Source organism: Notamacropus eugenii, chromosome 1 (assembly GCF_028372415.1).
Source record: "Notamacropus eugenii isolate mMacEug1 chromosome 1, mMacEug1.pri_v2, whole genome shotgun sequence".
NCBI classification, from domain to species: domain Eukaryota; kingdom Metazoa; phylum Chordata; class Mammalia; order Diprotodontia; family Macropodidae; genus Notamacropus; species Notamacropus eugenii.
The window spans coordinates 679,114,984-679,236,879 of record NC_092872.1 but is presented as its reverse complement, the minus strand read 5'-3'; the positions used below and the strand labels follow the sequence as shown (position 1 = coordinate 679,236,879).

At 38.4% G+C, this 121,896-nt stretch overlaps 2 protein-coding genes, 2 long non-coding RNA genes and 1 pseudogene across 8 annotated transcripts; 2 read left to right on the top strand and 3 right to left on the bottom strand.

Annotated features, from left to right (window-relative positions):
- Positions 1-6,387: 6,387 nt before the first annotated feature.
- LOC140519537 (uncharacterized) lies at positions 6,388-24,248 on the bottom strand (annotated as a pseudogene).
- LOC140521145 (uncharacterized) lies at positions 6,388-68,273 on the bottom strand. Of its 2 annotated transcripts, XR_011972813.1 has the most exons (6): positions 68,102-68,273; positions 66,946-67,081; positions 66,319-66,414; positions 52,474-52,618; positions 24,213-52,149; positions 6,388-17,845 (listed from the first exon to the last, which is right to left on the bottom strand). XR_011972813.1 is itself a non-coding variant. In XM_072635882.1 (5 exons), exons 1-5 carry the CDS (start codon positions 68,135-68,137, stop codon positions 50,370-50,372), a joined length of 2,193 nt encoding a protein of 730 aa, XP_072491983.1. In that variant the 5' UTR covers positions 68,138-68,273; the 3' UTR covers positions 6,388-50,369. The 2 variants fall into 2 exon arrangements, 1 of the variants encoding a protein (XP_072491983.1); XM_072635882.1 differs by having other exon boundaries at positions 6,388-52,149.
- A 693-nt stretch (positions 68,274-68,966) lies between these two features.
- On the top strand, positions 68,967-79,779 carry LOC140521168 (uncharacterized). The gene is made up of 3 exons (XR_011972816.1): positions 68,967-69,054; positions 79,071-79,107; positions 79,444-79,779. It is a non-coding gene; the product is annotated as an uncharacterized lncRNA (long non-coding RNA).
- On the bottom strand, positions 69,599-80,191 carry LOC140521167 (uncharacterized). The gene is made up of 3 exons (XR_011972815.1): positions 80,092-80,191; positions 75,268-75,387; positions 69,599-70,348 (listed from the first exon to the last, which is right to left on the bottom strand). It is a non-coding gene; the product is annotated as an uncharacterized lncRNA (long non-coding RNA).
- A 14-nt stretch (positions 80,192-80,205) lies between these two features.
- LOC140521148 (uncharacterized) lies at positions 80,206-101,466 on the top strand. Of its 4 annotated transcripts, XM_072635887.1 has the most exons (6): positions 80,206-81,209; positions 82,228-82,252; positions 88,847-88,948; positions 89,476-89,571; positions 96,432-96,606; positions 97,358-101,466. In XM_072635887.1, exons 1-6 carry the CDS (start codon positions 81,174-81,176, stop codon positions 98,709-98,711), a joined length of 1,788 nt encoding a protein of 595 aa, XP_072491988.1. In that variant the 5' UTR covers positions 80,206-81,173; the 3' UTR covers positions 98,712-101,466. The 4 variants fall into 4 exon arrangements, with proteins under 4 accessions (XP_072491988.1, XP_072491990.1, XP_072491989.1 ...); XM_072635889.1 differs by lacking the exon at positions 89,476-89,571; XM_072635888.1 differs by lacking the exon at positions 82,228-82,252 and having other exon boundaries at positions 80,206-81,213; positions 88,832-88,948.
- The last annotated feature ends 20,430 nt before the right edge of the window (positions 101,467-121,896 follow it).

The following is a 121,896-nucleotide window of genomic DNA, read 5'->3' as shown; positions in this document are numbered from 1 at the left end:
GTAGGAAGATGAGTTTCTGGAAACAAAGATGAAGTCTGAGAGGAACCAGGTAGGAAATAATGAGGTGGATGCACCCTCCTTCAAAGAAGGATCTGGAAGGAGCTTTTGATGTCCACACTCTCTGTTTGGAGGTAAGGGCTCCATAGGCACTGAAGTTTCAGTTGATTCCATCCCATAGGAAAATGAGATTTTGGAGATGATGAAGAAGTCTAGGAGAGCAAATAAGGTAATGTATAATCTTATTAGGAAACTTTTCCCTCTTTTCTTCCTGAAATGTATTGACAGGATTCCCCATCAGCACCATTTCTTACTCCAAGGTCAAAGCATGGGCTTCTTAAACTATTCTGATGTGAGGAGTAAAATGGCACTCCCAGCTATTCAGTGTGTCCATTGACTAGTAAAGGTTGAACAAAGTAATTAGCTACTTCTGGATGAGGCTGGGCTTTAGGGTTCTTCATGTCCTATCAGGAGGACTTTCCTGCCTCTGTTTTCTACTTCTCAGAATATAAATATTTTACTTTGTAAACTTTAAAGTGCTATATAAAAGCTAGCTGTTGTTATAAAAATTTCATATATTTTTCAGTTTTTGAGGGGAAGAGAGATGGTATTGTGAAATTTTTTTATGAATCAAGTTTCAAAGAGGTTGGGTCCAGCACTCTGTAGATTTTCAGTAAATTAACCTCCTGAAACACTTCATTATGGGTTCTGGGGTCTTCATGTAGATCTCATAAGAGCTAGCTATAGTACTTTTAAAGTTTGCAAAGTGCTTTACAAATATCTCATCTGATCCTCAAAACAACCTGTGACAGATGAGGAAACTGAGACTGAAGGAGATTGTGATTTTCTCAGGGTCACACAGCTGGTAAGTTTCTGACAGAATTCAAACAGTTCTTGATTCACAGACTCTACTATATCATTCTGCCTCTCAAAAATAGATCAACCAAAATGCAGGTCCCCCTTCTGAAATCAGAAAGTACTTGCAGATGAAACCAAGTATCATTCTTGAGTCCTGAACACTATATAATCCTGGGAGTAGCTACCCTCTGTCAGCCTTTACTTGCCAGAGTAAACCACCACATTTTTAATTCAATCTCTTCTGCACCATGGATATCAGTTCCTACAAGGGGTTTTTCATCTCTGTGACCCATGATATCCCCACAAACATTTTTAATAAGAATAATAAAAAGAATGTGAGCTGGCATTTATATGGTTCTTGAAATTATATCTCTCTGATTCTTATTCATTTTACTCCAACTTTGTCCCAATTTTTCCACTAGATGAGTCCCTCCCATAGGAGTTACATTGCCCTATAAACTATATTAATCTTTAGGTTCTGTCAGGTTCCTTGCCTCTGGGCCACAATGTCCTTTTAAATTATTCCCTACCACACTTCCATCTCCCCAATAAACCTATTCTTAATTAAGAGTTCCTATACCATAATCCTACCTCTAATTCCTCTACCGTTTTGATCTAAACTCCCCCCAAATTAGAAAACACTGAAAACATGAATTGAAGGCAATACTGAATTCATCTTCCCTGCTTCCCCTTCCCACCCCACCCCCCACCCCCCTGCCCCTTTCTCTTTCATTCAGTAAGTTCATATTTATTAAACATCCAATGAGTGCCAGAAACTGTGCTAAGCCTGGAGATACAAAAAGAGGGGAAAAAAAGAAGCTCACAATCTAATTGGAGAGACAACAAATACACACAAACAAGCTATCTACAGGAAAAATAAACAATTAACAGCAAGAAGGCATTAAAATTCAGAGGGGTTGGGAATGACTTCCTATAAAAGATAGAATTTTAGTTGAAGATTAAAGTTAGCCAGGGAAGCTAGCTGGCAGAGATGACAGGACAACATATTGGACCTGTGATTTAGGGAAATCATTTTGTCAGCTGAATGGTGGATGGACTGGAGTTAGGAAAGATTTGTGGCACAGAAACCAACCAGCAGGCTATTGCAATAGTCCAAGTATGAGGTGATTAGGGACTGCATCAAAGTAGTGTCAATATCAGAGGAGAGAAGGGAGAGAATTTTAGAGATGTTATAAACTGAAAGCCTTAGTAACAGCTTGGATGGGAGTGAGAGATACTAAGTGAGAGTTGAAGATGATACCTAGGTTGTGAAACTGTGAGGGCAGGAGAGGGGATGATGACACCCTCAACAGTAACAGGGAAGTTGGGGAGAGGAGGAAGATGTAGGGGGAAAGATAACAAGTTGAGTTTTGGACATGTTGAGTTTAAGATGTCTGAAAAGCAGTAGGAGATGTGAGACAGGTCAACAGAGAGGATAGGGCTGAATCAGTAGATTTGAGAATCAAATGGAGATGCTGATGATTAATTAAGTCCATGGGAACTGATATGATCACCATATGAAGTAATATAGAAAAGAGAAGATGACCCAGAACAGAGCCCCGTGGGACACCTACATTAGTGGGCATGGCCTGAATGAAGATCCAACAAAAGAGACTGAAGAGCAGTCAGATAGGTAGCAGAACCAAAAACCTGGAGACAAGAGAATATCAAGGAGAAAAGGGAAATTGGTGTCAAAGGCTTCAGAGAGGTCAAGAAGAATAAGTACTCAAAAAAGATTATAGGATTTGGCAGTTAGAAGATCATTGGTAACTATGGAGAGAGCCTTAATTGCTCTCCCTCCTCACCTCTGTTTCCTGACTTTCCCCAATTTCCTCCAAGACCTTCAGTTCAAATACTACCCTTTGCAGGAGGCCCTTGATGGTTGCCACCCCACCCACCTTTAATCCGTTTTCTTTCAGATAACCATCCATTTACACTGTATATGTCATGTAGGTAATTAGGTATTTGGAATCTTCTCCCCCATTAGTTCCTTGAGGGCAAGGATTGTTTCTGCCTTCATTTGAATTCTCAGCACCTAGCACAGTGCCTGACAGTAAGCGTTTCATAACTGCCTCTTGGCTGACTAAATATATGAAGAAATTATGTTCTAACAGCTTGTTTGTTAGGTATTTGGATGTGGACGATACTTTCCTATCAAACCAATATTATACATGTGAGCTAGGTTCCCAGAATCATCTTGTTTAAATCAAGATGTAGAAGAAACAGTTTTCTGTTTCTCTCTATAGATCTAGTAGGTCCTGAATAGGGAGGGAAGTCTTTGGGTAAGAGAGTGCACAGTCTAACAACAGTCCCACTCCCAGCAACTTAATCTCTCATGCTGTTTCAGTGTTTTTCTTTCCATTTGTTCCTTCCCAAAGTTACTCAATCTCAAAAAAAAAAAAATCTTTAAACATTTCTTCCCCCCTCCAAATTAAAATAGTTCCCTCAACTCTTTTGCCCCATTAAGTTAATTTTACCCACCAGACATCTTGAAAATAGCTGACACACAAGACTTTAAGGTTTTCAAAGTGCTAAATGTATGGAATGTATGGAATCTTATTTTAGCGGCACAACATTGTGTACTACAAGTATTATCTCCAGATGTTGAAACAGAATGAGAGACTGAGATGTGTCCATGATCACATAGGTCCAGGTAACTGAGGAACAGTTAGAACTAAGGTCTCCAATACAATACTCTTTCCACTCTGCCCAGTGGCATATTCAGTGCCTCCAAAGATTTATCACACTCATTCCTCAACTCCTTGCATTATGACTTGTTTTCATTGTTCTACTGAAACTGCTCTCTCAAAAACTCTGATATTACACATTTTCCCACCACCTTAATTGTTGCTTCTCCATTTCTGTCAGTTGAACAGGTAAGCCTTTATATAACCTTACTATGTGCCCTGACATTGTGTTGTGCTGGGGACATAAAAATCAAAAATGTTGCCACTGATCTTAAGATGCTCACATTCTAATGGAGACTCTAATGATTCTAATCATGCAAATAAACTGTATACATGAGAGATATATACAGTATAAATAGGAGACAATTTCAAAGGAAAGGGATTATGTTGGGGAGGAAACGGAGAGGAACCAGAAGAGACCTCCTGCAGGAGGTGGGATCTGAATTAAGGCTGAAATCAGGGAAGCTAAGAGGCATCCCAGACATGAGAGTCAGTCAATGAAAAGGGACATGGTCAGGAGATGGGAGTGTCATGTGTAAAAATAGAAAGTAGGCTAATGTAGCTGGATCACAGAATACATCAAGTAGTAAGTAAGTATAAGATCTAAAAAGTAGGAAAGGGTCAGGTCAGGTCATGAAAGAATTTAAGTGCCAAGCATGATTTTGTTTGATCCTTGAGGTAACCCTCCAAGGTTCTTCAAGAGAGCCCCTGAAATTTATTGAGTAGGGGAGTGACAGGTTAGACCTGTGCTTTGTCAGCTGAATGGAAGATGGATTGGCAAAATGAGAAGTGATAAGGGCTCAAACTAGGGTTGGGGTTATATGAATGGAGAGAAAGGGATATATAGAAGAGATGTATGAAGTCAGAAATGGCAAAATTTGGCAACAGGTTACCTATATGGATTAGTATAAGTGAAGAGTTGATGATGACACTGAGATTGCAAGCCTGAGTGACCAGAAAGATATGTGTTCAGTTCTCTATTGGAAAGCTGGGAGTGTAAAAATGAACATCCCAAACACTCCCTGATTTACTTAAGCTCCCCAATCGTCCAGGTAGCCAAGAGGACTGACTTGACCACTCAGGATACAGGATGACTTGACATACCAGTGATCCTTTGTGACTGAACTCCCAAATGTGGAGATGACCCGTAGCTGCCAGAAATCACAGAACCAGCCTTGATCAGCAAGTTTGACCATAAGCTGCAAACTTAAGACCTTGTTCAGAACCTTCTAAACATCCTGCACATCTTATCCGTACTTGAGCCTTAGACTCTCTGCATCATCGTGTTTATCTTGTACCAAAATATCAGTGCCCCTGTTCCTGGAACTCTTTGTGTTTGTGCCTAGTTTGTACCTTGAACTCTGTGTCCACAATATGCCCCCTTCCCTCCCCAGATCAGCCCATTTCCCACCTCCCTTTCCTATTCTCCCCCTTCCTTTGTTAGGGAAGTACATAGACTATTTCCTGCTTTCCCCAAATTAAGTTGTTCAGCATTAGACCATTTCCTCCACGTCATCATGTCTATACTTGTTTAATAAAGATCACTCTTGACTTTTACAGGCATTGTCTCCCTCCAGTTTTCTTGCCTTTGGAAAAGAGGGACTGGGTCCTATAGGGTTCATGCCTGAGTTTTCAGGAGAAAAATGAGTACTCTTTTGGAGATTCTGAGTTTGAGATACCTGTGGGCCATTGGAACATATAATTCAAAATGTAGCAAAGGCAATTAGTGATGTGGAATTGGTAATGAGGAGAGAGGGTAGGACTGGATATGTAGGTCTTGGTCCCTTTTCCTCTTCCCATCTCCTTAATATTGGTCTCTCTCCTATCTTTAGTCCTCTCCATTTCTCTTTTAACAGTGTCACCTCCATTGAAAGGTAGGAAAGGGCCATGTCATGGAGCACTTTGAATACCAAACAGGAGATTTTATATCTGATCTTTGTTGTTGTTCAGCTTCATTCTCAGAGGACCAATGACATCACATTATTTATTTATTCGCACAAAGTCTTCAGTCTCACTCTCCTCCATCATCTCAATCCAGTGGAAAGACAAAAGTCCAGATGACTGGCAATGGCCCAGGATGCAATGGATGACCTTTGCCTTTCTGAATTAGGACCTTCCCATGTCTCAGTTTGTCTGAGGCAATGCCCATTCAATGACTAAGGGCTAGGTAAGAATTAAGATAAAAGAAGGCTCAATTACCATCACAAAACTTTCAATCTGGACAGAGAAGACTCTTAGCATTTCTGGACCAAAACCAACTGCTATTAAACTCATTCTAAGCCATCAAAACCTAAACAATAAGCGAGCCACAGTGATTTGGGTTTAAAGGTGTAGTCAAGTAGCTCCATTTGAAACACAATGAACTTTTTTAAAGCCTGTTTTTTCAGAGCTATATTTCAAGAAATCATATGTAAAAACTGCAGGGGACAAAAAGAAAAATTGTCCCCAGCATTTTGAAAAAGAGAACCAAAAAGTAATATAAATATATGGGAATTAAAAATTGTGAAAATAAAAATCGAGCAACCAAACTCTAAAATGTCTTATTATATGGAACCAAAAATGATATGCCTATGTATAAAATACTCACGTGTAAGTAGGGGGATTACATCTGAAAGGGGAAGAGGGGGAAGAACCAGGAGAAGGAGGAGGAGAAACAGCTGTATTTCCCAACTTGTGCTCAAATTGACAGGTTGAATCCTCAGAGAGCAGATATTGCTACATTTAGATAACAGAGTAAAGACAGTTGATATAAAACTAATGTAAAACATTCACTGCTTCCTACAATACACACAACATGGGAAGAGTAAGCTTAAATTTAGAACATAATAATAGTGAGGCAGCCATATAAGAAATGAGACAAGGGTTTAATTCATAACACCTGCTCTGGATGTTCTATGCATTGTTGACCTGAAAGTTTGGTTAAAGGAGGCAAACAGCTTAGGTGGTATGTAAATTCATGTTGTTTATGCCCTTAAAGCTAGTCTAAGCTAGTGAGTTTGTACACACAAGGAGCTAAAACATAAGTTCTGACTGATAAGAGAATGACAAGACTTAACTCTGTTTTAGGATAAATCCCAACTCAGCATGTCTGTGTCACTCATATTTATGATCCCCCATATATGATTAACTACATTATGAGAAAGGAATTTTCTTAATTGAACAGGTGGTAAATACAATAAGATAAGAAAGTTGACAAAGTGTTAATTTGAAATTACGACCCAGGATATATGTGTTTTCTTTACCATTAACATGCCATAACATAGTATATGTCCACAAAATATTAAGATACAGAGAAAGTCCCATTATTCAAGATGTCTCGGGGTTAAGGGTCTCATAGACAGAGGGAAGAATGCTCTTAAGTGAGCCTCATCTGACCTTGTCGATATAGGAAGAGGTATTCTCTGAGTTCACGTGGAGAACAAAGAGGCTTTTAGGTCCAGGCTCTTCTGGTTGATTCATTCAGGCTCTGGTCCTTATTGGGGTTATTAGATTTATATTAAATGATTATCCATGTAGAGACCTCATGCAGAACCTTCTGTTGTTGTTCATTCTTCATTCTCAAAGAGGATCAGTGACATCACACTATTTATTTATATAGATCCAACTTCCTTAGGTTTATCATAATCTCATTCCTCCTTTTTATGCACTCTTCAGTTAAGTCAAATGGGCTTCTTATTTTTTTTCTTCACATTTGGTATTCTATTTCCCATCTCTGTAACTTTGTACAAGCATTGTATACCCCCATACCTCGTATACACTTTCTACTCACCTCTATGTCACCAGTATCCTTTAAAGCTTGGCTCAAGTGCCATCTCTTATTTGAGGCATTACTTGATTCCTTCAAACACTAGTGATAACTACCCGCAAAAAGTTACCTTATATTTACTGTATATTTTATGTTAATATGCTAGTTTTAATATAATGCTAAGTTCCTTGTGGGGAAGGACAATGCTTTTGTGCCTTGTACATAAAAATTCCTGAATAAATGCTTATTGACTGATTGGGAATAAAAGGAGATGCCTCATGAGGGAATTGTGGGAATTGAGTGAACCACACTGACTCCATCTTGTGACTCAATTCTCGAGCTAGTTCAGTTCCCTTTCTATTCCAATATGGATCTAATCCAATTTCTGTCTTGTGAGAAAACTTTATTCAATTATGGGAATTATAAGAAAATTTTATTGTATTTTTGGAACCTAGGCCTACATGGCTGGGAAACTGGATCACCTGTTGCTTAAAGACCCTTAACTAAGGATCTAGGTTACACTCACTAGAAACCCACTCAGATCCAAAGACTGATGCAAGGAGTTTTCACACAATTATATATCTCAAGCAACCCATATATATTATCTGAAAACTGTCCCCATACTGGTCAATCACTTTCCTTTGATTGATTATAGATATTTGGGAGGAATGGAATACCTCTTTTTCTGATTTCAGGGACTTGTACCTGCTCACTATCCTGCCTCCCAACTCTTGATACTCACTCATCCCCTTCTGAATCTCACAGTCTTTCATTTCCAATTTTTTAAAATAAATTTTTATAGTTAAATTGTATATTTTTCAACTATCAGTTTTTTCTTTCTCCCATTTCTCCCCTTCTCTACTAAAAAGAACCAGATATTTCTTATAATAAATATGCAAAGTCAAGCAAAACAAATTTTCATATTGGCCATGTCTAAAAATATACCTCATTTTGCATAATTATTCACAAACTTCTGTGGAAAGAGATGGATAGAATTCATCACAATTGATCCTCTAGAATCATTTTTTATCTTCAAAATTTTTTAATACACTAAAAGTTGTGTTTTATTTGTCAATTCACTTTCAGATTGACAACTGTTAAATTTGAGTTTTCCTCCATTAAATTCTTATTATCTATCTCCTCCCCTTCCCACTTATCCCTTTTTTATACCAGCACTGCAGCTAGGTGGCACAGTGGATAGAGCACTGGACTTGAAATCAGGGGGTCTCATGGAGTTCAAATCTGGCCTCAGATACTTACTAGCTGTGTGACCCAAGGCAAGTCACTTAATCTTGTTTGCCTTAGTTCCCTGTGTGTAAAATGAACTGAAAAGAAGGAAATAGCAAACCACTCCATTATCTTTATTATGAAAACCCCTAATTGGTCATGAAAGAATCAGGCACAACTGAAACAATTCGACAAAAAGACCAGCATTAGGTCTCTGTGCTTTGTTTTGCTTATCGTAATCTCAACCCAGTCTCTATCCAAATGTCCTCTCCTACCTTCACCATCCCATTACACTATTCAAACCAAAATTCTTCAAATCTACTTTCAATGTTATACTCATTTTATTAGACAATAAAAGTCATGATATCCAAATTTGAGAGGGCTAAAGCAGTTTAAAAATGACTACAAACCAAAGATTTCTAGTGAATAGTGAGGCAAAATGTTAATGTTAAAATACATTTTTAGTAAGAAAACTATATAAATACATACAAGTAATTATTCATTATGACCAAATTGCCTTAATCCCAAGAACGACTCAACAAAATAACAAAATTCATCTGGAGGGCCCCAAGGGGGAAAAAAGGGTAAAATTGAAAAGAAGTGAATCTAATAGAAATTAAACTACTTGCTACTGACTAAAAAGTAAAAAAGTAGATTAGTAGAAGACTATAAGTACTAAAAGTCAATGAATGCAATAGCCCAAAGTTCAGTCCACTATAGAACTGCAAAAGGCCAGGAACAAGAGGAAAGGCTCTCAACACCCAAAACAGCAAAGTCAGCATGAGGACAGGGAAATTGCCTAACATGATCAGAGATGACCCAGACAGAATAGGAGCCAGCAAGGTTCTGTCCACAGACAAGAAAGAGTGGGCTTTCCAGAGCAGGTCCTGTCCTCAGCTCGGGGATTTTAAGACCTTAAACTTCTGTTCTTAGACTCCAGAAAGAGTTTTGAAACTCCAGAGCTCAGTCTCAAAGATATAGAGAGGAATTTAATCATAGGAGCTGGAGATTAACCCAAGAGCCCAGGAGATGGAGAGTGTGACTGACCAAACAGGGACAGTCACTCTACCCAAAAACCCAGGGATAGAGAGGCCTTGACAAAGAGTTAGAATGGCTAATGGAGAAATATTTTTGCATAACTTCATATGTATAGTGGGTATCACATTTCTTACCTTCTCAGTGGATAGGGGAGAGGGTAAAGGGAGAGAATTTGGAACTGAACATTAAAATAAAATTTCAAAGCTGAGTTGTCGGCAGTACTTGACTTGTTCTTAACTAAAGGGATCATAGGTTCCTCATCCAGCACAAGATAGTATTATGGTACCATGTCTAGATTATTGGTGAACTCTCTCCCTTTTAGTGCAGAAACCTATTCTAAGTCCTACTCACATGAGATAAATTTGCCAGTAACTCAGAAAATGGAAGTTGTCAGGGCACTAGGGGAGAGAGGATATGGGTTCTCCAAAACCCCAAAGTTTAATGGCCTAGTATTAATAAAAAGCTGGAGTTTATGTAGTATTTAAAGGTTGAAGAGCAGTTTGCATGTCATTTGATTCTGAGAACAAACCTGTTTGATGTTATCATTATCCCCATTTTACATATGAGGAAACTGAGTCAAAGAGTGACATACACAGAGTCACAGAGGCAGAATTTGAACTCAGGTCTTCCTGGCCCCAGGTCTAATTATACTTTATGCATACCCCCTAGCTGCCTACAACAGAATGTGGGAAAGTGTTAGTAGCTTATCCCATATAGTGCTCTGAATCATTTGGGCTCTCTCCACTCAACTGCACAGGCTGGACCCAACATCTTCCTAACTTTGATTGTCCACTCTTTGTCCTCCATATGAGTTATCATCTGATCTAGGATCTGTCATCTGACCCAATCAACATGTCATTATTGCAATGGTGGACTCCAATACCCTCAGGAGAAGACTTTTCAGGTCTCTGCTTACTGGAATGTGGTCTGAGAAAAGATAGTGGTGTGCTTGGGTGTTTCCCAAGTGAAAACCAACTGTTTCTGACTAGTTTCAGTTACAGCAATAGAGAACAAAAAAATGTTGGGAAGGCTGATAATCTTATACCATTAATCCTGGATATAAACTACTTGATGCAATACACTGATGTGATCTGGAACAGCTGCAGTTACAGCCATGACAACTTGTTTAGCTCCTAGTTGTCTACTATAAGTCAGTAGGTGTCATCTACCTTCCTCATGAGTCACAAAAGGATATTGGCAAAGCAAAATAATCTACCTTACCTCCATCATTAGAAAGGAAACCTCAATTTTGATTACATTAAATTGAAAGGTTTTTGCACAAAGCCAACACAATCAAGATTAGGAGAGAAGCAGAAAACTGGGAAAGAATTTTTACAACCAGTGTTTCTGATAAAGGCTTGATTTCTAAAATATATAGAGAACTGAGTCAAATTTATAAGAATATGTCATTCCCCAATTGATAAATGGTCAAAGGATATGAACAGGGAGTTTTCAGAGGAAGAAACTAAAGCTATCTATAGTCATATGAAAAAATGCTCTAAATCACTATTGATTAGAGAAATACAAATCAAAACAACTCTTAGGTACCACATCACACCTGTTAGATTGGCTAACATCACAAAACAGGAAAATTATAAATGCTGGAGATGTGGTAAAATTAGAACAATAATGCATTATTGGTGGAGTTGTGAACTGATCCAACCATTTTGGAGAGCAATTTGGAACTATGCCCAAAGGGCTATAAAAATGTACATACTCTTTGACCCAGCAATACCACTTCTAGGGCTGTATCCCAAAGAGATCATACAAATGGGAAAAGGACTCACATGTATAAAAATATTATAGCAGCTCTTTTAATGGTGGCAAAGAATTGGAAATTGAAGTTGTGGTATATGAATGTAAAGAAATACTATTGTGCTATAAGAAATGATGAGTAGGCAGACCTCATGAAATCCTGGAAAGACTTATATGAACTGATGCTTAGTGAGGGGAGCAGAACCAGGAGAACATTGTACACAGTTACAGCCACATTGGGTGATGACTAACTTTGACAGACAGCTCTTCTCAGCAATGCAAAATCCTAGGACAACTCCAAAAGGTTCATGATAAAAAATGCTATCCACATCCAGAGAAAGAATTATGGAGTCTGAATGCAGATAGAAACATATTATTTGCTCTCATTTTTTTGTTTTGTTTCTTCTTTCTTGTGGTTTGCTCTTCTCGTGTTTATAATTCTTCTTTACAACATAATGTGAAAATACGTTTAATATGAATGTATATTTAGAGCCTATATCAGATTGCACTCTGCCTTGGGGAGAGGAGAGAAAAGGGAGGGAGGAAAATTTTAAACTCAAAAGTTTGTGGAACTAACTGAATGTTGAAAACTAAAAATAATTTTTTTTTAAATGGAGGTAATTAAAAAATGCTGAAAAACAAGTAATCTCATTGACCCCACTCCAACACCATTTGATAGTATTTGGTGCTAAAGATGGGATGGTTTGAGCAACCGCAAAGGTTTCCATTTGGCCCTACCCACAATACACAAAAGGGCCAGTACCGATTTCTTTTCCTTTTTGGTCAGTTTTCCATCATGTCTGATTCTTCATGACTCCATTTGGGGTTTTCTTGGTAAAGATACTTGAGTGATTTGTCATTTCCTTCTACAGTTCATTTTATAGATAAGGGAACTGAGGTAAACAGAGTTTAAGTGACTTGCCCTGGTTTACACAACTAGTGTCTGAGGTCAGATTTGAACTCAGGAAGATGAATCTCTTCCTGACTCCAGCTGGGCCCAGCACTCTATCTACTATGCCACCTGGCTGCCCCCTGTACAAGTGTCATCTCTCCAAAACTAGATACCACTTTTCATAATTGTCTGCCTGTAGAAACTGGGGGGTGGGGGGGGTGGGGGGGGTGGAGAGCACCAATTGGCCTGTACAGGGTTTCCTGATGAGTAGTACCTTGACTCTCAGTGTCCAGCATATTTTTGTACAAATGGAGGCAGGGTGGTGCTTTTGGGATACACTTTAGGCTCACATGGGGCTAAGGCTCCTACTGCCCCAATGTTTTATTTTAAAGTAATTTTACTAACACATCCACAGCCAGAAAAGTGACCACTTTCTTATCAAGCCCTTGAGTCACTCCCAAATATCACTCAGGGTGAATGCCATCCATACCCTTTTATCTATCTGAATAGACCAATGGGCCCTGTGTCTCATCTCACATTTTCCCAGAGCACCTATTTGTAATGATAGAATTATGTGTCCTCATTACTTTCCCAATGTCACACTCAAATTAAACTCCCTAAACTGAACTATCCTGTATGATTTTTTTGGTAAGGGAAATCTATAGCCAAAGAATGACATCATTTGAATGAGGCTCTGTCCAGAAGGGAGGCTCAACTTGCCCAAATTCAGACTAGTAATAGAGTATGTTATAAACATATATGTATATAATAAAGCCTTAGGGAGGCACATGGCACAAAGATTTAGTCTATCAGTCCCCTTTCCTTCAGGAACTCCAACCCCTCTCTTGCAGAATCACCCCAACCCGCATTCAAGAACCAGATGCAATGGAAATTTATCATTAGAGGGCCACCTATGTACTACTCTCTGTCTAAGCTAACTAAAAAGGGACAAAGCATAGTCTGCATCTGGAGCATTTAAATAAGTAGTCTGGGCAAAGTACAACTTCTGAGACCTTACTGAGCCTATGATACTCAAATGTGGATATGCAAAACTAGCTGCCAAACCATACCCTCATTCCAGAATCTCATCAGGATGTCATTTAAGTTTTTCTTACAACATTTCTAGTTACTTGGTGGTGAATACCTGCCTGTCCTCTGGTCTCTCTAGAATAAAAACTTTGGCTTGCTTTAGAGAGATAAGCCCATGACTTTCTTTTTCCACCAGATTCCCAAATTTCATCCTCACTTCTGTTCTCAATGTCATGCCTTACTGCACTCATTTCAACTGGATGCAGAACATCTGCTACTAAAAATTCTGGATCAGAATCTGCACTTCCATAGGTCTGTAAGTTCTCACCTAAGTCTTGTACTTCTCTGTCCCCATTAGCATCTTGCTTTCCACTCATGCTGTTTGTTACCAGCTCCAGCAGCTGGGTATCTCCTTTTACTATACAATCTTCAAAAAAGAGAAAGCTCTTTCTCTAGCTGCTGATTGTGCTACACCATGCAGTTTTCACATGCAGTTTTTTTATGCTGGCACCTCAGATTCTCTGTAACAGTTAACAATAATCAGGAAATAAGAGATGTAGCAATTAAATAATTTACCTTCATTGTTAGACTTCATCACCACTTTTTAACTCACCATGCCAAATTCTGTAAGCTGAGGTGGTGGAATCAAGATGGGAGAGTAAGAGAAAGCAATATGGCCTAATTTCTCACAAAACATCCTCCACAAAGATCTAGAAAACACATCAAACTGAATTATGACTGGAAAAACGAAGAAAAAAATCATAGTGAATCATCTTTTCAGTCCACAAAAACTTAGGGAAGCAAAGCTGTCTGTGCACACTGGAAACAAGATATGGTCAGTAGCTGTTGAACAAGGAACATTCCAGTGCCCAGGGACTGAAAGAGGGCTGAGACTGTGCATCAGGGCAGGAAACACCAGAGCAAAAAGGGATTCCAGGGAATGCTTGAACTAGTGTAGGGTGAAAAAGATGCCATTTGGCAGCTTTGTCTCCCACTGCCCATTTCTAAGTCACAAATCCAGGGCACAGAGGAGTGGCATAAAACATGGATCCTAGATGCGTTTTGAGCAAGGGCAAGTTCCAGAAGCACAATGTAGCTATGCGACTTTGATCTCAGGGGCAGAGTGGAGACTCAATTCCAGCCTCTAGACTAATGTGGAAGCCTGCAGTGGAAGCCATGGCAGGAGTACCCATTCTAAAGGGGATCCCACAGTCACTCAACTTCTAGAGCCACCAAATAAAGTAACACTCGTTAAGTGTAGAAATAGTCCACTGAAATTCCCAAATAAGAACAAGATGACTGATTCCAACTAGGGTCAGGACCTTAAAGAGCTCAAACAAGAAGTTAAGAAGTAGACTAGAAAAATAAGCAAATTCTGCAGCAGAGATGGATCCAAGCTAGTCTGTTAGTAGTTTAGCCTCTAATACTAGAATCAAATGAATCACTAATACGTCATTCAACAGTTAACAAAATGATGTTTAATTAGCCATGACATAGAAAGGATGCTCAGTAAGAATGCAAGTGTCATGTGAAAACAAGGCTTCTATATCTTTATATGTAAATAAGTCAGGTTAGGAGAACATAGAGGAAGATAACTCCAGTGACCTTGGGAGTCTGAAGGGCCAGATGCTATATAGATGGGTTCTTTTTATGCCTTTAGGCAGAAAACAAACATTTATTAAGTGCCTACTACATGACTGGAACTGTGGTAAGTGCCTTATGACTATTACAGCATTTTATCCTCACAACATCCCTGTGAGATAGGTGCTATTACTGTCCCCATTTTACAAAGGAGGAAACTGAGGTTAAACGACCTGTCTAGGATCACACTGTCCTGTGAACAATAGGCCACTTCCACATGGTTCGAGGCCAACATGAAACTACTTTAATAGCTAGACAGTTTGAACCTTAGCCCTCTGTGTCAATCAAATGTGAGCGACAGCCTCCCTGCCTTTTAGTGGAAAAAAAAATTCTAGCTTAATCTACTTGGGAAAGGGGTAGGAGAACCTTGGGAGATACCAAACCTATCACACTGGCGCGCTTGCTTTTCCTCACATGTGATGGCACATCCTTTGAACTAAGAATACTTGGAATGGTCTTTTCTCCTAAATCTCTTTCTCTTGTTATCCCTGACTTTGTAAAGACTAAATTAAGTGCTCAATTAAGTCAAAACCCATTTAGGTACCCTGGCTGAAAGCTTTCACATATTAACTTAATTCACAAAGTTCTATCTTCATGAGCTTTTTCTCCGGTATGAACAGTTCAATGTTGAATCAAAATTATGCTTTCATGGAAGGCTTTCTCACAATCACTTCATTGGGTGTTTCCAAGGTACAGACTCTGATGTTTGCTAAGGTGTATGCTGTTACAGAATGTCTTTCCACAATTATTTCATTTAAGAAACATTGCTTTGCATTATGCGGTCTCTGATGATGAATAAACTCTGAGCTTTGATGGAAGTTCTTTTCATATTAATTATATTTATAAGGCTTCTCTCCATTTTAAGTATCCTCATATTGAATAAAGGATGAATTCCAATGAAAGATCTTCCCACAATTATATATTTGTAAGGTTTTCTTCATATGATTCCTGGTATTCAGTACCATTTTCCTATCCAGGCAGATCCTTCATTATTATCACTTAGATTGTTTCACTACCATATGAATTCTCAGATGCTGATTAAATTAGGAACCAGTAAAAAAAAAAACTTTCAGCAATCATTACATTTATAGAGTTTTTCTCCAATATGAATTCTTTGATGTTCAATGAACCGTGGGTTCTACAATTTTCTTCAATAAATAAATTTCTAAAGTCCTTCTTCACTATGAATTCTCTGATATCTAGCAAAGTATATTTTCATAAGATCACTTATCCATAACAATTAAAATTTATAAGGTTGTTCTCAAAAATGGGTTTTCTGATGTCTAGTTAATTCTGATTTCTGAGTAAAAGCCTTCCCACAATCACTACATTTGTAAGGCTTTTCTCCAGTGTGACTTCTCTGATGTCGAGTCAATTCTGAATTCTGATTGTATGCCTTCCCACAATCACTGCACTTATAAGGCTTCTCTCTGGTATGAATTCTCTGATGTTGAGTTAATTCGGATCTCTGTGGGAAGGCCTTTCCACAACCATTACATTTGTAAGGTTTCTCTCCAGTGTGAATTCTCTGGTGTATATTTAACTGTGAGCTCCAGTGGAAGCCTTTCCCACATTCATAACATTTATAAGGTTTCTCCCCAGAGTGAAGTTTCTGATGTAGAGTAAGGTGTACTTTGATACCAAATGCTTTCCCACAATCTTTGCATTCATAAGGCTTTTCTCCAGTATGAATTCTCTGATGTCGAATTAAATGTGAACTTCCATAAAAGGCTTTCCCACAATCTTTACATTCATAAGGTTTCTCACCAGTATGAATTCTCCGATGTCGAATTAACCCTGAACTCCAGTAATAGGCTTTTCCACAATCGTTACATTTGTAAGACTTCTCTCCAGTATGAATTCTCTGATGTCGAGTTAACTCTGAATTCTGGTGGAAGGCTTTCCCACAATGGTTTCATTGGTAAGACTTCTCTGCATTATGAATTCTCATATGTACAATAAATCTGAACTCTGACAGAAGGCCTTCCCACAATCATTACATTTAAAAGGTTTCTCTCCAGTATGAATTTTCTGATGTGCAGCTAATTTAGAACTGTGCCAAAAGCCCTTCCCACAATTGTTACATTTGTAAGGCTTCTCTCCAGTATGAATTCTCTGATGTACAGTTAACTCTGAACTGTGACAGAAGGCCTTCCCACAATCATTACATTGATAAGGCTTCAGTCCAGTATGAACTCTCTGATATTCAATTAATTTTGAACTGCACCAGAAGACTTTCCCACAATCATTACATTTAAATGACTTTTCTCCAGTATGAATTATCTAATGCTGAATTGATCCTGAATTCTGGTGGAAGGTCTTCCCATGATCTTTACATTCATAAAGCTTCACTCCAGTATGAATTCTATGAATTCTCTGATGTTGAGTTAATTTTGACCTCAAGCAGAATGCCTTGCCACAATCATTACATTCATAAGGCTTCACTCCAGTATGAATTCTCTGATGTTAATTTTGAACTCCGGCAGAAGACCTTCTCACAATAATTATATTTGAAAAGGCTTCTCTCCAGTATGTATTCTCTGATGTAGAATTAACTGTGAGCTCTTTCAGAAAGTTTTCCTACAATAATTACATTTCTTAGAAGGCTCCATTCCATTATGAATTCTCTGATAAACAATTAATTGCAAACTCTGGCAGAAGGCCTCCCCACAAATGTGCCATTCATAAGGCTCCTTTACAGTAAGAATTTCCTGATGACCAGTTAACTGTGGACTCCTGTTAAAGGCCTTCTCATAATCTTTATGTTCATAAAGCTTTTCTCTACTATTATTTCTCTGATGGTGGTTAATGTATTTGCTAGAGGGGAATCCTATTCCAAATATATGACATTCATAAGGTTTCTCTCTAGCATACAGGCTCTGATGTTGAGTTAACTGGAAGTGACAGCTGGAAGCATTTTCACATTTGTTAGACTTCTCTCCAGTATGCTGGGTCTGCTGTTGAGTAATGTACGAGCTAGAATGGAAAGCATTCCCACAATTATTACCTCAGTAAGGGTTCACTTTACTATGAATTATCTGATATTCAACAAGGTACTATTGCATACAATATCTATGTATTTAAGACTTTTATGAAGATTTTCTCCAAAAGGAACTCTGTGATGAGAAATAATAGATTAATTTTGATTGCAGGTTTACCTACATGTATTACATTCAAATAGTGTCTATCCAATAAATATTCTAAATAACTGAAAAGATCTGTATTATAAATGGAACACATTTTCATATTCATTATGTTCTACTTTAATTTGCTTAAGCCTAAATATTGTAGAAAGGTCTATCAATGTTTATCAAATTTAAGAAGATATTTTCATATATAGATGTAAAATAAGTGGACTGGATTTAGCCTGATAATTCTTTTAAGTGATATTTTTTACTTGCCTAGAATATTTCTCTGCATTGTTATGCTGCACTTCCTGCAACCTAGCATAATATTCCCAGGGTTCTTCCAATTTAGAGTCATGGAAACCATACTTTCTGAATCTTTCCTGAACTGTGTCATTAGATCCAGGTCTGGTTTCTCAACCTGAAAGAAATGAGAATAGTCCCTACTGAATCTGAAAGCAAAGTAGGGTAAATTTATCCTCTACATAAAGTAAATGCTTAATTCTCCATTAAAAAATTGCCTATGTATAATTTTTCATGTGTTACTACAGGTTCTACTCAAACTTTGCATAACATTTTCTACCCCTATATTTATAGAGGTATTCATCTTTAGTTTTCTTTCTCTATTACTTACTGGAATTGGTATGAGGAACCTATTTGTTTGGTAACTTTATTACAATCCCTTTCTTTTTCTACCACTGGAAATATTTATTTACAAATTAATTGTAAGCATGTAAGAGCATTCAGTTAACTTGATAGGTACCAGGGTGTTTGTTAAATTTTGCTTTTTGTTTTATCTTTGGAAGTTCAATTATGAGTTGCTCAATTTTCTTTGGATTAAGATTTCTAACCTTTCTCAATTTTCTTTTGATTTATTTTTATTTTATTAGAAATTTGGAGAAATATTTGATACCATTACCATTAATGATCCAAAATTTGAGGAAAGTCTTTTGTTTTATATAATTGTGTTAGTTCTCTATATCACAGATAGCATGCCACTGTCCAAGATCTTTGGCACAAGTGAGGCATTCCTTCTTAACTGCTGATTGCTAGTACTAATGGCTTTTTCAATTTCATTAAAATGAAATGATTTATTTTTTTAGCCTGTGACTGCTTCATTCTGTTATGTGCTTAAGATTTTTGCCCCCAGCTATCACTGTGAAAGTTGTTTGGTCTATGTATTTTTTACTTTGTTTAAAATTGTGATAACTTATGTTATTTTGAACTTATTCTGGCATTTTGCAGATGTTGGTCTAAAATTAATTCTAGCTAGCCCATTTTCTTTCACATGCTCCTAGCAGATCTTAACAAATTGTTAGTTTTTTTCCTCAATTTTTGTTCTCAGGCTTATCTAACATCAGATTGTCAAGTACTGCTGCTCCTGATCCACCCTTATCTAGTATCTTTCCACTAAAACGCTTTTCTAGTTTTTGGTCAGTACCAAATGATACCTCCCAGGGTTGCTGTAAGAACAAGATGAGCTAATAATTGTAGAATGATTAACATAGTGCCTCACACATAGCAAGTGATATATAAATGTTACGTATTGTTATTATTGTGGACTACTTCTTTCTAGCATAAGAGCAGGTATAAAAGTGCTAACCCTTTCATTCTTGTTTTTTAAAAGTTTCTCTTTATGTTCTGGAATTTTAATACCTATGTAATTTTTGAAAAGTTTTCTTGCTCTATAAAGTTTGCCAGTGGTAGTTTGATAAGCAATAGTATTACATCTCTGAATTAATTTAGGTAGAACCGTAATTTTTATTCTATTATTCTGTCAAATCACAGGCACTGAATATACTTCAAACATTTAGATTGTTCATTTATTCAAATAGTATAAATCTTGGGAGTGCCTTTGTAGATTGGCTCTCACATATTTTATTTTGTAATTATTTGCTATACCCTTTTCTAAGAAAAATTTTGGATTTTATTATTGGTATAGAGAAGTGTTAATGGTTTTGTAAGTTTGCTTTGTTACCTGCTTTTTTGTCAAGCTAATCATCTCTATATTCTTTGTTGATTTTCTTGCAATTTCTATGTAAACCATTATTTTATCAACAAGTAGTAATAATTTTGACTTCTTTTTGCCTATTTTTATGCTTTTAATTTCTTCCTCATTTTATTTCTATCATTAGCATATTGCAGCGGAGGAAGGCAACCTTTTTTTTTTTCTCTGATATTTAATGAGAAACTTTTTAGCATCTGTCCATGGAAGTAAGAGGTTTTGATTTTAGATATGACTTCTTGGATTCATTTTATGCTGTTTTATGGTTTGGTTTTTTAAGGCATAGTGCTATAGTTTTTCAAAAGTATAATTTGCATCCATGATGTAACCAGGGTTTGGATGTTTTTGTTTTCACTAAGATTTATTATATATTTTTTCCAAATAGTGAAACATCTTTGCATCCAAATAGTGAATCATCTTTGCACCCCTGAAACAAATACAACTTGGTTTTAATGAATAATTTTTTGGATATATTATTATGGTGTTTTGGCTAGGATAAAAATTTTTGACCCAATTTTCCATTAGTAATGTATGTCTATAATTCTCTTTCTGTATTTTATCCTTTCCTGATTTAGATACTAGAACTATAATTGTTTCATAAAAGAAGTTTGATAGAGTATTGTCTTTGCTTTTTTTTTTAAAGTGATGGGTTTGATTACTATATGGAAGAATGGAAAGACAGGAACGAATACAAATTAAACTGGAACAGGAAAAAGTATACGATAAATCTATTGTAAACGGAAATACAACAATACTAAATAGAGCTCATGAAACTATAATTGCTAAGCTTGGCTCCAAAGAAAAAAATACAAGATAGCATCTTTCCCATTCCTTGCAGTGATTTTGTAGAGGTCAAACTATGAGGTTAAAATATTGCATCATTTCATGTTTTTTGATATTCAATTTCGATTTCAAAAAATGATAAAAGCATATATTTGAAACTAAGGACATTAATTATAACAGGTAAAAACTGGAATATTTCTCAATAAAGGATACTTTGTTTTCCCCATATTATGCAACATATCCCTAGAAGAGCCAGAGCAGTAATAATAATGGTAATAATAGCAGTAGTTTACCTAATGCTCTAAAGATGTGCAAAGCACTTTATAAACATTACTTTACCAAAACAAGTCTGATAAGAAGAAGCAGGTGATATTATCTCCATTTTACCGATAAGGAAACTGAAATAGAGGTGAGGTGACTTGCCCACAGCCACGCAGCTAATAAGTTTGTGATCTGAACTCATGTATTCCTGACTCTGAGTCTAGCATTCTTATTATACCACTCAGCTGCCTCAATAAAACTAGAGAAAAAAAATCAGTCAGTTTACTTAATTTCATAACATAGGCAGGACAATATGACAGAAAGAGCATTGGCTCCGGAGTTAGAAAGAGAATCTGAGTATAGAATTTGCCTCTGAAAATTACTAACCATGTGACTTAGGTAAGGTGCTTAACCTCTATGTCTCAACTTCCTAATAAGTAAAATGAAGGGGTTGGATGGCCTCTGAGGTTCCATATGTCTGCTCTTCAATGACTAACTTGGAGATAGGCGCTCATTGGTAGTTCTCTCTTCTGCATCCAAGGTGCTTCCCCTTCTTCCAGTTGAGAGATCACATCTGATTTCCAAACTGTAAATCCTGCTCGCTGGAATGGGAAAAGGTTGAGAACAGAAGTCCCTATCCAAGCACTATCTGGGGTAAAGGAACATGCTAGGGATATGCAAAGGGTGGTAGAAAACTTATCTAAAGAATCTTCTACATTGTTTTCCAGAAATGTATGAGAAAAGACAGATGATTTGCCAAAACAAAAAAATTGCATTTGAACCAAACCCTCTAAGAGAATGAAACTTTCTCATCCTCAGTCACCTGCACTAGAATTTTAGGGGAGAATCTTTAACCTGAATGGACAGAGAATGGAAAAAAGAAAACTCAGATGTAACGCAAATAATTATTCAGTTTCCAGCTAAATACAGTAAAGACCTTTCATCAGGGACTAAAAAGCATAAGAAATCAATCTATGACACCAAGAGAATTATCATCTGGTTTCCACATGTCAAACAGTAACTCATAAATGTTTAACATGTAGAAAATCCTGATTTATTAAGTGAAGTGACCAAGACTCCACTATGCAAAGAATCAGTCGTAGGGGATAGCTCTCCATACTTAAGAAGAGAAAGTTCCTATATAGTTAGTTCTCCAGCATCACATTCCTGTACAACTCTTTTTGGGAAGAGTCCAGGTTTCCCTATTCTTTCTGGGTAAAAATCCACAGCCACATCCTTGAAGGTCACTGAATACTTTTGGACCTCCTGGTAGTTATGAATACGGTAAAAATTTTAAAGGACAGCTTTCGATATTTAGAGTTCCAAGTCAAATTCATATCAAATACAATCAATGTATCTCTCATTATGCACAAAAAAACCCCAAGCAACTCATAAGCCTATTGCACATTTGATTTGTGAAGTACTTTCTCCATAAAATTTCCATAAGATAGGGTAAAACTTTATTATGTTCATTTCACACATTGGAACACTAATTCTAAGAAAGGCTACGTGATACCTCATTACAAGAGCACAAGTCATATATTTCCCTCAAATGCCCAATTTATACATTTGATACCAATATTATTTTATAACTGAATATCCAACATTCACATAAATATTACTGATTCCCAATTAGAGGTAACATAATCCCTTTCCATTACTAATCAAATATAACTTCTATTGGATGACACTTTCCATTTTGCACCAATTTGGACCATTTTGGGGTAGTTCAAACATGCTTACTTAAGCCCCCAAGATGGCATGGTTTAATATTAATAGTTGACATTTCTATGGCATTTCAGTTAATAAATTCCCTTATAGACATTATCTCATTTTAACATTGCAAAGATGCTGTGAAATATGTGCTGTATTACTTTCCCTCAGTTTTCAGATGAAAAGTGAAATACAAGGATATTAACTGACCTGAAAAAGGACAGATTGTGTTGAGAGACAGGATTGCGAACGCAGATCCTCCTGCATTTGTGCAATATTCCAAGCACTTTTAATTTAACTTTCAACATCTTGAATACCATTCTTTTCTTTTTTTAGTTTTATTAATTTATTTTTAGTTTTCAAAACTCACTTCACTAAGATTTTGAGTTCTAAATTTTCTTCCCCTCCATCTCCTCCCCCCTTCCCCAACATGGTGTGCAATATGATATAGGCTCTACATATATATTCATATTAAACATATTTTCACATTGGTCACCTTGTAAAGAATTAGAACCAAAGGGAGGAACCACAAGAAAGAAGGACGAACAAACACACGAAAAGGGAGCAAATTGTATGCTTTCATCTGCATTCAGACTCCATAGATAGCATTTTCTATCACGAGTCTTTTGGAATTGTCTTAGGTCCTTGCCTTGCTGAGAAGAGCTAAGTCTATCAAGTTAGTCAACGGATAAAGTTGCTGGTACTTTGTAAAATGTTCTCCTGGTTCTGCTCACTTCACTCAGCATCAGTTCATTTAAGTTTTTCCAGGTTTTTCTTGTCCATATGCTCATCATTTCTTAAGGAACAATAGTATTCCATTACATTAATGTACTGAAATTAATATTCTGCATTTCCCCAAATGATGGGAATCCCCTTCGTGGAATTTGTGGATCAAATGCTGAAAGGGAGTCAGGAAGACCTGCTATGAGACTTCACCTCTTAGTAGCTACATGCTCTATAAAATATGCATAGCACCCGTAGTACCACACAGTGTTGTGAGGCCCAAAAGAGCTGTCTGAAAAATTTTTTAATCGTAAAGTGCTACATAAATAATAACTAATATTGCTTCTCTCCTGAAGGCTGTTTCCTCGTCTCTAAAATGGCGGGACTGGGATACATGATGACCAACCCCAGCCTTACGTTCTTCCTTCTAGGAGGGTGAGGATCACAGAGCTAAAACTGTTAGTACTTCAGACACCGTCTACTTCAGCCCAATCAATTAGACTACTTAATTACCATGGTCTTGTCCAGCTTTACATTCTACCTTCTAGTAAGGCTAAGATCGCAGAATAACAGATGAAGAAACAGAGACAAGGACCTTGGACACCATCCGGTCCAACCTCTCCAACGACAACTGAGGAAAGTAAAGCCCGAGGAGATTTAAGGCCCGGCTCCAAGACAGTCCCCAGGCCGAGGATAAGAAATAAGTATTCCTTCTAGAACAAACTGAACTCACTTTGCAGCCTGGCGCCGTCAGGAATACAGGGGCCATGCCCGCCCCTTGCCAAGGGCAGAGCGCTCACAAGGCAGAACTGGCAGAGACAAGCATTACTCTGCCTCGCCCCCTCCAGACCCGGGGCAGACCCGGCCCTCCCGCGCCACTTCCCCCGAACAGGGAGCTCACGAACAACCCAGGCCCCGGGGTGGGGGGTTCAAGGACTGGGTACACGAGGGGCACTAGCGGTTCCAGCCCCAAGTCCGGGGAGGGACCGAGGGGAGCCCGACCGGGACGTGGCCGGCTCTCCTTCCCCGCACACGGGGGGCGGCGAGACAGGCTCAAGGGCCGGCGGGGCACGGCTGGCCCAGGAAGGGCCGGACCAGGCACCTGCCAAGAGAGTCGCCCGGCCCTGCGCTCCCCAAGACCCCCGAGCCAGGGCCTGGCAGCCGGCTCGGCTCAGCGCAGACCCCCGATCCCTGGGGGCACGAGCGGCAGCAGCGGGAAGAGGCCGCGGGAGACGTAGGGTCGGAGGGAGGGCCGAAGGCCGGAGGAGCCCCGGCTCCCGGGTCCGGGACAGGGAGGACACAGGAGAGACAAAGCAAGTCCATGAGGCCAGGCTGCCCGAGTGACAGCAGACAGGAACCGGAAAAGACGTCAGAGCCACTTCCTCCCGCCTCTTCCGGCCATTCCCCCGCAACTGTCTCCACAGCCCCGGGACGCGGTACTCTGGGGCTTGTGGATGTTTTCGTGGCAACGGCTACCGAAGGTCCCGCCCTACCCTGACGGAATCAGGAGCTTGAGGCCGGGAGTTCCGGAAGTGGGGTCTGAGGCGGTTTGTGCGCAGGCCCAGGACAGAGGAGGACTGCTGCGGGAGCGGGTGGAGTCTTTTCTCTTCCAGTCAGCAGCCAGGGGCTGTTTATTAATCCTCCTGTTGGGATGAGGCCGTGTGCCCGACGGCGGGCACACCAAGACCTCCCCACAACCCGTCTCCACCCACGGAGCTTCCTGTACGCGGCTGTATTGCGACTTTCACCCGAGTCCACGGATGCCCAGCTTCCTTCTCTGCTCCTCCCACGTGGGGCCTTTTCCGCCCCGCCCCAGGGCTGACCACGTGTTTGCCCGGTGTGCTTTTTGAGGCAACAGTCTTTTTGCTACACAGCCCTCCCTCGCTCAAAACAAATTCAAGTGCAAGTCATTTCTCTTGATGGCATGGTCTTCTTCGCCAACGAAGGAGGAACACATTGCTATCACCTAGAGCGGTTCTTTTTTAGTACTTTTTTTTAAAGTACATACACTTTTACTTTTTTTCTCCAATTTCAAATTTTCTCCTTTCTCCTGTCCCTCCCCAAACCACTGAAAGGGCAAGAAAAATAAAACCCATTACAGATATGTGTGGTCATGTAAAACAAATGTCCACATTTGCCGTGTTCCCTTACACACACAATTAAAAAAAGATGAAAATATGCTTCAATCCACAGTGTGTCTATTAGTTCTCTATGGATGCGGATACCCTATTTCATCATGCCATTTTAAAATGTGGTTAGTTATGATCAGTGTTACCAAGTCAGAGTTAATTACCTTTACAATATTGTTTTTGTATAAATTGTTGCCCTGTTTAAGTTCATTTTACTTTGCTTCAGTTTGTGATCAGGGTTTTTCCGAAACCATCCCCTTCCTCTTTTAACATCACATTCGTATAAGCATAATTTGTTCAGTCATTCCCTAACTGATGGGAATACCCTCAGCTTTCAAATCTTTGCTATCACAGAAAGGGATGCTATAAATATTTTTATACTGTAGTAAGAGGATTTTTTCTGTATTTGCTTTATGACCATCTGCATTAAAATAGCTAATCACATCAACTAGCTAGGGTCTGCAAAATCAAACAGGCATCAATTATAAGCCTCCTGCTCTCTGGTTAGTTATTGCTCTTCCTGTCTGCAAATTCCAGTTTTATCCCCTAGTATTTGCCAATCTATTATTTTGCCTAAAGCCAATCTTCCCCTTCTTTGATGTATAAATCTTTGCCTTCCTGTTTGTCCTCTGTAAAATTCTAATTGTTTCCATCCTGGTTTGTAGCTAAAAACATCTAAAAGGTTGCTGAAAATGACATTTGGGGCCCATTGATTTTTGTCTCCATTGGAACTGTTCCAAACATATAATAAACAGTTATTAAAATGTCCCTTCATGTTGGTAAGTATAGTTGGCTGTGGAGGAGAAAGTGAGTGACCTTATACAGCCCTCACTCACTCAAATCAAACTCAACTGCAAGTCATATCACCAGCTTGATATCATGGTCCTCTTCGAGAACAAAGGACAAACACAACAACAATAGTTGGCAACAATACCTATAAATGAATCCTTGAATAAATTTAAATCACAAAGGGATAGGAATAGATCTTTCAGCCCAGAAACCACCCGGCACACATGTATAAAATCTGTCTGAGGAAACTTCTGAGCAGGAAAACTCAACTACAGATAAAGTTGCTAGTCTTCCCAGGAAATCACAAGACAAGTTAGTGGTCCATATCGTCTGTATTGCTTGTTTATCTCTTGACTAATCACACATAAACTTGAATTTAGAGTGCCTGGAATAGAAGCCTCACTGGTCTCTCTGATGAGCATGGTAATTCGAGATGGAAGCCAGGCCTGAGCTGAGAAACTTTGGGGTCTTAAATAGAAAAGACTCCTCTATCCCTCCTTTTTCTGGTTGGATACATGGTCTAAGACTAAGACTAGATATTTTCCAGATTCTGTTCCCTTTCATCTTGTTTTCCCTAAGTCAAATAAGCAAGAAAATGTTCTTTCATGTCATTACTGGACTGTCATGATTACCCTCCCTGTCTACACTCATGGGTAGTCTTGACCTATTCTGATTAAAAACTGATGTACATCTGATTTGAGTGCTCAGCAATCAGTTTTGGGATCTCTTATGGTCTGGTCTAATCTGGTAGAAGAATACAAATCTGACATAAACCTCAACTCCATATTGGGTAGTCAGAAATCATTTTTTTGGTGTGTCTCTCAGTTTGACTTGTCTGTCATTTGTGACTACTTCACTGTCTTGATTAATGAGTAGTGTCAAATGCAACTGAACACCAGCTGACTGAAATTGACCCTGTTCTCAGAAGGATGAATAGGCTGAGGCTGCCCAGGGCTCAACCTCTATCTGGTAAATATTTAACTCTCCCTTCCCAAGAGGAAATTTATAAGATGTACATGGAGGGTGGCGGGGAGAAGTACAGGAGTACATATATTATGTACACTTATAACCAAAAGTGGGGACTATGGTTGGAAAATTTTTCTGCCATTTTATTGAGACAGTCATCAACCAGCTAAAGTCTGCAAAATCAAACATATCAATTACAGTCTACCTGCTATCTGATTAGTTCCTACTCTGTCCTATTAAAAAATTAATTTCTTTGACATTTTTTAATATTTTCTTTCTTCAGATGAATTCTTTTATTAATTCTTACAGCTTTATAAAATAATCCTTTGGTAGTTTGATTGGAATGGCACTAAGTAAATTAATTTAGATAATATTATCATATTGCCCAGGTCTACTCATGAGCAATTATTTCTCCAGTTATTTAGATCTGCCATTATTTGCCACATGCATAAAGAATGTCTTGTAATTGTATTCCTATATATAGTTCCTGTGTGTTTTGGCAGGTAGACTCCTAAGTATTTTATATTGTCTGTAAGTATTTTAAAAGGAATTTCTTTTTCTATCTCTTCCTCCTGGGTTTTGTTGGCAATATACAGAAAATGCTGATGATTTATGTAAGTCTATTTCATATCCTGCAAAGCTGAAGTTGTTAATAGTTTGATTAGTTTTTTGGTTGACTCTCTAGGGTTATCTAAACTATCATTCCATCTATGAAAAGTCAGTTTTGTTTCTTCATTGTCTATGCTTATTCTTGTCAATTTCTATTTCTTACCTTATAGCTAGCAACTGTATTGAATAGGAATGGTTATAATGAGCATCCTTGTTTTAACTCCTCATCTTATCAGGAAAGCTTCTAGCTTATCCTCATTTTAAATAATACTTGCTCTTGGTTTAAATATATACTTATTTTAAGGAAAGCTGTTTATTCTTCTTCCTTTTTTTTAAAAACAGGAATGAGGGTTGCATTATGACAAAAACTTTTCTACATCTGTGCAAGTTACATTCTACATTGAATTGTAATCATGTAATTTTTGTTTTTAAGTTTCAATTGTTTATGGTTTTTCTAATATTTTCTAATATAATTCTAGTAATTACTAATAGAATAGTTAATTCTAATATTTTCTAATATTCTAATAAATATCTAATATTGATATTTTATAAAATTTTTAATATTCTAATACTAGAAAATTCCTAATATTCTAAAATTTTCTAATCTTTGTATTTCTATATAAATCCAACTTTATCGTAGTTGTAGGATCATTCTGATATATTGTTTGTAATCTCTTCACTTTTTATTTTTTTTTGTATCAGATAGATTAGGGAAATTAATCTATAGTTTCTTTTTCTGTTTTCAATTCTGAACTCATTTGGTCCTGTGATTTGTTACTTACGAGATCTCATTTATGACTTCTTCAATTTCTTTCTTCTAAGACAATTATTTAACATTTTTCTTTCTTGTTGTGTTCATCAGGGCAACTTATATTTTTCAAAAAACTTAACCCACTTTAGTTTTGTTGACATATAACTGTACAAAGTATCTCCTAATTTTATTTCCTTGTCTTTGTTGTGAATTAACCTTTTTCTTTTTTGATACTGGCATTTTGGCTTTCTTTTTTAAATAAGCCAATGGCTTATCTATTTTATTGTTTTTCCTCTCAAAAACAACCATTCAGCTTTTTTATTAATTTGGTGTTTTGTTTTACTTTAGATTTTATCCCTTCTTTAATTTTCAGGATCTCTAACTTAGTGTTAATTTGGGGTTTTTAATTTGTTGGTTTTCTAGTATTTCTGGTTGCATGTTGTGGGGGCAGATGATGGGAATAACCAAATAACTGGATTAGAAATTTGTAAACCAAAATTATAGATATTTGTAAACCAAAGGATAGATGTTTTTTGCCCTGGGGCAAATCTTCACACTTGTTTGTCTACTGAGTCCAGGATACTGTGGTTATGCTAGTTCTCAGAAGCAGGATATAAAACAGGGCATGTGGAAAACTTATACTGGGATGCTTGCAATTTCAAGTGGGAAGTGGGGGGGGGGCGGCATAACGGAAGAATTAATAGGTAGGAGGATGGCAGGATCAAGATCTACATATGCCTAATTTATTTATTTGCTTTATCTCTCTTTTACTGATGAATTTGGAGATATAAAAAGTACTGCTTTGGCTCCCATTTGCAATGTTGTCTATCTGTAATTATCTTTAAAGAAATCATTATTTCTATGATTTGTTCTTTGACCCACAAATTCTCTATGAGGTTAATTTCCAATTAACTTATAATCTATGCTTCAAAGGCCCTTTATTGAATGCAATTTTTATTGTATTATGATCTGAAAATGGTGCATTGAGTATTTGTTTTTCTGCTTTTGTGTAGTTTTTAAGCCTTAATATGTAGGCCAGTTTTTGTGAAGGTGCCATGCTCAGCTGTGTAATAGTTTTACTCTTTTTCTGTTCCACGTAATCTCCAGAGGTCTATCATGTCTAACTTTTCTGAAATTATCATCTCCTTTTTTTTTCTTTTATGGTTATATTTATCTAGATCTGAAAGGGGTAAGCTGCAGTACCACACTATTTTAGATTTACTGTTTCTTCCTGTAACTAATTTTACTTTTCCTTTGAAAATTCAGATGCTATGCCATTTGGTGCATTTATGTTCAGTATTGATATTAATTTGTCTTTGATCCCCTTTAGCAAAATGTAGCTTCTATGATCATTCTTTTTGTTACATTTAGTCTTGCTTTTCCTTTGTCTGAGACAATTGTCATCACTACCTTTTTCCTAACTTTAGAATAATAATGGATTCTACTCTAGCCCTTATTTTGACACTATGTGCATCTTTCTGTCCCAAATGCTTTCTTCTAGTAAACCACAGATTGTTAGATTCTGGTCTATGGACATTATATTGTCCTCTTCCATTTTGTGGGTGAGTTCATCCCATTCACATTCAGTTACAATTGCTATCTGTATATTTCTCTCCCTTCTATTGTTATGCTTTTCCTTCTTTTACACCCTGTCTCCTCAAGAGTATATTTTACTTCTTTCTAACCACTCCCTCCCTTAATCTACCTTCTCTCTTATTCATAACCCCTCCTAGCTTCCGCTCCCTCCTCACCCATTTTTCTTTTAATCTTTTTCCTCCTATTTCTCTGCTTCTGAATTTCTATACCCAACTGTGTGTATGTATATTCATCTCTCCTTGAACTAGTTCAGATTAGAGTGAAGTTCAAGTGTTGCTATCTCTTATATGTCCTATTTATTGTCCCCATTCTTCCTCTCCCTTCCTCCCCTCTTCAAATATATTCCTTTCTCAACATTCTATTCTTCTTTTGACATAAACCCAATATGACAAACACACCAAGGTCCACTAATTAGAATCCCTCTAAGACCCCTGATAATGAAAAAATTCTGAGGGATTACATGTATCTTCTACCCATATAAGAATGTAAACAGTTTAACCTTGTTTAGTCTCTTATAATTTCTCACTCATATTTACCTTTTTATGCTTGAGTTCTGTGTTTGAATATCACATTTTCTATTCAGTATTGGTCTTTTCATCAGGAATACTTGAAAGTCTTCTATTTCATTAAATGTCCATATTTCCCTTTTGTGGGACTATATGGTTTTATTGGATGTATTGTTTTTAGGTATAATCTTGGACTTCTGGAATATCATATGCCAAGCTCTCTGTTCCTTTACATGGTGGCTATATCATGCATAATCCTGACTGTGGTTCCACCACATTTGAACTCTTTTTTTCTGACTGCTTGGTGTAGCTTTCCCTTAACCTGAGTACTGGATTTTGTCTATATTATTCCTAGGAGCTTTCATTTTGAGATCTCTTTCAGGATGTGACCAATGGATTCTTTCAATGTTTCCAATGACTTCCACTTTGCCTTCTGGTACTAAGATATCAGGGCAGTTTTCCTTTATAATTTCTTGAAATATGGTGTTCAGGTTTATTTTAGTTTATGGTTTTCAGATAATCAAGTGATTCTTAAATTATCTCTCAATATATTTTCCAGGTCAGTTATTTTTCCTATTACATATTTCACATTTTTTCCCAGTCTTTTGACTATTATTTCTTGATGTCTCATCTTAGCTTATATTTAGACAATTTTTGATGTGGCTAATTTTCTTCAGTAATGTTTTGTACCTCTTTTTTTTTTTATACCAAGCCATTAATTCTCTTTTCGTAACTTCCTTACATAGCTTTCATTTCCTTTCAGATTTTTTTCCTCTAGTGCTTTTATTTGATTAAAAACAATTTTTTGCTCTTTTTAGCTTCAATTTTTTAAGAATTCTTGTTCTGCTTGTGGTTAAACTGAGGTTTGACCTTTTCTTTGAGGTTTTGATTATAAGGTTTTAAGTCATTTTCTTCTACATTTTTGTCTTGCACTTCCCACTCACCAGGGTAACTCTTTATATTTGTGTCCTTTTTTGTTTGTTCATTCTTCTCAAGTATGTCTTGACATTAGTGCTCTCCTCACTTCTAGGAGGTACGTATCTTGGCTTGATCATCTACCGTTTCATGTTCTGCTGCTTTCATAGCTCAGTTTAGGAGCCTGCAAATTTTTGGTGCTTCCAAAGTGGTGTGATCTGGGGTGAGGTCTGTTTACCACCCTCCTGGTCTGAGCTCTGTAACTTCTTGATTCAGGTTTCTCTGCTGGGTTAGTGTTGAGTTTCTGTAGACAGCTACTAGACTTAGTTAGCCCACTGTGAAGTTTGAATAGGTTTAGCTTTACTGAACTGCTAGTTCCCCTTTGATTTTGGTCTCCTGCCTGGTGTGCATGACACAAGATTAGAACTCAGTCTTCACTCTGCTCTTGGGCTCAGAACCACACAGCTAAGTTTCTAGAATTTATTCCTTACTCTATACACAGCACGAGTTCCTCTAGCTCATAATCACTCCTCTCTATCCAGCAACTGTGATCCAGAATTGCGAAACAAGGCAAAAGAACTGCCAGTTATTTCAGTAGTCTCCTGAGATGTCTTTCTGCCCAGTATCTTGGGTCTGAGAGGCAGTTTGGCTTCCAGGAAAAGATGGTCCCTCTTTATTCTTCCCTTGTTGAACCACATGAAGAGATATGAAAAGGCAGCTCCAATTTACTGCTTTAAGGAGGTATGAAGGCCACAGGTGTTCAAACATTGCATGTTTCTAGATTTTTCCAGGTATCAATCAGTTGTGCTTATTTTTTCCTCTTACGTTTTTGAATATGGCCAATATACGAATTTATTTTGCTTGATTTGGCTTATTTGTTATAATGGAGGTTCCCCCTCTCCCTTTAATGGAGGGCAGTGGTAGAATTGGAGAGAGGGATTATAAAAAAAGAAAAGCGGATCATGGGGTCATTTTTTAAAAGCACATAAAAGAACAGAAGGAGGCATAAATCAAGGGCAGATTTAGGGGGAAAAAAAGGCCAGCTTTGATATTAATGTTTAATTTACTATAAAAGCAAGTTAAATTTAATGAAGATTCATGGTTTCATGTACATCCTCTCTTTTTGTGTATTTTCTATTCAAACAACAGTTAAGTTGTTGATGATGGTCAAGTTCAGGATAACAAGGAAAAAAACATTTTAAAAATCAAATTAAGTTAAACCAAAAAAGAGTATATGAGCTCTTTAATTAGGAGTGAGTTGAGATTAAATCTTAACTAAAACTAAGAAAGGTCCCAATCTCACCCAGAGAGGTCCACTTTGCAGTCTCTAGGGAGGCAAGCTAGAAATCAGGCACATCCTGAGGAAATAACTCTCAATGTCTACCCACTCTCTTCACATGTCTCTCCCATAGTATCTCTGGCATTACATGTTTCTCTCCCAGAAATTCTAGACTCCATGCTATTAGTCCTGTATAGAGGCACATAACATCATGTCCAGCATTCTTTTCCAGAATCTGGAGTCATATCTCCTGCCATATATGCAGCAACACACAAAATACCTCAGGTTTGGGTGGTAGCTTGGGTTATAATCAGGCACAATTTTCATTTTTATAGCCTTCCTAGCAAACCTACAAAGTAACTTTCCTGTTACAGTTTATGTTCTACTTCTTTAGTACAAAACCTACAGGTATGAAAGTTAAGAAAAAAAATGTGACCATAAAGCTATAAAATGTGTCTTGTGTCCACATATGGATGTCACTATTCCAGCATAGCTTTATTCATTTTAAGATGTTAATCATATGTTCAGATATAAGCTAGACTAAATATATGTATCAAGTCCTTCCTAATTTTAAAATTCTACACCTCTATGGCTGAGGTCTTTCCTCCCTAGCTTTCTTTGATTTGTGAAAGCAATGAATCATTCATCAGCTTAGCCTTCCAATTCCCTTAGAGGATCCCAGAAGATGGGATCTGTGGGATGAAAATAGGCCATTGTTGATGTCCTGATTAATCCTAACTTGGGGCAACATAATGCCATATATTACTAACAACATCCTAAGACAAGTTAATATCAAAGGTGACACAGACAAACTAGAAAGAACACTTGATGTGGGGTAAGAGTTGGGTTCAAATTTCAATCCTGCTATTTCTTTTCCTTCTTCAGCAACTCACTAACACTCTCTGAAGTTCAGCTTATTCATTCCTAAAATGGAATTCCTAAATGCACTGTGACTGGACAATTTACTTTACCTCTCTAGCCCTGAGTTTCCTCATCTGTAAAATAAGGGTGGTGTTGGAGCTATGATGTTATTACCCTATAATACCCACTTAACATCTTATTCCATGTTCAATAACAAGACCAATCTTGCTAAATTATTAATGGAACAATGTCTGAATATCTTCCTAAAATATCTCTATCCAGACTTTGCCAAAAGATAAAGTAAAATAATTTGTTTATGATTCTTTCTTTTTTGTACTTACTCTTTAAGGTCTAGGATGACTGAAATTTTATAACAATTATGTCAGGACCTCTCTACAATCAAAAAAAAAAATCACTTGGCCTAATAAGAGAATTTGCTTAGTTATATGGTAATTTAACAAATGAGTGAGTGAATTAATTTAATCACAAGATATTATTTTTGCTAGCAACTACAGTTTCTTACAAAGTTGGCAGTTAGGTGGCCCAGTGGATAGAGTACTGGGCCTGGAGTCAGAAAAACCTGAGTTCACATCTGGTCTCAGACACTAGCCATGTGTCAAGTCACTTAACCCTGTTTGCTTCAGTTTTCTCATCTGTAAAATGAGGAAAAGGAAATGGCAAATCACTATAGTATCTTTGCAAAGAAAATCCCAAATGGGGTCACGGCGAGCCAGTCACCTCTGAAATGACTAAACAACAACAAGCTTGTTATTATAACTAAGCCCAAGAGTTCTATGGTATGTATAAGGTCCAGGAGCAAATGGATCTTTATGGTACAACCCTGTTGTCCTACAAAAAACTGTCTCCTTGAAGTGACTTAACAGCCATATCATTAGAAACACCTCCCAAGCTATTTGTTGGATTTTCTTGATTTTCTATACATTTGTTGAGCCACAAAAAGAAGAAAACAATATTTCTCTGTTGGCTATTACTCAAAAGCCAAAGTTCTGCTATCATTTTTCCACTCGTAAGACAATACAGAGACAATCCTGCAAAAGGATAGGACTTTTTTGGTTGAACATATTTTATATTATAAGGAAAGTTGTGTTTTATATGACTGCTAAGGATCCTGGGGTTCGATTTTACTGCTTTTATCGCTTTTAAATTTTGGCTGTTAGGTATGGCAGTGATTAACAAAGCAGGGTTCATGTGAAAATTAGGCCTAAATAAAAGAGGACATGGACAAAAATTGAAGAGGATGAAAAGTATGGTTGGATTGGGAAATGCATCACATTAATGAAATCAATGCATGCCCAAGAGCTGCCTAGCTCAAGCCTGTTTTTTTTCAATACCAACACATTATAAATGTATTCCTCTATAAGGCTGTCCTATTTGTCTTTAATATTCTATTATTATAAATAATCTCTTAAGATGATCGGGATGCATGGGATAGAGCAAAAAATACATCCAAAAACAAATGCATAAATGTGGCATAATTTTCACTAATAAGGGCAGTAATAAAAAAAAAAATCTTTCTTTGGATTATCTCAATACAAGTTAGTCACGAGGTCAAAATAATGAGGCAGTGACTGACCTCTCTCTCCACCCCCACCCCCCAATCAAGCCCCTTCCTGTCTCTGTGTCCTACTTCTGCTTTCAGCACCTTCTATCAATTAATTTGGCTTGTACACTATGAGTGTTGTGATCCTCATTTGAGAAATACTGAGCTCCTGAACATCCTGAATTTGAAGAATCATTAACTTAAGTAGGCTTGTTACTTATAAGGCTACAGAATATTTCAGTATGGGAAAAACAATGTAAGTACAATCTCCCTTGGCTCAGCTGCTTTCTTTTGCCAGTGACAGGGATCCCAGAAGTTTCAGGTGCTGCTGCTCATGAGAAAACTCTTACTAAATTGCAACCTGTGAGGCGGAACCACTGAATCTCCTTAATATGTCCAATTCTGTCACTGTGTAACCAGCAAGTATGAGATAAGGTATGGCTACATTAGAAAAACCAGAAGTTAAGAAATATACTGTAGTTATTTAATTTACTCCCTTCTCCCAAAGAGCAAATTAGAAGGACAGATTCATTCCAGGCCACACTTTTTTATTCCCACTATGGGGTCCCAAGAAGCATGATCTTCCTCTGGTCTACACTTCTAACCCACACCTTGACCAAAGGCTGGAGTGTTTTCATAAGATGCTTGCTTGAGTTCCAAGTAACAGATGATTGATAATATCAATGAATCATTTTAACTTAGGGGTGAATTATCCTAGCTCCTTACTCTCTTCTCTTTTAGGAATTTATCCAAGTTATGGATAATCTTGACCATAAAATTCTTTTTTACCTTCTTACAATCTCCAGGTCAGGATGAAATCCTGAAAAAATCCAGATAAAGATCCAGTCCCCTGACCTATCTGTAGTTCTGTGCATCTCAGCATTCCCCATTTTGTTCCCTATACATAATCAATAAACAAATATGCTTCACAAGGCATCTGTAATCAATCAGATTTTTATATGATGCATAAAAAATCAAACAACAGAAACAATTGACTACTATAGAAAGATTCCTGTGGGATTGTGGAAAGATGCAAGCTTACAAGGAGGTGTCCAAATCTCCTGCAAATACCTCAGCAGAAATCAGAAATACACCACTTCCACAAAAAGAAATCAGAAAAATCCCTCTCGCTCCCACCCCCATTCAGGAATTAACAAAGTGACCTCTGCAGCACTCTGGAGGCAGTGGCAAAGACAAGCTAAAATAAATGTAATGGAAACTGCTGACAGCTTTAGGGAATCATAGACAGATCAAGTGTGGCAATAAGACTTAAGTCCAGACACTGAAGAAAGACCCTAGGCAAAATTTAAACCAAACAATTCTTGTAGATTGTAGTGGGAAGTACACATGAATATATAGGCCTTGAGCCCAATAGCAAGAGGGAAGGACCCCAGGTAGAGCCTACAGCAGGGGAAGGTAATAAAACCCTTTGGTAAGGACAGTCCAGCAGCAGAGCAATTCTAAAGTCCCTTGAAAGTGAAGCCTAGTCTGGGTCATTATACTCATGACCAAAGGCCTTGCCCAAGCCATTCACTTGCGAAGACAGACCCAAAATCAGGTCCTCCGTACTAGACACTGAGGTGGATGAGAGGAGGAAACCAAGGAAAACTCTGAATATCCCCAAAAGAAGTACTTTCCAGATCATCCCCCAGGAGGATAGTGACCTCACAAGTCTAGATAAAGCCTCAGATAAAATCATGTCCTGTTCACAGGGACACAGAATTTAAAAGCTAGGGAAGAAAGAATAGCAAGAAATTTAATACCTTAGAACTGAATACCCTGAAAATTCAAACAGGCCAAACTCAAAAAGAACTCAGTAAGACAAAAAAATATATATATATATATTTCAAAAGATGGAAAAAAAGCAGCAAATGAAAAAAACATATTTTTAAAAACTGACATGGAAAATAAGCCAAGGAGAGATAATCTAAGAATTACAAGACTATCTGAAAACCATGATTTTAAAAAGTCTGGATATCATATTTCAATAAAGTGTAAATGAAAATCATCCAGAGCTCTTAGAACCAAAAGGCAAAGTAGAAAAAAAAAATTCATCATTTGCCTCCAGAAAAAAATCAACAAAATGAAAACTCCCAGGAACATCATAGCCAAAACTCAGAGCTTTCAGATTAAAGAAAAAAATATTAAACAAAACTTGAATGTTGAAGAGAGGGTCATGAAGGGTTGATTTATTGAAAAGGAAGTATAAACCAGTTTTCAGGTGGGATAAGAGGAAAAGGGCTGTAACAAAAAGAAAATAGTATGGTTGTTGTAAGACCACAAGGCTCAAGTAACTTCCCTCTCTTTTATTACCTCCTTTTGGTAAAGAGGAGGTATAGAAGCAAAGAAAACGTACAAGAGGATAGAGTGGAGGGTAAATACACAATTAAAATCAAAATAGTAGATGCGAATGGGATAAAAACGGCAATGAAAGCAGAATGAACTAGAAAACAGAGTCCAATAATATGCTGTTTACAAGAAACGCACAAAAATTCACATAGAATTAAAATGAAGGACTAGAGCAAAATTTATTTGATTCAGATGAACAAAATAAAAACACAGTTGTAAGAGGTAGAGTCAAAAGGTCAGAGTAGCAGGAAGAAACACAACCCTGCTGCTTCAACACAAACTCTCCACAAAGATGCAGAAAACAACCAGACCAAAACGTGATCAGGAAACTCAAGGAAAAAGTCAGTTTCTTTTTTTTTCCATCCCAGAGCATCATAGGGAGACAAAGAGAACTGTATGTAGTACCACACTGAAGAAGAGATGTGAAAAACTCAAGACTACAGAATGAGGTGTTTTTTTTTACATGGTCAATGAAGAAATCTGTTTTACTTGACTATACATATTTATAATAGGGGTTTTGTTTTTCTTTCTTTTTCAACTGGGAAGGGAAGGAGTGGGAGCAAGAGAAGCTGAAGTACTGCTGATAGAAATTATTTAAAAAAAAAATAAACGTGTAAGAATCATTTCAAATAAGACTACAGTAAACATAGAAAAGGCAAAAAGATAAACAGGGAAATTATATTGTGCTTAAAGCAATATAGATAACAAACTAATATCAGTATTTTATACATATATAAGTAATAGTTTAGCATACCAATACTTAACAGCAAAGTTCTATTTATTTTAGGAATCTAGGGGAAGAAACAGTAAAACTATAAGAATAAGGGACTTAAATGTACCTCTTTCATACCTGCAAGGTAAATCACTAAGGATTTAAGTACATACTATTTGTGAGGCACTAAGCTAGGAAAAACTAACCAAAAGATAAGTGAAAAAATAAGGACTTGAAAATAAACTTAGAAAAATTAAAAATTAGAGATGTCTGGTAATCACTGATTGGAAATAGAAAGGATTTTACATATAGCTAAGCTGCACATGACACTGCAAAAAAACCTGACATCTCAGAACATAAAGACCTCACCAAAAACTGTACAAAAGAGGAAACGTTAAAGCCATCATTCACTAATCATAGTATAATAGAATCAGGCTTAATAATTATGCCCTTAAAAAGAACTTAAAAGTAACTGGAGATTAACAAAATTTTACACAACTGTTGGGTCAAACAAAGAATTAGAGAAACAATAGAAAACATCATCAAAGAAAATTACAGATAGGACAGTATGCCAAATTTATGGGATGCAGAACTGAGGGGAAAAATTTATGTCTCCAAATGCTTTCATCAACAAATGAGATAAAATACAAATCAGTGAATGAGAGAAAGTACAAACCAATGAAGTGGACAGGCAATTAAAACACTTGGACAATATTACAAATCAAAAAACCCCAGCTAAGCAAAAAGCAGAAATTATGAAAATTAAGAAATCAATAAAATTGAAAATGACAAAACCATGTAATTGATAAAATAATAATAACTGGCATTTACATAACACTATCAGGTTTACAAAGTGCTTTATAAATATGATGTCACTTGATTCTCACAACAACCCTCAGAAGTACATGTTTATTTCCCCCATTTTGCAATTAAGGAAACTGAAACAGAGCTTAAGTGACTTGCCAACGGTCACACCTCTAGTCAGATCTTCTTGACTCCACGTCCTGTGCTCTACCCACTGTACCAACCAGCTCCTAGGAGGTATGAGTTGTTTTGTTTTTGTTTTTTTGTTTGATTTTTGTTTGTTTTTTAAATTCAGCTAATCTGAATTTGTAAAAAAGAAAGGCAAGCCAAAATGTTCACATGAAAAGTGAACTCACATCCAGTGAAAAACAAAAAAAAGGAAACTGTAAGGAAGAAATCTGCCCAATCTTAAATTAAGAAAATTAACAACTTACTGGAAATGAATGAATACTTACCAAAATATAAAATACTCAGATTAACAAAAGATACATACTATTTAAATAACCAAATATCAGAAAAAAGAAATTTACTAAGCCATAAATGAACCCCCAAAAGAAGAAATTCCAGCATCAGATGTATTTAAAATTATTTTTTTCAAACATTCAAAAACCAACTAATTCTAATACTACATAAACAGCTGGCAATAAAAAGAGAAGAAGGCACCCTTCAATTGCTTTCTGCATTAATATGGTTTTCATACCTAAAGCAGAAAACTACAGGAAAATATTCCTAATAAAACTGCTACAAAAAACTTGAAATATTAAAAAAGAAAAACAGGTTATAATAAGATATTAGAAAGATTATTTTCTATGACCAGATTGAGTTTAAAGCAATAATGCAGGACTCTTCAACCTAACAAAGACTATAAGTGTAATAAACCATATTAATAACATAAATAATGAAACCCATTTTATTATATATTTATTATTATATTTGATATAAATTATGTCAAAAGGCTTCCGGCAAAATTGAAAATCCATTTTTACATTTGAAAATTCTAAAACTCGCTGTAATAAATAGGCTTTTACTTAATACAGTAAGTAATAGTCATCTAAGTCCAAGAGCATATATCCTATGTAAAAGAGAAAAGTTAGAGGACTTTTCAATAAAATCCAGGGTAAAGCAAGGGTGCCATTATAAGCCCTACTCTTTAATATGGTGCTAGAAATGGTAGCTATAACAGTAATAAAAGAAAGAGAAATTGAGGGAATAAGCATAGGCAAAAATGAAACAAAACTGTCACTTTTTGCAGGGGATACTATCGTATACATGGGTACTTATAGAACCTTTTAGTTGAAACTAAATCAGTTTAAAACTAAAACTATCAACTAAAAATCAGTTGAAAGAATAACTTCTGTTAAATTGAAGGATATAAAATAAATCCACATTAATCATCAAAACCCAGGAGAGCTAGAAAAAGCCATTCCACTCAAAATAACTACAAAAGCTATAAATACTGAGTAGTGTATCTATCAAGATTCACCCAGGAATCATGATTCCATTCAAAGAAACACCCCTTGCAGAAATACAGATCAAAATAACTGGAAAAATACTAACTCTTAGCAGTAGGCAAAGTCAATATAATAAAAATGCCAAGATTCCCTGAGTTAATTTACTTATTCAGTGCTCTACCAGACTACTAAAGGATTATTATATAGATCCAGGAAAAAAAAGTGAATTTCACATGGAGGAACAAAAGGAATCTTAAGGATAATCTCAAGGATAATAATGAAAAAGAAATCTCAAGGATAATAATGAAAAAAATAGAAAAGAAGTGGCTCAAGGATAATCTCAAGATTATCTCAAGGATAATAATGAAAAAAAAAATAGAAAAGAAGTGGCTCCATCAGTACCAGATCTCAAAATGACTATAAAGCAGTAAAAATTAATATACTGGTTAAAAATGTCCAATTATAGCTAACTTTTGTATAGTGCTTACTATGTGCCAGCCACTATGCTAATAAGTGCTTTACAAATATTATCTCATATTCTTACAACAATCCTGGTAGGTCAGGTGCTATTATTATCATCTCCATTTTACAGATGAAGAGATTGAGGAAAACAGAGGTTAAGTCATTTGCCCAGGGTCACACAAGTAGGAAGTGTCTGATGTTGTACTTGAACTCCGTTATCCCCAATATACAATATCAGCTTGAATGCTTACTATGACCAGGTGGCTCAGTCCATTTCCTTGTTAGATAACTGTGATTCTTGGAGATTTTTTCTTTGACTCCTTTAAGAAATATGAAGTCATCAACATTATATTAGTAACTCTATCAGGAACACAATGAAGACTGTCTTCTTCAGGTACAAGAACTGCACAAATTTGAAGGGAGTTGTGCAATAATACTGAAATACTAAATACCTGACTATGCTCTAGAGAGACAGAAATAGCACTGACACAGCCTGCAGCATGGTACTAGGTCTGGGGTAGCACTACTAAAATCAACCATCCCCACCAGAAGTATTCAGTTTTCATTTAACAGCTTTCTAGCTACCACTGAGTCCTTAGTTGCACAGATAACAAATATGTTAGTTAGGCCAGGTATGAGAAGTCAGAGGCAGAGCATAGCACTGCACCAAGTGGGAACTCAGAGTGTGGGGAAACAAAAATCAGATGCCCTAGTGAAAGATCTATGGCTCCTGGACTTCTATGCTCTCCCCTGCTTACTTAAGCCATGGAAACAAGAATGGATACTAGTTAAAATGTCTGTACCTTTCTACATGATGGATAAGATGAAAGGATAGCTGAAAAATGCTTCCCTAAATAGTCACTCTGGTGATCCTGGGAGTAGGGAAAGAGATCTGCTAAACAATTTAATGCTACATTCATTTTTTATTTCACTCAGTAACCATACACTGATCTATAAATTATGTGAATTTCTTTTAGTTAAACGAAGTTGGAAGAAAATACATTGATAGGATAGCAGAAATTATGTTTTGATACAATTAAGAAATCATATATGACAATATTCCTTATTGTTATATGTTCCTTACATGTTAAACCCTACACTACAAATTTAACTTCCACAGGACTACAGGGGAAATCCACACGTTAGGGTTGATGTCAACAGTCTGGTCATGGTAGCTCTCAAGTCAAGAGCACCACCTGCTGGCTTGTGCAGAAACTGTACTGAATAGCAGTTACAGAAGAAAGAGGCAAGTGGCAAGCTGAATACTTTTCTGTTTACTTCCAATGTCCTTAATAGGACAAGTCTTTCTGCATAAAGTAGTTATACTCTTACATAATTCTATCTTTCAAAGTAGAGGGAATGAAAACATTAAAATTACAGCCTATAAGGTCAATAAGTACTTATTAAAAGCCTATTACATGTCAGACACTGTGATAAGCACTGGGGATACAAAGATGGACAAAAACTAGTACCTGCACTCAAGAAACTCAGTCTAATAGGGGAGACAACATGCCAAAAAAAAAAAAAAAACCACACCAACAAGATATATGCTGGATAAATTAGAGATAATCTTGTAGAGAAACATTAAGGAGGACCAAGAAGATTTCATACAGAAAGGATTTCAGCTGAGACTTGAAGGAAGCCAGAGATGAAAACGGCAATGGAAGACAGCATTTAGCCAGTAAAAAGCAAGTAGGGAGATGGAGCAAGGAACTTAGTGTCACTAGGTCATATAGTAACTCAGACTGATATTTAAAGATCGTAAGAGGTCTGGAACTCTCGGATTATCAGGGTCATGATGTCCTCAGGAGAAATCTCTTTGAGACGCCATGCCCTTGCATGATTTATGAGATGGACCACCCCTACGCAATTACTGACCCTCACAATTATCTTGATCAAGAATAACAGCCAAGCACATAAGCATAACAGACAGTATTTACAAAACTTCTTGCTTGAATACAAGTAGAATGGAAGTAGAATGTCTATATATACTCTGATCTAGCTGAAAATAAACAGAGTGCATACCATCCTTGCTCCCGCCTCATTCATTAGCGCCCGGAAGAAAGATCTCATGTAGGCATGAGATCTTTGGGAACTTAACAAAAGACGACCCATTTCATATAAATATGGCCCTGACTTTGTGGATATATGGCAGGGATTTAAAACCAAAATGATAACTTTATGGTTACATATCCTAAATTATGGTGGTCAGATGGTTTAAAAATATTTAATACTATTTCATTTTTAAAAGTGAACCTAAAATGGCATCAAAATACTTTTTAAAAACAGCAATACCAAAGGAAGATGAGCTCAATAAATATGCTCAACTGACTGCTTAACCCACTAACATGCTGACTCCTGTTCTTTTCTAACTTTAAAGAAGGTTGGGAACATCAGGAGTGAGACCTCCACCAGCAGTCTGTACAGGAATCAAAGGGATCACATACTTCTTACACTTATCAGCACAAATGAAGAATTTTTTTACTGAGTTTATACTTGTTACATTAAAAAAAGATTTTATTCTTTTCAATCCACAAACATCCATTTTCTCCCTTACTCAAATTCTACCTCACCCCACCCCTGTCCTTACTGTGAGTGAAAGAAAAACAAAAGCCTTGTTACAAACAAGTATAGTCAAAGAAAACATTTCTACATTGGCCATGTCCAACAAAACACATCTTATTCTGCATTGAATATGCCTTTCTATTAAGAGGTGGGTAGAATGCTTCATTAATTCTCTGGAGTTGTGGTTAATCATTATGCTGATAAAAGAGTTCCTAATTCTTTCAAAGTTGTTTGTCTTTACCATATTGTTATTATATAAATCGTTTCCCTGGTTATGTTTACTTCACTTCATGAGTTTATCCCAGGTTTCCCTGAAACCATTTCATTATTTCTTATGGCACAACAAAACTACATTACATTCATATATTGGAACTTGCTCATCCATTCCCTAATATATGAGCACCCCCCTCAGATTCCCACTGATTGCCAAATCAAAAGAATCAGAAATATTTTTGTACATTCTTTGTTTTGCTTAAGACTAATCTCTCTCAATCTATGACCTTCCCTCTAACTCTCCCTTTTTCCTACTGAATGAATCATATTTTAGCGTCTAACTCTATCTCCTCTTCTTTGACCAGTTCATACGAGTGAGATTCAAGGGTCAACAGCTTCCTCCCGCTCTACTCCTTATTTGTATATACGGTTGTGGACCCTGATTATGTGAGATTACTTTTCACATCTCTCCTTTCTCGGTATATTCCTCTTTCCTTTTTTCCATTGCTCTCTTAAGAACATCAAGACATTAACAGAAGCACTCCTGGAGCTATTCTCTAATTAGATTCCCTTTATGACATCTAAAGATGAAAAAATCAGAAGACATATGCATCATTCCTCTATTTTTTAATGTAAGAATTTCATTTTTGTTTAGTCTTTTATGACTGTTCATTCATATTTGCCTTTTTATGTTTCTCTTCATGTCTATTTAAACTTTAACATTTCTATAAAACTCTGGTCTTTTCATTATGGGCTATTTTCTTCCCTATGGATTATGCTTTGTTCTGTAAACCTATACTGTCTTCTGGAAAACTGTATTCCAATCTTTACCCACCTTTATAGTGGTAGTGGCTAAATTAAATATGGTCTTCCTCACTGTACTTGAACCGTTTCAGGCTGCTTGCTGTAATTTTTCTTCAAACTACAGGTTCTGGATTTTGGCTATGATACTGAGAGTTTTTATTCTGAGGTTTCTAATTGCTGTGAATGTTAAGATTTTAGCCTCTTTTTCTGGTCAACATATCCAGGTAGTCCAATGATTCTAAATTTTTATCTCCTCAAACCATTTTTTTCAGATCAAAATACTTTTACGTTTTTTCTTGTATTTTTGGTCTTTTGATTTCTAAATATTTTTCTTTATCTCATGGAGTTGCTGGTTTCTATTTGGTCCATTCTAATTTTCAGGGAGTTTGTTTCCTATGTAAGATTTTATAACCTTATGCCAAGCTTATAATTCCCTTTTCAAATTCTCTTCTATAGCTCTTATTTCTTCTCCAAATATTTTCCTCAAGAACTCTCATTTCATTTCTAAAAACATTTTAAAACTCTTACTTCATCTCTTCTCAGGAATTCTATTTGAATTTGTGCCTAAGCTGTGTTCTTTGAGACTTTGCTTGTAGGTGTTTTAGTCAAGTTTGTCTTAAGTATCTGTCATCAAATAGTTTTCTCATGGTGGGATTCTTTCTGTTTGCCTATTCTAGTCCACTTTCTGACTTCAGCAATACTGAGTACTGATTACTGTCCAGTGAAGCTAAGGCTCCTAGTGCTTCTGAAGTGGTTTGATCCAGAGCATGATTGTTGCGCGCCCTCCCCCGCACCCCCCCAGTGTGAATTTTTCAAGTTCCTAAACTGGTTCTGAGCAAGCATAGATTACTGCTGACACAGCCACTATTGGCCAGCTGGTGGGTCAGAGTAAGAAAACTGCAGGCTCCCTTTTGGTCTGTTCTGTCCTGCTTACCCACTGTAGGCTTCAAATGAGGCTAGAGGCTGGAAATGAAACTCCACTCTGCTTCTGAGATCTGGGTCACACTCCTGTTTTGTTTCTAAATTCAATCCTCTCACTGCACGGCACAGGACCTGTTCTCACATCCTTGGCCAAAGGTTTTCACTTCAATCTACCTTGGGTCTGTGAATAAGAACCAGGTAAGAGGTAACAAAATTGCTGAGTGGCACCTATTCCTGAAGCCTGCAAAGCTGGGATACCTCAGTATGGGTGAGGGACCAAATCTTACCCTGGCGCAGCCTTTCCCTGCACTGGAGTGCTTCTGCACACAGCATACTTGTAACCAGAACTGTCCTCGGTGACCAGAGACCTATATCTTCCTATGAAGACATGGGCTAAAAAAATGACTCACTGACTTTTTAAAAGAATTTTCCCCTCAGGAATGAGTCTGATGTGTTTTCTAGATCTGTTTTGAAGGGAGTTTTGGGGGCAGGAAGAAGGAATCTGGCTATATTTATGCCTATCTCTCTGCTCCATGTCTCTGTTATACTTTCAAAGAAAATAGAGGAAGAAAAGCAACCAAAAACCCTTTGTCCTGTTTTTATAATGTAAGTGATACAGACAAACAGAAGAGGATAGTATCTCGTTTTCTAATATACATGCAGTTAAGCAAAATAAATTCCCATACTAGATGTATCCAAAAACATATCTCAACTCCAATGTATTCTACAACTTGAGTCCATTACTTCTCCATCAGGAAGCTGAGAGCATTCTTCATCATCAGTTCTCTCTAATTTTTGCCAGTCATTACACTGTTTAGAGTTAAGCTTTGCAGTGTTGTTTCTCACATGTAACCCTCTTCGGTTTTCCTAAAACCATTCCTTTCTATAATTTCTTCTATTAAAATAATTTCCATTATATTGTTCTACTATAATGTGTTCAATCATTCCCCAGTTGATTGGCATTTTTTTCCTTTCACAGATAACACCTGGACTCATCATACTGTAAATTTAATTTAGATAATGAATACAATACCTTCAAACTCTGAAGAAAGTCCTAATGATGTAGGGAATATGAGGAAAATAGAACCTTTATTAAATATTTAGTGAAATAGTAACCTTGCAAATGTTTAAGAATGCCACAATATTCAATGAGTGAAAATAATGACCAGATATTTCATTCTAGCAATTCCATAGAAGGACTTCATACTAAATTTATAATGAAAATGAAAAAAGGGCCTCTATTCTAAAACATCCTGAGCATCTTTATGTAAGAGCAAAAATGCCAATAACACATACACACATACACACATACACACACACACACACACAAAAACATATTGATAGGAAGATGGCTGAATAAAGTATGACACTACTAATGCAAAACAATCATGCTATTAATTAGGAAATACAAAACAAAAAAAGCAATATGAAACAGCCCATACAAAGTGATATCAAGTGCAATTAGAAGAACCATACGTAGACTGAAAGCAACATTCTTTTGAAATATAGTTTATCAGTGTGTTTATATGATATACATCATTCTCAACAGGTGGTGAGGTTCTTTAGATGCTCTTGTGAATGATACTCATTGTAGTGAAAATCTCAAATTTCAAAATACTGAAGAGCCTCCTAAATGAGATGTACAATCACTTTAGATTTTGGCCTAATTATTCACACAGGAAAAACAAAGCAGATAAAAAAAAAATCTGTTGTCTGGAATATGATATAAAAATTAGATGGCCTATATATACATATATATATATGTATGTATATATACATGTGTATATATATATATACATATATATATATGTACACACAAATTATGGAGAGGGAGATGGATGTGTTTATATATATGTATGGGTATATATATGTGTGTATATATATATACATACATATATACACACATATATATACATATATATATGTATGTATGTATGTATGTATGCATGTACATGGAGAGAGGGAGGTGTGTGTGTATGGGGTAGTCCCAAAAGTAGTGAAGTTCTAAGGTTATTTAAACTTAAAACTGCACTAAGACTTCTGGAATACTTTGTATGTTTAAAAGACTGACACTACAAATGGATAATCAATGGGGTCAAGAACTAGGATGAAAAGGTAAAGGTAGCACAGACTCAGAATCCTAAAGAGGGATACAGAACAAAAAGAAAAACTGTTTGCTTTATGTTGTGATTTTGTGTGGTTTTACTTTTTTAAAATGTTAATGATTTTTATTTTGCAGCTTGATTACTGATGACAGATAATTTATAATTTTTAAACGGTTAAAAAAAATCAGGACTCATTGGGTCAAAGTACTCACTTAATTATAAGATTCTAGAGTTCAAAGGAAGCTCAAGCTGTCATCTAGTCCAACTCATACCTTAACTTGCTGGGTACAATATAAACCAGCAAGCGGTGCCATCATTCTCAACCTATTTGCAGCATTTGAAACTGTTTACTGTACTTTCCTTTCTGTTTTTTTCTTAATACTGTTCTCTCCTGGTTTTCCTCTTACTTGGCTGATCACTCTTCTCCTTTGCTCAATCTTCATCTGTGACATTTCCACTAACAGTAGGTACAACACAAGGTTCTGTTCTGGGCCTTCTTTTCTCTACCTTTTCTTCTTTAGCTATCTCATCATATCCCAGGGTCTAATTATCATCTCGAAGCAGAAAACTTCTAGACATATATCCAACCACAGGCTCTCCCCTGAACTTCAGTTCCATATCACATAGCATCCACACTACCTAACAGGCATTTTAACTGGATTTCCCCACAGGTTTCTCACGCATATAATAGAATCCGTTATCTTTTCACCTCCCTGAAGCCATTGTTCATTAGACTGTTCCTATTACTGTACAAGACACAATTCCTTCCAGTCACTCATGTCCCCCAACCCCTGTGGAATCCTCAATTACTCACTCTTACTCCCAACTTCCAATCAACTGTCAAATCTCATCAATTGTCTCTCTACAAAGATGGACATATTTCCCATTTTCTTCACCCATGTAGCGCACACCTTAATTCAGGTCCTCATCACACGTCTCACTCACGCTACTGAAAATAGCCTGCTATTTGGTTTCTTTGTTTTAAGCCTCTTCCTACTCAAGGCAATCTTAAACACATCCAGGGATTTTCTTAACTCATAGTTCTAAACAATGAATTCCTGTGGTTTCTTAGTGCCTCTAGACAGAGGTGGGGAACCTATGACCTCAAGGCCACATGTGGCCCTCTAAGTCCTCAAGAGCAGCCCTTTGACTGAATCCAAACTTCATAGAACAAATTCTTTTATTTTTTTCCTTTTGTGCTCTGTGAAATTTAGATTTAGTCAAAGGGCCACTCTTGAGGACCCAGACAGCCACATGTGGCCTCAAAGCTGCAGGTTTCCCACCCTTGTTCTAGAAAATAACCATCTCTGACATTAAAAGTTTTTTACACTAGGGGCCCTTCTTACCTCTCTAGTGTACTTAACACGTTACTCCTCGTCATGCACTTTGATCCAGATAAAAGGAATGTTCTGGACCAGGTCTGTCTCAAGCTGGTCCACTAGCTTGTTAAATATTGTAATGGAATGAGATACTTATAACCATTCAATAGTTAAAAGATTTACTTAGCCATAGCATAAAAAAGGTATTCAATAAGGGGGAAACATTTAGCTTGGGTAGACAGATCACCTTTCATCTACATATGGAAACAAATCTGGTTAGCAAATGTGCTAAATCCCCAAGAATTGGGAGTCCAGCTTTCTTATGTTCTTACGTGACTAGGAAGCTATCTTACCTTGGAAAAGCTGCATCAAAAGCTAGACAACTTGAGCTCAGTCTACTTGCCAATTAAGTCTTGGGGAGAGCTTCCTTGCCTTTTAGGGCAAGACCTACCCTAATTTACATGGCAAAGTTGGGAGTGGGGGGTGGGACAGGGAGAAATGCTTCAGGAGAATCTTGATAAGATATTGATCCAGAGTACAACTCTTTATCTTTGAACTCTCTGAACCCCATACCAGAATTGCCCTGTAATCTTAAATCTCCTCATTCAATTACTGATTTCCTTTCAGACTGGGCTCACTAGCTGAAAGCCTTCCGAATTACATTCACAAGTTTCTATCTCCATAAGTTTTTTCAAATATGAGCACTGTGACTTTGAATAAGAGCTCTGATCTCGAAGATCTTTCCATATTCATTATATTTGTAGGGTTTATCTCCAGAAAGAATTAACTGATGTTGGATTAGAGGTTACTTTTCATGAAAGGCTTTTCCACATTCATGTTTCTCTGCAGTATACATTCTCTGATGTTCACCTGTCACTTGAGAAAAAATTCTCAAGTACAACTTTCATAAGAGTTTGTATTCTCTGATACTGTGTAAATTGTGAGCTCCAGTGGAAACTGTTCCCACATTCATGAAGTTTCTTTCCAGTTTGGAGTCTCTTATGTACAGTAAGATGTGAGTTGGTATGGAAGGCGTTTTCATAATCATTACATTCAGAAGGCTTCTCTCCAGTATGAATTCTCTAATATTTCAGTAATGTATGTGCTGTTGAGGAAAGTCTCTCTGCATCTGTAATATATATAGGTATTTTTTCTCCTGTATGAATTCATAGATAGCATATGAGTTGAGAGAGTTAGTCAAAGACCATTGATAATTATTACACTTATTTTTTTCCAGCATGAATTCTCTGATGTCGATTAAGATTTAATTTGCAACGGAAAGCTTTCTCACAACTGTTACATTTATAAGGCTTCTCTCCAGTATGAGTTCTCTGATGTATAGTTAACTGTGAACTCCATCGGAAGGCCCTCCCACAATCACTACATTCAAAAGGCTTTTCTCCAGTATGAATTCTCTGGTGTTCACTAAGGTATGTCTTATTGGGGAATACCTTCCCACAATCATCACATTTAAAAAGTTTCACTCCAGTATGCAGTCTTTGATGCTGAGTAAACTGTGAGCTCCATCGGAAGGTCCTCCCACAATCGTTACACTTGTAAGGCTTCTCTCTTGTATGAGTCCTCTTATGTTGAGTAAGGTATGTATTACTAAGAAATGACTTGCCACAATCATTACATGGATACAGTTTTACTCCAGTATGTAGTCTCTGATGTTGAGTAAACTGTGAGCTCCAGCGGAAGTTCTTTCCACACTCATTACACTTATAAGGCTTCTCTCTGGTATGAGTCCTCCTATGTTGGGTAAGGTATGTCTTATTAAGGAAGGATTTCCCACAATCATTACACTTATATAACTTTAATCCAGTATGCTGTCTCTGATGTTGAGTAAACTGTGATCTCCAGCAGAAGTTCTTTCCACATTCATTACATTTATAAGGCTTCTCTCCAGTATGAGTTTTCTGATGCTGAGTAAGGTATGAACTCCAGTGGAAGACCTTTCCACAGTCATTACATTCATAAGGCTTCTCTCCAGTATGAATTCTCTGATGTTCAGTAAGATATGTACTGTCAAGGAAGGTCTTTCCACATTCATAACATTTATAGGTTTTCTCTCCTGTATGTATTCTTAGATGTCGAGTAAACTGTGAGAGCCAGCCAAAGGCCTTTCCACAATCATTACACTTGTAAGGTTTTTCTCCAGTATGGATTCTTTGGTGTTCAACAAACTGTGAGCTCCAACAGAAGACCTTCCCACAATCATCACATTTGTAAGGAGCATCTCCAGTATGAATTTTCCGGTGTACAGTCAACTGTGAGCTCCAGCGGAAGGACTCACCACATTCATGACACTCATAAGGTTTCTCTCCAGTATGAAGTCTTTGATGTCGAGTAAGATGTAATTTGCTACGGAAGGCCCTTTCACAGTTGTTACATTTATAAGGTTTCTCTCCAGTATGAGTTCTCTGATGAAGAGTTAACTGTGAACTCCATCGGAAGGTCTTCCCACAGTCATTACATTCATATGGTTTCTCTCCAGTGTGAATTCTCTGATGTTCACTAAGGTATGTCTTATTGGGGAATACCTTCCCACAATCATCACATTTAAAAAGTTTCACTCCAGTATGTAGTCTTTGATGTTGAGTAAACTGTGAGCTCCATCGGAAGGTCCTCCCACAATCACTACATTCAAAAGGCTTTTCTCCAGTATGAATTCTCTGATGTTCAGTAAGGTATGTCCTATTTGGGAATACCTTCCCACAGTCATTACATTTATAAAGTTTCACTCCACTATGCAATCTTTGATGTTGAGTAAACTGTGAGCTCCAGCGAAAGGTTTTTCCACAATCACTGCATTCATAAGGTTTCTCCCCAGTATGAGTTCTTTGATGTTGAATAAGGTATGAACTTGAGCGGAAAGCCTTTCCACAATAATTACATTCATAAGGTTTCTCTCTACTGTGAACTGTTTGATCAATCATGTGTGTGTTCCAGAAGGCCTTGGTATATTCATGACTTTTATGGAGATTTTCTCCAATAGGAATTCTGTGATGAGAAATAATGGATTGAACTGTGGTTGCAGGCTTATGTACACGAATTATATTCCTGTGATTTCTAAACTACTGAAAATGTCTGAATAATAAACCTGAATGAATCTTCACATTTGCTATATTTAGAAAATTGATCTTTTGATAATCATCTATTAACTAATGCTTAAGATCTAACAATGTCTGAAATTCTACTTATGCCTATTATATTTATGGAGAATTTCTTATACAGGTATCGACTAAGAAAAATGGATTGAATTTAAAAGTCTAAAGAGTCTTTAATTTGTTAGGAGCTTTCCTTTAGATGATTTATTTTACTTACCTACAATGTTTTTCCTCATGGTTCTGCTCCTGCTTCTCCAAACTGACATAATATTTCAATGTTTCTCCCAATTTAAAGACATAGGAACTATCCCTTCTAAGTCTTTTCTCTGTTAACTGGTTAGCTGCAGGCCTAGTCACCCAATCTGAAAGAAAAAAACAAATGTAAATATTTTCTGCTAAATTTGGAAAGAAAATATAGTAAACTGTTTTCTGACTTTGCCATCAAGAAAATAATCAGCATTTATTTTTTCATATATTGCTATATTTGCTAAATTGTCATTTAACATTTTTGTACCAATATTTATCTCTACTTTCTCTCTTATTATGAGAATCACATATATTTAGAAAAAGAAATTCAGTGGAGTCCTTTTCTTTCTATACTACTGGAAACTTTAGAGTACGGACTTCTAAAATGATCAGAACCAAAGCACTTACTGGGTTTTGTTTTGCTTTGAGACCGCTAATTATGGCTTGTTCAATTTCCCTTTGAGATATGACTTCTACTCTTTTGCAATTTTCTGGGCATCAGTACTTTTGAATTACATTTCTCATTTTAGTAGAAATGTAGAGAAATCTTTCATATAGTTTTTAATAGTCTGCAATTCTTAAAGGCTTTTTTCCCCATATCCTTGAAACATGTGTCCTTCAAGAAAAAGCTTTTGGTGTTATATATTTGTATTATTTCCCTATGTACACTGAATAGAAAACTACTATCAGGGTTATTAAATTTAGTTGTTTTTTCCTCAAATGATAGCATCCCTTCTCATCTTTTCACTGTTAGCACAAATGCTTTTCACTTGCATGTAACTGAAATGATCTATTTTATCATCTGTGATTGCCATTCTTTGCCTAAAATTCACTCTGAACCAATACTGTAAAATGCACTACCTGGTCTGGTTCTTTTTTATTTGATATGATTCTAAAATTAAGTTTTGTTGCTGGAGGGGATGAAGAAAAATAGGGATGCTCATGCAGTGTTGGAGGAATTGTGAATTGATCTATATATTCTGAAGAACAATTTGGAACTATGTCCAAAGGGAATAAAACTTGCATACACCACTACTAGGTCTATATCTCAAAGAGATCAAAGGAAAATGAAAAGGATTTGTATGTACCAAAATATTTTAAGTAGCTTTTTTTGGTGGTGGTGGTTAAGAATCAGAAACTGAGGGGATGTCTCTCAACTGGAGAATGGTTAAAAAAGTTGTGGTATATGATTGTGATAGAATATTATTATGCTGTTGAAAAATGATGAGCAGGATAATTTCAGGAAAAGGTGAGTAGATTTATAAGAACTGATGCAAAGTGAAGTGAGCAGAACCAGGAGAACACAGAACATAGTGACAACAATATTATAATAATGATCAACTGTGAAAGACTTAGCTACTCCAATCAATACAATGATCCAAGAAATTCCAAAGGACTTATGATGGAAAATGCTATTGACCTCCTGAGAGAGAACTGATGAACTCGTGAGTACAAATTGAAGTATAATCTTTTTTCATTTTATTTTTTTTCCTTTTTGGGGGAGGTCAACATGGCTAACACAGAAATGTTTTGCACGATTTCACAAGTTGCGATATGATTACATGATTTCACATGTCTATAGGTATCATATTGTTTACCTTCTCAATAGATGGGGAAGGGGCTGAATGGAGGGAGAAATCTGAACTCAAAATTAAAAAAAAAAGGTTAAATCATAAATTTTTTAAAAACAAAAATAAAAGTTTTAAAATAGTAACCTAATTAAGTCCAACTTCAAGATTTTCCCAACAATTCTTTTCAAATTGTGAGTTCATACTCAAATAACTTTTGTTCTCAGGTTTACCAAAAATGTATAGTTGAGAAGGATTGTTATCAAATTCATCTTTTACCTACTCCATCCTACTGAAATATTTTTGTAATTTTTAAAGTGTCAAATGATTTTGATAACAACTGATTTATTTGGAGGTAGAAAAGTGCTATTTCCCTCTTTCATCTCTAGTTTAAAAAAAAAAAACTTTCCTTGAGATTTTGGTCCTTTTATTCCTCCAAATAAATGTTATTACTTGGTATGCCTCTATAAAATACCCCCTCGGTTGTTTGGCAGGAGTAATAAAGTTGTGAATTAATTTATGTGGTAGTCTCATTTTTATTACATAGGGTGTCTCAAAATGTTTTAGTATAGACTAAGATTTCTCCAACACCCTGTACAGCAGTAGTCAAGTACATTCAGCCTGTCAACAAACAGAGATCTAGTCTGGGGGGAAGAAGGGGGAAAGGGTGAGGGAAAAAAAGGGAGAAAGAGAGGGAGAGGAGGAGAGGGAGAAGGAGGGAAGGAGAGAGAACAGGTCTTGAATGTGCCTTATTGGCTGACTCTCAAATACTTCATGCATTTTGTAGTCATTTTCAGAAATCTCTTTAACTCCTGAATTCTATTATTGCTATAAAGAAGTGCTCTTTGTAGATTTATTTTGTAACCTGTTTTTTTCCTAAAGATGTTAATTAAGTTTCTTTGTTGAGTCTTTGGTGTTTTCTATGTAAACCATAATTTCATCATTAAACAGGGACATTTTATCTACTCTGCCTATTTTTAATACTTTTAATCTCTTGCTGCTATTGCTTTATTTTTATCATTAGAGTTCCAGTACTAGGTCAAATAACAGCAGAGAAATGGGGTATCCTTTCACTATTCCTGAATTTATTTGGAAAATTTCTAGTGTGTCCTCCACTGTATACAAAGATAGCTTTTGTCTTATACTTATGTTAAAAAAAAAAAAAGGCTTTTATGCCTCTGTTTTGTGGGATATTTAGCTTAAGGTGTTATATCTTGTCAAAGGTTTTATCTATATCCATTGATATAATTGTCATTCGCGTGATTTTGTGTTCCATATGATTGTTTTGCTAATATGGAATACCTCTGTCATTCTGGTATATATACAGCTTGATTATGATGAATAATTTTTAGAAATATCACTATCATCCTTTCAGCATGGCTAAATTTTTTTGGACAATTCAATATTCACCAATGATAAGTCATCTAGAATTCTATTTCTTTCCTTTCTCCTTCTCTGGTTCGGTTGGGTACTGAGACTACAGTTATATCACAAAGGAAGTTAAGTAGGTTTGTCTTCTTAATATTTCTAAGAAATGGTGAATTTGATGATTTATGGAAGCATGGGAAGACAGGAACTAATAAAAAGTAGGCTGAAATAGGAAAAAATACACACTAAATAAAATGGAAATGGAAAGCACAACCATAAGAAAACAATAAAAAGTGAAAGCCATGGAAATTTTAACTGAAAAATTCAAATTAATTCTACTTTTTAACTGATTATATGTTGTATTGATTTCATATTGTATTTGATTCTATACCTGTTTAAGTCCCTTTTCTATGCCCTTGAGTTTAGCTCAAGGACTTAGCTTTCCCTCTGAGTTAGCTTAAAGTTATAATTAAAAGTCGTTATCTTTCATACTGATAGCCTCTGGACATCTATATCTGTTATCTCTAAGCCCAACAGGTTATCTTGGTGCCATCCCCAAAAGGCATATTGTCTGTCCTTGCCTGCCCTTGTACAATTAGGGGTTTTTTTAAATCTCTTCTAAGGAGACAGCAAGTCTGGTAGTTTTGATCACTGAAGCAAAGATTACAAGACGAAGATGGGTCTCATAAAACAATTAACACAGCTTTCCAGTCAGTAACTGCTAGTCTTACTAATAATAAATGGATCATGTTTTTGCTCAGAACTTTGTGTCTCAGAATTTCTCTGCCAACACTTGAAAACCCTATCTACACTAGTCACTTCAATTTCTTCTTTTCTCATTACCTTACTGACACTATAATCTAGTTTCTGACCCAAGCATAGTCTGCCAAATTTAACAGTCTTTTCTCAATCATCCTTCTTGACCTCTTTGCATTGTTTCACACTACTCACCACCATCCTCTGCTAGCCAATTTCTTTCCTTTTTGGGTTTTCATGATATTCTCTTGGGTCTTCTCCCCGTCTATTCACTCCTAAATTTCTTTTGCTGGTTCAACAACCATGTTTTGCTCCTAAACTGTAGGTATACAAATAATCTCTGTCCTAGATTGTCTTCTTAATACTCATTCTTGGTAAGTCAATCAGTTCTCATGGGTTCAATTATTCTCAATGTAGACAACTCTCAGATACCTCTCTCTCTGTCTCTCACCTCTTCCCCTCAACCTGTCCATTCTGTCCCTGTCCACCCAGTCTCTTACCTGAGGTTCAGTCCCACCATTACCAACTATCTACTTGAAATTTCACACTGGATCTACTATAAGTAACTTTATTTCAAAGAGCAAAACATCTTATTACTTTTAATCAAAAGCTACCCTTCTTTTAAACTTGTCAGGGCTATTATCATCCTATGATCTTTCTATTCACCCAGGTTTACAACTTCATTTAACTGTTGATTCTTCGTGACTTTCCAGCTCCTCATGTATACAGTTATAAAACCTTCTTCTTTCTACATTCACACTATCTCTCACATCTCCTTTTTATCCGCTCATACATACACTACCCTAGTGAAGAGCTTCACCATCTCTCACCTAAATTGCAATAATCTCCTAAATATTTTTCCTACCTTATGTCTCTCTCAAAACCATCCTCTACTAAGTTTCTCAAATGGTTTTCTTGAAACACAAATCTGGCCTTATCGTCCCCTTAATTCAATAAACTCCAGTAGCTCTTGATTTCTACTAGGATGAAAAAAATCCTGTTTTGGCTTTAAAGCCCTTCGTAACCTGTCCTTATATCTTTTCAGCCTTAATACACAATGTTTCCATTTTTGTACACTGTAATCTAAGCAAACCAATTTTATTTCTCCTCAAACATGGCCATCTCCCACCTCCACACCTTTGCTATGGCTGCCATCCCCCTACCCTTACCTTCTTTCTTGTCTTTCCTAAAACCTTAGACCCAGTGCACTCTGAAGTCCATAGACTGAACAACAATGGGTCCTGCCCAAGCTCCAGTCAACGGCTGTTTTTGGACCCTCCTGGCTTAGAGTGAACTTCAATAGTAACTGTTTCTGGTTGAAACAACAACTCTGAGGGTTCTGTCCCTCCCAGCTTGATTTATTTATTAATTTTATTTTCTATTTGAAGGGGCCATCCTCTGACTACTTTTTAACGAGGTCTATTCACTGAATGGGGATTACCTCACTTTTAGTGAGTACCTGAAATGGCCTTAGCCTAAAAGGCCAAGGTCTCCTATTGCATCCTGTGCTGTCTCCAGTCATCCTGATGAATACCTGGTCACTGGAACCAGATGGCTCAGGAGGAGAAAATGAGGCTGGTGACCTTGCACAGCCCTCTTCACTCAAAACAAAGTCAAGTGCAAGTAATGTCATCATTTCTCTGATGTCATGGTCCTTTTCAAAAACAAAGGATGAACACAACAATATCCCCCTACCCCCACCTGTACCTTAGAATCCCTAGTTTGCTTTGATGCAGCTGACATGCTATTTCTATATGAAGCCTTTCCTGATCATGCTTGTACCACCTCAGTGCACTACTGAACCAACTGGGGCTTTGCTCATTGTAATAGAGGTAGGAATGAAAAGTGAAGAACAGCAAAGATTTTTTTTTTAAAAGGTAGGAATAAAGTGGGTGTAGCAACAACAAATTTCAAACTGTATTACCAAAAAATAAAAGGTAATAAAACTATTTGGTACTGCTTAAAAATCAGAACAGGCACATCAATTTAACACCAAAAGAGGTAGGTGTGTGTGCGTGTGCGTGTGTGTGTGTGTGTATACACACACACACAGAATGCCTACTAGTGTTTGATAAACCTTCAAAAAGAACTACTAAGGAAGACCTATTCAACAAAAATTACCAGGAAATATGGGGAAAAAATAAACCAGTTTGGTGGGAAAATACTTTAAAGAAGTTAAGAATTCTAGGTCATGTGAACAATAAATAGCAAACATTTTTTCCAGTCTGTAATAATTTTGAAATACTGCCCAAAAGGAAGAATTATGCACCAGATGTAGAGCAATTACAAAACAAATCTCCAGAACAAGACAGAACTCTTACAAACTAATTGCCTTATGTACTAATCCCAGAGAACACTAATCCTGAAAGAGTACATTCTGTACCATTCCCAAATAGCTTCAAACTCCTGGCTGCAGGCAATCAGGAACACATAAATGACATGCAGGCTTGTGCCTGGAATTCATAATGGAATCTCTTCCCTTCTGTAGAGATTATTGGCATAACCTTTAAGGCAGACAGTGACTTGACTCAGTAAAATGAGTGGGGTGAATTGGACAGCTTCTAGCCTGGTAGCACTGAGGTTAGGGACCCACAAGGGAGAGACTCTCCAGAAACCTACCATAACACCTACAAAAGGGAACAGACACTGATCCAGCCCAGGCAGAGAAGGAAGGGCAAAGTTCCAGAAGAGTAACTAGGCCTGGGAACTAGATTGAGTGGCTGGACTGACTCTGAAGAAAAGAAGAAAAGGGGACAGAAATCCAGCTGGACCTTGCACTGACCCTGCACCAGAAGCTACTAAGGGCAGAAATCAAGAGTAGTGAAATGTAACTTCCCTCAGCTTTTCAGTAGTATAGGCAAGTTTGTAAATCATAAAAATGGGAAGACTCAGGAAGTACACAACAAAGGAATATAAGGAAAAAACAAAGGCCAAAATCGCAAAGATTTTAAGAGGCTAAAACTCAGGCAGATAGAGGTTAAGTATCTGAGGCAGGATTTGAACTTGGGTCTTAACTATTGACCCAGTTCTCTATCCACTGCACGACTTGGCTGCTTAAGGGAAGACAAATGCAAACAACTACACACAAGCAAAATATATGTAGGATAAAATGGAAATAATTTCACAGGAAAGGCCTCAGCATTAAGGCATAACAGGAAAGGTTTCTTGCAGAAGATGAAATTTTCGCTGGGACTTAAAGGACACCAAAAAATAGTGATGAATAGGGAAAGAACTTCAGGCATGGAAGACATCAAATGAAATGGAGTATTTTGTGGGAGCAACAGGAATGAGACCAGTGTCAGTGAATACCAAAGTATGTGAAGGGGAGTGAGTTGTAAAAAGACTGGAAGGGTTACAAGAGGACAGAATGAATGCCAGAGAATTTTGTATTTTCTCCAGGAAGTTACTGGAACCACAAGAATTTACTGAATAGGAGGAACGATATGGCCAGACCTGTGGTTTAGGAAGATCAATTTAACAGCTGAGTGGTAGACAGATTAGAGTCGGGAGATACTTGAGCTAGGGAGACCAACCATAAGGTTACTTCAATAGTCCAGGTGTGATATGATGATGGCCTGGGAAAGGGTGGTTGCAGGGTTTATATAAGGGATTTTACAAGGTAGAATCAACATGATTTGGCTATTGTATATGAAGAGTGTTAGAGAATGAGTAGTTGAAGGTAACACCTAGATTGTGAGCCTAAGTGACTGGGAAGATGGTGTCTCCTGCACAATAATGGCAAAGAATGGAAGAGGGGAGGGCTTGGGGGAAAGATGAGGATAGCTACTGACATACAGAATTTTAAGATGTCTATGGAGTCCACTTCAAAATGTCCAAGAATAGGGTTAGATATCAACATTTGAGAAGCATCAGCTTAGAGATAATTCAGTCCATAGGAGCTGAAGAAATCATTAAGTGAAACAGTACAGGGAGAAAAGTACTTAGGGCAGAGCATTAGGGTCACCTGCTCTTAGTGGGTAAGAAAGAATAGTCAGATAGTAGGTGGAGAACTAGGAGACAGTATAGTTTTTAAAACATGCAGAAGGTAAGAATGATCACAAGGTTCAAAGGCTGAAGGATAAGTGTTGAGAAAAGGTCATAACATTTGGCAATTCAAAGAGCATTAGTAACTTTGGAGAATGGTTTATGTTCACTGATGAGGTCAGAAGCCAGAATGACACTGGAAAATCTGTAGGCAATTGAGGAGTAGCAGTAACAGGGAAAAGAAAAGTGAGAGAAGAGGGATCAAAGAAGCAATTTCCTAGAAAAGATGGGATGGAATGGGATTATTTGTACACGTTTGTCTTGGCAAGGAAAATGGCCACTTCTTCATGTGATAGATTATGCAGGGAGACTGAAGGAAGGTATCTGAGTGATATGAAATGAGGAGTGGGAGGAGTTGTAATTTTTTTCAGTAAAATATGAATCTAATCATCAAATGATTCATACAAAAGAGAATCCTCACACTAAGTTCAAATTTGACCTTAGATACTTACTAGTTCTGTGATTCTGAGAAAGTCACTTGACCTCTGTTTGCCTCAGTTTCCAAAACTATAAAAGGGGATAATTACAGCAGCTACCTAACAAGGTTCACAAGGTTGTTGTGAGGATCAATTGAGATCTTTGCAAACTTCTCTGCATAGTGCTTGAAACATAGTAAGGGCTACTGTTAGCTATTATTATTACTATGATACACTGAATATGGGAAAGTCTTCATGTTTAAATCAGATCTTCTTAAATACAAGAGGATTTACAATGGAGAGAAGCCTTATATGTAACATAATATACATTATATACATATACTTTGCATATGTGATGTACATGAAATATACCCCAATTTAGAAAATGCCAGGGAATGTGAAAGCTAGAGAGAGAAGCAAGAGGAAAACCAGGAGAGATAGCTGAGTGAAAGGGATAATCTTAAAATGACTCCTACTGGAGAAATTTCTTTGAAAAGTAAGGAATGTGGGAAAGCCTTCAGTCACAGCTCAGACTGAATAAACAACAGAGAGTTCACAATGGCAAGAAATGTTTTGAATGTAATTAGTGTGGAAAAGCCTTTAATTACAACTCAACCCTTACTGCCCATTAGAGGTTTTATTATTGTACAGAACAGAATGAAAATAGTGAAGATGGGAAAGAATATCCACAGCTTGAGCATTAGTCTCCACATTGCAGAGAGGCCTTATAAAGCATAATCCTATGAACATGATAAATATGTGAAACTCCTCAGTGAAAGGTAAAGCATTCTCAGAAAAAAGAGGGTTCATTGTGGAGAAAAGCCTTTTAAAGGTCATGAATACCTGGAAGCCTTCAAGGAAATACCTAGCCTGAAGTGATGCAGACTGAAGGCAACAAAACCAAGGTAGTGACACTAAGACTATCCCACCAAAGTCTATGGAAAGAGTCACAAGACATTCAGAGGGGAACAATGAACCAGCTTTGGCCCCTAAAGAATAGCTATGAGAAGACATCTCAATCCCCACATTGCCAAACCTTAACTGAGGGGGAGGTTCACAGGTATTGAACAATCTTTATATTTTCAGATTTTCTCCCCTATGTATTTATTGGATTTGTTGACTATTTTTTCTTCTTAAAATATATTCAAATGTATGGGATGGCTCTCTGGAAGTGGAAGGGATATGATCAAAAATTAGGCAATGTGAAAACAAAAGATACCTAAATTTTATTTCTAAGAACAAAAGTAACAAACATGGTAAAACCTATAAAAACTCAAACCTTGTTTGACATTGGAGAATTTTTACTGAAGAGAATCTATAGGAATGTAAAAAAAAATCTCAGATACCCCTTACACAAACCTTACTAAACATGAAAATAATTTATACTGAAAGGGAAAAAAAAAAACAACACAACCTAGTGAAATATTTATGTTTCTTGGCATTAAAATGTGTTCCCTCTAAAGAATGAAATGGTGAAGTTTCCTTGTTCTTGGACCCCTGCTGTAATTCTCTGCATTTAATTAAGGAATGTGAACAATTTATTCAGAACCATTTATTGCAGTAAGTAACAAATTTAGTCTGTCTTCTGACATTGTCTTATTATTGTTCCTACCTCCTTCATTGACTGGAATATCTCAAATCATACATTTCTAATATTCAACATAAATTAAAGAATTCTTGTTTCTTAAAAAAAAATTAATATGAAGCAAAGTTCTTAGCTGAGAAGGCTGGGGGAGTGGTGCTACAGGAGGCTTGAGAAAAAGATGAAAACATCTGAAAAAGGTAAATAATGGAACAGTGAGTTCAGTAGAAAGGTTTAAAAGGACTGCCTTGCCACAGAGTAAGGACCCACATGAGATTAGGTAAAAGAAATTCATAAGACAATGTCAATGGTTGCGCACAATTTTCTCAGAATGGTGAGAATAATCCAAAGCTGGGGCTTACCAGAACAAGATCAGCACACAGGATAAGGAGGAAACGGAATCAAGAAAAAAAGACAGTATAGGGTTAAACTTATTTACTATGGAGTCATTATGGGGAAAGGAAGTGATGGCCTGGGAAAAAACCTTAAGGGTAGGATTAGAAGTCACAGTGAGAATGAAGAGCAGGGTTTGCAGCTCTAAGGCAGAAAATAGGGAATATTAAAGATGCTCAGATAAAAGGATTTCAGAGTTTGTGAGTATGGAATTGGAACATGTCTCTCTCTCTTTCCCAACAAGCAGGCTAGACTAGGATTCCAGTGGAAGAAATGTGACAGAATGGCTTTTCTCTCTTACTAGGGGAGACAGAAGGCAAGATAGTCTAAAGAGTACTACAGAATGGTGTTTCTCTCCTACTAGAAGGAATTTGATCCAAAATATACAAACAAAACGAAAGAAATATCTGGCAAAAAAAAAATAAGTCCTTATAAGGAATTACTATAGGAACAAAGAGTCCAACAAAGTATGAAAGAATGCCTCAAAGTACAGTAGAACCTAAGCTTACAAATTTCATTCTATTCATCATGCTATTTGTTCATATTGCAAAGCAAATTTTCCCATAGGAAATAATGTAAAGTTGGATGATCAGTACCACATCCCTAAAAATATTCATATAAAAATAATTATTTATAATTTTAAGTAAGTTTTTTGTCCCTAATGAGCTTGTAACGTAATAGCACATGATCAGTACACAATGTAAACCAAAAATCAAATAAATTAACCTGCACTTTACCTTTGAGAAGAGTTGTGGCTGGCGTGAGGGAGACAAGAGGGAGGAAGGGTTACTGCTTCTATGAGAACATCGGGGATTTCAACATGAGAACATTGGGGATTTCAACATCAAGAGTACTCTCTTATGCTACTGTCACTAAAAGGAAGACTAACACTACTGCCTTCACTTATTTTTCATTTTTTAGAATCACTTTCATGTTTTGACTCACTGATTTTTTTTCTTTACATTAGCTTCTGACTAGGAATCTATCTAATGACACTTGTTTTTGACATTTTCTCAGAATGTCACGAAAATGTGACATTGCATTATCATTAAAAATATTTGTGGCTCTCATTGCTACAGCCTTATTTGGGTGATGTTTTTCAACAAAATTCTGACACTCGTACTGTGAATTTTTGTTCGTCCTACAAGACAAATTCTGTGTACACGCATGCCTTGTCAAGAGAACTATGAGTCAGTGCAACTATTCTGGAAAGGAATTTGGAATTAGGCAAATAAACTAAATTTAAACTAAATTTTACAAATTCTTTCCCAAAAGCTCGTACTACTAGGTTATAAACTCAAGGAAGCCACTGAAAAAAGGAAAATCCCCATATGCACCAAAATATTTATTGATACCCTTTTTGTAATGGCTAGAAACTGGATAAAGATGGCCACTGATCAGGGAATGGCTAAGCAAACTGTGATACACGAATGTAACAGAATATGACTGTGATGTAAGAAATGAATACGATGAATGCACAGAAAACATGAAAAGATCTACATGAACTAATGCAGAGTGAAGTAAAGAAAGCCAAGAAAACAATACACATAATGACTACAACAAGGATCTGTAAAGAACAACCACATACAAAAAAAACTCAGAAGTGAATGGCACAAATTTACAAAGAACAAGGCTGGCTCCAAAGAACAGATATGAGGAGATATTCCACTCAACTTCTCTGAAGAAGTAAGAGGTTCAAAAGTGTGCTACTTACACATATCTTCAGACTCTGGGGGTATACTGATCAGTTTTGGCTGATTTTTTTTAATCCTTTTTTTTTTTTTGGTGTTTAGGAAATATTTGTTACATGGTATAACTCCATGAGAGTCAGGAGGGAAAAGCTGGGGGAATAAGAATAAGACATCAAGATTTACATTGAGAAACAGCAAGAAGGCCAGTGTACCTGATCACATAGTATACAGAGGGAAGGAAAGCAATTTAGGATTTAAGAAGGCTGAAAACCAGTTTAAGCAGGTTTTTAAAAGTCAAAAAGATTTTTTTAATAGTTGATCCTAGAGGAAGCCACTTAAGTTTACTGGGAGGGAGAGTAACATGACAGGCAACCTGGACTTCAGGAAGAGTATTTTTGACATGTAAGTGCAAGATGGATTGGAGTGAGGGGAGTCTTGATACAGTGAGTTGGTCTGTTGAAAACGTCCACGCAAGAAGTGATATAAGTCTACATCAGAGTGGGGGCCATATGAGCAGAGAGAAAGGGAAGTATATGAGACATGCTTTTGGAATAGAAATGTTGCGATCTGGCAACAAACTGATTATGTAGAGTGAATTTCGGAGAAGACTGTAGAATGACATTGACACTGACTCTGGGAGAATATATAACTAGGAGGATGGAGGTATAACTCTACACTATTGGGGAAAGAAGTCTCTAAGAATGGAGGATTTGAGGGAAAAGATAATGACTTCTTAAGACATGCTGAGTTTTAGATGCCTAAAAAGGAAAATGGAGAATAATCTTGGCCATGAACCTTTCTATTAAAAACCAGATATATAAAATCTAAGGAATGAGCCATTTGGATAGTTTTATTACCCCATGGATACAAGGTCAAAGCATACAAAAAGGCAGTTCTAGAAACAAAATTACCAACACCCAACTAATTCAAAACCTCTAATATATACAAAATTGTATATGGAAACAACACTGCAACACTATAGACCTATTAAACTAGAAAAAATACTTTACCTATAAAACTGAATAATCTTTTAAAAAGCAAGACAGACAACAAAACTAGTTATGCCTTTTGATCATAGCTTCAGAGATTTAGAGTTCAAAAAGATGTTGGGTGGCATTAAGTTCAATTTCCTTATTTTATAAATGAGACTACTGAGCCACAGAGAAGTTAAGTGATTTGCCTGGGGTTGCACATCTAAACTGTCTGAGAAAAGATTTGAACTCAGATTTCCTGACTCTAATTCCAATTCTCTATGTCCCCTCACTGACCCACATTAATAGTAAACCCTAAGGATGTTATTGAAAAATATAGGTACTGAAAATACCCAATGTATTATTGAAAAATCTCTCTATGCAAATATTCAGAGATTCTATTTCTGATAACAAAAGTCCAGCCTGAAATGACCTATGCTTGAGGAATGTCTGAAAAGATTGTGGATAAGTAAAATTGGATAATTATTACACCATTATCACTGTCATTTCTTAAGAATACAAAACCAGGAAACACTGAGAATGTAGAGAATGTAAAATGAGAATATATACTCAAATCACAATTACATAAAAATCCAGAACATTAATTCTAGAGAACATGGAGGAAAAAAGATGAAAAGAAAATACAGAGCAAAACAGGCTATTTTCCTTTATTTTAAAATTAAAATTAATACATATATTTAAAAAAAGAATCATCACCAGAAACAAGGCAAAAGAACAGTTGCTGTTGGGATTTAGATAACCCAAAGTAAAGAGAGAAGAGAAAAATACATCTCTGATTGAAGGAAACTCTTTTGCCAAAACTGGAGGTACTTAAGAGTGGAAAGATCTTAACAAAAGAGATTTGCTGACAGTTCATGCCAGACAGACTCAGTTCTGGTCCACAGAATAAGGGCCTTGGGCCTTTGAGGAGGTCTCAGAGCTCAGCATATCACTGACACATCCCCTGAAAGACTAGTGAAAATATGGCTTACAATGACTCTCATATGCCTGGTTTTCAATAACTCACCTGGAGGGGTGCCCCAAAGTACTTCTGGGTCCTGTATCCAAGGTGTTTCTCCTTCTTCCAAATGGGAGATCACATCTGGTTTCCAAACTGTAAGTCCTACTCATTAGAAATGGAAATGCATGGAAGAAAGAGGTCTGTTATTCTATTACTAGTAACTTATTATCTGGGGTGAAAAGACATGCTAAAGATGATCAAAGGATTGTACAGAGGTCCTCTGAAAAGTTCAATGCATTGTACTCCTGAGATCTACAGATTTGTAATCCCAAAGAAAATTAGTTTTGACCCACACCCACTAAGGGGATAAAACTTTCTTGTCCTCAGACAGCTATACTGAAACTCTTGGGAAGAAACTATGACCTGAAGGGACCGAGAATGGCAAAACACAACCTCAGAGGTAACACAAACAGGTGGCCAGTTTCTAGCTGTACACAGTAAAGGCCCTTCACCTGAGATCAAGGAGCAACTTCTGCTCCATCAACAGCCACAAGAAAATTAGCAAACTAGGATCTAAACAGCAAACACTAATTCTCAAATATTTACTACATAGGAAATTCTGATTTAGTTAGGTATATTTAGAAAGACACCACTATGGAAACAATCTGAGTCACAGGGGAGAGTGCTTCTTACCTAGGAAGACAAGGTTCTTGTAATTCTCTAACATCACATCCTTGTACAACTCCTTCTGAGAAGTGTCCAGGTTTCCCCACTCTTCCTGGGTAAAATGCACAGTCACATCCTTGAATGTCACTGATTCCCTTTGGACCTTCAGGGAACGGCAAATTAGGAAGGAGTTTTAGGGAGTGGTTCAAAGTACCAACTATATACTTTTTATCCCATACAAACAACTGTAGCAGCTTATATTATAGATTGCCTGAGTTTGGCTTGCGAAGTACTTTTTTAAACTGCAAAGCAAATGCAAGAATTTATTGCCATTTTCATGTGAAATAAAGAGAAAACTAAGAGTAAGAAAGGCTGTCATACAGCACAATCACACCCACTACCTCCTTAAGTGAGCACATGTGAATCATATACTTCATATATTTGGATAATTTTATAACAGTTTCACAATTAAGTACACAACACTAACATCTATCATCAAACTCCGAGTATTACTCACTCCTGGGAGGCTACAAAGCCATCACCCTCCAGTAATTATTAAACATCCTTTCTATTAACATTCTCTGGTATCATGTCTTCTCACACCATTTCATCCTAATTCAAAAACACTAAAACTATGCTGTAGGTGATTCTGTATCCTCTAATACTAACAGCAAACATTTATATAGCTAATATCTCATAAACTTGGTAAATCTCCTATATTTGTACTGTGGGTATTACTTCGCCTAGTTTACAAGAGAAAACGGAAGCCCAACGAAGTTAAGTAACTAGAATATGGTAGACCTGGATCCACGTCAACACTTCAGCACAAGGCCCCCCAGTTTAATTCTTAAGCTAGTTTGCAGCTTAACACCACAGAATCCCATAAACAGGCATTCTCACAATGTTAAATTTTAACAATAAATTTAGTCCAAACACTAGTATTTGCACTACAACAACTGTCTTGCTTGTTCTTTCTCCCTAGTTACACCCTAGAAATGGTGGCCGGTTCAGTCTTAACTTTTTCTCTGCCTTTCCTTTTCTAATTTTACAAATTCAGATGCACAGTTATCTCATCTTCCTCGTCTCAAGGCACGGAGTACTTAGAAGTCTGAAATGGCTCATTGGGGAATTCAGACTTCCCCTTCGGGGCTCGGGTGTAAGTCTCAGAACAAACTGAACTCACTTTGCAGCCTGGCGCCGTCAGGAATACAGGGGCCATGCCCGCCCCTTGCCAAGGGCAGAGCGCTCACAAGGCAGAACTGGCAGAGACAAGCATTAGTCTGCCTCGCCCCCTCCAGACCCGGGGCAGACCCGGCGCTCCCAGGGCAGACCCGGCCCTCCCGCGCCACTGCCCCCGCACGGGGAGCTCACGAACAACCCAGGCCCCGGGGTGGGGGGTTCAAGGACCGGGCACACGAGGGGCACTAGCGGTTCCAGCCCCAAGTCCGGGGAGGGACCGAGGGGAGCCCGACCGGGACGCGGCCGGCTCTCCTTCCCCGCACACGGGGGGCGGCGAGACAGGCTCAAGGGCCGGCGGGGCACGGCTGGCCCAGGAAGGGCCGGACCAGGCACCTGCCAAGAGAGTCGCCCGGCCCTGCGCTCCCCAAGACCCCCGAGCCAGGGCCTGGCAGCCGGCTCGGCTCAGCGCAGACCCCCGATCCCTGGGGGCACGAGCGGCAGCAGCGGGGAGAGGCCGCGGGAGACGTAGGGTCGGAGGGAGGGCCGAAGGCCGGAGGAGCCCCGGTCCCGCTGCGGCTACAGGAAGGAAAGGAGAGACAAAAAGGAAGTCGAACTGGCCACGCCATCAAAGCACTACCGCAGAGGGACCAGAAGTGACGTCAGAGGACAGGCCTCCCAGCTCTTCCTGCCCTTCTCCTTCAACTCCACCCACTTCCAGACGTGTTTCAGCGCTTCTCTCTTTTGTTTAGCATCAATCAACGCTCCCTTGGCAACCGCCACTAAGAGTCCTGCCTTATTCTGACAGAAGCAGAGTCTTGCCTTGATATTTCCGGAAATGTAGCTGGAGGGCAGGAGAGATTTGTGCGCATGTCTGGAAAGAAAGGCTAGGGAGCGGAAGGAGTCTCAAAGGCTTATAGGCAGCACCACACCTTAAACCTTTAAGATGGGGCGTTCTTGGTAAGCTGAAGTGTGTGAAATCGGTTTTTAAGAAGATATTTTGATAACTCCATTTCAATATAATTGTTTTCCTTTGTAATCTTAAGTGTTTTATTCATTTAAAAATGCTATTCTAAGAAGGGCCTATTAGACCTTCTCCCCAGACTGTTCAAAGGTCTAGGACAGTATTTTTTTAAAAAGGTAAGAATCCAAACTTTAGGGTTTTGTTTTTCTTTTCATTTGGAGGAGAACTGGGAGCTGGGAAGGAAAAAAAAAATTTTGTTTTAATTTTTAAAATGAACAAGAGAAAAATATGAGCATCTGTGCTTTGTGGTAATAACTCAGGACACAAAGCAAAATGAAAAAATAAACTCCTGTCTATGTGGTTTAGCAGTGCCTAACACACTTCAGCACTTAATACATAGGTGCCTAATAAATTGTTTTTGGTTGATAACTGCACAAGAGTGTGCGTGGGGTGTTGTAGGTCCAACACTATATTCATAGGACAGAGGCTATGAATATGTCAGAGTAATTCTGAATCACATGTGGAGCAGACTCTCCACAAAGAAGACAGAACCAAAACATTTATTTAAATACCAGAAAGCCAAATCCGTCACAGCAACAATGAAATCTATAGACAATAACAATGCAGGGGACACCACTGTTCCCAAACCTTCCCCCTGTTAGGGTCTTCCCATAAACAATACTCACAGCTAGCTGCCTGCTTCCTGTCTCTCCCTCAGCTCTAACTGCTAGGAGCAACTTCCTCTCATCTCTGCTCCACCCCTTTGGCAAGCTCCTCCCACCTCAGACTCATGTGACTCAGACAGGTCAGATGGGCCTATTAATGGGTGGGAAAGATCTTCTCATTCTGCAAAAATACATTAAGAATACATTGATCCCTAAGATCTTTAATATCCATTACATAGGTTAATGGGAGTTTAGGGGTAACTGGTGTCAACAGAACTTTACGACAATGTAACAGGGATAACGTTAAATGAGCACATAAAACAATATCAGGGTGGTGATTGAACACAAGCACCCCATTATTATCCCCTCGAACAAATAGGGCCCAAAATCTTGAGGAAAAGGGCAAAGGTTTCTTCTTCCGTAGCTACTTCCTGCTGAGATTGGACATAGAGTTGTCCTTGCCCCAAGAAGTCCTATTCGAGGCATCAGTTCTTTAGCTGGCATCCAGAGCTTAGCTGACGCCACGTCCAGGGGTGACACATCACAGTCATAGACAGGAGGTGACATCCAGCTTAAGCAATCAGGCATCTGCAGGTAGAGTGTACTAAGTCTTCAGGAAACAAATCTAGCAAACAAGTTTAACAGACAAAAAAACCAACAAATAAAAAACCAAGGAGACAATAACCAGAAGCAGAGTAGATATAAAAAGTCAGCTGTGCTTCTGGGGTCCATAAATCCACTATCATAGCCTCATTCATGATAGAATATGTGAATTAGGGGTACAATTTAATAATCATCTTCTCCTGAATAAACGGTTACATTATTATCTTTCCCATGTACTATAATTTCCACAGTCTTTGGAATATCACCAGGTTTTTCTTCCCAATTTTATTCTATCAGTAGAACCCTTTAGAGGGAGGGGCAGGGAATATTACATTTGATGTTAATGATACTAATGTTAATTTTCCTGTCATTCCCCCCTCTCTGATTGACTTCCACATAGACAGGAGTTGTTGGGGGCAGTCTCTTTCAGCAATCAGGCCTTACAAAGAATAATAGTGCCTGGGGGAGAAGTAAAAGGGAAGGATAACCTATTTCCAGTGTCCATTTTGTCACTCCATCATATCTTAGGACTCAGACATCTCATACAGCTGTGTAGCACCTGAGAGCATTTTTTTCTAATTATTTATTTTTAGTTCTCAACATTCATTCCTAACTCTTTGAGTTCCAACTTCTCTCCCTTTCTCCCTCCTCAAACATCCCAACTGTGAAGGTAAGCAATTCAATATAGGTTACACCTGTGTAGTTATTCAAAAGGCTTCCATAATAGTCATGTTGTGAAAGACTAACTATATTTCCCTCCATCCTATCCTGTCCACCATTTATTCTAATCTCTTTTTTGGTCCTTGTCCCTCCCCGAAAGTGTTTACTTCTAATTACTCCCTCCTTCCATTTGCCCTCCCTTCTATCATCCCCTCCACACCCCATTTATTCCCTTGTCCCCTGTTTTCCTGTAGTGTAAGATAGAGTTTCATACCAAATTGAGTGTGCAGGTTATTCCCTCCTTAAGCCAAATGTGATGACAGTAAGCTTCTCTTGTTCCCTCTCATCTCCCCCGTTTCCCCCTCCATTGAAAAAGCTTTTTCTTGCCTCTTTTATGAAAGATAATTTGCCCCATTCCATTTCTCACTTTCTCCTCCCAATATATTCCTCTCTTATCCCTTAATTTTATTTTTTTAGATATCATCCCTTCCTATTCAACTCACCCTGTGCCCTCTGTCTATATGTATATAATCCCTCCAACTACCCAAATACTGAGAAAAAGTCTCAGGAGTTACAAATATTATCTTTTCATGTAGTAACATAAATAGTTCAACTTTAGTAAGTCCCTTATGATTTCCCTTTCCTGTTTACCTTTTCATGCTTCTCTTGATTCTTGTGTTTGAAAGTCAAATTTTCTATTCAGCTCTGGTATTTTCATCAAGAATGCTTGAAAGTCCTCTATTTCATTGAATTACCACTTTTTCGCCTGAAATATTATACTCAGTTTTGCTGAGTAGGTGATTCTTGGTTTTAATCCTAGCTCCTTTGACTTCTGGAATATCATATTCCAAGCCCTTCTATCCCTTAATGTAGAAGGTGCCAGATCCTGTGTTATCCTGATTGCATTTCCACAATACTTGAATTATTTCTTTCTGGCTGCTTGCAATATTTTCTTCTTGACCTGAGAACTCTGGAATCTGGCTACAATCTTCCTAGGAGTTTTTCTTTTCAGATCTCTTTTGGGAGGTGATTGGTGGGTTCTTTCAATATTTATTTTACCCTCTGGTTCTAGAATATCAGAGCAGTTTTCTTTGATGATTTCTTTTTTTTCTTTAAATTTTATTTTTCATTTTTAACACAGTGCATAACACATAAGACAATTCCAACTTTTGGTCAGGTGATACTTCTTTATAAAGCATTTACAATATAGACCACAAAAGAATTTTTTTTAAACATTAACCAACTGAGATACAAATAATATTTATGTTTGCTAACTTCACAACCCCTTGACCTAATTGTCTCCACAGTATTACTAAGAATTAAAGGACCCTAACTTAGTGTTGTTGGTCTAAAGTCCTAAGCCTAATAGCTTAATTTTAGACTTAACCTCGGATGTTCCCCTACCAACAATCTATAATTTAATAGATCTGGTATTAAGCTTACAAACCTTTTGACTACAGGAAATTGCCACCAAGAGTAGGGACATTGCAGGGAAACAATATCTCCCCAACTTCATGTCATTTCTAGGCAGGAGTAGATTGTCAATTTGCATTCAGTCAGGCTTAGAGTCTGCCAGGTGTCAGTGGGGAAATTGAGTCAGGAGTGTCCTACCTCAGCCCAGGCTAAATAGCCGCTCTCCCACTCCTCCCATGAGATCACCTTTTGCAATTCATACCAGCATCTCACAGGCTTACTGGCATCATGGAATGGAGGCTCAGACCGCCTTTCTTGCTATCCATATCTGGAATTAGACTCAGAAGAACAGTCACTTAATAGTCCCATAGCATCTTAAAATAACAAGTTCCAATAACTAGGTTTCAATATGATTATAATTTCACTTTGGCTAAGGAACATCTTTTAAGGCAAGTCTTAAGTGGCTTACATGGCTTTCTATATGTGTTCTAGTTCCAGATTAAATAGCAATCATAAAATCAAATTTACCATTAATACCTTAACTTTTCCATCAATGCCAAATTTTACCCAAGGTTACCTTCCTCTTGGAAATTTAGACAAAAATTCTTTCCCCCAAACTAAAGATGTCCTTGATTTATTCTCAGTAATTAATTAAGTCAATTGTTTTAATATTAATTGCTTTTACCTCACTTTGAAACATGTCCAATTTTTCTCCCCATCACTCCCCTCCCCCCACTTCCTAATACCTTGCATTCTGATTACTCCTTCCCTCAATGTACCCTCCTTTCTATCACACCCCACCCTTCCCTTATCCCCATCTTCTCTCTTTTCTTGTAGGGCAAGAAAAATTTCTATACCCCATTCCCTGTATTGCTTATTTTTCAGTTATATGCAATAAAAATTCCCAACATTTGTAGCTAATACTTTGAATTCCAACTTCTCTCCTTCCCTCCCTCCTTCCCCAACCCCACTGAGAAGGCAAGCAATTCAATACAGACTAAATATGTGTCATTTTGCAGAAGACTTCCATAATAATCATGTTGTGTAATACTAACTATATTGCCCTCTATCCTACTCTATCCCCCCTTATTTTTTCCCCTCATTTGACCTTGTCCCTTCCTGAAAGTGTTTATTTCTAGTGACTCCCTTCTCTCATTTGCTCTCCCTTCTATCATTCCCCTCACCCCACTTGTTGCCTCCTCCCCTTCTTTCCTGTGGTGTAAGATAGATTTTCATATCAAATTTAGTGAGCATGTTATTCCCTCCTTTAGCCATATGTGGAGAGAGTAGCTTCACTTTTCCCCTCCTCCTACTCCCTTTTCTCCTCCACTGAACAAGATTTTTCTTGTCTCTTTTATGAATTATAGCCTGCCCCACTGCATTTCTCCCTTTCTCCTCCCAGTATTTTCCTCCCTCACCCCTTAATTTTTATTTTATTTTACTTTTTGTGTGGATATCATCTCTTCTGATTCAACATAACCTGTACTCTGTGTGTGTGTGTGTATGTACAATCACTCCATCTACCCAAATACTGAGAAAATATTCTAGAGTTATAAATATTTTCTTTCCATGTAGTAAACAGTTCAGCTTTAGAAAGTCTTTTATGATTTTTCTTTCCTGTTTACCTTTTCATGCTTCTCTTGATTCTTGTATTGGAAAGTCAAATTTTCTACACAGTGCTAGTCTTTTCCTCAATATGAATACTTCAAAGTCCTCTATATCACTGAATAACCATTGATTCCCTTGAAGTAATTGTTTCTTCCTAGCTGCTTGCAGCATTTTCTTCTTGATCTGGGAACTCTGAAATTTGGCCACAATATTCCTAGGAGTTTCTCTGTTTGGGTCTCTTTCAGGAGGTGATCAGTGGATTCTTTCAATATTTATTTTGCCTTCTGGTTCTAGAATATCAGGGCAGTTTTCCTTGATAATTTCATGGAAGATAACGTCTAGGCTCTTTTTTTGATCATGGCTTTCAGGTAGTCCCATAACTTTTTAATTGTTTCTCCTGGATCTATTTTCCAGGCCAGTTATTTTTCCAATGAGATGTTTCACATTATCTTCTATTTTTTCAAACTTTTGCTTTTGTTTTTTAACTGCTTAGTTTATCTCATAGTCATTCATTTCCCTGAATTCAATTCTTTCTTTCAAGGAATGGTTTTGTTCAGTGAGCTTTTGAACCTTCTCCTCTGTTTGGCTAATTCTGCTTTTTAAAGCCTCCTTCTCCTCATTGGCTTTTTGAACCTCTTTTTCCAATTGAGTTACACTCTTTTTAAAGGTGTTATTTTCCTCAGCATTTTTTTGGTTCTCCTTTAGTAAGCTGCTAACTCTCTTTTCAAGCTCTTCTATTGCCTGAGCCAAGTTTAAGATCCCTTTGGAGGACCTGGAGGCAGGGGCTTTGACTTCCTCTGACAGTATGCCTTGTTCTTCCTTATCTGGCAGGATGGGAGGAGACACCTGTTCACCAAGAAAGTAACCTTTTATGGTCTTATTTTTTTCCCCTTTTTTGGGCATTTTCCCAGCCAGTTACTTGGCTTCTGAGTTTCCTTTCCATAACCACCTGGCCTCCAGTTCCACCAAGCCAGCACTGGGGGCTGAGATTCAGATGAGCTGCTCCAATCCCTCAGGGGTTTTAGGTGAGGACAGGGCCTCTATGAGATTAAGATCAGCTGCTCAGGTGGGGGCAGGGCCACCATACAGGGCTCAGTTCCCTCAGGGGCTTTAGAATGAGGCCTTCAACAATGGATGTGGGCTGCTGCCTGCCTTGGGAGCCCTGTCCACTGCTGCCTCCACTGCTGCCACCTAAGGAGGCTTGAGTTATGGGGTCACCCTGCTCCCTTCTTGGCCAGCCAAAGAAACTCTCTTACTGACCTTTAGCACCTGTGGATTGAGGGATCTGTGCTACCGCTGGAGATTCTGTCCCCGAAGCCTGCTCGGTTCTGCTCCTCCAGGTGCCGCGTGGTTCAAAAGCAGGAATTCAAGGAAGCATGTCTATGGAGCAGAGGGGGTAGATGGGATGAGAGAAAAGAGAAACCTGCTGACCACAAGATCTAAAGAAGATTCTAATCAACAACTGAAAACCCCATTCTTTGTGCAGCCCTCTTTTCAGGTATGCACTGAAAGGAACTCTGCCCACCAGGCTCCATTTCCCGGAAAGCCAGGGCCCTTTACTGGAAACAGTGCAAGAAACTGATGGTAGAGAGTCTGGGGCTTTGGCAGTGAGAGGCTAGCTGATGTCAGCTTAAATCATTCATCCTTCCTTCACCAATGTTTTTCATTTCAGGCAGATCTATCTGCCCACTGGCCTTGCTATTTTCCCCAACCTCTCATCTTCATGGGAACCAGGAATCCTGAATTCCCAGCCTGCCTTTTCACCAGTCTAAGGACTACTTCCCTGTAGTCACTAAAAAATACATTTAGGACTAAGTCAGAGGGAGGAATGGAAGGACAAGAGGTTATGATCAGAGAAAAATTTTGAAATTCAGGATCTTGGTGGTGGCACATTTGGGTTTCTGGTGAAATTGAGATGTAACCCCTCTACATGCACAAGCGATCCCCTTCTATTCTGCATTTTCCAGCAAATACCATTCTCCCTCCCCAATTATCTTTTCTGTCCCATTAATATTTCCTTGACTGCTTCCCTACTGCCTACAAAGATTCCTATGTCAACCATATCCTCAAAAACCCCTAACCTGACCTGTCCTTCTGTACTGACTATTATCCTATATGTCACCTCTCTTTATCAGTTAAATTCTTGAGGCCATTTACAGGAAAAATCCTGTTACTTCCTTTCCTATCACTCTGCCTAACTCTTTGCAGTCTGACTGTGATATCATCATTCTACTGAATTTGCTTTCTCCAGAGTTACTAATGATCTCTAACTGTCAAATTAATGGCCTTTTCTCAATCCTCATCATTCACCTCTTTGAAACCTTTGGTATTCTCACCCTCTTCTTGATCATTTATTCTCTGGGTTTTTATGACACTGCTTTTCCATGGTTCTCTTCACTGACTTACCTTCTCTGTTTCTTTATGCTGGATCTTCATCCAGCTCACACTTGCTAAGTATATTCTAGGACTCTGTCCTGTGATCTCTTCTTCCTCTCTGCTATTTCAATTGACTTTATTCAAGATTTGAAACTATAAAGCATCACTGGGATAACATTTGTGTCGAAAAGATAGGTTAGAATTGTTAAATGTAATTCATAATTTTCCAAATCAAATCTACTCTCTCCCTCCTATTCAATTCTGGGTCCAACTAATTATTCAATTTAAGTGTCCACCCCACACATATGTATCATACTCAATGTACTGGCTATCCAATTCCCTTTTCCAAAACCTTAAACCTTATTGTACTCTGAAGATTGGACAATACTAGGCCCCTGTCCAAGCTCCACTTAAGGGCTGTTTTCTGGACCCTCCTTCCTGGCTTAAGAGAGATTATCAATAGTATCTGTTGCTGTTTCCCTCCCAGTCTGATGTACTTATTTTTCTTTGCCTCATTAAAGGAATATGTCAATATCCTTGTATCCCTCCACTCAAGTTTAGGGTGACCCAGCTCAGAAAGGAGAATACCAACTGGAATATTCTGGGTGGTGATGAATTCCTCTGTCCAGACTGCTGGAGGCAGCTATACCAAGCCATATTCTCAGCAGGAGGGCTGAAGACTTTTATCCACCTCCCCATTTAAATGTCCATCAATCAGGATTGATTTTTCCTGTTAAGGGCATTTCCTTTCAAAAAAATATTTAAGATATTCAGTGTCTCCAATAGGTGTCTTTGGTTACTGACCATCAATTTATTATTAGCTAGCCTAATTAATAAATTGATTATCAATTACCCATAAACTTTGTCTCTCAGGTTTTTTCATTGTCACAAGTGTCATACCAATCAAACTGCCAACATATTACTTTATTGAGCTAGAAAAAAAAAGTATTAAGTTCTTCCTCATCTAGAGAAACAAAAGGTCTGAAATCTCAAAGGAAATGATGTTAAAAAAAAAGGGGGAAGGTGACCTAGCAATCAATTAATCAATAAACATTAAGTGCCTACTATTTGTCAGGTACTATGTTAAGCAGGGGTTATAAAATGAGGCTCTCTCAAGGAGCTTACAATCTAATGGGGGAAACAGCAAGCAAAACAAATATACAGGGGGCAACCTATATACAGGTTTAACAGTAAATAATTGACAGAAGGAAGGCACTGGAATTAAGAGGGGTTGGGGAAGGCTTCCTATAGAAGATGGGATTTTAGATGGAACTTAAAGGAAGTCAGTAGTCAGAGCAAAGGAGAGAAAGTACTGGAGGCATTGGGGACAGTATTGGGAGTAGATACCTGGAACTGAGAGATGGAGTGACTTGTTCATGGAACAGCAAGGTGGCTAGTGTCACTGGATCAGAGTATCTGGCGGGAAGGTAAGTGTAAGAAAACTGGAAGGGTAAGAGGAGGCTAGTTATGAAGGACTTTGAAAGTCAAACAGAGCATTCTGCGTTTGATACTATAGACAACAAGAAAGCACTGGAGTTTACTGGGTAGGGGTGTGTGTGTGCATGTGACATTATTAGACCTATTAGCTGAATAGAGGATGGAATAGTGTTGCAGGGAGACCCACCAGCAAGCTACTATAGTAATTGTAGGAAGGTGATGAGGACTTTTTACTAAAGTGCTGGTAGTGTCAGAGGAGAGAAGGGGGGCATTTATGAGAAATGTTGAAAAGGTGAAATTGATAGTGCTTGGCAAAAGATTGGATACAGGGGCTGAGAGATAGGAATTCAGGATAATTTCTAGGTGGTGAGTCTGAAGGACAGGATGAATTCTATTTTAGACAGAGTTTAAGATGTTTACTTGGATACCCAATTCAAGATGTCTAAAAGGCAATTGGAGATTTGAGATTGGAGGACAGCAGAGAGTGGGGCAGGATAGGAAGACTTGAGAATTATCAGCATAGAGATGGTAATTAAATCCATGAGCTGATGAGATCACCAAGTGAAGTAGTACAGGGAGAAGAAAAGAAGACTAAGAGACACCTATAGTTAGAGGGTGTGATCTAGAAGGGGATCCAGAAAAGATGTGTTCTAGATGGGTAGCAGGTAAAATCCAGAGGCATCATAGGGAATGGTAGACCTAGGTACTTTCTTTACTCTCCCTGACAGCCTACTCTAATACCTACTGAACCAACTTTTGTGTCAGTAGGGAGCTTTCCCTTTGCTCCACTGAGGGAACTCAAACTAAAAGAGCAGGGTCTACAGGGTGCCACATTGCCAGATCTGCCACTCACTCCCAACATTAACCACAATGAGACTTTCTTCTAATTGCTTAATATAGGACAATGTACTTTTAATATTGTGTTGGCAATATCACTGTTCCATAGATGTTAATAAGAAGCAGTGGATATGTTTGCTGTGCTCAAGCTTGCATCATGCTAACCTCATAGGATTATTAGGAACTTTCTCATTTTCCTAAAGAGAGTTCCATGGATATTTTTAAATTTTTTATTCTTTTTAATTATTAAGCATTTTTTTCTCCCTCCCAACTCACCCCCCAATAACAAAAAAGATTTGGTTGTGCAAAAACTTGTATGAAATTTAACTTTCAAAACACTGAAAATTTTAGAAAATGTTATGTAATTTAAACTGTCCATTTTATCTTCAATGAACCTCTTTATCCTTTTTTAGGTCATGAATTTGTTCCCCCCATCCATAACTCTGAAAGGTAATTTCTTCTTTGTTCCTCTAATTTATGACATTTTATATCTACACCATGTATCCATTTGAAGGTCATCTTAATACATGGTGTGAACTGTTTGTCTAAACCTAATTTCTGTCAGACTGCTTTTCAGTTTTTCCAGCAGTTTCTGTCGAATAGTGTCTTTTCCCCCATGGATGGGTTTGTTGGTTTATTAAATACTAGGGTACTGTATTTGTTTTTGTACGTTGTGTACCTAATCTGCTCCACTTGTCAGCCCCCGTCCAAAGTTACCAGTGATCTCTTAATGACCAAATCCAAAGCCTTTTCTCAATCCTCATTCTCTTTGACTTCTCTCTGCAGCCTTTTATACTGCTGATCCACATCTTCCTTGATACCTTCCCTTCTCTAAGTTTTGAGGACATCACTCTCTACCGGTTCTCCTCCTGTCTACTAAAAAAGCAATTAGAGGAAGGTCTCATGGCGCTTAACTTTGGGGGTGAGTGGCAGAGCTGGCAATGCGCAACCCCCAGAGATGGGGTTCTTCTGGGTTATGGAGACTTCTCCCCGTGGAGCAAAGGGAAAGCCCCTACTGACCCAAGGACTGGTTCAGTGGGTGTTAGAGGAAGCTGACAGGGAGAGTCAACAAGTGCCCAGGTCTGCCCAGTGACTGTTGACCTCCTCTTGGAGAATTGCCTGGAGTGGGGATGGGGGCGGGGCGGGGGGGAGGGGCAACCTGCAGCCACGTGTGGCCTTCTAGGTCCTCAAGTGCAGCCCTTTGACTGATTCTAAACTTCACAGAACAAATCTCCTTAATAAAGGAATTTGTTCTGTAAAATGTGGACTCCGTCAAAGGCCGCACCCGAGGACCTAGAAGGCCACACGTGGCCTCGAGGCCGCAGGTTCCCCACCCTTGTCCTAGACTAACCCAGAGTCACACAGCCTTCCAGATTTGCAGAACTCTCACTTGACCATGCCCGGCTGCTTTGCCCGGAGTGGGGACCTAGTTACCTGGCATTAAGCACCTGGGAAGCAGGTGTGGTGGGGGCTCCGGGGCACTACTGCTGCAATACTGGGTAAAACCTTGTACGTGAAGAGGAAGGAAGAACCAAAGAGAAGGAAGAAACGGAAGTCACCTCAGATATCTTCCGTCCCTCCCACCGGGGTCCGCCCCCGCGCCCGCGCCCGTAAAGGTAAATCCCGGCCACCCCAGGCACTTTTGATGGCCCGGAGAAGACTAACCAGGAGAACCCTTCAGGAGCTCCGCCTCCGCTCCATGGAAGCGGCTTCTTCCCCTGAGACTGAGGTCGGAAAACAAAGTAGGTTTGTGCGCATGCCTATCGAATCCGAGACGGTACGATGGAACCGAGGACGGAAAGCCCCAGGTCTCGTGAGCACGCGCAGAAATCTCCTTATGCTCTAAACTACACTTCCCGAAAGCCTCCTAAGATTTTTAAGAAAATTTTTTTGCTCATGGAAAATGTCCCGGAATGTAAGGGGCGGAGATTTGGGGGGGACCGGAAGTGCTGAGAAAGGGCAGCGGGGCGGCCCGACGGGTTGGAGCCACGCCCACGTCCCAGCAGACCTCGGGCCTCGGGCCAGGCTGCCCCGCCCCGTGACGCTCTTGCACCTCAGCCTCTGGCCTGGCAGGTGCTTGGGGACGAGGCCCAGGGCAGGAAGGGAATTCCTAGGGCGAGAATCTAGGTCCTTCGTTTTACCTTTGAGGAAACTGAGGCCACTGGCGGCTAAGCGATTGACCCAAGGTCACCGCGGTGGTCGTCGCAGCCTCCTGCGTCGCGCTGGGCCTTGAGCCTCCCCCGTGCTGGGCAGGGCTGGAGGAGGAAGGACAAGACACGGGCACCAGCCCCCGCGCTTTGCGCGTCCCTCTCCTTCCCGCGATGCCTCCAGCCCGCCCTTCCCCAGGGACGCCGCAGAGGCTCCGGACAGCGGCTCCCATCTCCCGGCTTGTACGATCGGCAATGTCCGCGAGCTGAAGCTAGCGCAGGCCTCCCTCCTCCTCGTGCCTTTCCCTCCTCCGCCCCGCCCCCGCAGGTCTGCCCTCCCCCACTAGAGGCAGTGTGGAGCAGGAGGGAATGGCCCCCGCGTTCTTGCCCGGCCCGGCTGGCCAGGTGAGTGATCGATCTGTCTCTACGTCGGGGTTTTCGGGGGTAGAGAGGTGTGCAGTGTTAGAGGGCCGGACCTGACGCTGCCCTTTGAGCTCTGTTTCCCTATCTGTAGAACCCTATTTATCAGGGTTGTTGTAAGGATCAAATGAGATGACTTGTCAAGCCTTTAGCACAATGTCTAGCACCTAGTAGGCACTCTGTAAATGTTATTGTTACTATTGAGGCAAATAGAGTGCTTGGCTAAAATTTATAGGTAAATGCTGACCTTAGGGGAAGCACTACTTATAGATTTATGGAAATGGTTACTGAACATACGCATGTGCTACACTTAAGTCTTTAAAGGAGAAAAAGCTATGTTGGGGGTTGGTGTAATAAACAAATTTCAATTGGTCTGAATTTATACGATTAGGAAGAAATTGCAAGGGACAGTATTCTTTGGAAATAATATTTTGATTTTAAAAGAAGAATGATTATATTGTATGACTTGAAATTAACATTTGGAGTACAGTGGGAGTAAAGTGCCTTTACTTACATGTATGTTGATGATATAAAAATATGATTTGGAAATTTCAGCATGACTCACTTGTGCCCCTTGAGGAAATGGTTTGTAAGAGCTATAGAACAAGAGACAGAATGATATAGTGGAAAGAGCACTGGTTCTGAGTCAGAAAACCTGGATTCGTCCCAGTTCTCATATTTTATTAGCTAGGTGACCATGAGTTAAAAATTCTACTTAACTTTCTTTTGATTCGTTTTTCTCGTTTATCAAATGAGTCAGTCAGCAAGTACTTATTATTTACTTGCTATATGCAAGGGGTGTGGGGCTATATGAGGTTAACTACTTGTAACTACTTTGAAATGTTTAATGAGTTGATGGATTTAATACAAAAGAAGCTACACAGTGTGTCAAAGTAAGCCTTTGACTTGGAAAACTCAGAAGAATAAGCTCATTAGACCCACTTTTGGATTCTTGCCTGCAAAGATGGTCTTTAGATAATCAGAAATACATTTGATGTTTCAGGAATCCGTGACATTCACTGATGTGTGTTGGGACTGGAAGCTCAATTCCGTGTGGACAGTCTCGGGCAGGTAAAAGTGGGACTTCTAAATCTTAGAGTCTTACGAGGCCCTCCATGAACAGCGGGGGTTCGAGAAGGTCAGACCGAGCTAGCTCGGCTAGCTCGGGTATTTCCGCCTCTCCCCCGGAGATACCTGATGGGTGGAGTCTCCCTGCCCTCGAGGTCGTCCCGGATTGGAGCACACCTAGTTACCTAACAGCATGGTATTGAGATGCAAACTGTGTGGCTGAAGATTAAGTAGGATTGAGGAAGCCAGAAAGCTCTTAGCACGTGTGGAGCCAAAGAGAAAAGTAGGGCTCCGCTTCTTTTCTCTCCTCTCTCCCCTCCCCCTCTCTCCCCGCTTGTACTTCTACTTCCATTCCCTTAAGCTTAGCCTTCTTAGGAAATCTCCCCCTCTTCGTCCTAAGAAAGAAGAGCCCCTGCACTTGTAACCGAAACCCTGTAATAAAGCTCAACCCCTGTTTGACTCTGGAACGTCCTTTCTCTCATATGTGCATCCGGCGTGGCCAGCCGAAGACCTGGACAGGTAAGAAAGACTCGGGTAGCCCAATACAGGCCTCTAGGCTTGGCAGTTGGCGTCCCAACAGGGATTGGGAGCGTAGATAATCCTGGGTGCTTTTGGGGTACACCCGGAAGGGGCTGTGAAAGAAGCGAGTCCCGAATCCTAGATTCGGAAGGAGAGAAAGGGGAGAGAAGCTTCCCAAACCCCTGGGAAAAGGGCGGAGATGGGGAATCTATTGCCAGTAATAAAGCCAGAGGAACAGGAGGTCTGGGCTGAGACACTTCACAGGGAATGCAGGAAGGCGGGGGTCACAATAGAGTTAGATGACCTCCGAGAATTTTGTGAAAGGATTTGGAAAGTTTCTCCTTGGCTCAAGCAGGCAGGAATATCAAGAGAAAAATGGGGAGCGGTCGGAGAGCAAATGACTGCTTACGAGCAACAATACCCTGGGGAGCTGGAGGATTTAGATTTCCTGATATTCGGTGTAATTAAAAGCCTGCTGGAAGGGCCGGAGAGGCCAGGGCGGGATTGGAATGAGAGTGGAAGCGGAGAGAGGGGAGGGGAGAACACGGGAGGGAGGGAGAGTCCAGGCAAGCAGAAAGTTAAGCGGAAAGTTAAGGAGCGTAAAGAAAAAATAGACCTGGAGCTCCATCTAGCGGATGGAAAAGGCGAGGCAGGGGAGAATACGCCGTGCCTTCCCTCCGCGCCTCCTTATAACCTGCTCCATTGGTCAGACAGTTCAGGGCCACAGTCCAGTTTGGAAAAAGGAATAAGAAAGGCTATAGAGAATGGAGAAGATGTAGGGACATTTCCTGTGTTAGAAATAGCGGACCCCAGTGTCCCCGGTGGGGTTCGGAGGAGCCACATACCCATAGAGTGGAAGAGAGTGGCGACTCTTAAAGAGGCTTGTACCAAGCATGGCCCTAATTCACCCTTTGTTATAGCCATGCTTGAAACTCTCAGCGGTCAGTTCGTTCTGACTCCTAATGACTGGAAGAGCTTAGCTAGAGCCTGCCTTACCCCTGGGCAGAATGTGATTTGGGTATCAGAATTTTCTCAGAGGGTAAAGAGCACTACCGGTGGGCTAGGGGCTCAGGCCCCCCAGGCTTATCAGCAATTTACAGGAACAGGGCAGTTTGAGGCTACAGGAAATCAATTACAGTACTCAGCCTCCGATTATGTTTTGATTGCCGGAATGGCTATTGCCGCCTGGAAGGTTATAGCCTCTAAGAAAGAGAGAGAGTTTCCCATGACTAGGATTACGCAAGGAAACAATGAGCCATTTACTAATTTTGTGGCCAGGCTGCAGGAGGCAGTAGGTCGAGATATGGGAGAGGAAAACCAAGGGACAGAGATAGTGTTGAGGACATTGCTGCGGCAGAATTGTAATCATGACTGCAAAAAGGCAATGCTGGGACTGCCAAAGAATGCATCTGTTGAAGAGATGATACAGAGATGTGAAAGGGTAGGAAGTCAGGTCTACTTGGCACAGGTGCAAGGGAAGTACCTGGCTGCCGCCTTAAGTAATATCTCTTTGGAGAAAAAATGTTTTAACTGCGGAAAACCGGGACACCTTAAGAAAGAGTGTAGGAAAGAAATAAGTACAGGGAGGGGCCAGGACCCTTGTTTTTCATGTGGAAAGCCAGGTCACTTAGCTAAACAATGTAGGAAGTCGGGAAACGGGGTGAGGGGCCCCTCGAGGGCCCCGAAAGTGTACCCTTTGGCAGAGAATCGGGATGGCCCCTTGGAGGGAGAATACAGGAGATTATGGGGCCAGAGGAAGGAAAGCAACACCTTTACAGCTTAGAGAAGTGCCAGCTTGCAGCTCATCAGTTTGCCATGATTCCCCTGAGAGACCCCATACAGGAGGAATCCCTAATATTACAGAACCCCTCTCATGCACCCGTAGTTATATATACAGGAGTTTATCCCACCGGCACCACAGCACTTCCATGCTCCAATGTGGTAGCCGAGCCAGCTCATATAGACAATCAGCTTCCCATAGCTATTGCCCTTCCTTTAAAGCACTCAGTTCAAATCCAGTTACTAAAGGAAATAGGACAGAATAGACCTGAGTGTACGATCTGGCTTAATGGAATTCCCATGACTGGCCTCCTTGATACTGGAGCGGATAGGACCTGCCTTAGCGGTCGCTCAGTACCCCGGCACTGGAAGCTTAAAGAAAGCCAGAGACCAGTGTGGGGAATAGGAGGGTGCCAAAATACCTTAGAGACAATGCACCCAGTAAAGTGGGAGGCAGAGGATCGCCAAGGGACCGTATGGCCGTTGGTGATTCCAGGACTTAGTTTTAACATCTGGGGCAGGGACATTATGAGCCGCCTCGGGATGAAGCTATCAAATTTTTAGTAAGGGCCATTGCAGTTGCACTGGAGTCCCCACCCTTGAATTGGAAGTCAGACACCCCGATTTGGGTGGAGCAATGGTCCCTGACCCCAGAAAAACTCCAGGCACTACAACTATTGGTTAAGGAGCAATTAGAAAAAGGAAATATAGAACCATCAAAGTCACCCTGGAATGCTCCTGTGTTTGTTATAAAGAAAAAATCCGGGAAATTCAGGTTCCTTACAGATCTAAGGAAGGTAAATCAGTCTCTCATGCCTATGGGAGCCCTGCAACCAGGTCTCCCTTCTCCTAATGCCATCCCGGAGGGTTGGTCACTTATAATCATTGATATTCAGGATTGTTTTTTTTCCATTCCTTTAAACAAAGTAGATTGTCCTCGGTTTGCTTTTACAATACCTCACCCCAATAACGAAGGACCTGCAAAGAGGTATCAGTGGAAGGTATTGCCCCAAGGTATGAGTTGCAGCCCCACCATCTGCCAGTGGTATGTTAATCAAGCCTTAGAAAGCCCCAGACAGCAATACCAATGCAAAATCATCCATTATATGGATGACATCCTTATAGCTGCACCTCAGCTCAAGGAACTGGAGAAGTGTTTCCAAGCAGTAGAAAGGAACCTTTTAGGACTAGGATTAGTTATTGCTCCTGAAAAGATACAGAGAGGACCCAATTACAAATATTTGGGATATCAGATACAGGGCACCATCATTCGGCCGGAACCCCCAAAATGGGATATAAAGATCCAAACACTCAATGATGCTCAGAAACTAGTAGGAGCTATCCAATGGATAAGATCAAAGGTGCCTATACCTTTACCTCTCATGCAACCTTTATATTCACTATTGACAGGAGACTCTGCTTTAAATTCCCCACGAACATTGACTCCTGAAGCAGCCAAGGCCATAGAGGCAATAAAAAAAACAATTTTTAGAGTCCACCACATTTCGGTGGGATCCAGGAGGAGATCTGGAGGTATCTATTATCTCCACCACACCTCCCTATGCCGTCATACACCAAAAAGAGAAGCCCCTAGAGTGGGTATATTTAAGTAAAACAGGAAGCAGTTTACTAAACAAGTGGGAATTTCTAGGACGGTTAGCACTAGAGGCAGTAAGAAGAGCCACCCACATATACCAAAAACAGCCAATTCTTTATGCTACACTCACCACTAAGGATGTAGAAGAGTTAGCTCAGAATCATGTTTCTTGGGCCACTATACTCCACTGGGCCCAGATGAAACCAAATTCGACTTTTCTATTCAAAGAATTATTACAGTGGGCCCCAGCACCAGTGAAAAGGTACTCACCAAACCCAGTAGAAGGGCCTAACATTTTTACAGATGCCACGAAACATCACAAGGCATCTATTTATAATTCGGCCTCCCAAGAGATATATATAGTTAACACACCCTACACCTCTACTCAACAGAACGAATTGGAAGCTATAATCCAAGCTCTCCAAATATATAGTGACATACCCATTAATATTATCACTGATAGTCAGTATGCATCTTTATTAATTTCACGGATTGAGGACTCTATTGTAGATTATCGGTCCAATATTTTTTCACAGTGTGAGCGGCTATTGACCACCATTAATAACAGAACACACCCTTTTTATGTTTTACATGTGCGCTCACATACAAATGGCACAGGACCAATTTTTGAAGGAAATCAAATAGCAGACAATTCACTATACCTGGTAGGGCACACTGTGGAACCACAAGAAAGGGCCCAAAAGGCTCATGATAGGTTCCACCTAGCCACAGAAGCCCTCTGCAAATTATATGGGATAACTCAGGAACAGGCCAGAAAAATTGTTAAGAGCTGTCTCCAATGTATCCCATTCCACCCATCTCTAGACCAGGGTGTCAATCCTCGTGGCTTGGCACCCAATGAAATTTGGCAAATGGATGTCACCCATCTTAAGGGCCAGTGCATACATGTGACAGTTGACACATGGTCCGGATTCCTTATGGTGACTTTACAGCCAGGTGAATCAAGTGCTAAAGTAATTCAACATCTTTGGCACTGTTTTTCTGTTTCAGGCTTACCCTTAGAAATAAAGACAGATAACGGCCCTGCCTATACTTCTCAAACCCTTACACACTTCCTCCGCGATCTAGGGATTCGACATGTTACAGGAATCCCCTACAATCCACAAGGCCAGGCCATAGTGGAAAGGGCCAATCTCACCTTGAAGGCGATCCTCGCTAAACAAAGAAGGGGAAAAGGTCGCCTAACACAATCAGAGCTTGATACAGCTGTGTATACACACAATTTTTTGCATATCTCAAGAAACTCACATACTACTCCAGCTATGAGACATTTTGTGACTTTTCCAAGACAACCCCGCAAGGAAAGTAATACCCAGGCTGGATATAAAGACACATGGGCCATGGTAAAGGATATGGCCTCAGGGAAATGGAAAGGTCCGTATAAGATACTAATATGGGGTCCAGGGTATGTTTGTGTCTCCACAGGAAAAGGTGATGCGTGGATTCCCATTAGAAGGATCCGTAGGTGGGAACCGATGTCGGAGACGGCGGAGACGCAGGAGGTGGAGAGCCCAGAGACCCCGGAGAAGGATCATACACCACCTGAGCCTGCTGCTGACAGCTTTAACCTTGCTGCCCAGAGAGGAAGCAGCCCTCATCACAACCGCAGACACTGCTGCTGACAGTTTCCCATCTAGGCATCCTTTTTTCGCCAGCTGAATGAGGACTTTGATATCACAAACCCAGGACACTTGGGTGGGGAGGAGGTGACCAATTTTCCACCTGTATAGATCCATTTGCAAGATTAAGGGAGTGGTGGTGTAAGGCGCCTACACCACCTGCTTCTCTTAAAATATGCTTTGGGATTTTAGTTGATTGCACTTCCCCAGTTGTAACTCAGCCATTTAGTTTCATCTTTGTTTTATTTGATGCCTCCCTTTGTCAGTTGTGCTAGCTGCAGATTTCTGTGTGAATGAAGTCTTGTTGTAAGGTACTCATATGCTAAAGGCCTTCCTAATCCACTCAGCCTCCAGCCACTGTTTGCTCTAGAGCCAGGTGCGCTCCGCGCATAACAAAGAAGGGGATATGTTGGGACTGGAAGCTCAATTCCGTGTGGACAGTCTCGGGCAGGTAAAAGTGGGACTTCTAAATCTTAGAGTCTTACGAGGCCCTCCATGAACAGCGGGGGTTCGAGAAGGTCAGACCGAGCTAGCTCGGCTAGCTCGGGTATTTCCGCCTCTCCCCCGGAGATACCTGATGGGTGGAGTCTCCCTGCCCTCGAGGTCGTCCCGGATTGGAGCACACCTAGTTACCTAACAGCATGGTATTGAGATGCAAACTGTGTGGCTGAAGATTAAGTAGGATTGAGGAAGCCAGAAAGCTCTTAGCACGTGTGGAGCCAAAGAGAAAAGTAGGGCTCCGCTTCTTTTCTCTCCTCTCTCCCCTCCCCCTCTCTCCCCGCTTGTACTTCTACTTCCATTCCCTTAAGCTTAGCCTTCTTAGGAAATCTCCCCCTCTTCGTCCTAAGAAAGAAGAGCCCCTGCACTTGTAACCGAAACCCTGTAATAAAGCTCAACCCCTGTTTGACTCTGGAACGTCCTTTCTCTCATATGTGCATCCGGCGTGGCCAGCCGAAGACCTGGACAGGTAAGAAAGACTCGGGTAGCCCAATACAGGCCTCTAGGCTTGGCAGATGTGTCTGTGGATTTCACCTTGGAAGAGTGGGTACACCTGGACCATTCCCAGAAAGAGCTGTATAAGGATGTGATGTTGGAGAACTACAGAAACTTGCTATGCCTGGGTATGGACATCTATCCCCTTGATGCAAATTGTGCCTGTGAAAGTGATTTTTAAAAACTACTACTAAATTCTATGAAATTCTATTAATAATTAAATTATTTGGTGTGCTGAGAGAGATCAGAGATTGCCTAAGTCTTTTGTAGCTGAGTGAGGTTACTTCTATCTGTTCATAACTGGAAATTGGTAGTTTGATTGTATTATACCTGAGGATCTTCCCACTTTCTGTTCCTTCATATTCTCCCTTAAAGTTCTCGTGTAGATACTTGAAGAAAAGAAAAGTTTCCCATCCTCTAGGGAGATATTGAATCAAGTGAACTAACCTTTTCCTGAGCCTAAATCCATGCCATTATACTCTTCCTTCCCTGCTCAGTCTCCCTGGCCATACTACCAAAAAACAGAAATCAGAGATCCTTTGTAGCATTCTTTCCACCTTCCTAGCTTATCCTCTTTTCCCTGAAGTGAGAAGGGCTAGCATTGAATTCTGAGGTGGCTCTCTATCCCTAGAACTTTCCCATTTCCATTGAGCAGGACTTGCAGTTTCCAAACCAGATGTGATCTCCCAGTTGGAACAAGGGGATGCACCATGGATGTCAGAGGGAGAAGTCCCAAGAAGGATCTATCCAGGTGAGTGAGTAAAAACCCAGAAGGTGAGAGCCATTTCATGCAGCAAGCAGCTCATTTAGGGTCAGGGAAAGCTCAATTATCTGACATGAGCTGTCTTCATTAAGTCTCATCTTCACTTTAGCAAATCATTTTTTTTGTGTGACATCTGCACATTCATCTGCTTCTGACCACAGAGGAAGAGATATCTTGAGTCAACTTTCACTTTTCTCTGGAGCTATCTCACTTAATGACCATTTTCCCACCTATCCTCCTATGTAACCATTCATTTTAAAAAGTGTATGTTTACCAAAATAAAAATAGCCTATTTGCTTCCATACCTTTTTGAATCTTTTTCTTCTGTGCATTTCTTTTTGAGTGATGTTTCTACTCTTTTTTTTTTAAGTATTATCTCTTAGTGTGTCCTGAATTTGCTTTTTTCACTGTATCAAATCAGTTCACCCTACATTTATTAAGCACCTACTTGGTTCAGGGCACTGTGCTTTTAGGTAGACAAAGACAAAGGAAATGTCCCTATTGTTGTGGAACACATCTTTTCTTGGGGGCACACTGAATATATTCAAAGGATGTACAAATAACTGCAGAGAAATTCCAAATGCAAAACTAATGGAGCTCTGATGGAGGTGGGAGGAAAAGGTTCGTGTAGGAGGAGGTTTCTCAGCTGTACTTTCAGGGAAGGCGAGGCTTCTTAGAATCCTTGGGAAAAGGAAGGAGGAAGGAGATAAGCATTTATATAGTGCGTATGTGCCAAGCACTGTGATAAGCACTTTACAAATATCTCATTTGATCCTTATGATAACCCTGTAAGCTAAGTGCTGTTATTATCTCCATTTTGCAGTTGAAGAAACTGAGGGAAGGAGGTTAAATGACTTGTCAGGGTCACACAGCTAGTAAGTATCTGAGACTTGATTAAAATAAAGACTCAGGTCTTCTCGAATCCTGGCTCAGTACTATATCCACTTTGCCACCTGCCTGGATATTTCAGAATGAGGAGGCTTTGCAAAGAAAAAGAGGTGGGACATGTAATGTGAATAATGAACAGCTGGTAGGCTCATTTGACTAGAAAGGTATACATAAAGTTGGAATAATATGAAGTAAGACTATAAAAGTAAATAGGACCTGTATCACTGAGGACTTTAAATGCCAGGCTCAGGATTTTATTTTTTGTCCTGGAGGCAGCAGAGATACTTAATGGTAAGGGTTATAGGGGAGTGACATGATCAAATTTGTTTTAGGAATATCAGTTTGGCTACTGTGTGAAAGTTGTTTTGGAGAAAGGAGACACTAGATTCAGGAAGGTCAATTAGATTGTGATATTCCAGATGCCAGATAAATGAGAGCTCTATCCAGGGTAGTAGTTATGTGAGTGACAAAAGGGAAGGGAAAGAAAGACACAAATGGTGTTGTGGAGGTGTTCTGGAGACAAAACTTGTTACTGATTTTATTTTAAATTTTCATTATTATGAACTTAAGCATAAAACATTTTAGCATTTAGAGAACAGAAGAGGATTGTACATGAAACTGAACTAAGTACATCATTAATTTAACATGTTAATGACAGAACTGTCCTTGTCTGTTTTCCTAAAAATCTGCTTATCCTCTGTGTATTTTACTAATGTTTTATTGATAATTTTTATTATTTTTGATATTTTATTGGTAATTTTTTATTGGTAATTTTTTCTCTATTTTATTTTTCCCTCATTCACTGTTACTGCTTTCTTTTTTAACAAAACAAAACTACACATTGGCCATGTCTGATAATATAGTTCACATTTTATACTTCTAGTCTGTCACCTCACTGTCAAGAGGTTAGAAGCATTAATCATCAGTCTTCTGAAGTCATGATTGGTCATTACTTGAATAGAGTTAAGTGTTTGAAAGTTTTCCTTTATTGTAATCATTGTATAAATTGTTCCCCTAGTTCTCACTTTACTCTGCATCAGTCCATATGACTTTTTTTTCTACTTCTTTAAATACTTTCTATTCATCATTTGATATAATAAAATTCTGTTAAATTCACATATAATTTATTCATCCATCCTCCAACTAGTGGGTACCTGTTTTGTTTCCAGTTCCTTACTGTGACGAAAAGTATTGTGAAAATTCATCATCTTCTCCCTTTCATTCAAGATAAGGAGTTTCATATCAAAATAATTCTTCCACCATCATCCTCATGTCCTTTTTCTTGTATTAAAGCTTTTCTCATAATCAACTCATTTTCTTGCCTCAACAAAGCAATTCAACATGCATTCATTGAGCACGTAAGTTTGGGGCACTGTGCTAGAAATTTCCAGATATGCAAATATGAAACCAAAGCATTCTGTTCTCAAGGAACTTTTATTCTGTAGAGCAGTGAGTGAAGTAAACATATACACAGATGAGTAAATGTAAAGGAATTTGAGGAGAGAGAGTCTTTCCCTATTAATAATAGGGAAAGGGATTATGGAAGGTTTTATACAGAAATGGCCACAGGTTGAGCCTTGGTAGAAGACAAAAATTCTGCTAGTTGTAGGTGATAAGTGTGTATGTTTCTGATTTGTGAAGAACTAGCAAGCATTCAGAGTTCTCCAGGAAATGGAATGTTGAGTTTAGTGAATTTACATAACTTGGTTGTTTTTATATCTACATAGGTATTTACATGTATACATATATATATGTATATGAAGGGGATTATTGTGTGTGCTTGTGGTTCATCTTTTGTTCTTGAAAAGGGCCATGGCATCAGGGAGATGATAACATGACTTGCAATTGGCTTTGATTTGAATGAGATTGGGCTGTGCAAAGTCACCAGCCTCACTTTCTCCTCCAGAGCCACCTGGATCCAGTGGCCAGATAGGTTTACTGGCTAGATTTCTTCCTCAAAGACCAAGCCTTAAACCCAATTCACTCTGCATCTCCTGGTTTGGAATAGGTGCCCAAGCGCCACTTAATCTTTCAGGCCCTTCTAGCTCAGAGGGAATGTAAACAGTAACTGTTTCTCTTTTGGGAAGCAACCCTGAGGGTCTTCCCCTCCCATTTAATTTTTTTTTTTTTTTAATAAAGGGGCCATCCCTTGACTCACTCTTAAAGAATGGGCTTTACCTCCCTCCAAGTGAGAACCTGGAAAGAGCTTAGCTTAAAAGGGCCAAGGTATCCTACTGCATCTTGGGGCATCTCTAGTCATTCTGATGAAGGGGATAAAATTAATCTGGAAAGGTAAGTTTGAGGTGGTAGTTGAGCACCTTAAATATTTGGTTAAGGAGATTGCATTTTATTCCAGAGGTAGTAAGAAGCCATTGAATGTTTTTGAGTTAAGGCAGTGACATAATAATTAAGTAGAAATGACATTTATATAACAGCTTTAGGTTTGCAGAGTGCTTTATATACTTTATTTCATTTGAACCATATAACACCCCTCTCATGTAAGTACTACAGGTCTTTTCTGCCTTGCACAGATTAGGAAACGGAGCCCAAGAGAGGTTAGGTAACTTGCTGAGGTTTATATAGCTGGTAAATGTTGCAAGATTGGTTCCTAGTTCTCTCTCAATCCAAGTGAAGCACTCTTTTCTGTGGCGCCTCCTGGTAATATGCATCTTTGTGAATTATAACTTGAAATTGTTGATGTTATAAAATCATTAATCTGATGGCCATTTGTGGAGTGGAGTGTAAGAGAAAAGGAAAAGAAAGCAGAGAGATCAGTTTGGAATTGGTTACGGTACTGCTGATATGAAATGGTGAGGGCTTTGATTATAACCTCATTGTCTCAATAAAACCTCCATTGTCTGATATATATCCTGTTCCCTCTTTACTTATTCTTTGGGCTCATTCTTACCCCTTCTTATCTTTTCCCCATTCTCAAGACTGTACTTGAGAGCTGTCAGAGTCACGTATTCTTTGTAGGTATTATTTTTGTAAATTTATTTTACATTCCTGGGTCCTGTTCATTCCTTACAGCTTTTGGAAATAAGTGATTCTTAATATGTGTTCCTTTAGATTTGTTAACTGCCTGATGTTGTTTCCTTATTTTCCTTATGCAGAGTACCTTAGTACCCAGAAACATTTTTTCCAGAGGGTAGGACAGAGGGAGGTTCAGAAACCTGAAAACATTTAGCAGTTCTAGGGGAGAAAAAGACACAGAGTTAAGCAGCTCCATTACTGTTTTTCCATTCCTTGTTCTAACAATTGATAGTTTACATATAAATAACAAGATTTAGAATCAAAGATTCTTAGAGTTACAGGAAAACTTAGGGACGTTTCAGTCTTGTGACCCACCCAGTGCAAAAAATCTTCTTTATAGTGTGGTTAACTGATGATTTTCTACTCTCTGGTAGAATAAACTTCTCTCTTGTGGGAATATAGCACAGTACTGTGAAGTGAGAATTGAAAATGAAATTTGTAGACCCTCCTCTAATGCAAATTACTTGTGTGATCTTAGGTAAATCATTGAGCCTCTCAGCCTCATTTTTCTCATTTAATTAATTAGTTGGTATGGGGACCAACAAGTAATTAAACATCTACATACCCTTTGATCCAGCGATATTACTAGTAGATATACCTGAAGATCAAAGACAGAGGGAAAGGTCCCAAATGTGTTCATATATGTGTAGCAGCACTTTTTGTAGTTACAAAGAATTGCAAACAAAGTGGGTGCCTATAAATTGAGCAATAGTAAAATAAATTGTGGCCTGTGAATATACCATTACTGTGCCATGAGAAGTGATGACTAGGAGAAATGCAGAGAAATTTGGGTAGACTTGTATAAAATAACACAAAGTGAAATTAGCAGAGCCAGGAGAACAATTTATATGATATCTATGATAATGTAAAAAAAAATTTGAAAAACTTTAGAACATTGATTGATGCATTGACTAATTATGACTTTATAAGATTGATGATAAAACATGATGATACTTGTTACAAGGGAGAGCTCTTTGGAGGTTGGGAGAGCCAGTGGAAAGTGATAGTGATGTAAAGAAAGAGTGATAAAATGTTAAAAAAATTGGGTGTTGGATTGTAGAAACTCCTAAGATTTCTTCTAGTCCAGTCATTATATGTTTCTATGAGGCAGCCTGTCTGATATTAGATGGTTCCTGTTGTGGAAATGTTGAACTTTTATGTTTAGCTGAAAGTGGCTTCCCTTAAAATCTTCTTCATCCATTGTTTCCAGTTCTGCTGTTTAGAATGACATTCAATATTTACATACATTTGTAATCTAGTTGATTCTAGCCTTTTCTAACAATACAGATTACAATCCATTGATTCCTGCCCATCCTACCTGATTCTCATGCATATCCTCCCCAAGTATTGCTGCCAGAGGTCCTATTTAAGAATGATACTGCTTTGATTACATCAGATCCCCAAATATTGCAAATATCTCTTGAAAGAGATCTGTAATTACTCAAAGAAATTTGGCCTTTCCATGCACACCAGAAAGATCAAATGGATGAAGAATGTTTATTGCCCAGATATCAATAATATGCATATCATTGACAGTCAATACAGAATTACAGTATGCAATATATATTTATGTTTTTTAAAAAATAAGTCATATTGATACTTTTAAAATCTTTTTTATTATTCATTTCAAGATACAGACTGTCCCTCTCCCTCCCAGTGACTGTGTCTAATATTCCATCCCCATTGTTTCCTTATCTCTCAGCTCAGAGGACTGGGGTTTATTTCTTATCTCTTTTTGAAGATTGAGATTGATCATTAAAATTTCTCTGAATTCACCTTTTTAGTGTTCTTTTCATTTATCATAGTCATTATGCATATGTTTTTCCTTGTTCTGCTTACTTCGCTCTACATCATTTTATATGTCTTCCCATGTTTTCCTAAATTCCGTATATCTGTCGTTATTTACTATATAATAACATCATTCCATTTTATTCATGTACCATAACTAGAGCAACCATTCCCCAATTGATAGGTACTTGCTTTATTTCCAATTCTTTACTATCAAGCAACATTTTAGTATTTATGGGGGCTTTCCTTATGTCATCCATCCCTTTCAGGTTGTATTATACTTTGTAATAATATTTTGTATGTAGTGCTTTAAATTTTGCGCAATATTTTATGAACATTATCTCATTTTATCCTCACAAGAATACTGGAAGATAGATACTGTTACTTTCATCCCTATTTTCAGATGAGGAAGCTGAGGCAGACAGTAGCTAAGTGACTTACCCAGGGTCACATAACTAATAAATGTCTGATGCTGGATTTAAACTTAGGTCTCCATGACTCAAAGTCTAGCATTCTCTAGTCTGCTATGCCACTGAGTTGACATTTTTTGTGGGGAGGCAAAATCGTGTAAGAAAAAGAGAAATGGACTTGGAGATAGTAGTCTTCAATTTGATTTCTGTCTTTGACAGTTAGTGATATGATTACTAAATCACTAAATCATTCAAAACCTGAGTTTTTGGAAAAAACTTTGTGTCTAATTTTTCATGATACCATTTGGGATTTTCTTGGCAAAGATACTGGAGAAGTTTGACATTTCCTTCCCTGTTTCATTTTACACATAAAGAGTTGAGACAAACAGTGTTAAGTGACTTACACAGAATCACACAGCTAGTAAATATGTGAAGCCAGATTTGAACTCAGGAAGATGAGTCTTTTTGACTTCAGGGCTGGCACTCTATTACCACCTAGCTGCCCAAAGGTTGTGATGAAGATCAAATAAGAAAAAAAAAATAAAAAGCTTTTTAAACACTATATTTTACTACATACATGTGAAGTAGAAATATTATTATTTGTTTTATACTTTAATGTTTGACAATAATTTTTCTTAATAAACGAGACAAGTGAGAATTAAGTGTATAATAGTTTCTTTTTTTCTAGCAGAGGGAACAATGTACATTAACATTTTTTATTTCTTTCAGATTGGGAGACTAAACCTGAAACCAAGGAATCAGCTGTAAATCTGGTTATTTCCACAGAAGAATCATCCCAGGGAAGACACAGAAGGGATGATCCAAGTGTTTCCAAATTGGGAGAAGCTTGGGAATGTGATGCCTTGTTAGAGAAGCAACAGAGTAATGAAGAGAAATATTCTAGGCAAGTAAAAATCATTCAGAAGAAACAATCACCAAACATTTATTAAACGTTTACTATGTGCCAGAAAAATGGTCCCTGCCATCAAGGAACTTACTTTTCTGTCCTCTGGGGAGACGATTTACATACATATAAGTATATACAAAATAAATGGTAATTTTTTTGTGGGGAAGACTAGCAACTATGGAGGGGAGAAATGGGAATCCGGAAATGTTTCATGTAGATGGTAGGGCTTGAGCTGAAATTTGAAGGAAACTAGGGTGTTTGAAAGGTGGATGTGAGGAAGGAGTATTTTCTGGGCATAGGGAACAGCTTGTGCAAAGGCAGAGAAACTGAAGATGGAATTGTGTAAGGATCATCAGGAATGCCAGTTTAGCTGGATGACACAGTATTTGGAAGGGAATAATGAAAGGAAATAAGACTAGAAAGGCAAATGGGAGCCATGTGGAGAAGTGCTTTAATTGCCAAATAGGAATTTGTATTTGATTATAGTGGTGTGGTAATGGGAAGACAGTGATTTAGAAAAACTCCAAAAAGTGAGAAGCCATAAATGTAATAAATGTAGCAGGATCATTCCTTTTTCCACAACCAAGAGTTCCTGTGAGAATCTCTATAAATATGACATAAACAGAAAGAGGTTCAGCTATTATTCACCCTAAGTAGATATAATAGAATCTGCTTAAAAGACATTTCATACTTTTGAATAATGTGAGAAATCTTTCCATTGTAACTGAAGTCTTGTTCAATATTCCAGGAAGCATACTGGAGAGAAATCTAATGAATGTGTGAGAGACATCAGTCACAGGTCACCCATTATTTCCCATCACAGAATTCATGCTGTGGAGAAACCCTGTAATTATAATGAATGCAGGGAAACTTTAGGTCAAAATACACAATTCACTTGCCATAAGAGAATTTCTACTGGACAGAACCCCCATAAATGTAATGACTGTGGCAAGACCTTCTCTATGAGCACACAATTAATTAGACATCAGATAAATCATAATGGAGAGAAACCTTACAAATGTACTGAATGTGGAAAAGCCTGCCGCCAGAGCATGCAACTAACTCAACACAAGACAATCCATACTGGAGAGAAACCTTATGAATGTATCAGTTGTGGGAAGGCCTTCCGCCGGAGTGCACACCTTGTTGAACATCAGACAATTCATACTGGAGAAAAACCCCATGAATGTAATAAATGTGGTAAAGTCTTCAGTCATAGATCATCCCTTACTTACCATCACAGAATTCATACTGGAGAAAAGCCCTATAAATGTAATGAATGTGGGAAGGCCTTCCGTCAAAGAACACAGCTTACTCGACATCAGACAATTCATACTGGAGAGAAACCTTATGAATGCAATGAATGTGGGAAATCCTTCCGCTTAAGCACACAGCTTACTAGACATCAGGCGATTCATATGGGAGAGAAACCATATGAATGTAGTGAATGTGGTAAGGCCTTTCATCAGAGTACACAGCTTAGTCGACATCAGGCGATTCACAATGGAGAGAAACCTTATGAATGTAATGAATGTGGAAAGGCCTTCCGCCAAATTACGCACCTTAGTGAACATCAAATAATTCATACTGGAGAGAAACCCTATGAATGTAATGAATGTGGCAAGGCCTTCCGCTGGAACACACAGCGTGCTCGGCATCAGACAATTCATAATGGAGAGAAACCTTATGAATGTAACAAGTGTGGGAAGGCCTTTCGCCAGACACAGCTTACTCGACATCAGACAATTCATACCGGAGAGAAACCTTATGAATGTCATGACTGTGGAAAAGCCTTCCGCCTGAGTACCCAGCTTACTCAACATCATATAAGTCATACTGGAGAAAAGCCTTATGAATGTAATGAATGTGGGAAGGCCTTTCGGTGGAGTACTCAACGCACTCGACATCAGACAGTGCATAATGGACATAAACCTTATGGAAGTGGAGGAAGCTTCTGTGAGAAAACACTTCTTACTCAACATCAAACAAGTTTTACTGGCGAGACATCATCTAAACATAATGAATATGAACAAACTTTCTTCCAGAGAGCACAGCATGCCCAACATCAGACAATTCTTAATAAAGAAATCACATTTAGGTGATATATGGAGGACAGTTTTCCATCAGAGCATACAGCTCACTGCATCAAGTGGTTCATCCTGGAAAGATACTTCCGTGAATATGATAAATGTGAAAAAATACTTTTACTTGAAATTCAGAGAATTTATACTGAAGGTAAACTCCACAAACATAAAATGGGGAGGGACACTGATGCTGTACATATGTTGCTGAATATCAGAATTCACATTGGAGTAAACATAAATGAATAAATTAGAAAACTTCACAGTTCATCCTTCACGTTATGGGATTCATACTGGTATGAGAGCACATAAATATAATGAATGTAGGAAGATCTTTAATTGGAGCATATCATTCATTAAGCATCAGAAAATTTATGCTGGAGAGAAGCCTTAATAAGGTAAATCCTTATGAATAAAATTAATGTAAGGATTTCAAACAGAGCACTTACCTTATTCAGAACTGGAAAATTTATACTAAAGAAAAGCATTGAAGTTAAGCCTATCCACACAGCATCTGTTCCAACCATCTTACTCTTTCATAATTCCTGGTCACCTCTAACCCCTAGTCTCTTAGTTTACTGAAAACAGCAATTTCACAGGAGCTCCTTCAGCTTCTTTCCTCAAAAACTCACAAAAGTGTTACCACTCTTTTCTCTCCAAAAGTGGTACCTAATTCCTCTTCCTGTACCTTTGATCTCTCCTACTTTGAGGCCTTTACTTCAGCAATTGTCCTCTTGTGCACGTTCAGTTTTTTCTTTTCCACTAGTTCTTTCCCAGCTGTATATAAACATATTTATCCTGGTCTCCCTGGTACAAAAATAAGCAAACAAACAAAACAAAACCTATTGACACTACTCTATTTTGATACTATCCCATTCTTTTCTTTGTTAAACATCAGAATTTATATGGAGGTGGCTAGGTGGTACAGTGAACCAAGGTAAAACACTGAACCAAGAATAAGGAAGACTTGAATTCAAGTACAGTTATGTGACCCTGGGCAAGTCACTTAACCTCTGTCTGCCTCAATTTCTTCATCTGTAAAATGAGAATAATGATAGCACCTATCTCCCAGAGTTGCTGTAGGGCTAAAATGAGATAATTGTTTGTTAAAGTGCTTTGCAAACCTTAAAATGGTGTAGAAATGCTAGCTATTATCATCACTATCATTATTATTATTAGCTCAAAAAAATAATTTGCCTACTGTTTCCACTACTTTACTATTTACAGTCTCCTTGACAACCTGTAGTCTGGTTTCTGTCTTAATAACCACTCTATTAAAATTGCAATCTCATGAGTGAACAGTGTTGTCCTAATGTTCAGATTTGGTGTCGTGTGTGTGTGTGTGTGTGTGTGTGTGTGTGTGTGTGTGTGTGTGTATGTATTGCTTTATAGAGATAAGATGAAATATTGAACACTGTTGATCCTATCTTTTTTATACCCTAATCTTCCTTGTTTTCAAAAACACTACATTGTATTTCTTCTCCTCTTACATCTTTAAACTGTTTCTTTGCTCTTATTAACTAGAGACTTTCTTTTTCCAACCTTGTAAGGTAGATTTTTAACAAGGTTTTTGCACTTAATAGTAGATTGCATTTATATAGCATTTTAAGATTTGCAAAGTGCTTTACATACAAATATCTCATTTTGTCCTCATAACAACCCTGAAAGATAGATGCTTTTATTATCCCCGTTTTATAGATGAGGAAACTGAGGAAGGCAGAGGTTAAAGGACTTGTCCAAGGTCACACCACTAGTATGTATCTTATTGGATTTGATCTTAGGTCTTTGTTGAATCTAGGTCCACACACAGCCCATGTATTTATATGTTCTTTGAGGAATTTTATGGTCTTAAGGCTTCTATTAGCATGGATAAGAAACTGACCTTTTATTTCTGGTTCTTTTCACTCCAGGCAAATATTTCCCAACTGCCTGTACTAAATCTGATTTCACTATTTCTGTCAAAGGCATCATCATTCACCCTAGTCTCCCAGACTCTAAAACCTTGGTGTTATTTTAAATTCTTTCCATCACATTTAAAGTTACCAAATCCTACTAATTCTACTTGAACAATATTAATTATGTCAACACACTCTTTGCTGCTGCCATTGTAATGTAAGTCTCCTCTATCCCCTGTCTAGGCTTCTGCAGTAACCAACTCCTTTAATGTACTTCCCCCTTTTCCCTTTAATTTATCTTCCTATTACTGCTAGTCTTTTCATACACACACACACACACACACACACACACACATATATGTATATGTATGTGTATATATATATATATGTATATATATATATATATATATATATATATTTTCTGTTCAAAAATCTTTTGTAGATTCCTATTGCTTACAGAATAATTTTCATTTCCCTTTGATTGGCATTTAAATTTCTCTGAAATCTAGTTCCCATCACTCTGGTTCAGCCAAACTAGATGTACTTGCTTTTCCCCATACATACCCTGTCATTTTCCACTTCTTGTCTCTGTTCATTGAGTTCCTTATGTCTGGAATACCCTCATCACTCAAATCTCTCTCTTTAATTATTTTGATTACTTTAGTTAGTAATGGCCCTTTCCCCACACAGAACTTACATAGCACTATGTTTGCACTAAAAAATTGTTTTGTAATGTTATTATCTGTGTATGTATCTCATTTATTAGAATGTAAGCTCCTTGTGGGCAGAAACTGTGTCTTATCTAATCTATATCTTTTCCAAGATCTGGCCCAATGTTGCACACTATTTATATAATAAATTGCTTATTGAATTTAATTGAATTGACTGTTGCGAGAGATTTCATTTGGATCATACACCTTATTGAACATCAGTGAATTTATAGAGGAGAGAAATTTTATAAATGAATCATTGGCTACTTGAACTTCTTATTGTGGTGTCCCATTGAACTTTGACTTTTTGAAAAATGTTCTTTGCATTCTAAATCAGTTCTTCCATCACCAAAAAACTACCATTCTTTTAGTGTATCTAGGTATAATTTAGTTTATTCTTTTTGCTAAATAAAGAGATCTTTTGTAACCTTCCTGATATGGGTTGGCATTAAGGCACTCCCATGGTGAAATTTTGGGTTGGGATCAGAAATTTATTTATATGCAGGCCATATGAATTTTAATTATGAAATCACATTATATTTAATAATTTATCCAAGCCTGCTTGAAAGGACATCTGGGGAATGTACATACTAGCTATTAGTTTCTTATGCAGTGCTAGCAATAGATCTGTGAGCCACTTTGCCAAATTTGTGTATGCTGTTTATTTAGAGAAAACTTTTGTTATTTAAATCTCAGGGTACATCCTAGTGTCCAGAAGGCCTCATGTTGTATTTCTTGGTCATAAATTATACCATCATCGTATTCCGTTTATATTTGTTCTTATAATGAAGGGAGGATAAAAAAAAGATAACAGTGTCCTTCAGCCCTGCTATAGGGAACCCCCTCTTTTCCTATACTGTCTGAAATGTCACAGAGGATGGTAGTTGGAGAGTGAGGCAATGGAGAATGAAGTATGAGGTAATTTTGGAGAAAGGAGCAATAATGGTAAATATATGGGTTTGTAAAATGTCATAGTGAACATTCCATTCCCCTTCCTCCCCACCCCCCTTTTTACCTTTCCTAGTGGATAGAAAAATTAGTTGTTTTCCCATATCTTGTTCTACCAATTTTGTACCTAGAGCCCAGATAGGATTTAGGTTACCCCATTGAATGACTCCAGAGTTAGGGAGGTATCCTGTCAAGTTATGGCTTATGGAAAACCCTAGCCATGGATTTCCCTATCAGGGACATAAAGATACCTAGCCATGGCCTGAAAAATATTTGTGCCTTTATGCAAAACCTTTTCTAGCCTCAACCCAACTCTGGAAGATGTCCCATCAGACCATGAATTTTCTTGATAACTGCATCAGGTTCAGGATAATTGGGCTGTCAATAGAAAAGGACAGGGTGGCAGGTGGAAAGAGTGCACGATAGAGGCTTGAGGGCTGGATCTAAATCCTGCCTCCAGCACTGTGACTGTGAGTAAAACAGTTAACCTCTGAAGTTACTGTCATCAGTAAAATAGCATAACAATACTTGTACTAACTACTGCAGTAGGCTATGAAACCCTATAAAATAGGGTTTAACAAACCCTAAAGCAGTCTAGTAGTGTGTTATTAGTGCTGGCTTTCTGTTAAAACATAAAACAAGTAGTTTGTCTTTGAATACTTCTATTTTTGTCACTTTTCACCCTATTGGTTTCCTCTTGTTGAGAAAACTGTCCTTATCTCTTTTGGTCTCTTCAGATATGAGTTGATGTCTTAGGTGTTATACCTGATAAATTTTACTGGCTTTACAGTCTGGACTGCCATATTTTATTAATGGAGGCTCTAGTAAATCCTATGAGGGCAAATATAGATTATCAGCTATGGTCAGGTAATGTAGATTCTGCTCTTGCAAAGGGACCAGTAAATATTTTGGATCTGATTCTGAAGATTTCTTCCTTCCTAACCAATTCTGATCGTGAGGTTGAAGGGCTATTTGTTCACTCCATGGACTTTCTGTTCCTTCCGTAGTAGGAACCAGTACAAACTCTATGTTGTCACTGAATATAATTCAGTGAATGAATGGGGATTTGAGCAATGAGAACTCACAGAGAGCCAGACCTTCTAGTTATAATGATCTTGGCATCTTTCCCACTACATCTTTAATTATATGCATGCTCATTCCACATGCTTCCACAATGGTTCCCTTTCCACTCCTCCGAAGCTATCGTTACAATTTTACTTTGAATTTCAATCTTGATTAAGCAATTTCACTTGTCAATGAGTTTCCAGTTCTTAAGTTGTCTTCTGGGTAGGAAAAAAGGAGGGATATGTAGGATCCATGAGGAGGGAGGGAGTAAGCATTTATATAGTGCCTACTATGTGCTAGGCACTGTGCTAAGTATTTTAAAAAATCTCACAACAATACTGAGAAGTAGGGGCTATTCTACAGTAGAGGAAATAGTAACTTGTGCAGGGTCACACAGCTTGTTAAGTGTCTGAGGCCAGATTTGAACTTGGGTATGTTGTCCTGAGTTCAGGCCCAAAGCATTGTCCCCCTACATTCTTTTCTCCCTTGACAATTTCATTCTCTTCTATGGGTTTAATTGTTAGTTTTATGCATATGACTCAGAAATTCATACATATTAATATCTGGAGCAATGTCCCTGTGATATCCAGCTAGCTACTGAACATTTCCCTATGGCTATCCCACTGGCGTGTCAGTCTCAACATGTACCGCCTTCCCCTTAAACCTGGCCCTTGTACCATTTTCTGTGTTTCTGTTCATGGCACCATAAAATGGAGAAAGTGCTAGATTTGGAGTACAGAGGACCTATGGTTCAAATTCCTTCTCTGACCTTTACGAATAAAGAGATTTTGGACAAATCTTTCTTATTAGGGGTTTTGGTTTCCTCTTCTACAGGATAGGATTTGACAAGGCCTTTCACCTTAAGTTCTATGAACCTATGACCATTATACCAGGATTACTGTATTTCATATACATTTTCAGTCAGACAAAAAATATTTAAGCGTCTACTATGATTTACACTCTGCCAGGAATACAAAGAAAATTAAGAGTTTCTATTATACAAATAAGCTGTATATGGGATAAGTAGGAAATAAGAGGAAGTGACTCTGAGGTCTTAAAGGCTATGCTAACAAAACACAAGTTCTAGAAGGTTCTGTAACACTGGACGTGCTTTGAGTATGGTCCCAGCTACAAAACAAGTCTGTTTTCTAAGGATTTCCCTATCTAATGACCAATAGATGGGCACTTGGTGATAATTTTTTTTTTTTGGTAACCCATGAAACAAAGGAAAATACAGAATGGCATTTACTCCCGTGTAGCCTGGTCACAGATGGTGGAAGAGACTTTGATATAAATGAGCAGGTATTTTTTTAGACCATGGCCAAGCATTTTTCCTTCCCTGATAGGGGAATCTATGGCTAAGGTTTTCCTTAAGCCCTAACCTGACAGGATACCTCCCTAATTCTGGAGCCATTGAGTGGTATAACCTAAATCCTGTTAGGGCTCTAGGCACACATTTGGGCGCTAGGCTCTAGGCATTGGTGGAACAACATGTGAGAAAATGACTAATTCTTCTACCCATAAGGAAGGGGAAAGTAGAGGGAGGAAGAGGGAATGGAATGCTCATTGTGACATCTTACAAATCCAGATATTCACCATTATTGCTCCCTCCAAAATTACCTCCTACTTTCTTCTCCATGTAGATTGACTCAGTTTTTGATACTCTATACTTCCTCAATTCCCTCACCTCTCCCTCGTGATTGGAAGATTAGAACGTGGAGCAATAAACTTCCCAAAACCTTCCTTTATGGATGTATCACCAAGCAGTATTCACAGCACCAATGATGACTATGAATATGCCAGTGTAGTTCTGAATCACAAAGTATAAGAAACTCCATATAGAATGCAGAAGAAAAACATTTATTCAGACATCAGAAAGCCAAATCCCAACTTCATAAAACCAAATCCATCGTAGTAACCAAGAAGTCGATACACTTTAGCACTGTAGGGGACAGTGCCATTCCCAGGCCTCCTCCTTCTCCCCCCCAGGCCTTCCCACAAGCAAACACAACACTAGCTGTGCCTGCCAGTGTCCTGTCCTCTCTCCTCTGCCATAACTTTTCTCACCAACTTCCATCTCTGCTCCACCCTTCCTGTTCCACCTGCTCAAGCTCCTCCCACCACATGTGACTTAGGCTTCCATGTGATTTAAGCTGGTCACATGGGCCTATTAATGGGTAGGAAAGATCTTCAAATTAAGCAGAAATACATTAACAATACAATGCAGGGCTCCATCAGTAGCTCTGCTTAGTTTGACTTTGTAGAACATCATATTCCTGCCTCACCTCAACCTTCTCAGCTTATTTTTTGGGTGTCACCTTGAGGGCAGCAGGGATTGTCTGTCTTTTTTGCTTCTCTCTAGTTTAGCACAGTGCTTAGCACATAGTAGGTGCTTAATAAATATTTATTTAATTGAATTATTTAAGTATGCTGAATGCAAGCCTTGCCCAGAGACATCAAATTCAGTTTACTACTAGAAATGAATCCTGTCAGTTTTGACATTCTCACTATAAACAAAACTAGAAGACTAGGAATGCACCACTAATTAGAAAGGGGGAGCTATATTCTCTTTGGAGAAGCAAATAAAGGAATTCTTTGAGTTAATTTTGTTGTCTACTCATAGGCAACAAGAAATATTTCATGGATTATTTGGTCACCTCATATGGCAATGCTCGTTACACATATTTGTAAAATGAATTCCATGAAAATAATTGCAATTTATACATCAACATCCTTTTCAGAAGATGGAGAGGTGTCCAAACATTACAAAGACCTCAATAAAATTAACATTTTGTTACTTGGTGACTTTAAAGCAAAGGTAGGAAAATGTGAAGATGGTGAGAATTATATTGTAATATATGGATCAAAAATAAGGAATGAAAGTGGCCAAAGACTTGTAGAATACATAGAATCCTCCTACTTGTGTTTCATGAATACTTTCTTCAAAGGAGCTTGATGAGCCCTGGGCATGATGAGCATAGTCTAGCATCACAGAAATTGAAGCTGATTATAGAAAAGGAAATGACTCATAAGGTGAAGCAGAGCTGTGAATGAATGAATGAAAAGCATGTATTATGTGTTTGCTATGGGCCAAGCCCTGTGCTTAGCATTGGGGATACAAGGATATGATTACAAAAAGTGAGATGGTTCCTGCCCTCAAAGAGCTTACATCCTAAAGACAGGTTAACATTTACAAGGTTGGTGGCCTAGTTATAGTGTTTTGGCCCAGGTAGTCATCAGCATTGGTGAAAGCGGGGAGTGAAAGAAAAGTCAATTGTCATTCCCTCTCCAGAATTAGAAATAGTCGTGTTGGATCCCCTCATATTTGTCTGATTTGTCCTTCTCTGTCTCAAATCTTTGCTGGATCCTCTTCTAGGTCATGCCCACTTAACCATGGTGAATAAGGCTGTGCCCTGGATGCTGTTCCTCAATGTTATTTCACTTGATGATCTTATCAGTTCCCATGATTTCAGTTATCATGTTTGCAGATAACTCTCAAGTCTACTTATTCAGCCCTAACCTCTCTCTTTACCTCCAGTCTTGAATCTCTAACTGCCACCTGTGACATCTTAAACTTAAAATATCTAAAACTGAACTCATCTTTTTTCCCAAACCCTTCCCATTTCCTAACTTCCCTATCAGTATTGAGGGTAATCCATCCTTGAAGTCACTCAGGTTTGCATTCTAGGTGACATCCTTGACTCCTCTTATCCTCCATATCAAATCAGTTGTCAAGTCCTGTCATTTCTAATTTTATAACGTTATACATGCTCCCTTCTCTGTGAGGGTACCAGCTAGGTTCACGCCATTTTTAGCTCACCTGGACTATTGTAATAGCTTTCTACCTCTCTCTCTCTCTCTCTCTCTCTCTCTCTCTCTCTCTCTCTCTCTCTCTCTCTCTCTCTCTCTCTCTCTCTCACACACACACACACACACACACACACACACACACACACACACACACACTATTCAGTTAACTCCAGCCTAAGCTCCCTATTACCTCCAGGATCAATTATAACATTCTCTGGCTTTTAAAGTCCTTCATAACTTTGGCTCCTTCTGACCTTTCCAGGCTTCTCACATTTTACTACTCTTCATGTACTCTCTGATCCAGTGTTACTGGCCTCTTTACTGATCCTCAGACATGACAGTGTCTCCCAACTCCAAATGTTTTCAGTGGCTGTCTCCCATGCCTAGAACTTTCTCCCTTATCACTGCCATTCCCTGGCTTCCTTCAAGTGTCAGCTAAAATCTCAGCTGCAAGAAGCATGTCTTCTTAATTAAGCACTTAATCTTAGTGCCTTTCTTTTGAGACTGTCTCCAACTAATCCTACATATATCTTATTTGTACGTAGCTGTTTTTACATCATCCTCTCCATTATACCAAGAGCTCCTTGAGAACAGGGACTTTTTTCCTCCTTTGTATCCCTAGCACTTAGCAGGGGTTGTTTTTTTGTTTTGTTTTTTTTATGACATACGGTAGGAACTCAATCAATGCTTGTTGACTGATTAACTGATTTGATTATTGTTCAGAGCAGGAGATGAAAAGTGGAGTAGTAGAGGGGCTACATAATTGACATATCTCCAAAGAGTAGGGGGAAATGTGTCCTCATCTCTTCTTGGAGTCATGCTTGTTCTTTTACAACATTCATTTTGAATGTTTTATGACTGTTGTTCTTCCCATTTTCACTGTAATAATCATTACATACATTGTTTTCTTGGTTCTTATTTCATTCTGCATCATTTCATATAGGTCTTCTCATGTTTCTCTGTATTCATCATATTCATCTCACTACATAACATTCCATTACATTCATGTTCCACTCTTTGGTTAGTCATTCCCCCGTTGATGGGCATCTGCTTTGTTTTCAGCTCCTTGCTGCCATAAAAAGTGTTGCTATAAATATTTTTATGCATATGGGGACTTTCTTCATATTTTAATAGTTGAATCTCTAGGTTGAAAGGTATGAACAGTTTAGTCACTTTGCATAATTCCAAATTGCCTTCCAGAATGGTTATACTGTATCAGTGTGCTTATCTTCTCATAACCCCTTCAACATTGACTGTTCCCATCATTTGTCATTTCTGATGCTTTGCTGGGTATGAGGTAAAAAAGTTGTTTTGATTTATTTTTCCCCTATTGTCAATGATTTGAAATGTTTTTTTTCATTTTGAATTTCTTGTGTGATAGTTAAGAGGTTGGTCAAGACTAATTTCCTTCAGATTGCTTTCTAGTTTTCCCAGCAGTTTTAATTGAAACACCTTGTAACTCTGATCAATGCAGTGATATACCACAAGTCCAAAAGAATGAAGATGAAATGTGGTGTTCACCAATGAGAGAAGTGATGAACTAAAAATGCAGAAAAAGACATTTTCAGACGTGGCTAATGTGGGAATTTTATTTTATTTTTTTGCAGCTATGTATTGAAGGATTTGCTGTTTAGTGAAAAAAAAATTTCCAAGTGAGGGATGGGTAATGGGAGACACAGATTAATAAAAAACATTATTTGACAAATAAAAATATTTTATTACAAATCTTTTTTTAAAAAAAAAAGTCTACGGATCCCTTAGGATAATACTTTTAAATGCATGAAATAAAATATGTAAGATTACAAAGAAAATCAATTATATTGGGTACAGTTATAAAATATTTTTAAAAACCAAGTTCACAGTTCCTAGATTAAGAATGTTTGAATTAGACAAGCCTTAAGGTACCTTTCAGCTCTAAGTCTGCTAATTCATCTGTGGCTATACCCTTGGACCTTTTTTCCTCTACCAGTTCTGGAACCATGAACCAAGATCAAATCAACTCTATGATTATTCCTGGCTGGCATCTATTAACTCTCGCACCTCATTATTACAATCCTAGTAATTTTCCTGAACACTACTGGATAATATGTGTTGTTAGAATGAAAACTACTGGAGGCAGAGACTGTCTTTGCTTTTTTTTTTCATTGTTCCTAGCTTTTAGCATTGGGTTTAGCACATAATAAAAGTTTAATAGAATCTTTCCTATTCATTAATTCATTTGTTCATCTCTCCATCCATCTTAAAAGTGTCTCTTTCAGGATTGTTTATAAGAATTTTGTAGACAATTTAATTTAACTGGATCAAATCTCTCCAGGACAGATTGGTTTGGGGATGCTATGTTCCTTGTTGGGCAGTTTGAGCACCTGCCTCTTGGTATGATTCTCCATATGCAAGTTGTTAGAGGGGAAGGAAGTGTTTCCTAAAGTTTTCACATGCTTGGAGAGCATGTTGCTATTGGGCATGAAAAGAGCCAGAAGCTTTGGAGAGCAGGTTCCAGAAGTGAGTATGCCTACTCCCAACTTGATTCTTCTGCTTTAGGTCAGTTTAGGTAACATCCATTACAAGAGAATTTTCCTCATCTCTCGAATTGTTAACTCTTTCATTCTTCAAAACATTCTTTACGTGACAAGAATTAAGCTAGAATACTTTTCTATTACTCTATCTTCATCATTCCCTTCTAAGGCAACCTGGGGTATGTTTGGATAGTTACTAATTTCTAGAATTAATTTCTGAAATGGAATCTAGTCATCTAAATAATTAATCAATTAGCTCTGACGCTCTTATCTGGGATTAGTAAATATTTATTTAAAAAACTGGAAAAACCTCTTTTCTTATAATCAGTTGTTTATTTCTTTGTCAAAACCCTAAATCTGTTTGGTTGTTGTCCTTCATTCTCAAAGAGGACCAAAATGACATCACTGTGTTGGTGTTAAAGTACAGTGTGTTCCACTGTGGCTGACTAGACCAATACAGACTCAGAAGTCTCTACCGCAGGTTGACCACAAATAGTCCATATGAATATTTGAATTGGAGATGTCTCCGAATTTGTGTATCTCACATTTTCTTTGAACTACAGCAATTCTGCTTTGCTTATACAGCACAGTGCCTTTTTTGATGCAGTCATGCTATGCTGGACTGTTCTGTGCCAATGTGTCTCCCATGCCTCTCAATTGATTCCAAAGTTCTCCAGAGAGACTTTAAGAATGTTCTTGTATTGCTTCTTCTGACCGTCATGTGAGTGCTTGCCATGAATGAGTTCTCCATAAAATAGTCTTTTAGGCAAATGTATATTTGGCATTTGAACAATGTGACCAGCACATCAGAGTTGCACTCTTCGTAGTAGAGTTTGAATACTTGGCAGTTCAGCTCAAAAAAGGATCTCAATTTTGGTACCTCATCTTACTAGGTAATCTTCAGAATCTTATGATTCAAATGGAAGCACTTCAGTTTTCTGGCATGGTATTGGTAGCCTGTCCAGGTGTCATAGGCATTCAACGCCAAGGTCAGCACAATGGCTCTGTAGATCTTCAGGTTGGTAGGCAGCCTAATAACTCTTCTCTTTCTACACTTTCCTTTTAGAGCCTCTCAAACACGTAGCTAGCTCTGGTCATGTGTACATCAACCTCATCATCTATGTGTATATCCCTGGAAAATATACTATTCAGAGCAGAAACCTTATTGAAAATTGGAGAATTGATACTGAAGAAAAAATACATATATAATGAATATGGAAAAGCTGTCAATAGGTTTTCGTCTCTTTCTCAACATCATAGAGTTCATACTGGAGTAAAACCTTATGAATGTAATGAAGCAATAACCTTTAGTAACTAAATATCAGAGGATTTTTACTAGAGAGAAACCATACAAATGTAATGAATATGGAAAGGCCTTTTATTTGAATATAGACTTCACTCAACATCAGAGAATCTATATTGGTGACAAACTCAAAAAATGTAATGAAAGTGAGAAATCCTTCAGATGTAATACAGTATGTTACTCAACATAAGAGAATTCACACTGGGAAAAAACCCTCCTATAAATGCAATGACTGTGGGAGATCCTTTAACCAAGGAATATACTTTGTTCAGCATCACAGAATTCATACTGGAGAGAAGTCATACATGTGTAATGAATATGGGGAGGCTTCTGGTCAGATTTCATACCTTACTGAACATTAGAGAGTTCATACTGGAATGAAACCCTATGAATTTAGTGAATATAGTAAAGCCTACAGCCATAGATATCTCCTAACTAAACATCAGAGAGTTCATAGGAGAGGAAAGTGAAGAATGTGAGAAATACAGGAAAGTCTTTAGCTCTTCATGCTTTGTTAGGAAAAATATACTTCACAATAGAGATATGAACCCTGGGGATGTGGTGGTGAAAGAAAAGTGTCTCTCATACTCAACCATCAGTTGAATATCTGAACATCAAGATAGATTGTACTTTATTCTTACCTATGATTTTGTCAGAGATGGTTAAAGGAGAACTGTATCCACCCCTCCACCCCTACTTCAATCTTATTTCTCTTTTTATTACATAAGCTGATTTCTACTAAGTAACCAAATAGAGTTAAGTATGAATTGTGACTGGGTGGTGACATAGTTCTTGAGCCTCCATTGAATTTCAACCTTTCCAAAAAAATTGTGTATGTGTGATGTTTGGAAAGGTAGCAGAATAAAAGCTTACAAGGGAGTCATAGTCCCATTTAATAATTGAAATGGAAACTCTGAAAGAAGTTGCTAGTAATTTTTACAAGGAAATTAAATTTTAAAATGATCAAATCAATAAAATTTTGACTGTAATTAATTTTAAGTCACAGTTTAATAAAAATGAGGAGAGAATAAATATACACACTGAAATAATATCAGAAACGGATATCAGAAAAGAGTCCTCAGATATACGTACAAATGAACTATAAACACACTCAAAGAATTAAGGGGCTAATTAAATCTTAAGAAGAATAAAAAGACAAACAATGCATATAAATACTGGGAAGAATTAAAGGAAGAATTATGTAGAGCTAAGAAATCTTAGAAGACCCTAAGAAAGCTGATGAATACATATGTAAACTGACATAGAAAACTTAAAATTTTTATTGAGCATAGTTAAAAGCAAGTTAATACAATGAAGCATAGAATGATACATCAGCTTGAAAGCCAAAAGCAAGATCAGGAAATACATCACTGGAAAACAAGCTGAAAGGATAAATTTACCAATTCAGAGAGCAAGTTAAGGTGATAGAATTTTAGAATTATTGGTGTCTCAGAACATGTTAAAGAAAGAAAAGAATATGATCACTATATTTCAGGATTTAAGAAAACTTTTGGGAAATTTCAAAACCTAATTACATTATGCAATTAAACCCGATAGAACTCCAATGTAAAATTAATCATACTCAACTATCATAATTCAGTGCTATAATGATAAAGGGAATGAAAATTTAAGCTGTCATAGCCCCCCCAAGCAGCAAGATTTCACCATATTTTTCCACAAAAAAACTCAGAAATGACCAAAACCATAAATACATATGTAAAAAAAAAAATGTGCCTCAATTCCAGAGTCAATTTCCTAGCAAAATCAAACATGTTTGAAAGTAGATAATGAATGTGTAACAACTCAATGAACTTCAAAGAATTCTTGGAAAAAGAATTGGGAAGATAGGGAGACAAATGCACAAAAGAACAGATTCTTAGCAATGGGTTAATAATGATTGAAATCTTAACGTTTGAGATGATACTTTGAGATAACAATTGTAGTATTGTATTGGATAAATTATTTAATAATTTAATCTTATTGAAAAGAGAAGGGGGAGAGAAATCACCAGAAAGGACAAAGGAAATGTAATTAAAAGGTTATTTTTAGATAAAGAGAATGGCAGAAAAAAACAGAATAGAGAGGGGACTAATGAGTGTTGATGAGCCTAAAATAAATCTAATACAATTCATTAAGCATTTAAAAAGTATCCACCGTGTACAAAGCATTGTGCTCAGCACTGAAGTTATAAAGGAAAAATAAAGCTTTTGTTCTGCTAGGGATAAGATAGGCATGTACAGATGAGTATAACTCAAGGCAGAGAGTTAAGGAGATAGAAGAGAGGTCAAAGGGGAACTTCACTAACAGCTTGCAAGATCCGGATTAACTTTCCAGAGGACATGGACAGCACCTGAGCTGAGAAGTAAAAGGGAATCAGGATGAGGCCGTGTATTGCAGGTATATGGGATGGTTTGTGGACTTGTTGGTGGGAGGTACCATCTTACTGTATTGAGTGTAGAGAATAATAGGCTAGTTTTGCTGGAAATGGAATCAATAGTAGATAGGTTGAAGTCAGATTGTGAAGGATATTAGAGATAGTGAAGCTAGAAATTAATGATACAAAAAATGAATAGGAAGCAATTGTTTGACTAGATAGCTAGATGGTGAACTGCAGAAATTGGTCAGTTAGACCTGAGTTTGAATCTTATCTCAGATACTAGCTGTGTGACCCTGGGCAACCACTTGGTATCTCAGTTTCCTCATTTGTAAAATGGAGATAGTAATATAACATACTTTACAAGTTTGTGAGGACAAAATGAGATAATATTAATAAACACTTAGCATGGGTGCTTAGCACATAGCTGTTGTTGTGTTTGTCCTTCGTTCTCGAAGAGGCCCATGACATCAAGATGATGACATGACTTGCAGTTGACTTTCACTTGAGTAAGGGAGGGCTGTGCAAGGTCACCAGCCTCACTTTCTCCTCCAGAGACATCTGGGTCCAATGGCCAGATATTCATCAGGACAATTGGAGATGGCTCAGGATGCAGTGGGAGACCCTGGCCCTTTTAGGCTAAGGTCTTTTCAGGTTCTCACTTTGAGTGAGGTAATGCTCATTCAGTGAATAGGCCTCTTTAAAAAGTAGTCAAGGGATGGCCTCTTATTGGGAGGGGAAGACCCTCAGGGTTCCTAGGTAAAAGAGAATCAGTTACTATTTAGTATTTACATTCACTCTGTGCTAGGTGGGCTGGGGGCAGCACATAGCTTGTAAGTGTCTGAATGCAAGTTTGAACTCAGACCCAGCATGCTATCTATTATGCTACCTAGCTTTTCCTCAAGCACATAATGATAGCAGATGTCTAAATTCTGAGAAAAAGTCTTTACATTCTTGAAGATGGGACACTGAATGATGCGTTACCCAGTAACTTTACTCATAAGTCCCTTGGGAGTTGGAATTATTTCATTTTTTTGCATTTGTATTCCTAGCATATAACACGGTACCTCTGACATTAAATGTTTAACTTCATGCTTGTGAGTTATTGTTGTTTAACTGTAGCCCAGATCCAAGAACCATGAGTTGGGTGTTCCAAGAATTCAGGGCCATGGGGGAGGGAGATCTTAGCGGGGTAGGTAGGAGTCAGGGGACTCTATGTGTCCTGAATTCAAGGGTGACTAGGATTTTCAGGGCCCTGGAGCTTTGGAGGGTTTGTAATACTTAAAGGAACAAGAAATTCAGAGAATGTGATGTTGGTCAGGTATGGTAGAGGGTGCAGTGGAGGAATGCTGTCTCTTGGGAACAATTAGGAACTGCCTCAGCAGCAGTGGCAGTAGCTCCTCAAAGTACCTAGGGCTGCTAAAGACTCAGGGAGTCCTGGGGAAAATGCAGTGTTTAGCAGGGCCCAGGGGTAGTGGCATGGAGCAGCTAGGTGATGCAGTAGATAAGAATTCGGAGCTGGAGTAAGGAAGATTCATCTTTCTGAGTTCAAATCTGGCCTCAGACACAAGCTATGTGACCCTGGGCAAGTCTCTTCACCCTTATCTGTAAAACAAGCTGGAGAATGAAATGGCAAACCACTCCAGTGTCTTTGCCAAAAAAACTCCAAATACCCTCACCAGTGCAACATGACTGAACAACAAATAATTCAGAATTCAGACTAAGGAGGACTTGACCTCCACCCCAGCAAGCCAGAGATTCAAACCTCCTCCCCCCTAGGAGGTGAACATTTTCCATTTCTTACCTTTAGGCTTCGCCACAGAAGAGAGGCTACATTTCCCAGGAGCCTTAAAAGGATTTTTAAAAATTATAATGAAATAATTAAAAATTATTTAAATTATTTAAATAATGTAAAATAATTTAAAAATTATAATGAAATGTCTCCATTGTGAGCAATGGCTTTCGCGAAATGAAGTCCAGTTATTCCTGGCACCTTGTGGAAAGTGTAGTTTGGTGGGAACGAGACTGCAGGAGCCTCTTAGTGTGGGTTTCAGAGTCATAGTAGTGATGAGTGAGAGGGTCGAGGGATGGGAGAGGCAGGAAGCTAACCTGCCAGAGGGATGTGTGTGTGTGTGTGTATGTATGTATGTGTGTAGTTCTGTATCACTGTGGGTGTGTGTTGTCTTGAATAATGTGCCTATTTTTCTCATGCCATCTTCTATGCCACCAGAGTAGTGAGTGGTGAGTCTGTGCATGTCAGAAGAGACCTACAGATCTGTGTGCCTGTGTGTCAAAGGAGAGCTCTGTTCCATGTCTTTGGGGAAGTCAGAGGATGTGTTTTGGATGCCTGTTTCAGAGACATACTTTGTGTATTTGGAGAGCGTCAGAGACAAGCTTTTCCCTTCCTAAGGAGATAGGAAGCTAAGTTTAGATCTGGAAGGGGCAATATGAAACTGTCTGGTGATCTACATGTGTCAGAAAAGACTATGTGCGTGAGAAAGATGAGCAGTGTGTGGTGTGTGAGAGAATGGGCAGCTTGTGGCAGTAGAAAAATTGCAAGATTGGAGTCAGAGGGCCTGAGTTTGAGTCCTAGCCCTATATGACGACTAAACTTCTCTTGGCCTCCATTTTCCCATATGTAAAATAACAGACTTGGATTAGATAAACTTTGAAGTTCCTTCCAACATACTATGTGATTCTAAGTTGAGAGAGAGGGGATGGTATTGAGTAAATATCTTCTTATTCTTTCCTCAGTTATAAAGATATAATTGAATATTTAAGAATAGTTTTAAATGGAGTGACAAATGGACTCACTTAAAGAAATACCCTGACTCTTTTTTCAGGCTTCTCTGCATCTCTCCATCATAGAGTATTACAGTATGTTCGATGCAGTGGAAATAGTGCTAGATTTGGAATTCATATCCTAGCTCTGATGTTTAATAGCTGCCTATTAACCACTCTGTGCTTTAGTTTCCTCATCTGTAAAATGATGGGACTGGATGAGGTGATCTCCAATTCTTTCCCAAGTCTATATCCTATACACCAGTGAGACTTTTGTTCATATGTCTGGGTCACAGTTGTGTCTGTATATCAGAGTATAGTCCTCTTTATATATTTCTGTCTTACAATAAGCCAAGCGTATCAGAAAGGAGCCTCTTGTCTGTCCATGTAAGAGAGTTCTTTGTAGAGTATGTATGTAGAAGAACCCTTTGTTCTTATAACTGAATCAAAGAAACGCTATATTAAGGATTAAATACTTAAGTGATATATATGAATGTCACTTTGTGCCTGGTATACATAACTTTGCTAGAGAAAATCCCTGCATAAGTATTTCTGTGCTTTTCACTGAGGAACCCTCTGAAGCTATATGTGTGTTTGTCAGGAGATCTGAGTTTGTGTGTGTCAGAGAAAGACCTTGTGTTTGTTTGTTATACAAGAGCCCTGTGTGCCTGCTCTTTTGTGCATCAGAGAATAGACCAGTATACATGTGGCTTTTGATGTCTGATAGCTTTTTATAAATGTTTATGACCAAGAAAAGTGTGCTGTGATTTTTCTGTGACAGAGATGAGCCCTATGTCTGTGTTTTAGGAAAGAATTGTGTTGTGTGTGTTGTGTGTGTGTATGTACACACACATGCACACGCACATATATGTATATATGTATGTCCATAAAAAGTCCTTTATGCTTATATCTTTTACAGAGAAGAGGTCTTTGTATATAAGACTGTATGTTAGGGAAGAGTCCCATGTCCATGATTCTGTGTATCTGATTATATCAGGGCTTGCAACATGTGTTTCCTTGTTCACTAGAATCAGGGAACCTTGCCTTAATTCTTATATATCATATATGTATATGTATATGTATATACATATATAAAGCTTCTTATATATCTCACATATCCCTATATACACATACACACATATATATAAAACATATATCCACCGTGCTTGAAGTACAGTAGTATGTACATGTTAAGTATTTCCTGATTGAATAAAACTTGTCATGTACCTGTTTATATGCTTGTGGGGGGATAATCTGGCCATTTCTGTGGGGCACTGAGGTTAGACAGTATTACTGAGTTTGCTACTTTACTGACTCAATCCTATTTGTATCTTCACTGGCATTGGATTGAGTCTACCATAGTTCATCCTGGGGTATAAGAGGGAGAATTCTGAGTACATTTCAGTGAATGTCCTATAGTAAGTGTCTAATAAAGAATCATTCATTCATTCATTCATTCATTCATTCATTCATTCATTCATTCATTCATTCATTCTTGTGAAGGTGCCAGCAGAAGTGATCTTGTTTGCAATTATTCTGTCCTCAGTTCATTAGGAACTACCTCTCAGGGTACTTAAGGAACTGGCAGATGTAATTGCTGAGCTGCTAATGTTGTTTGAAAAATATGGAGAACGGGCAAGGTTCTGGAGTATTGGAGATGAATAAATAACCTCAACTCTCTAAAAGGAGAAGGTAGTGAGTTTTGCTCCAATTCTTGGAAAAATTTTATAACACTTCATTGAGGAATAGTTTGTGAGTATTTAGAAAAAGAATACGTGGTTGCCAGTGCCCAGCATGAGTTCACTGAGAACAAATTGTATGAGACTAACCTCACTTCTTTTTTTGACTGAATTTCTAGACAACTTGTCAAATTCTGCAGATGTAATATATTTAGATTTCACCAGGGCTTTCATCATTGAATGATGAAATTTATTTCATAGATGTGAAGTCCACAAATAATAGTACAGTTAGGTAGATTTGGAACTGGTTGGACAATCAGACCATAAGGATTATGTGGTACAATGGAAAGAAGGCTGCATTTGGAGGATTTGGGTCAAGATCTAGGCTCTGCTCCTGATTACCTGCGTGACCTTGGTAAATCACTTAGTCTTTCTGGGCTTTAGTTGCCTCAACTGTAGAACAAAATTGGGCTAGATGTCCCTGAAAATCCTTTCAATCTCTAAATCTATGATTCTACTAGCATACTGTAAAAAAAATTATTACGTTGGAAAGGGTTTCAAATGGAATATTCTGGGTTTCTCTTTGTCCCTGTTTTTAAAAACATCTTTTAATTTACTTGAATGACATTTTGATGAAGACATAAATGGCATGTTTATCAAATTTTTGGTGTCACGAAGGTGGTGAGAATAGCTAAGGCAGGGATTATTTTTGTATGCCTTCACTTAGCTCTGTACCTGGCACTTAATAAATGCTTGATTGACTGACTAAGATGTTATGATGAAATTGAGAACTAAAATTAGTTCAACAACCTGGAAATATAGACCAAATCTATTAAGATGAACTTTAACATAGATAATAAAGTGTCATGTCCCAGTTGTTGTTGTTCAATAATTTCAGTTGTGTCCAACTCTGTGACTGCATTCAAGAGGTTTTCTTGGCAAAATGGTTTGTCATTTCCTTCTCCAGCTCGTTTGACTGATGAGGAAACTGAAGCAAACTGGGTTAAGTAACTTGCCCAGGGTCATACAGCTAGTAGGTGTTTGAGGCTAGATTTGAACTGAGATCTTCCTGACTCCAGACCTGGTGCTCTGTGCCACCTAGTTTCCCCATCAAGTCCAGACTTGGATTAAAACAAACAAGCAAACAACTGTACATGAACAGGATGGAAGAGATATACCTGGATACTAGTTCATGTGAAGAAGACATTAGTTTTATTCTAGCTTCTAAGCTTCCTTAGTGTGAATCAGCAGTGTGATGTGATTGGAAAAAAAAGGCATCATATTTTTTTTTAATTAATAGAAGAATGGTATTCAGAACAAGGGGATAACAGTCAACTCCTTGACTGAACACTTCTGGAGTTCTGCATTTAGTGTTGGGCTATAGCTTAAGAAGCTGCAGCATCTATGCAGAGGAACATGACCAGAATGATAGGGGGTCTTACAGTAGTTCAGTTGATACTTTTCCCTGCCAGCAAGGAGCTTACCTTCTACTTAGGGAACAACCAGTATATAAAAATTATACAGTGAATAAATGCAAATATATACAGAGTTGCTAAATACAAGGTAGCAATTTGAAGGATCAGAAAAGGCTTCATATTGAGGTAGTGCTTTAGTTGCATCTTAAAGAAAGAAAGGGAGGTATGAAGGGAGTGCAATATAGGCATGGAGGATAGGCAATAGAAGGGTACCAAGATGGGAAATTGAGTGCTGTGTCTGAGGAACGTAGAGGTCAATTTGACTGGAGTATGAGAGGAGGGTGGTGATGTCCATGGAGGCTGGAAAAATAAGTCAGACAATATGAATTTATGAAGTGTCTCCTATATGCCAGGCACTGTACTAAGTGTTGGGGATACAAAAAGAGTCAAAAGACAGTCCTTGCCCTTTAGGAGCTCATCATTTAAAGGCTGAGATTTTAATAATTAAATACATACAAACAAAAAAGAGGAAAGATACTAGAATTAAGAGGGCTTAGGAAAAACTTCCTGTAAAAGATAATGTTTTATTTAGGACTTAAAGGAAGCCAGTATGTAGCTATAAGGAGGAAGAGAATTTGAAGCATGGGGGACAGCCAGAGAAAATGCCTGGAGATGAGAGATGGAGTGTTTTGTACATGGAATCTCCAGGAAGTCAGCATCACTGAATTGGAGAGTATGTGGTGAAAAGTAAAGTATAAACTACCTGGAGAGGTAGGAGAGGGCTAGGTTAAAAAGTACTTTGAATGACAGAGTATTTTGTATTTATCTTGGAGGCAACAGGGAGTCACTGAAGTTTATTGAGTAAAGGAGTAAATGGTCAGACCTATGCTTTAGTAAAAACCACTTTAGTGACTGAATGAAAGATGAATTGTGTTGGGATTGGAAGTTCAAATCCGTGTGGACGGTCTCGGGAGGGTAAAAGTGGGACTTCTAAATCTTAGAGTCTTACGAGGCCCTCCATGAACAGCGGGGATTCGAGAAGGTCAGACTGAGCTAGCTCGGCTAGCTCGGGTATTTCCGCCTCTCCCCCGGAGATACCTGATGGGTGGAGTCTCCCTGCCCTCGAGGTCGTCCCGGATCTGGGCACACTATTGTTATCTAACAGCACGGTATTCAGATGCAAACTGTGTGGCTGAAGGTTAAGTAGGATTGAGGTAGCCTGAAAGCTCTCTTAGCACGTGAGGAGCCAAGAGGACAGTAGGCTCCGCTTTTCTTCTCTTCTCTCTCCCCTCCCCCTCTCTCCCCGCTTGTACTTCTACTTCCAATCCCTTAAGATCCTAGCCTCCTTAGGAAATCTCCCCCTCTTCCTCCTAAGGAAGACCCCCCTGCACTTGTAACTAGACCCTGAAATAAAGCTCAACCCTTGTTCGACTCTGGAACATCCTTTCTCTCATATGAGCATCCGGTTTTGGCCAACCAAAGACCTCGGAGGTGAGGTAAGAAGACTCGGGTAGCCCACACAGGCCTCTAGGCCTGGCAGAATTGGAGTGGGGAGAGACTTGAGACAGGCAGACCCACTAGTAGGCTATTTCAATAGTCCAGGAGTGAAGTGATAAGGGCTTGCACAAGAATGGTGGCTGTGTCAGAGGAAAGGAGGGGTTGTATTATAGAGATGTTGCAAAGGTAAAATCAACAGGTTTTAGCAACAGATTGGATATGGTGATGGTGGTGGTGAAGGTGGTGGTGGTGGTGGTAAGAGACAGTGAGGCATTGAGCATAAGACCTAGGCTATAAGCCTTGGAGGACTAGGAGGATGTTTGTATCTTTTGCCAACATAATAGGGAGCTTTGAAGTTGGGGAGTGTAAAGGGTTCAGTTTAATGATGAATTTAGTTTTAGAAATGTTGGGTTTAAGATGTCTATTGAATATCCAGTTTGAGATGTCTTGACAGATAGTTGGAGATAAAAGACTGGAAGTCAGCAAAGTGGTTGGGGCAGGATAGGCAGATTTAAAAATAATCAGCTTAGAGATAATAATTAAATCCATGGGAGCTGATGAGATCATCAAATGAAGTAGTATGGAGGGAGACAAGGGCCCAGGACAGAACCTACACCTATGTTAGGGATTGATTAGGATTAGGTTGAGTAGGGCTTCAAAAGCTAAACAGGAGAGTTTCTTTGAGGAAATAGGAAGCCACTGGAATTAATTGAGTAGGGGAGTCACTAGGTCAGATCCGTATTTTAGAAAAATCCCTTTAGCATCAGTATGTAGAATGAACTTGAATAGGGGAAAAATTAGGGTAAGGAAGCCAATTAAGAAGCTATTTTAACAATCTGGGTAAGGAGTGATGAGGACCTAAACTGAGGTAGCAGCTGTGTGGGTAGATATGTAAGCAGTATTGTGAAGGTTAAAGCAGCAGGATTTAGGATTTAGAAACTGTTTGAATATGTGAAGTGAGGGAGAGTGAGGAATCCATTATAAATAATGTCTGAGTTACAGACCTGAGATATTGCAATTCCAATTATGAAAGTACCTGGGACAGAAATAGGGATATTAAAAAGAGGGAGGGGTTACAGGGAAACAGAATGAGTTCTAGTTTGAGTTTGAGATATCTATACTTGGAATGTCAAAGTGGGGAGAGTTTCTCATCTAGGAATCAAGGGGGGGAAGGTGAACTCCTCTAGGTCCATGGTCAGTGAATACTGAATGAGAG

What these genes read in the sequence shown, in the direction of transcription:
- LOC140521145 (XM_072635882.1), bottom strand. Translation starts at nt 68,137, where the DNA reads ATGGCCCCTGTATTCCTGACGGCGCCAGGCTGCAAA. An exon ending in TGACGGCGCCAGGCTGCAAA is followed by an intron (nt 67,082 to 68,101) that starts GTGAGTTCAGTT and finishes CGTTCCCTGAAG; the next exon opens with GTCCAAAGGGAATCAGTGAC. An exon ending in ACTTTGGGGCACCCCTCCAG is followed by an intron (nt 52,619 to 66,318) that starts GTGAGTTATTGA and finishes TTTTTCTTTCAG; the next exon opens with ATTGGGTGACTAGGCCTGCA.
- LOC140521148 (XM_072635887.1), top strand. Translation starts at nt 81,174, where the DNA reads ATGGCCCCCGCGTTCTTGCCCGGCCCGGCTGGCCAG. An exon ending in CGTGACATTCACTGATGTGT is followed by an intron (nt 82,253 to 88,846) that starts GTTGGGACTGGA and finishes TGGCAGATGTGT; the next exon opens with CTGTGGATTTCACCTTGGAA. An exon ending in CAGAAACTTGCTATGCCTGG is followed by an intron (nt 88,949 to 89,475) that starts GTATGGACATCT and finishes TCCATTGAGCAG; the next exon opens with GACTTGCAGTTTCCAAACCA.